At 42.0% G+C, this 144,179-nt stretch overlaps 5 protein-coding genes across 7 annotated transcripts in view; 1 reads left to right on the top strand and 4 right to left on the bottom strand.

Moving 5' to 3' along the window:
• Positions 1 to 29,563: 29,563 nt before the first annotated feature.
• tafa4b (TAFA chemokine like family member 4b) lies at positions 29,564 to 52,545 on the bottom strand. Its single transcript, XM_084543191.1, has 5 exons — positions 52,509 to 52,545; positions 51,496 to 51,611; positions 42,795 to 42,950; positions 31,639 to 31,763; positions 29,564 to 29,644 (listed from the first exon to the last, which is right to left on the bottom strand). Exons 2-5 carry the CDS (start codon positions 51,608 to 51,610, stop codon positions 29,633 to 29,635), a joined length of 408 nt encoding a protein of 135 aa, XP_084399317.1. The 5' UTR covers position 51,611; positions 52,509 to 52,545; the 3' UTR covers positions 29,564 to 29,632.
• Positions 52,546 to 68,194: 15,649 nt separating this feature from the next.
• eogt (EGF domain-specific O-linked N-acetylglucosamine (GlcNAc) transferase) lies at positions 68,195 to 84,096 on the bottom strand. 2 transcript variants are annotated; one of them, XM_084543189.1, is made up of 16 exons: positions 84,038 to 84,096; positions 82,679 to 82,904; positions 82,112 to 82,212; positions 81,528 to 81,636; positions 81,215 to 81,309; positions 80,746 to 80,850; positions 77,339 to 77,445; positions 76,921 to 77,024; positions 76,386 to 76,478; positions 75,206 to 75,277; positions 74,344 to 74,430; positions 71,148 to 71,216; positions 70,747 to 70,808; positions 70,450 to 70,569; positions 70,025 to 70,127; positions 68,195 to 69,777 (listed from the first exon to the last, which is right to left on the bottom strand). In XM_084543189.1, exons 2-16 carry the CDS (start codon positions 82,853 to 82,855, stop codon positions 69,631 to 69,633), a joined length of 1,551 nt encoding a protein of 516 aa, XP_084399315.1. In that variant the 5' UTR covers positions 82,856 to 82,904; positions 84,038 to 84,096; the 3' UTR covers positions 68,195 to 69,630. The 2 variants fall into 2 exon arrangements, with proteins under 2 accessions (XP_084399315.1, XP_084399316.1); XM_084543190.1 differs by lacking the exon at positions 84,038 to 84,096 and having other exon boundaries at positions 82,679 to 83,065.
• Positions 84,097 to 84,540: 444 nt separating this feature from the next.
• Positions 84,541 to 94,713, bottom strand: tmf1 (TATA element modulatory factor 1). The gene is made up of 17 exons (XM_084543464.1): positions 94,111 to 94,713; positions 92,634 to 94,003; positions 91,876 to 91,979; positions 91,478 to 91,604; positions 91,182 to 91,287; positions 90,629 to 90,771; positions 90,248 to 90,414; positions 88,918 to 89,074; positions 88,698 to 88,790; positions 88,442 to 88,598; positions 88,149 to 88,341; positions 86,779 to 86,848; positions 86,603 to 86,695; positions 86,388 to 86,510; positions 86,126 to 86,278; positions 85,905 to 86,030; positions 84,541 to 85,276 (listed from the first exon to the last, which is right to left on the bottom strand). Exons 1-17 carry the CDS (start codon positions 94,244 to 94,246, stop codon positions 85,136 to 85,138), a joined length of 3,459 nt encoding a protein of 1,152 aa, XP_084399590.1. The 5' UTR covers positions 94,247 to 94,713; the 3' UTR covers positions 84,541 to 85,135.
• Positions 94,714 to 95,259: 546 nt separating this feature from the next.
• On the bottom strand, positions 95,260 to 104,300 carry uba3 (ubiquitin-like modifier activating enzyme 3). Of its 2 annotated transcripts, XM_084543465.1 has the most exons (18): positions 104,262 to 104,296; positions 104,114 to 104,152; positions 103,341 to 103,452; positions 103,171 to 103,251; positions 102,981 to 103,063; positions 102,804 to 102,884; positions 102,329 to 102,372; positions 101,913 to 101,977; positions 101,586 to 101,741; positions 101,375 to 101,477; positions 101,101 to 101,214; positions 100,737 to 100,790; positions 100,523 to 100,559; positions 98,909 to 98,990; positions 98,714 to 98,814; positions 96,022 to 96,085; positions 95,831 to 95,885; positions 95,260 to 95,716 (listed from the first exon to the last, which is right to left on the bottom strand). In XM_084543465.1, exons 1-18 carry the CDS (start codon positions 104,279 to 104,281, stop codon positions 95,628 to 95,630), a joined length of 1,380 nt encoding a protein of 459 aa, XP_084399591.1. In that variant the 5' UTR covers positions 104,282 to 104,296; the 3' UTR covers positions 95,260 to 95,627. The 2 variants fall into 2 exon arrangements, with proteins under 2 accessions (XP_084399591.1, XP_084399592.1); XM_084543466.1 differs by lacking the exon at positions 104,114 to 104,152 and having other exon boundaries at positions 95,261 to 95,716; positions 104,262 to 104,300.
• Positions 104,301 to 125,436: 21,136 nt separating this feature from the next.
• The window catches only part of fgd5a (FYVE, RhoGEF and PH domain containing 5a), a 30,146-nt gene continuing 11,403 nt past the window's right edge, over positions 125,437 to 144,179 (top strand). The window contains 7 exon segments of the mRNA XM_084543824.1: positions 125,437 to 126,304; positions 128,120 to 130,937; positions 137,534 to 137,651; positions 138,485 to 138,543; positions 138,849 to 138,879; positions 141,547 to 141,698; positions 142,288 to 142,444. Of these exon segments, the coding sequence (XP_084399950.1) occupies positions 126,295 to 126,304; positions 128,120 to 130,937; positions 137,534 to 137,651; positions 138,485 to 138,543; positions 138,849 to 138,879; positions 141,547 to 141,698; positions 142,288 to 142,444 (3,345 nt within the window). The 5' untranslated portion in view covers positions 125,437 to 126,294.

Below are 144,179 nucleotides of genomic sequence, written 5' to 3'. Positions count from 1 at the left end.
AGGTAGAACAAGTACTGATCTAGATATTTTTATTGTGTGATAGCCTGTCACATCTGTCTGTTTAATATCAAATAGAACACTATGGAAGGATTGCTGCGGCTCTATGCTATATCCCAAGTATTTGAAATATACTACATGACAACTGCAGATTGTCATACTGATAAATTTAAAATGGCCATGAGAAACAGCTGACAGCCCACTAGATATATAGAGCATACCAGGCCCGCTCATTATTATCTCATAAAGTTTCATATTCCAAGTGAACTGGTTTCACATTCACAGCTGGTTACATGCAACCTCATAGGAGGCTATATATCTAGCAATGCTCCTATTTTACACCAGACCTGCCTATAATAGCTTCCTCAAACGTACAAATCAGGTTGGAAAGTGAAATAATATAGTTTATTTGTCTGTATGTTTCTCTGTGAGTGGAGCTCATAGACAAGTTCACTCCGCCACTCTGGCAGACAGCAGATAGAAGAGAAAAATACTTGTGTATATACACATACACTGCCTGGCCCCAAAATAAAGTTGCCACCTGGATTTAACTAAGCAAATGGGTACAAGCCTCCTGTTGGATAATTACTACATGGGCGATTATCCTTCAGCTGGCAACAAGTTATTTAACCCCAACTGATCCAATGCTTCTCATTTCTTAAACAACCATGTCGATAGACACATCCTGTGGTCATGGAAAAGATGTTAGTGCGTTTGAGAAGGGTCAAATCATTGGCATGCACAGAAAACGTCTTCGGAAATAAATTCTGATAGATTGTGATCAGCGATCACTTAAACGTTTCGTGAAATCAAATCTAAGAAAAACAACAGTAGAACTCAGGGCTATGTTTAATAGTGAAAGTAAGAGCTTTTCCACACATACAATGTGAAGGGAAATCAAGGGATTGGGACTGAACAGCCTCTGAATCAGTGAGGCTGTTCAGGTAAGAAGAAGCTGTTATAATGCAAAGTGACAATTGAAAATAATTCAACAGATGAAATACAATGGACGATTTATCAGAGTACCCTAAATAAGGAAAAAATCTCTAATATGCAAGTCTTGCACCTATATCAAAGTCAAGTCAAAGTCAAAGTCAGCTTTATTGTCAATTCTGACATGTGCAACACATAACAGGATTGAAATTTCTTTCCTCAAAGTTCCTACAGTGCAGCAACTTAAACATAAAATGTACAAATATGAAATGTAAAAATATAAGATATATATATATATATCTATGTATCTATATAGGTCTTCCTTACGACCAGAACCATGATTTTTCTTTTGGATGCGCCTCTTGCACCCTTGTAAATAGGTGGCAATTGTAACTGGTTTTTGAACACCTTAAACCGGCAATAGGCCGTGCGTCACAAACTCTAAAAAAAAAAAAGCCCAATTATGATGCATAATGCATATGTATTTTATGCGTTTTTTTATGTTAAAAAAAAAAAAAATCTGTAAAAGCAAGATGATCTTTACAAGTCCTGTATCAAATTAAGAATAATAGGGAAATATTGGCGTGGATGTAAATATGCTGACTGGAATACATTAGCATTGTGACATTATATACGTACAGGTGCTACAAAAGTTACCTCATGTGCCATATCATCGTGGCCCGGTGGTGGTGACCTTTCAGCTCTGAGTGATAACCTGCTGTACATATCGTGCTGCTCCCCCGTACCACCACCGGCATTAAATCTCCTGATTGCGTATCAGAATGTGCATCATCATAATATAAAATGCACTCTCAACAGCTATGCTTCATTGTAGTCATGGACGTTAACGCAGTCATGTGAAGTAATTTCACATGAAGTAATTTTCAATACAGCAAAGCGGTAATGCAGCCATGAGAAAATGTGATCCCCCGGCACAGTACGCTCAGGCCAGTGCAAGGATGTCCCCTGCCTCCGATCTCATTTCATGTAACACTGGCAGTGCATTTTCCTAAAGTGCTCAGAGCAAAACTATTTAAACTCATTCCCCGTATGAACAACTTAGTAAATGAATGCCTGGACTGTGTCATCGATTAAACAGCACAGTCCTTCTCCTATGATTCATAGGCAGTGTGTGTTCACTCAGCCACATAATCTCTCTTTTTCATTTCAGCACCTCCAGAATTGCCTTCTAAACACAAATAATGACAGTGGCAGCAAAGCTCCGCGAGCCTATCCATGAGCTCATTTGAAATGTGTTGATCATTTAGCTGAATCATAATTTTTCGCCACCCGAGAGCACAGCTCTGTGCTGCAGCAGGCAGATATTTGTTTTACTGCATGCTAAATAGCAATATTCTGAAAGAAATTACAGTTATACATTTTATCAGTGTGAAGTCACCGATATGTGGGATTGAACTAGATCATATTTGTCTTTTTTCACATCTAGCAAGGTCATTTATATCAAACTGCAAGACATCTTCTACTGTTATGACCACGATTCATTCACTTCATTACAGCAAAAACTCTATGATTATTGGTAATGTAACCTCAAACTTCTTAAGATAATGTAATATTAACTGCCATCTTGGTGTGTAACATGGTGCTTAACCCAGCTTTCAAGCTTGCCCCCGGTTGTCTGTTATGTAGCAAATGAAAGCACTACAAAGCTCCCATCTTAACCACCCCTTTTACATTAATCGCACGTACCTATACTCTATTAAATGAAATCCATTTAAAATACCCCTGGTTACACAAATTATTTGTGTAGCCAGGTTGAAAGAGTTGGGAGTCAAAGGCGGCATAATTAGACGGGACGATTCTGAGACCTAATACAAGATGTAATTAAGGAAATTAATAAGGTGTCAGCCCCCTTTCACTGGGTGCTCTGCCTGATGATTAATCACAGCCTGGACTAATTTGATTTGTGACAAGGAAAGGGATGACTTGCTAAGTCAGTTAGGAGAGCCCAACTCGACAGCATATGACATTAATAAAACATGAATAGTAGGGGCTCAGGGAGGAACAAAAATCCACTTGTGATCCACATGAAGCAATCAGATTAAAGAAGACGTCGGCTAGATAGCCTTGTGACAAAGTCACTGATAGGGGAGTGAGTGAAAATTAATCAAAGACTTCAATGTTACATTACTGTTACGCTGAATACGTGGACTAAACACCTTCATAAAACAGTTTTGACCTGAACATTTTCTTATGTAGGTGTCGAATCCACAAGCTAGCGTCGATAAAAGGGGCCCCTAGGCGTGGTTGTAGAGTATTGTTGATGCACCCTATGGACTTTGAAGGTTTAAGGGGGCTTCTGTGTTGTCGTCTCAAAATAAACCAAAAGGTGCCTGTCCTGATGGTGTGCCCCTGCATCCACGTCCTATACCACTTTACATCAACGTCTTGCTAGCTGCACAGCAATCAGCCAAAGCTAGCTGAACGTTAACAAGGGTCTTTTGGCTCTGAGAAGTGTTGATGATTAAAATAGTTGGACATTTTAAACATTACGCCTTGTGCATCTCAGTTAGCCAATAAAAAGACTTCAGGAAGAAAGTGCACTCATCTTTCTGGCTCCGTTTGAGCAGTTAAACAGAAAAGTGAGCTTCTGTGATGCTTTGGCATTAGATGCGATCCCTGCTGTGACCGTGCTTCAGAGACTTCTGACCAGAGAAACAGACGAGGAGCACAGCATCGAAACAATGAAAGAACCTTAGCTGCAGCTGTCAAAAGACACTGGAAACTGAAAAAAACATTGACTGCATTTAAATTGCACTCAACCCCAGGTGTGTGTGTGTGAGTCAGTGTGCGTTTGCTGATTTTGTGAGGAAGAGAGAGCGAATGATGAAAACAAAATTACCAAAATAATTAGTATTTAAGTGAATGATGTGAAAGCAATACTCAACAGTCATTCTGTCCAACTACCTTTTTTTGTTACAGGAGGAATGCTTCCATTTTTTTTCTCTCACACATTAACACTGCTACAAAGGTGGGGTCAGTACAACCCTGACTTCTGATCTGAAAATAAAACACATTTTCAAAATCATATGTACGCATCAGTGAGTAAATAATTGTAAGTACTTATACTTGGTCTTAGAGCATCCTTAGTGGAGGAATGAAAAAGTCAAACAGCTTTTCAGACTGCAATGAAAACTTTTAAGAAGCAAGGAACAGTGTGTGTCAGATGAAAGCAGTAAAAGAGTAAAAAATGACGCCAGATCATTAATCACTGAGCCACAGAAATAAAGTATGGGTGGTGCAGAACCATGGCTTTAAAGTTAACGAAAAATAGGACATCCAGCAATTAAGTCTCTCAGTTCTTAAGACGTGTTGTCTAACCACACTGGATATCAAATGTAGTTGGTCCAATTGAAAAGCCGCTTTTCACTGAGACATCACAGAGGCTGTTTTATTGTACAGTTGACCAATGACACATGTGAATGTTCGTTCACCGGATTTGTAATATTACAAACAATGGACGATGGACAATGGACAATGGAGTGACAACCCTGTTTGCAACGGCCGTGCAGCACACAGTTTGGGCACACCGTAAATCCAGCTTATATTTTATAAAAGGCAGGTTGGCCATGGCTGTTGCTATGCTGTCACCCTAATATAATACAGTTCACGTCTTTCTCTCTCTTCATGTGATGCTGGACAAAATGATTGGTGCAGGCAAGCAAGACAGAAAGGGTGAGGAGAAAGATTTATTTGTCCTACATGTGGAGAGACAGGGGGAATGCATATTTCTACAGTCTCTACAATCCCATTAATTTGCATGTGATTAATAATTTGCACCATGCGAGATTAAAGACAGAACCAATATTGTGTGTTGAGGTGTTAACTTCTCAACACAGACAATAACCTCCCGCAAAATGTAAACGACTGGGAAAAAAGACCTTGGAAGCACCATAGATATTACAACCTGGATACGCATCTACATCATCTTCTCAATGTCACAAAACTCCAAATTACAACTTATTTAATACAAAATTCTGCAGAGAGCCCATTTCACCCAACACATATTACACAAAATTGGAATTGCAGAAAATGATACCTGTTCACACTGCACAACAAACACACAAAAAAAAATCACTTTCACGCCATCTGGCTCTGCCCACCAACTCCAAATCTTTAGACAAATGTCATCAACATTTTAACATTCATCAGCCTGCCCATCTATATGTCTGCTAAGAAACCTTTCTGCAGTTGAACCGTAGTTGTTTTTTTGTTTGTTTTGTTTTTCTTCATTTTGTTTTTTTCATTGAATCTATCATTTAAAAACATATACTTCCCTCCAGACTCACTGGAGCAGTTGCTATAATGGCTAGGAGAGGAACACTCCTTTCCAATGCATTTGGAATTTGTACTGAACCAAACAACGCAGTTTCCCTTGAGTGTAAGCATTTCGCAGATAAATAACAAAAGTGCATTTCCAGTTACACTACTGAAGTTGAAACCGATGCAACACTATTTGCGCTAATTAATGCCGACTATAGTAAACAACATCTTTCCTAATCAGCTTTTGTTACTGCTAGGCTCAAGGACGGCAACAAAGACGGAGGCCACACACAGAGATAACCATCAAAATAGTTTATTTAAATCAGTCAAAATTATGATACTAAGAAAATTAGTGTGATGTGAAAATCAGAAGAGTCAGTAATGTCAGCCGTGACCGGGCGGGTGTAAGTATGATGTGATGCATGTTGGAGGGTGCAACATAGGGCTGGGCGATATGGCTGAAAAATGTATCACGATATAAGTGTTTCATATCAGTCGATATCGATAATTATTGATTCGTTTTTTTAACCTATTCTACCCAGACTTCTCAACTGTGCTGAGCGGGAGCATGTCCTTCGCTAAATGATACACCACTGCATCCGTTATTTCTTTGTATCGCTTTGATGTTTTGTCGTATGGCACTGCTGCCGTGTACCTCTTGATCAGAGGTTGCGCTAGACTTTTTTGTTGTCTGTCATTTTGTCTGACAGGGTCATAAAAACCCCGTCATAACCCATTTTTACCCGTCACTTTAATTTTTTTAAAATGATAACAATGACATATTCAATAGCATTTAATTTTCATTCATTTTTAATTAATATTCAGTAGCGGCGGAAAAAAAAGATTCGGCTCATATACAGTCAAGGACGAAAGTATTGGCACCCCTGGAACTTTTCCAGAAAATGCACCATTTCTCCCAGAAAAAGTGTTGAAATTACAAATGTTTTGGTATACACGTTTATTTCCTTTAAGTGCATTGGGACAACACAAAAAAGCAGAAGAAAAAAGCCAAATTTGACATAATTTTACACAAAACTCAAAAATTGACTGGACAAAATCATTGGCACCCTCAACTTAATATTTGGTTGCACACCCTTTGGACAAAATAACTGAAACCAATCGCTTCCTATAACCATCAACAAGTTTCTTACACCTCTCAACTGGAATTTTGGACCACTCTTCTTTTGCAAACTGTTCCAGGTCTCTCAGATTTGAAGGGTGCCTTCTCGCAACAGCAATTTTTAGATCTTTCCATAGGTGTTCTATGGGATTTAGATCCGGACTCATTGCTGGCCACTTCAGAATTCTCCAGCGCTTTGTCTCCAACCATTTCTGGGTGCTTTGTGAGGTGTGTTTTGGATCATTGTCCTGCTGGAACACCCATGACCTCTGATGCAGACCCAGCTTTCTGACACTAGGCCCTACATTACGGGCCAGAATGTTTTGATAGTCTCCAGATTTCATGATTCCTTGCACACAATCAATGCACCCAGTCCCAGAGGCAGCAAAACAACCCCAAAACATCTTTGAACCCCCACCGTATTTGACTGTAGGTACCGTGTTCTTTTCTTTGTAGGCCTCATTCGGTTTTCTGTAAACAGTAGAATGACGTGCTTTGCTAAAAAGCTCTACCTTAGTCTCATCTGTCCACAAAACATTGTCCCAGAAGGATTGAGGCTTACTCAGGTATGTTCTTGCAAACTGCAGTCTTGCTTTTTTATGCCTCTGTGTCAGAAGTGGGGTTCTCCTCGGTCTCCTGCCATAGCGCTTCATCTCATTCAGACGACGACGTATTGTTCGAGCTGACACCGTTGCACCCTGAGTCTGCAAGACAGCCTGAATTTGTGTGGAAGTTGACTGAGGTTGTTTATCCACCATTCGAACAATCCTGCGTTGCATTCTTGCATCAATTTTTCTCTTTCGTCCACGTCCAGGGAGATTTGCCACAGTTCCATGGGTTAAAAACTTCTTGATTATATTGCGCACAGTTGACAAAGGAACTTTAAGATCTCTGGAGATTGACTTGTAACCTTGAGATTGTTGATATTTTTCCACAATTTTGCTTCTTAAGTCCTCAGACAATTCTCGGCTCTTCTTTCTCTTCTCCATGCTAAACATGCTACACAGGCAAACAACACAAAGGTTGAGTCAACTTTTATACATTCCAACTGGCTTCAGTTTTGATTTCTATATTGCCAGCACCTGTTACTTGCCACAGGTGAGTTTAAATGAGGATCACATGCTTGAAATGAAATTATTTACCCACAGTTTTAATAGGGTGCCAATGATTTTGTCCAGTCAATTTTTGAGTTTTGTGTAAAATTATGTCAAATTTGGCTTTTTTCTTCTGTTTTTTTGTGTTGTCCCAATGCACTTAAAGGAAATAAACGTGTATACCAAAACATTTGTAATTTCAACACTTTTTCTGGGAGAAATGGTGCATTTTCTGGAAAAGTTCCAGGGGTGCCAATACTTTCGTCCATGACTGTAACCGGCCATCAAAGACGACTCAAGAATCATGAATCTAGAGTCTATTTAACCTGCTCAGTTGAGTCCTACCACGTTTGATTGATATATAATCAATAAACGGCACCATTCAAACATCTTACATCTCACTCGGCAGAGAAACAAAACGTACTACCCGACTTGACTATTAGCAAACTAAGGCACTCAGACACTCACTCACTTACGCACAATACGCAGAGAAACGAAACTGACTTAAAATAACCAAAATATTGCCAAACTGGTGACGTGACCTTTCCTTTTTAATCTGCGGGGTTTTCTTCCTATTTTTCTCTAACGGAGCTCAAGTGAAATTATCGAACATTCTATCGAACGTATTTTCTATTGATATTGATCACGTGTCTATCGCGATAGATATCGTTATCGTTTTATCGCCCAGCCCTAGTGCAACAGACCAAACAAGGGAACAGCCTGAGGACGATGCTGTAGGACTGGCTGAGAGAGAGTGAGACACTAAGAAGGGCCATATTTTATGCCCTTCTAAAGACCGAGCCCACATGGGCAGGTATGTGCAGAAGACCCTCCCAGCTCCACCTGAAAGCCAGCAAAGGTAGACAGCGGGAGGGATCATCACACTTTACACTGGCTTTATCTTAACTATTGAATAGTATCATTAGGTAAAATATATAAGTTTCAAATGGTTTAGATTTGATGTTAAAATATGCTATTGTGAAAAAAATGTTAGTGTTTATTTTTTAATGGTAAGTTAAACAGACAATTAATGGACTACTCCAAAAATAATGATTGAACTTATTGCATGTTTATCTCATATGTATTTAACCTCATAAAGCACATAAACAACTGCAATGGCATTGATTATTTAATTGCAGATATACCCACTTACAAACTAATACACTCTAACTAATGCTAATACGATCTCAGGGAAGCCTCAAGAGTATTCCCATTGTTGCTAAGACACTAGTCCTCCTGACCTGGGCGTGTGGAATCAACCCTCCAAAGACTGCAGTGATGCCATCAGCAGAATGAGCAATAAGTAAATAGACATACATTGGAACAAAGTCCCAGTAGACTCTGATGACCTGGGGACTTTGCATTAAACACTTAACAGCTTTAAGAGGGTGCTGATGAAGCTGATTAACATGCCATAAGGAGACAACACCATCACCATCATTTCATATGCAGGATGTCACGCGTGTGCTGAGACAAGCCTACAGTGTGGTATTGGATTTTCATATGTATTTAGAGAATGGAAATGTATCATGGAAAAATTAAATCTTCCTCTGATCCAGGGAGGAGGTATGGTCACCGAGTTTGAGACACGGAAACGTCACTAAAATACTGAGAAAGTCATTCTGAAATGAAAATGGCAGACTCCTACTGTGAGTTGAATTGTACTACATTTCTTACAAGCCTAAAGATTCATGCCTGAAAATGTCATCTCCGAACGTGTACAAGCTGTACAAACAATTCTAGATAGACTTTTTTTTCTCCACCTATGTTAAAGGTGAAATGTAATTTTCCACCTTAAAGATTTATAATAATTTACCTATATTTTTATCTTCCCACAACTTATTTCTCATTATTTCCATTTCTATAAAAAATCCAGTACGTTATAGTTGAATATGGGTGTTAAGTAATTCAGGGACTGAATCATTCAATCCGTGCTTTTAGCTACAATTATCCTTTAAGCAATATAGAAATTAATTACCTGTATTTTCATGATTCTGGTCAGCTTCAGGCTGTTTTTTCTCACTAGCTTGACTTACCAAATACATATATATGCAGGATATATAGTTGTAAAATAATACCATTTAAGCACAGCTTTACAGAACAATGCACAATGCAACCACACAAGCAGATGTTTCATTGCTGTAATTTAGGATTTCCTTATCCGCCCACTTGTAAAGCTGTGTGTACAAGTGTCTTTGCATATTTTAGAAGTTAAGCTGATGAGGAAAATGTCATCGTAAGCATGAATGTTGTGGCTTTGCAAAAGCCAGAGGCACAAAGTGTCGGTTTTGGGACTGACTGAAAAACTGACTGACTCAAATCAGCCAGTGTCTTTTCCCAAACAATTCACAAAGTGTATTCTGTGGACACATTAAGAGTCATTTATCCAAAGCAAAGACACAGGGTATATGCAATATGAACATTGGATACAAGAATTTATAAAGTTCATCCAAACAGATGAGGGGATGATCTGAGTTGAGTGCCATTCACCTGCTCTTTAACCCCTCTGAAATTGTATTTGTCTTAAGCTAATCTACCCGTGGCCTTGCAGAGTGTGGGGTGACTTTGACAGGTGAAAAATAATGGCATGAAAAATAAGGGTGAGGATAAAAAATATAAAATGATGGGCATAGTTAACTGTGTTGACTAGACATGATGATACATATGGTAAGTCTGTACACATATTATCCCCAAGAGATGGATGAAGCTGGAGGTGGAACAGGCCAAGCTGTCATGCAGCATGCAGAATGTGAGTAGGTGTAAACAGCAGTCAGGCTATCTGGCTGAGTTGTGTCGTGCCCTGCCTCTTGTAATAGAGGTGTGAATGTCCTGCTGACAGCCAGTGGCTAACCTAGCCCGGGGTTTCTCATGAGGGGACTATTTGCTTTAGTCTGAAGGAGATCTACAGCATCAGTCAAGCATAGGCATAGCTCTAACATTTACCCTGAGCAAACGGCGGTATATGTCTTATGAATGAAAGTCAATATACCTGTCCGGTAGACAGACGGACAGGCAGACACACAGTCCGATCGAGACTCAATCCACTGTAGTGATGCACAAGATCTACTGGCAGACACTTAAAGGTTGACATAAGTAATGGCCTCTATTTATTTTAGTGCAATGAGAGCTCTGACGCTCCAAACAAGGCTGTGTGTTTTGAATTATGGTCCCTCGTGATTTGAGGGGCCATGTTTCAAAAGGAAAGCACCAGTTTGAACCCCTTTGACATTAAGATTCTTCCCCGCTGTGGAACTGTATTGTCTATTTATATGCCAGAGGTGTCTTTGAAGTTATTCTGGATTAAGGGTTGGTGGTATACTGGTGTAGTCACTGTCACAACATGGATTTTCAAGAGATCTTCTTCCCATGACACCCAATGAACTCTCAGACACAGGTTACATGCAGGCTACGTTACACACAGCCGTCCTTAAAAGTTAAGTCTGTGCCGGTAATACAGTTTTAAAAGCAAGTGGCAATGTCATAAACTGCAAAGGTAATGGTCAGTGTTGTGCAAGTTCACACTAAACAAGAACTAGTACAAAGTTCAGTTCACACAGATAAAAGTGAACTAGTTCAAGTTCATAGTTCACATTTTTTAATTTTGAACCAAGTTCATAGACTTCAATAGAATCTCTGACTGACCTGCCCATCGATCGCCAGCCCGTGATATTTTTTCCGCAAGGATCTGTGCCGCTTTTTTGAATAACCATCGACTGTATACACTACGAAATAACTCAAATGTTTGTGTGGATCAGGTGCTTCTGCGGTGCCAGAGGCTGCTTCTCTTTCAGCTGCACCAGCCATGCTGTATGCCGTAAATCGCACGTCTATGCTCACAGTTGGAAAAATGATGCGTTCAGTTCACAGTTCACAAAAATATGGACGCGTTCATGCACAACACTGGTAATGGTCTAATGTATTATTAGAAATAGAAAAGATACTGGGTTAGAAACTCGTTTTAGATCTCCCAGCCAAGCGTGTAACATTAACAAATAAGGGATTGGATAGAGTTCTTAATTATGCTGCAAGGCTGAACATCTTACTACACTGGATCAGAGATAAAGAACCAAATGTCAAAAGATAAGATAATCACTAGCTGCTAGAATGTCTTATGTGCATACTACACCCAAAGTCAGATATATTTTATAATGTTTGGGAAGCCTGTTTGAATTCTTTGGAGCCTCATGTCTCTGGAGTCATTCTGCAGGGCTTTTCCAAAATATAGTATCCTGCATTGTTGGTTGTGTACATGTGACTGAGCCGATGAGTTGGGTTTAAGTTGTTTTACTGTGTTTATTTGCATTCTTCAGTGGATTTCAGAATAAATTCATAGTTAATCTGTTGTGAAAGTGAAAACTAATAAATATATTATTAGTTTTTATTTATAAAAAACGCCTGTAGCAATATTCAGTAAGACAAAGCATCAAGAAGAAAAGGCCATGATCCTTGCTCTTTGAAACAATATGAGTACAGTGTCTGAAACAGGTCGAGAGACAGAGCTGGACAAACCGGTATCCGATGTAAGTTAATAATAGTTATTACTGTGGAAAACAAGTAGGCTACTAGATAATCTAACTGTTCCTGTCCATGGAGAAACAAGAGCCTTGTATTTTGAGTGTGTGGTCTGTACAAGATGTCTGAACTAATAAAAATATATATATATCTAATAATGTGAAAATATGGGCATGGCTAATTCAGCACATTAAATATACAAATGATCAGTTTGGGTGTCAGCAACAGCAAGCCAGATGACTGCTACACTGATTTTTTTTTTATGTAATAATAAAAATGGCACCAATGCAAAGGTAAAGACAACTGCAGATGCACTGCAAAATTCAGATTTCGGTTGCAAAACAGCAAAAGGGTCATCCAGCAGCTCAGCATTACCAACGAACAAGCAGCTGCCACAAACGCCAATAACTCACACTTGTCGCAATTCAACCAGCCAAAAAAAAAAAAACAACGTGTACCGCGCCAAACACGGAAGGTACTTACTCATCACACCGAGCAGGCCCCTTTACAGAGCTGTCCAAGCGAATCCATGAAAACATGGCTCCTATCCCGGCATCCGGATAGCGGTCGACCACAGCGGATAGCACATCCACAACACGTTCATCCACCCGCACACACAGCGTCAGATCACCTGTGACAAAAAAGCTGTTCGCAAGGGCGTGGAGGCCAGACATGAGATTGTAATTTCCGCGCTACTCACAAGAACGGATATGATTGGACGATGAAATCAGGAATGAGCCAATCGTTGCAAAGTGCACTTCTGTCAGCCAATAGGAGCGCGACTCATAACAATAACGTCTATCGTCTTTCATTATGTTATGTTTCACTCAATCGTTTCACAAGGACTGCTAGTCACACTTTGTGTAAACCACCCTCCATTATGCTGTATCTGACATCCTTTTCATTTCCTGTTCTCAAAAGAGCTGTAAAATCTTGTACACCATTGTTTTGGCCTTTCTTTAAAGAAATAAAAATGTGTTTTACATTTGCATCTAATAAAATAATTTTCACTGAAAGTCACAATTGTATTATTCATATAAAGTATAACTATATTATCCCCATTCTTCTGGTGCCGAGTGTTTACACCTTGTATTCATACTAACCAGGACCAAAGCGCTACATATATATTTCCAGAATTATTGGACATTTTAACAGCTTAGTTGCATGGATAGTCTTACATGTCGTATAACAAATTTACCTGTTTGTCATTTGTGTTCGTACACTTGAAGGCTAAGAATGTATCATTGCTCTCCAGCCTCCTTTTGTCCTTTGAAAGTCTGTTGTGAGGCACCTGATTCAGCAGTATTTTGCTGGAGGAAGAACCCTAATTGGTTGTTTTGTTGTTTTTAATGTGTGAACAGTTAGGTCTGTGGAGCTGACCTCATCTCTGGATAGTGTGCAAATTATCCAGTGCAGCCCTTTCTGGAGTTACTAATGGAGCTAATATAATGTGAACAAATCCATAAACATAAAAACGAAATCTCACATGATAGCCACTAGTGTTGTAATGTAATGTTATATTCCTGTCATTTACTCTATAACTGGCATTTTTCTTTAATAAAATGCTTATTCTTTTTTTCAGACACTGATGTATCTTCCTCTTGAATGTTCAGAGCTGCATCAGAATTCATGATCACAGGCAAACATAACATGTTTTTCGAATACAGCCTCAAGCTGTTTCAAGGACTCTACGTTTCCCACAGCTTACATCATACAGTATATAGACACAGATCACCCTCCCACTGGAGGTTTAGCCAAGGACAATCGTTCACATGTTGACATCTGTCAAGAAAGCTGAGAACAGGGCACGAAGTCGGATCTTATGGGCTTTTTCACACAAGCAACCGTGTTTAAGAGTAATAATGAGGAGATGGTTTATGACTCTCCCTGGGGACACCTTACGCCATAACACTATTTAATGAGCAGTTATAGTTCCCTCAATCATGGCCCAGGGTTTCCTGCCTGTTACCTCACAAGCATACAGCTATGAATTAAAAATTACGCTCCTCTCAAGGGTTTCTATTGCCGGTGATTCAAGGGATTCTGCAGAGTGGAATGGTGGCAGCCTCAAAGATATGGGAAAAATAATTAGTCATGTTCTGGGATTAATTTCTGCCACTTCATATGTAAACACATCTACAGTATGTAATATTGACTGTGTAAAATCAATGCGCAATGAACTGTTGGGCCATTCAATATGTATTAGTGTTAGACACATGTTGTATTATATTGTCATGTCATATGAAGCTATGTTTCCTCTTAGTGACTCATTCATTGTTTTGTCGTTATTTTAGGAGTAATAAATACATTTTATAAAGGAACGATCTGTGCATAAATAAAGAACATCACATAAACACAGACACTCATGAGCCAGTTTATTGGGTATACTAATAAAAACAAATGGATTCTAATATAATTATCCTGCATTATATCCTCCTGCCCTAAGTATACAGGTTCCGGTGAAACAGAAAGGTGACAATTTTATGTATATACTGTATATTTACATAACACACACATACTTTTTCACTAGTGTATGCAATGAACTGACAAGAGCATAAGTAACTAGCGCTACTGTCCACAGTGCAGTTCACCAAAATGATTGAAAACCCACCAAAACCTCACCTCGCCTGCTATATAAACATCTGGGATCTTTTCAGCAGACTCTGCAACAATTAAGATGACTTACCTTTCACCAAAGATGACCTTGTCTCCTAACTTTGGTCTTGAATATCAAGCTTGGGATCTTCCTTTGGCCCTAAGGTCTTTCTACTAAGAAACGGTTCCCTCAGTTTAGAAGGGACCATATTGTCAATTTCACGAGGGTGGATGTGAATCACCGATGTATGCTCCCATGCCCACTGCCCACACCAAGCTTTTGCCCAGCATCAGATGAAAAGTGAGCGTCTTGGGTCTTGGGATTAGCTTGGTTCTGTGACCTGTTTTCTGCAATGGTGTGATAACTGGTAAACCTTGTGAATTCCATTGGTCATGTACAAGTGTGAACTAAATTGAACTATAGAGCTGACATTCAATCATTCATTCTGACATTCATTCACTAATTTTTCTGTAACCACTTGTCACGGGGGGGGCTGAAGCCTGTCCCAGCTCTCATTGGACGAGGGGCAGGGTACACCCAGGACAGGTCGCCAGTCTATCCCAGGGCTAACGCGGAGACATCCAGCAGGCCTATCGTTCTTCTCAAGCTGCTTTTTTCTAGCTCATCTCGCATTACAGAATGGCTGATTTTATCAACTCTGTAATAAGCTATTAGCTGATGATTGTGTTCTCAAAGCTCCTTTTGTTACAGTAAGTGTATTAATTATTGCAGATGTAATTATCAGCCCATTGTTCCTCTGTAATTAGTCTGTCACTAATGAATTTTAAGAACTTTGCCCGCTCCGAACCTAATTGATTCCTCTGACTCTCGCTAACCGCTTCAACTGAAAACTTTGTGCAACTGCCGCGGTTACAAACAGTCTCTGTAGCCCATCTGTTCTGCTACAACGGCTTCGATTTTGTTACGGTCTCAGCTCCCACATTCAGTGACCCAGAAAGCTGGACAGGCAGCACCAGCTTGATAGGGAGCTTTGTTTTATCCAGCCTCGCTAGGAGGTTAATGAGGGATGTTCAGACTAATTGAAAACACACATGAGCAGTGATGTTTAGAACATCCATTTGATCCAGTTGATACTGTGTGCAAGGGTTCATTCAAGTAACTGTCATTGGTTAGCACTAGTCTGGTCCGTGTCAGATGTGAGTCTGGTAACTCACCACTAAGATTTCATTATGGGGCATGTTTCCACCAATACAGAGGAAAACGATACCTCTACACTCAATTGGATAGTCCTACAACCAATCAGAGCCATTTTGTTTCAAACAAATTCAACTCCAGAGTGCTCAGATGATATTTATGACTATGTTGCCGTTACTCTTCTGTCCATCACCCTAGCGATGTAATTGACCAAGGAAATCTTTACTGGAGGATAATCGGCTCGCAATAGAGCAACCACAGACCAGCTTTCTACCCACAAAGAAATTTGCCGATGGAGAAGTTGGTCTAGCTTCCAGGTTAATTTACTACTAATCTGCTGTGTGATTTCATTCAGAGATTCTCATTTGTGACTTTGCAAATAGAGGTGCGTTGTGATACAGACATCACAGCCTGCTACATGTTCTACTTCTTTAACTGGCTGTTTGCACATTTCTATGCAGATCCCGCCCTCAGTGAAGCCTCTCTGGATGAACATAGTTCTTGTTAATGAGTCTGGCTATGGCCAGTTAGGGAAATGAAGCAGATGCTTAATTTTCCCCTTTTCCTCTTCTCAGTGAATTGGCTGACTTTGGGATATTACACCCAAATTAGTGCCGTGAAGTGACAGTTTTTTTCCTCTTTAGCACAGTGTCAAGTGTGAATCTAAAAAATCCCATCTCGTCCAGAAACAGCCTTCTACGCATACACACACGGAGTCTTACAGTCAACAGTCATTTGACCTTTAGCTGAATGTGTGATTTATTCTGGAGTCACTTTATGCACATTCCTACTAGCACACTAACCTCTGTGTATACTGAGTGTGCAGCTCTAGCAGTCATGGGGCCATGGCTCAGATATCCTTGTCATGTAACACCTAAAGACAGTCAAAGGTCGGGTAGTGAAGGAACAGAAGGGCCACAGATGGAGCTCAGCTGACTGGCCCTGCTCTGCCCCAGTGCTGTCATATCACCCCACACCTAGCCCCAACCATCCCACCATCTCGCGCCCTGGGGGGCCAGACTGTGGGCATTCACACACACAAGAACACTTGGAAGTGTACATGCACTCCTGGCTTCACACATGGAAATACACACAGTGCCGTACACACACATGCTGAGTGCAATCATATGCGGGGATGTGTGTTTGAGTCAGATCCCAAGGAGTTTAAGTGGAGGTCTGCTGAGTGCATCCACGGTGACCCCCAGGCCGGATGGCAAGCAAGGAGAGAGAACAGGTGGTTAGGGCTCTGGACAGCATGGCATCTCTCTCTTTCATAATGTCAACTGTCTGGCTTTGTGCCAGCTTTAAATGCATAGTGCATTTCTACACCTGTCTTCAGGACATTTCTGTATGAACAAGAGAATAATTATGTTTATTACAATTTATAAACCTCTGCATAAAGTACACAGAAAAACATTTTGGTGACAGCAAAACAGCAACAGCTGTGAAACACATCTGGTGCATCATTTAGAATAGATTCTTCACCAAGTCTGAGTGTTATGGTGTGCACAACTCGAGGGAAAGAACCCAGGCGCGAGACTCAAGAGTTCTGGCTCAAGGACAGGACTTTAAAGAAAACAAAACACGAGCTGAGTTCCAAATAGATACAAAAAAAAGATCAGGAGGAGCTGGCTGGCGAAAAAGGCTGGAGCGTGGGCTGCACGTGGGGTGCTGGCGACTGGCTTCAGTTGAGACACCTGAAACACAAGGTTGACCCTCATGGAAGGAGGGAGAGATAGCTTGACAGTCATGGGATTAACGATCTCAACGATGGGAAAGGAGCCAATGAAATGAGGGGAGAGCTTGTGGGAGTCAGTCTTGAGGGAAATATTTCTTCTGGAGATCCAAACGGACTGACCTACTTGGTACTGCCGGGCAGGAGTCCTGTGACGGTCTGCAAGGTGACGATTTTGCTCAGTGGTGCGTAGAAGTGCTTATCGGGTCATCCTCCAGATGCAGCAACAACGGCGCGGGTGATGCTGGACTGAAGGCACCACAACTTTGTTTTCCTGAGAAGGGAACAGGGGTGGCAGGTATCCCAGGGAGGCCTGAAAAGGTGACATGCCTGTGGCAGCAGTTGACTGGGTATTATGGGCATACTCTGATCTTGGTCTCAATCCCCCACTTAACCTCTGCAACCAAACACGATGGAGGAAGAATGGTCTCGGGCCCAGAGGGGAGTCCTGTGGGGAAAACTGTAGTAGGAGAGGTTCTTCCAAGTTCAATCCAGACTAGAAATGGATGTTCGGCTCCTTCCACCCAATGTCTCCACTCCTCAAGTGCCAGCTTAACTGCTAGAAGCTCATGGTTACCAACATCATAATTCCTCTCTGCAGGGGAAAGATGATGGGAGAAGTAGGCACAGAGATGCAGCTTGCTGTTGGACTCAGGAGACAGAACCCCACCCACCCCAGAATCAGAAGCATCTTCTTCAATAATAAACTGCCTAGATGGATCCAACTGTACTAAATGGGTGCACCAGTGAACCACTTCTTAAGCTCCTCAAATGCCTCTTCAGCATCAGAGGACCAGGAAAGGGCTTAGCAGTTGAGGTTAACTTGGTCAGGGGCTGAGGCATCTGACTGTAATTACGGATAAAGTGGCAGTAAAAATAAAGCCAAAGAACTGTTGAAGCTGCTGTCTTGTGGTGGGTCTAGGCCACTCAACCACTGCTCTCACCTTTTCGGGGTCTGCCTTAATCGTGCCCTGTTCAATAATATATCCGAGAAAACTCACTGATCGAACGTGGAACTCACACTTCTCTGCCTTGATGAATAACTTTTCTAGCAGATGCTAGAGGACTGCTCTGACATGAACCACATTCTCATCTAGGGATGGAGAAAAAAAAAATAAGGATGTCATCCAAACACACAAACACAAATGTGTTCAAGAAGTCCCGGAGCACGTCATTAATCAGGGCCTGGAAGACTGCTGGTGCATTGGTCAGGCCAAAAGGCATGTCAAAGTATTCAAAGTGCCCGACTGGAGTGTGGAATGCAGTCTTCCACTCATCACCCTCCTTGATGCGAACAAGATGGTATGCAGGTCAAGCTTGGAAAAAACCTGGGCGTTCTGAAAGAGCTTAAAAGCAGAATTAATTAACGGCCTGTTTTTAATGGTTATATTGTTAAGGCCTCTGAAATCCTTTTTACTCATGAAGAAGAATCCGGCACTGACGGGATGAGGAGGGCCTGATAATCCCTGCTGCAAGTGACCCGCTAATGTATCTCTCCATAGCCTCTCTCTTCGGGTGCGAAAGGTTGTACAAGCAAAAGGTTGAAGATGGTAGCGGCGTCCCAAAGAAGGTCGATGGCGCACGTTGATGGCACTATACGGCAAAGTCCATATACAGGACTTTGGACTTATCTGTCTGGAAGGTCTGTGTCTTGAGCGTAATGATGTTTGAGCACTGAAGAAGAAATCCACGGCACCGCCCCAGGGTTCCGTGCTCAGTTTCCAAAGTTCACCTCTTGTGAAAGGCTCAGATCGGCCACATGGGAATCATGGGCAGGCGTAGATGGGGTTGGGTAGGTGGCTGAGCTGGAACTGTGGAGGTGAGTAGTTGGTTGAGTAGAAAACTAACCAGGTGCATTTGTTTTAGGAGCTGTTGGTGCTTGATCCTGAAGGAGTTCAGTGACCGCTCATGTTGGCCGAGGAGAATGCCCTGGTGAGAGATGCCATCACTAGGTGTGTGGTAGGGGTTGAGTCCGCCGGGCCAGTTCTTTCTGTTATCGTGCGGACAACTCGAGGGAAAGAACCCAGGCGCGAGACTCAAGAGTTCTGGCTCAAGGACAGGACTTTAATGAAAACAAAACTCAAACGGCGTTCCAAACACACACAAAAAAGATCAGGAGGAGCTGGCTGGCGAAAAAGGCTGGAGTGTGGGCTGCACGTGGAGCAAACAAAGAAAAGCAGGTTCATCGGATTGTGCACAAAGGAAATAGGCTAAACGACAATAGCTGGTTCTCGTGTTAGTACCACTAGGGTAAACTGAAGAACTGGCAATGAGTGGGAGAGTGGAAAGTCCTTAAGCAGGGTTCACCTTGATTGGATGAAGAGAAGCAGGTGAGATGGCAACCCAGCCTCAGCATAACAATCAGCATCTCAACTCCACACACCTGAGGCAACAAAAGAAACAGCCAAACAAACACAAAAGCAAACCAACAGAGGGCGACAAGTCACCTCTTAACACTGCGATTTCTAGCAGACTCCAGAGTGAGAAGGCAGCTGCCAATACCGTGGTCAGTCCAAGGATCTCTGAGGACCTGGGCCTCTGTGCATGAATGGCACATTACTAATGGCTAACTACCAGACATGGAGCTTGTCCCACATCCTCTTTTTGAAGAGTAGTCTAGTCTACATACGTCAAGTGCATTTATCATTAGCAGAGGGCTTAAGCTCTAAGCAGGCCACATCATTATCAAGTCTAATTACATCTGGGTCTCACTGCAGACAGACACAGGCACCCACATACACAAAGCTATCCAGTGCAAGAAACATGGAAACAATAGGAAGCAAGGCAGCCTTGACTACACAAAACCAATGTTTACAATGGGTAAACTCCTAAATGGCCTGCACAGCAAGAGAGCTGCTAATATTATCCTCTACTTCTTCAGGCCACTGTCGCAACTGGGAGCAAATAGGTGTATCAAGATGAGATTGGAGTGTAGCAATATGAGGTCAGTTAGTGTAACTGCTGAACACCTCAGCATGAGGCTCCCACCTCCTAGTGGCAGTGCTGACTCTCTTGATCTGCAGTTCAAGCAGGTGACTACAACAGAATTGGTGAAGTGTTTGACAGTGGTACCCAGCTTTACACCTCTGTTTTCTTCATAGTGGAAGGTCTCGATAATGATCTGATGCACAATGATCAGCAGCACCGTTCCCTGATTAGCACTGACAGCGGATGACAAGAGTGCTTCGACAGCAATAGGTGTTTTGAGATAAGTGTGAAAATAAAACAAAGGGGGAGAGTTCGTAGACATAGAGTGAGAGGGGAAGTGAAAATAGTCTGAAACAAGTTACAGGGATGGGTCCCATAACAAAGTGTGAGTAGAAGCATCTTAATCAGTGACAAAAAGTGAGAGAAAGAGGGATTAGGAGAGATGTATATGTGGTAAATACAAGCATCCATTACAGCAGCAAACATAATCAATGTGCCCTTTTAAAGAGCCGGATAGCAAACAGTGAGCATTCCCCGGTGCTTGATAATGCCACCGAAATGAGTCTCCCTCTCCATCTCCTTACTTTTCGTAGCCCCTATCCTGCTTTCCCCATCTCATACACCCTCACTGCGACAATATGTCATGCAACGGATATAATTGCAATAATGCAATTTGGTTTGGAGGCGGATTGAGAGAATAATTGGACTCAGCCCCAACGAACTGACAGGCTAATGATTTAGCATGGCCACTGGCTATTGTGAGAAGCGAGCGCTTTCAACGCTACTGAGCTAATTTCCTCTGATGATGGTCTTAGCGCGTTGTCTTTGTGTTGGCACAGAGGAGCGCATGGCCATGAGGCGGACAGCTAGATGATGTAACCCACCCACCCAATGCCAAACAAACACATGTCTCTTGTCTGGGAGAAGCCACCCACTGTTCTCAGTTACTTCATGCACAAAGCGGGCCTCATTTGAAGTTAAGATAAAGCAAATCCTGGAGCAAGAAAAGTCTGCAAAAAAAAAGGCCTCGGTTCTGTTAATTTTCCCCAGACACATGAGCTCTGTAGGAAACCACAGCGAGTTGCCAAGAGGAAGGAAGGCATTAGCATAGCCATCATAGCTAATTGCAAAGTGTTACGGTAAGGCGAGTCCAGGATTTTAAATTACTGCAGCAGTTGCGCTTAGTTGGGTGCGATGAAAGATGTGAACGTGTTGGACTTTGAAGGGGAAATTATTCTGATGTCACACCGTACAATACTCAAGTGCAATGTTTGTGATGTATTCTGATAAAAACAGCCACTGTACAGTCAAAGAACCTGATGGTACAGCGGTGCGCCTTTGTTCAAAAGGAAATTTGCATTTGAATACAGCGAGTGCCCATCACTTGAACAACAATAACAAGGCGGAGGCGCTTTTAGCAGTGACCACGGTTACGAAATGTCACATCTTGATATCTATTCTGTTTGAGGAGACAAGAATAAGACTTCAAGACATTTTCTCCCACTTCTGCAAAGTACAGCTCGAGTGAAACAACCACAGATAAGCTTGTTTCTCCGTCTGCGGACATGACGTGAATGTGAAGTGTGCAAAGTCAAAAGGGGCTGTGAAACCGTGTGTGCTTGTGTCTGTGTTTGCGCGACCGTGTGTATCCGCACATTTGTGTTGTGTAGTGTGTTTGCGTGTGCTGGCAGACTGAGAGTGGGGCTTGAAACCAAGCTGGTGAATTTATTTATATCAGCTCATTTTGTGAGCCCTGCAGCTGGTGAGATGAAAGGGTTACCACTGCATGTGGTGCATCTATGTATGTTTTGGTGCGTGTGAGGGCGAATTATTAATCACCTTCATCCAGGTAAAAGGAGGAAATCTGACACACTTATATCAGTTGTTCCTGACACTCTGTGCCAGAGGCAGACAGAATGAAATGTTTTGCAATGACAGTGTTGCTCTCTCCACACGTTCACTGACACTATCACTTTTACTCCTCTCTCATCTCTCTACCCTCTCCCCATTTGTCTATTTTCTTTTTCTTCTTCTCTTTTGATTTATCCTGCTTCTTTTGTTATTTTATATTTTCTTTCCTTTCTTTCTCTCTCTTGCTCTCAGGAGCCATCTGCTCTTTTGTTTCCTTCTGGCTATGCTGTTGTCAGGCATTGGCAAGATGGCTCAACCACTATTTCCCACAGAAGAGCTTTACAGAAAGAAAGAAAGAAAGAAAGAAGGAAAGAGACAGACCAGCAAAACCATACCTGGCAAACATGCAATCACCAAGGCTGGTTTGGGTGAGGGCTAAGGCAAAGAAACAAGCATTTATAAAGGTTGGCATGAGGAAAGGCTTTTGCTTTCTCCCGCACTCACTCCCTCACAGTCAGAATCAATGCTCCAAAATCCCCCAAAGCCAGATCCTCTTACATCCTATCAATTATTCAACCTGCCTCTTTTGTACAACCACTCCTGTTTACAAGGACTGCCTGGCCAATTGTAAATGTTTGCGCGCCCGCTGAGCCTCCCATCACCTCCCAACCACACACGTTGATTACACAGTGATTTAGGTCTGCTCTGCCCTCCCCCACCACTTCCACACCACTCACATCTGCACTGACGGGGCGTCTGTCAGGCTGGCACAAAGCCCTGAGCTCTGAGGATGAACAGGGTAGGATGCGATGAGAGATGCCAGTCCCCGCCCGTGGAGCTCGTCGTCTGGGCTGAGGTCTGGCTGAGGGCACGCATCTGGCTGCCAGTCACAGCAGATGTGCAGCCACACTCAGGGGCCCCTGAAAATATGTGTCTGGATATCAGTCTGCTCTACAGCAGCACGGCACTAGGACAGCTGGTTGACAGGGAGTGCAAGCATCATTTCTCATCGCATGCCTTTATTGTAGAAAGAGTTCCTGCCCCTCTGCTAGCAAGCCTGCAGCTCCTATGTGACAAGGAATCAGTCTTTATGAAAAGCTTTTCTGTTCTTATTTTTCTTCTTCTACTCATCTACTACTCTAACTGCTGTGTAAACATATTTATTATTTTTTTTTATCTAACTTTGTACTCAGGTGAGTTAAGCTGATAAAGTTAATACAATTAATACAACCCTGACGGACTGGGTGACTCATCTATGGCTCTTGTTCACATGTTTGTTAAAGACCACAAAAAAACAGAATGATCAAATTAGCAATAACATTTTTCTTCATACATAAACCCATCTTGCTCTGGAAAATTAAGCAACACCTGCCATAGTGTTGATTAACTTGTTCCAGCATTGGAACCCTGCCCCCAACTGGGATGTCTCTCATTACTATGGGGTGGGAGTGCCTGGTGTGGTCTAGGTGGGTGGTACATGTCTAAGTAACATCCACACAAATGCCAAGTTTCCCAGCAGAACACAGAACTGTCTGCTGATCAGTATATATAGAAATATTTTTTATGTATTGCGTTAAAAGACTAAATCCACAGTTATGTTGCACAATAAGCAGCAGTATAATATTTACCCAACAGAGAGAAGTCCAATCTCTCATATTCTGGATCTTCTTTGGACTTGAACACATTAAAATGGAGTTGAGGTGTTGCCATTTTGAACTGAATTATGTTACTTTGGAACCTTGTCAGCAAGACGATGAGGTTGTGCCACCCAGCGTTGCCCCAGGGTAGGCTTTCACAAGACGGCAGGTCAAAAAAAAGTGGGCATTTTAAGGAGGCCTCAAGAATGCTGAAGCTCGTATTGCCTGTGTCAGGAAGAGGTTCAAATGTGGGTCTGCATAACAGGCAGTAAGAGATAAATGAGGATTATATTTATTACCTTTGAGTCACACAAAGCTCCTCCAGGGGAAAATATACAGAGCTGCAAACAAGATATTATTTCTCAGCCATAGCTGTGTGTCACTGAAAGCTGATAACTACAAAAGAAGCATTAGCAAACTTTTGGCTTAAGCATAATCTAAAAAATTAGTACTCACCCAAATATCCAGTAGTTGCCGCACGTTCAGCTTCACATTTGGACACAGTAACTTTGCATTAAGACGAGTGAAGGAAAAACTTACATTGTTGCAGATGCTAGTGGAGCTGAAGCTCGCTGGCAGATGGGGCAGGGTATTACATATAACACGAACCACAGCATAGCACAACTTGTGAGGTCTCCACATGTAGTGATTTTAAGTTGTAAAAATCAGCAGTGGGCCACAGAAGCAGCGGAACTAATGGTTTCTGTTTGTTTTATCCTCCCTTGTTCTGTCTCATCACTCTCTCCGTACCTCACCTGCCAGGGAAATTTATGAGGATACCGTTTCTCCACCCAACAAACCAGGCAGGAGACATTCGTCAGGAAAACAAACCATTCATTTGGTAAATAAGGAAGGAGTAGCTCCATTTGGATAATTAATTATGAATAATGCATGCACTTTTAGCTTTTGTTGTCAATGGCCTAAACAACGTAATACTCACCGGTAGGCTATTTCTCTGCTTAGCATAAATTGGGGTTGTTTATCTGACTGAACCCTTGCTGTTAGTGTATGGTCACATGTCTGACTCCATGGTTGACAGTCATTCAGGGTGACAGCTGATGCAATTTACACAAATTAGACGTGGGTTTTGAATAGCATTGCTGCCATTTACACACCAGACTGTGGATTCTATAGATATCTGCTCTGCAAGTGAGACAGCAAGCGATGCTTTCCCCTGCGAGCACTGCAACTTTTGTCGCGCTTACCGCACGATACAATGAAGATATTGTGTATCAGAATGTATACTGCTGGGGTGTATTTCAGCTCTTGATTTCTTTTCTTTTTTTGCGTGTCATTGCACAAACGCAGGCAAAATCATATTTACTCACAGAAATGAAATGCTTACTTGAGCTGTTTGTTTAGTTCCCTTCAAACCTGACTAAACCTGATGCACACACACATAGAGTCCCATATACACATACATAATGAGTATATAGGTGTTCAGTGCATGTGGCACAATGGTAGTGGGCAGTTAATATGATAATAGTATGTATATATAGCTCTCCAAGCTTCCCACGCACGCATGCGAGAGCACACTGCAGGGCCCGTCTTTATCAGTGCTGCTCACATTGGCAACGACACATGCGTTGCCAAGACTGCCAGGCTGCAGCCATGCTAATGTAACCCGTTAGTCTAACAAAGGCTCAGGTCAGTGGAGCCTCCAGTGGCTAATTGCTTCAGAGAGATAAGTGAGTTTGACGACGCAGCAAGGGACGGCTCAGCGAGAAGAAGCAGTGAGGGAGAAGATGTTAATGAATCCCCCGTTCACTCCACCGTCAATATCGGCCCGTCGCAGGCCTGCCGCAAAATGAATATTAAAGACACTTTTGATTGTTTGTTGCTTTTTTTTTTTTGCTTGGTTTCATTGAATTTTAATAGGCTGTGTTAGGGTGTTTTTGTCACAAATTCTTTGCTGGGTAAGAGACTGAAGCTAATGCAATTAATCCCCACACCATCACCTGATGGCTAACCAGCTGTGGTAGCCAATAAAACTACGTGACCATGTTGCACTATTCTAACGCCTCACACAAAGCTAAAGGCACTTACTGCATTGTGTTCTCAAGTGAGCCAATTGATGATGAAAGGCCCGAATACAATTAGATGGGGTGTGACTGATATAGTTTTGAGAGCTTTTGTAAATACATCTGAGCACTTTCAGCATTTCAGTAATTATATATCATGGTTTCCAGGACTGAGTGAATTAATCTCTTAGAAGGAAACGTTTTAGATTGAGTTGATTTTTTCTCTCTGACGTGAGAGTGACAAGATCGGCGACTGCCATCCGGCACAGATAACGCCAATCAGATCCTCTTCATCAGCTAATCTGCCTCTGACGTATATTAAATCAATGTCAGATACAGACAGCAGGAGTTGGAGTCTGTTTCCTCAACACTGGCAAGGCTCTTGTTTTCCTAGAGCTGACTGAAGTTGTCACACATCCCCCTGCCTCTGACAGACTCACTTCATCTGAAGATTACCATTCTCGCTGAACATGAATCCTGAACCCATATTTCCTGGATATGGCTGGAGGCTAATACAAATTGGACTTGACAAAAGATGATGCACAAGCCAAGACAACGATGTTTCATGCCTTTATTTCTCCGTCTCTAGGTACTGATTGTGTGAAGTGCCAACGAGTGCGATGATGGACTATTGGAGGCGTTTGGTTTGACGATGCTAGTGTCCTCGTGGGAGCCGCCTAGTCTTAGTGCATAAATAAAGACATACTTAAAATACTCCTCAGCCCCTTTCAAACGCTATAGCTATACTTCTTTATCTCAGGGTTTTCTTCTAGGTAGCTCGTCAGTCTGTTCTCTATTCTCAGTCAAACTGCCTCTCTTCTCATTAGTGTGATATTCTGCAGTCATTTCCTCCATGCTGCTTGTTTGCTTCTGTGGATCCTGCCCTCTGGGTCCCACCAGTTGCTAACCCATGGAGATGAAAGCATACAGTCTTGATGGGGCGTTTGAGGTCAGACCCCCACTGACACTCTACAGACACATCCTCTTTCCGTTAAAAAAGATTATTTTCCTCACTGGATAATATGGGCTGTCAGAACAGTTCATACAACCAATAGATTTCCATCATTCTTTTTGGAGCTAGCTGGTAACAAAGAAGTTTGTTTCTAGAAACTTGGAAAGGCAGTGATGTCTGCTAAATTTGTATGCTATGTAACATCTCATTAAAGGTGAATATGGTTATATGAATTCCTCCAAGTTACCTTGAGGCCACTTATCAAGTTCAGTCCACTTCCTTCTCATAAACTGGAAAAAGGTGGAGTAGTGTGCTGCAGGGTTGGCCAGCTTGAACAGCAGCAATAAATGTACGCACAGAACATTCTGCAGATTTTCTAGTTAAATATTGGTGACCTGAAACGAGGTGTGAATTCGTCCCTAGCAGGCCCCTCTTTGTCTTTCTAAACATGGTTGAAAGTGAGGGTGGAGCTGCAGCGTCGAACCCCAGCCACCAGGGAGCAGCGCAGCGCAAACACTCCTCAAATATTGATTCTGCCGCAGAGAGTCATGTAGGACGGAGGGAGCAAGGCGCCAGGCTCATCTACAGAACATGAAATCTCAGGGGGAGAAAAAGAGAGGGGGTGGGACAAAGGGGATGAAAGGAAACAGATACTTCATATGGTTTGATGTCTAGAGACATTTAGCCTAATGTTTGCTGTAATTAAGACTTGTCACTTTCTCTGCTTATTATCCCACATCAGTGTGTGTGTGTGGGTGTGAGTGGGTGCTGGTGAAAGTTAAAAAGGCGACTTTATGCGAACGTTGGTGTTTCTGTTTGTGCGTGAATGCGGCTGCAGTGTGTCATTTTATTCCCGCTCTAGATGGACCATTGTTGCTGAGACACTGCTCCTGGAAGGAGGGCAGTGTGGTATGACTGGCCTAACTGCAGTGCTGCACCGTAAGCCTAAAAATATTCCGTGTCAGTGGTCCCGAGAGAAGCCCAGTGCTATCCAGGCCTCTCAGTAATGAGAGAGTGGAGCTGCCTGCCACTGGTAGCCCTGCTGTCCCCACGCTCCCTCTGGCTCAGAGCTCAGCGTTGGAGCCGGAGAGTCAGCGGCTCAGCTCCCACAGATTTATCATAGCTCACAAGGCTGCATGTCTGAAAGCAGAGGCTCTCATTCACGGAGGAGCAGCCCCCAGCAGGCTAACCCTAGGGCACACTGACCCAACACATTCACATATCAGAGAAGCAGACCGATACAGTTTGAAAAAGATTTGCATTTGGATGTGTGTCCATAAGAAAAAGATCGATTTGGAAAGCATCAAAGCAAAAAGCTTCATGCTGGTTCAAATGACTGAGAAATTAAGATGCAGTGTGTGGGGGATTGTGTAAAAAAACTATTTTAACTGTGCCATCTTTTGTATGATGGCCGAAATAGCAAGAGAGAGGCATAAAAGAGGGAAAGAAAGATTCAAAGAAATAGGGAGTGTGAGAGGGAGAATGGACAGAGATAATAGAGAGACGTATGATGGTTGTTTGGGGCTCTACGCTATTGTACTCAGTGCAGTAATGATCGAGGCCTGTTGAGGAAAAAAAAAAAACATGTTTGCAAAGGGTTAAACTGCCATTATCTGTGGCAATTATTTCAGTAGATCTCACTGAAGCGCTGATGTGGAGTGGAATTCAGGAGACAATCAATGGGCAACGTGCTCACAAAAACACATCTCTTAATAGAGATAGTTAAAGAAAGCCGATTCATACGATTGTTTTGTATTTACAGAGCTTTTACAGATGATGGGAGAGAAAGAGACGTGGCCGATAAAGAGAAATAACATAAAGACAACTAGTCCTCCTTGTTTGAATATTTATGGGCCTCCTTTTAACAGTTAACATAAGAGAGGTCACAGACGGAATATATCAAAGATATATAACTTTGAAGGCTGAGGTTGGAGATATCTCTGGGCAATAAAATGAGACAGATGAATCACACTTTGCTAGTTCGTGTTGTACCAAGCGGCAAGTAAGCGAAGCCCAGTGGTCTGAGCCATTTTTAATGAATAACTACTCAGAATTAGTGGGCGTGGGGAGGGATATACATATTTATCTACTTCAAGTGTCAGACATTTTACAAAATGCTCACCTTCAATTTCATGTGACATCCACAGCAAAACATGGGAGATATCTAGAAAAACAAAACATTCCCAAATGGTTTTCAACTAGTGCAAATATCTTACATGAATTTTTAATATGTTGTTATGATCCTACTGCATTTTCTAATTAGAACTGCAAAATGGCTCCCGCGAAACAGTCTTCATGGTACTGACTTGACCCACAAGAGCAATTTGATGCTAATTTGCTATCTGCTAGTTACGAGCTGCTATCTGTTTCATTCCCCCCAAATATCCTCTCCACTGTTTCCAGTAACTTCTACATTGGCTTGGATCGCGGCCATCAACACTCTCGGCACAGCTTTTGGTTCACACTCGTCCACAAATACTTTGTTGAAATATATACTTTGAAATGCTTAATCAGTGTTTATGGTCAGTCCACACTGTCCTTTATTGGAAAATAAGCGTCCATTTGTCGTCCAGATATACCCTGATTGTAGTCCATTGGTCTCAGCAACCAGCATAGTATGTATGCTGTAAGTGTGGCTCCACATGGCCAAGCGTACACAGTTGGTGATGAGTGCATTTTATCCAATTGTCTTTTGATGGATATCCTGACAGAGGTCCTTTCTTTCATATTTTTCCCCATCGTATAGTAAATATATGTGAGTCATCCATCCTTTTCCGCATGGTAAGTTTCAGGTTTCCTCATGGCTCAGTGGCTCTCTTGCTATCGGGTGACCTAAAAAAGAAACAATACAAGAGATAAGAGAAGAGAATCAGTGTTACGGAGACACGTAATTACAGAGGGTGACTCTGTGTCCCGCATCACACTCGCCGAATGAATGTTTCCATTTGAAAGACACAATCGGAGGTCAGGGGCCAATATTTAAAATCAAACTATTTCCTCTCTATTTCTGACTCTGTGTCATTGCCACTGAATTGAAAATGTTTGTTTGCAGTCTAGCAGCAGTCTGACTGATTGCAGGGACCAACTCTCTCAACTGCTAAAGCTGGATTTCACGTGTCTTGGAGCTGTAATGGTTTGTTTACCCTCAGGCAGTAAGTTGAAGGCGTATAATTGGAGATGTAAAGAACTTGTTTACCATCAGCAAACGCAATGAATAGGTATGCTCATATATTAAAAACTCTAGTTGTAAATGTGCGCTCATATCGTTAGAGAAACTGATCACGAGGGAAATATTGTGTGGTATCTTTTCCTTGTTCAACAGTGCTCTGATGCCTTGGTCAGGCAATCTATGCATCTCTCTTCAGCATGCCTACGCTGTGTGGGAGTGAAAGAAAGATGGACAGATACAGATCATCATGGTGAATAAGATGCTGAGGTGGTGAAAGCAGGTCATGGGTAAAAAGAGACCTAGTATAAAGAAGAGCGATACAGAGAAAGAAAAAGAGCTTGTCTGTGTGAGCAGTTGCCAGGGAATCGATGTCGCATTGCAACTATCCTCAATGACATCTGCCACCAAGTCTCCAAGTAACTGCTCCGCGGTCCCAAAGCACCTTGCAAATGTACAATTAATGTCCACCGATGCAGTCAGCCATTGGCTCCGCATTCCTCCCTCAGCTGATCGGCTAGTCAGACGGAGTGGGAGAGACAAAACAGGGAGAAGGGGGGAGAAGAAGAAGAAGAGAGATGGCAACATGCAAGAGAATGAGGATAATTGCACCTATCAGTCCCAGAGTTGGTGTTAGGCCCAGGGTCATTAATTCCACTGCCTGTGACTGAGCCCAACAGTGCCTCTGTTCCTTATTTTACCCCACTCACCAATTTAATTATGACTCTTAATTGTAAAGCCTCTGTGGAAGGCCCCTGCCATAATGCATTCTAATGAATGCGACAGATGTTGTGCAGTTATGCCTTCTCTGGAGCAATTACTCGTACGGCGCCTGCGCCTCTTTCCCGTCCAACTGTTTCTCTTTTTATGTTTCACCTGTAAATAAACCGCAACTGCTCGATCCCACGACACGCACCCTGGCACATACATACTCGCAACCCACCCCAGCCGTAAGTCCCGCAAATTAACTTTCACACTTCACACGGCTTACAAAGGGCCATGAAGGACCCCCATTTAAATCAATTTATCTCATCTGAATAGCATCAGTTTACATGCTATCACAAAGCGGTTGTTTGGGGTACAGAGTGAAGTACAGAGGTCTAGTGGGGCTACATCAGCCTCACAAATAATACTCAGCTAGGGGTGTGCTTGTTGATTAGCTCTGGGTTTTCTCTGTAAATTTTTATCGATGTTTGAAGCTAGTGATTAAATTAGACTAACTCGTATTGTTATCTTTTAGAGCCAGTCAACCTTTGTTTACAAAATTAGCTTTAGTCCTTCTGACATCTTCACACAGCTGAATGCAGTGTGGAAAAAGGCGAGAGTTATCAAGTTCAAAGTTTCTTTTACAACACAAACTGAGATGTATCACAGAAAAAAATAAAAATCAATTGATAAATATAAAGAGAATTATTGCAATTCACATGGGACCTTTCGTTGTGACTGCTGATAATTTTACTTTACTGTGTCGCATAGGAATGAGAAGATATTAAAAACTGTGATGACTGGAACTGACTAGATATAAATACATTTAAGCGACAGTGTACAAGCACAAATGCACTAAATCAAGAGAAGGATCTACATACATGTCAGTACTAATTCTGCTAGACAGACACTGGAGAGAAAGACAAACACGGACACAGACAGGTGTCCTTCTTACCTTGGTGGTTTTGACTTTGTTGCCAGTGCTGCAGGACCAGCCGGTCAGGTCAGGGAGGACCTTACATTCCTCTCCGTCCATACATGGCTGCATTTGGCACCACCACTTCTGGGCTACAATGGAAGCTGTTGGAGCAGTGAGGGCAGGGAAACAGAGACAAGAGGTTACTGTCTGAGTGGAAATATGGCAGCATTCACACACACCACCACCACTACACAGTAACATCTGTCAGTGGAAAATACATCAGACAGTAAGGCACCATCATTACTTGCTGTATATCTGCAACTAGCAAATAATTCAACTGTATTTGTACTGTGTAAATATCATGGGTCTTATCCATGGTGCTGGTTCTCCTGATTGGGCAACTATACAATCAGCACCATGGACAGCGCATGTGGCAAACAGCGTGGTTCTGTGCAAACCTACAGTATCTCATGAGAAGTCAAGTGTTTTTCATCTGTGATCTTATTTTTGTCATTTTCTCGGTAGCTAAAATGTATGGAAGTGATCTTGTTTTTTTTTTCTATTTTTTATTTTAATTCGATTAACGTAATCCCCCAACAAGGCATTTTAAAGCCTGTATGGAGTCTGGCATCCACAAGAGAGAAAATGAAAATAGAAGGATAGAAGGAGCAGGGGAAATATGACACAAGGCTTCACTGTCAAACCCAAGCAGCAATAAAAATGTGTGTGAGAGAGAGAGATGACCTTCCTATAATGCTGCTGATGTTCATTTGTGTGCATATTTGCATTCATGCTAATGCGCGGGTTTGAATGTGTGTGTTAGTGGAATTCTCTTCCTATAACTCAGATGAGCTGCTTCGTCTTACTTCTCTTTCGGTTCTTGTGAAACCACATTGAGGCACATTGAGATGATAAATATCTTATTGCATAATGCAGAGAAAAATGGGTTTATGATAAAGAAAACGGTCTGCTTCGGTTATCTGAGACAAGACACTTATGTTTATGATCTATTGTATGACTTTTGCAACGATAAAGGGAAAAACAAAAGGTGCTTTTTATCAAAATGACTGTAACTAAATGCCTTTAAATGTGTTAAAATTAAGTAAAACTTTAGTTATGAATTTAATGGGGTCCAAAAGCCTGAGACAAAATGACATTTACAAATGATAGTATCAGTTTAGCAATCTGAGTGGAAAGTTGAATATCAGACAATGTCAGTATTTGTTCAACTTTTACTTTCATGACTGCATTCACTGAAGCTGCATGTGTTTTGTGTCAAATCTGATAGCGCATCTTATCCCAGCATGGTCTGACAATGTCCAAAAAGCTTTCCATGATGGAACGAACGCTTGTTTTTTCTTCAAGTGTTGATGATGTCATGTGAGTTTGGAGGATACTCCATGACAGACGGCACTGCATGGTCTACTTTGGTCATCTAGTAGTTCTCGCAGAGCTTTGATGTGTATTTGGGCTCATTATCTTGCTGCATTACGAATCCTTCTCCAAACCAAATGCAAACCAGGGGGTGTATCAAAGTTTCATTGCGGGTTTGATACAGTACAGCATTATTCTCTCTACTTTTCGGCTCCTTACAGACACCCTTCTGTTACTGCCACAAATCTAACAAACCTAGACTGAGCAGCAAATAACTTCTTCCAGTCATCCTCACTGAAATGCTGCTATGTCTTAGCTCACCGTGGGCATTTGGTTTCTAAACCATTTTCCCTGTTGAGAAGCGTTAGAGAACCTATACTTCCTCTCAGATCCTCTCAGATTGCCACTAAACAGACTTCTTCTGACAGGATTTTAGCTGACTGGAATCGTGTGGTTATTATTTATCAAATTCTGTATCTGCTGCGGAAGCTGTCTGTATCCCTCCGTAAATAAAGTTTAATATACCGATCCCTTGGTGGTGTAGTCACTTTTGGTCTGTCTGATCTGTACTCTAGCCGTGACTCGACACTGAGAAAGTCACTTTTTGCTTCAAATAATAATTTGACCTCTGTCTCTTTCTCTTACGCCTTAGGCCATGTTTGCCACTATCACAATGCTCCCGTAAGCAATGTTCTGCTGAAACTTGAGACATAGCCACATTTATAACAAGTGAACAATAGCTGCAGGTTGATTTACACAAACAGGCATGGCCTCTTATAAGTCCGACAAATCGTCATTTTGTCCTTAGAATGATGCATCAGTGAGGGTGAAACTGAGTTAGGGTCAAAACCAATGCTAAAGCTGACCCGGAATTGTTCAGTCTTAAATGCTTCTCTTTCAGTTTAAATGTTTTTAATAATGCCTACAGGCTCTATGTGTCTAGTTATTTCAAGGTTTGCATACATTTATAACAGTGTTTCCACGTGGTCTCAGATTTTTGTACCCCAAAAATGTGTAAGCATACGGATAAAAGGGGCCTGATGTGCAGTTAATCTGGTGTTACAAAGCCAACGTTTTCTCATGTATTAGCAGCTGACACTCAAATCTTCCAGATCATCTGACCCACTGTCTAGACAGGAGACAGCTTGATGGCTGAAAATAACTCAATTCCCTCTCTCCTAACTCATCATCCGTTCATTCTCCTGTCTCAAGAGTGGATGCAGAGAGGGATAAAAGAGCGCACCCACTCCTCAAACTTTATTAAGTTGCTGCACTGATGACGTTTAGGAGGAAATTTTGATCTCTGGTGACTATTGTCTCCAGCAAAGGAAGGAGACCTGGTGGTGCTGTCAGGAAAATGGGCTTTCAGCTGCATAATGCAAAGGAACATGGACAAATCCTTTCAAGCATCATGTAAGAGGAAAAGACTGTGACTAAGAGAAAGACAGAGAGAGAGAGGAGGGAGGAAGGCAAGGCTAAATAACAGATGTTCGCCAAGAAAAAATCTACGTAGTGAGGAAATAAGCAGCAAGGGGAGCTCAGAGAGGGAAAGGTGGGAAGGAAAGAGGCCCTGTGCGGATGACTGTCACTGGGTCTAGCAGTGAAATGAGCAGATTAAACAAAGAGGACACAGGAAAGGAGAGTGACAAATTGAGACAGAGTGGAAATAGGCGAGAAGAAGAAAGCTAACTATGCTATCTCAGGGCGTAATGTTGAACACACTGTTATGATGCATGAGCTCCGTGGCAGTAAGTGGTTCTAAAACCCAATGGCTATGTAATGCTTGTTAATGTGGCCATTACAGTGTTGTCGACAGTGCCTTGCACTGCTAGAGTGTTATATAGAGCTAATTGGTATGGCCTTTGAATGCTATTATGGAGTTAGCATTCCCTGCACCTTATCTCATGCTATTACCAGAGCCAGGCGTGACACACAAGAACCTGCCTGTCAAGTCAGAAAATGGACAGGGGCTGTGATGTCATGGATAATTCAGATGTTAGACAGCATTGGAGACACGGGTCTAAACAGGTTAATGATCCAAAGATTGCGCATGTATTGTGTTCCTGTGTTAATTCTGACATCATCACCTGTGGGATGTATAAAGGATATGGGGGTGGCTGCTAGTTAGATTCACTATAAAACATACAAGTTCTGCTACAGTATGAATGGTTGACAAACTCTTTCCACTCTACAAGAACATATTGAATTGTCTCATGTGTAGGGAAATATGAAGCCACAGCAGCACTTACCTAACCCTAACCTTAAAGCAGAACACTCCGTCAACAAGGATCACTAAAACTCAACTAAAGTTCAATGAGTAAGAGTGAAAATGAATCGCTGCTAAATTCTTGACCGAGAATGAAGACATATATTCTACAGGAAAAGGTTAAAAAACTATTTTTATTGAATCTTAGTTTTATCACAACCAAACAAACAACACATAATGATTGTAATGGATTGTTTACCACCCTGTTTCTAAGCCATGCCCTGTTGGTCGTGTTTACTGTGCTCATGAGAAACATCCATATGAACGCCCTTCTCTTGTGGCATTCGCAACCTCGCAAAGTGGAATTTTTCGACGTTCTGATGACGTTCCCAGAAATGGCAGAGCTGGAAGGCGTGTTAATATTATTCAGGGTTGTCTTTGTTTTTTAAATGCGTGAGTAATGCAAGTATGTTCTGTTATTATGACCTCAAATCAGGAAGTGATCAAAGCAGCAGCAACACTGTGGAAAGCAGTCCCTGAGGTGCAGTCATAGTAAATAATTAGACCCTGCAGAGGGGGGTAACACACCCCTTAGCATCAGAAAATCCCAAAGTAGAAGAAGAGGCAGAAACTAAAGAGGAGAAATAGATAAAGAAACGGGTGTTCAGTTCAGCTTCAAAGCCCTTCCAGATGGTTCTCTCAACAAGAACAAAGTTATTTGCATTTACTTTATGAACTTAGCAAGAAGCTTTGTGAGCAGCTGAGATGTTGATAAGAGTAATAATACACACTTGTAAAATATCACTTTCAGGTACATTTAGATCTGATATATTTTTTAAAAAAAAGGTGTGATTAATTTGTATTAATACGCTTGACTATATAAATCCCAATTAAAGTTTTTAATCTATTGAAAGTCCTTTTTTTATTTAGTGTTATAAAGTCTGAGGATAATACTCTACACCCTCGTTTCAACATAATGAGTAAAGTGAAGTAGTCTGGGAGGCAGATGATGTTACCTTCAGACAGAGCCAGGCTGTTTTCCACTGCTTCACCTCACCAATATACACAGTATGCACAAGATGAACAAGAGCAACAAAACCTGAAACATGTGGGCTCAGATGCTTTTAAAAAGACTGAGCTAATTTAACATTTTCACTTGATCTGTGTCATCCTTCCTTTTCACCAACAGGTTCAAGTGAAAATGAATCACTTCCAAGTTCTCAGAATAGAAAGAAGACATACAATATCCATGAAAAGGTTTATAGCACATGGAGTACCTCTCAGTCTACCTACACTAATTGCATCTGTCTCATTAAGAGTCTACATTTATATTCACAAAAGGTGCCTATGCTAATTAAAAAAGGTTTACAGCTCAGGCATTCATTTCATCACAGTTACGCTCAGTTCATTACAACGGGGTCTGCGCTCAAAATGGCACCCTTTCAAGTTCTCTCGCAAACTTTCTGCACGAGATCGGCTCAGGGCAAACGTCTAGACAGTTCTTTGCTTAAGGTGCAGGTGATTAGGCAACACCAGGGACTGAGGCTATGTTATTCCCCAGGTTCCCGCCTATTCTCAGGGGTTCTCTAAATAAGGTCTGCAGAGGTTTCACGCCACAAGGCTGCCTGCAGCTCTGTCTCTCCTCCCGCTGATCACAACATGTCAATCTAGCACGCGCCGGATGAATGTCACTCAGCATTATGTGGCTGCGGCTTTTTCCTTTTTGGGAGTGAGAACAAGCATGTCTGCTGTACGAGCACTCGTCCCTACACAGCTTCTCCTCAGGTCTTCCCGTGCTGCCGCTCGCATTGTCATTGTAATGTTTGTGACATCAAGTGGACGAAGCTGAAACTGCAGGTTCCAGCGCCAAATATAAACTGTATGAATCATTTTTGCATGCAGCACATCGCTTCCTGCCAATTAACACTTTGAGAGAGCATGAGGTTTTCCACCTTTTATTTATGTCATGCACAGTTTGTGTCAAGGAGAGGGCATTTAAGAAGTGTTTTTTGGAAAATCGGAAAAGTCACCAGGTTCAAAGGGACGTCTTTCACCTCTACAGTCCTTCAAGACATATGATAAAGAATAATAGACTGGCCTTCGATATAACAAATTCAATCTCTACATATCCGTTGTATAATTACAGTGTAGCCCGTCTGATGTAAGGCAAGGGCGTACTAATACCATATGTGAACTCAGGCATGCGTCTGAGTGTTTCCCCATTAATACTTCACAAAGGCACCGCCTGAACTCGCTCGGTGGAGTGACCGGGAGTATTAACTGCAACAGGGAGTTTTACTTTGTGCCTCTGTGTGCATGTGTGTCTGGGTACCTGTGTATTGGTATGTGTGCATAATACCTGGTGTGCGCCCGAAATGCATTTCTGTGTTGTTTGTGTGTACGTGTGCGCAGCCCCCACTGTGCAGTAAGTGTACGTCACAACACACACTCACAAGCAGTCCCATGCCCTTGCTCCCAGGTCATTACTATTTAAAGGGAATGCGATGCACCTTCACACACAAGTACATACGCACACATATAGAAAGGTAGGGGATGGACCCAGAGGTATGAATACCCTCAGGCTTTATAACAGCTCCACTCAGCGATGCTGGAGCGCGGAAGCAGTCGGAGAGCAGCATCCATCTCTTTCTACAATGATTTACTAACGCACTGTGTCTCTGTTGCCCCAGCTCAAGCGTCCACGCTAGCACAACCAGGTACGCACGGCGAGAAGACAGGGGCGGAAAACGCACTGGAAAAACTGTCAGAGAAAAGATTATACGCGCCCAGCGGCTGCACGGATACACTGGAACAGACTGACAAAACGACAAAAGCGTGACATTATGGGGGTAGATATTGCAGTAAACAACAGCAGGTCGATGTGTGCTGAGCGCCAAACTAAATTTTTTTGGCCCAGTAATGAAACGCAGTTTGTCTGTCACTGTATCACACACCAGACCAAATCCACTCATCCTCCGTTTTTATCAGGTCACTGCGCTCTCTTTGTTTCTCCACCTGAAAACACGCTTTGATGGCAGAGAGTGTGCGGAAACATTTAAAGTCTTTTTTTTTTTTTTTCTAATACAAAAAGGTCTTTCACTTTTACTACTTTTACATTTTTAACATGCTGCAGAACTCAGATCATTGCAGTTACTAGCGACACTGACGCATAAAGGTCAATTTAATGTGTCACATTCCTCAAGTATTACATTAAGTGGCTCAGTTTAACACGGCAGGTATCAGCTACAATATTAAAATGTTCTCTACACTTTAATGCATCAGTTATTTGACAGTCTGTAAGGGGTCGATTCTCATAGTTAGCACCGTTCCATTTGATGATTTTAATCCAAACTTTTATTGTACAAAATTAATGAATGCAGGTAACAGAGAATTATTAGATTAATCAAATCATAAACAAATAATATAAATTATACTCAACAGATGCAGAGAAATCATGGAGCTTGCTTTTTAAGGATATGACCTTTATTTACTAACCTTGTGAACTTGTGAAATAAATTCAATTTGAGACAAAATTAAATTATAAAGTATATTCTGAATGCTGCCTTATACCTTACCCTTTGATTAGCCTCTTGGGGTTTATTTAACAATACCAAGTCTGCCAAATGTCCAAATGGCCTCACCATACAAGGCACAAAGTCTTTATTCTCACACAACATTCTGACGGCTAATTCTGATTAAAAATAAAAACAAAAAAAAGGACTGCTTCAATGAATGGAGTTCACTTCAGAATGTGTGCTCCACCATGCAGCAGCCAGTAATGGGACCTCTAACCGTTTACTCTTCTTTCAGCCCGCATCAATAATGTAACGCCATTTACACTATGGCTTTTCTACAAAGGCTGTCTGCTGAGAGGGGGTTTGTCTCTTTCCATCAGTGCTCAAGCCTAAAAAAGGTGGGAGCAGCGAGCGCGGGTGTGCGTGCATTTATGTGTGTTTGTTGGGTGAGGTGAGATCTTTTGTAACTGTGAACTCAGAGGTCAGGCATGACTCATGAGATAAGTGCTGCTGAGCACTGGATTTGGAAGTGAGAGGAGGTGAGACTCCGAGGTGAGAGCTGAATAACAAATTAGAAAACCTCATGACTAGTGCGAAAGCAGAGCTGTTCTGTTTGTGTGTGCGTGGCTGTGTGCGTGTTTGCGGGGCCGAAAGAGAAAAAGTGATTAAGGCTCTCCAAAAGAATTCATCACTCAACAACTTTCCATCACACCGTCAGCCTATTAGCTTCTCATCAGTGGCATTTCTATCTTTTTAGCAAAATGAACCAAGTGTCTGAAGTGAACGAACAAAAGCAAGCTATTCCGAAAGGTTAGGAAAGTTCCACATGATTCCTTATTTATCCCAGGTTTCATTACAAAGCCAATCATCTTTGCTATGGTTGCCTGATTTTATCATTATCAAGCAATGGTTCCCATCTAGGAACTCATCAAAGAGGTTAAAAAACAAATCTACTTTTTTATTGGGGGAAAATAGTGCTGAAATGAACTAGCAGGTGTGTTTGTGACTGAACCATTTCAATGGGAAAAGCACCGTCTACTGGTCGCATGCAGAAACAGCAACACTGTGACTGAAGGCTGACAGACAGGCGTTGTATTATGATCACTGGATGTGGAAGGTGATTGGACAGTTTCAGTGAATGCACGGAGAACAGAAATCAGATATGATGCACACTGAAAAACAAACGACCTAACTCTTAGATTTCATTTAATCAATGGAATAAAATAATCAAATAAGGGTACAGATGAAAAACTGTTAACTATCTCTGTTATTTTCTTATTCAGAGTTTATTTTTAAGAGGTCTCAAAGGGACCTCCAGATTTAAAGATGTACTTAACATCTCAGTAACATACTGTAAATGGAAAAGGAAAGTTTATTTTTTATTTGTTATCTATGTCATGCAGAGTTTGTGTCGAGGAGAGGGATATAGAACATTGTATGTGCTGATTTGAGTAAGGTCAGAATAATGATAAAAAATAAAATTGTTAAAATTTTTATAATCCAGCAATTTTGGTGATTGCATTTTCTAACTCACACAGTGGTGGAGTGAGCCATCTCAGCTATTTCTATACTCCTCCTCTTTCTATACTCCTCTGATACTGCTATGTTGTTTAGGTTTCTTGTGAATGAAGCAGATTTGCTTAAGTTTTTGCAACATACTTGCCTCAAATCTCCCTGTGGGCACAAATAAAGTATTTTTGAATTGATCTGAGTTGAATTGAAAAAGGAGGAAATACAGCCAGCAAAAGGCAATGGTTATATACAAAAAAACACCATGTATGTTAGAAATGTCTGTGTTTTTATTAAATGATTTTACTCACTAAGCTAAGAGAGTTTAATTAATTCCTGTCGACTTGATAATGGGAAATAAACAAAGCAAAAACTGACAATCTGATCTGGTCGATTCACTTTATTTCTGTTCACACGTCCCACATCAGACTCTCTGTTTGTGTGGATTTATTTGCCAATCTTGTGTGAGTGTGGAATCAGCTTCCACCCTCCACCCCCTGCCTGACCTTAACAGTTTGAATAACCCATGTGCTATGGAGAGTCGCTCTCTCTACTCACGTATGAGACAACTATGTATTTTCCTCTGGTGGGAGCCTAATACAGTGTGATTGGATCAGGTTGGCTGACACTGCGTGTGTGTTTGATCTCAGCGGAGCGTATGTGGATGATAGGGGTCAGTGACACGGCTTGTTTCTTGCTGGGCAGGAGCTCTCGGAGCGGACAAACAGGTGGAACAAAGGTCTATGAAAACGACTCACACCTTTCATCTGTCTATCATCTCTAGAGCCACACCAACACAGCAAGCCTAAACAGACACTATTATATGTACTATATATGCTATGCTAAGGTTTTAAATCTGCAAATTTTAATTTTTTAATTCTAATTTTTCTCTTTCACCATCTGCTGCCTTCTCAAGTGACCTGACTAGATATGATATGGACTTCTGTCCCAAATACTATCAAGCCTTTTAAACGTCAGTATTCAATTTCACATCTGTTGCCACATGTTTGCCTCCCCTTGTCGTGAGGCATGGGGGAATGATAGAGGCAGGGTGACGCTTGTGACTGGGCTTCTATTACCTGCATTAGTGGCTTTAACCTTTCATGCTACACAATCTCCTTGGGACACGATGAACCGCAAACTGTTGTTATAGCAGGGCAGGTGTAAAGTAAAATATATCACATATCTCTGCACTATTTAACATATTAGCATACATTATCCCATCATATTCATCTGTAATATAACGTCTATATTGCATATAGTTTTCTTGGGGCTGTCGTATATTCATATAACAGTAACATAGGCTTTTCTGATTAATGCTTTGATTGCTGGCTCTATAAATCCTTTTTATCCATGATCAATCTCCCATGTAATGATGTTTCTGTCATGTTTAAATGCTGCCCGTACGCTTTATCCAGACGCATGTGTGAATTCATCTGCTTGATTCTACTTATTTCTTTTCTTTTCCACCATCCTCTTTTTCTGTCCTTCTACCCAATTTCTCGTGCTTAATGGAAATTTGCCATTGCTACCTTCGCTGTGGGTGTTCCAGTGTCTGGGATCTGAAAAACATCTTGAGACAATTTTTATTGTAACTGATGCTATATAAGAAAGAATTCACTGAACTGAATTGGCTACCTTTTTGAAGGTGCTCTGGTGTGCATGTGACATTTGGAAACATTACAGCGTCTTTCCAGTTGACTTTCAATTATTCATGACTGTAAGCAAAATCTCCTACTGAGGACATTTATTGCTGCGCTCACTTCTTTTGTGTTTCTTCATTGTGAGGACAGAAAGAAACGAGGCAGTTTTCCATTCATCTTTTCATGCTTTCAGCCACTAAAGTTGCTGCTCTGCCTGCGTTAGAAGAAGAGTGGCACCGTCCAAGAAGGCGAGCCCAACCGGGCAGCAATTTAAAAATAAAGCACAGCCTATTAATCTTTCCTGCAACTGACGCATTTATTTATGTTGCTAATATTTCAAAATGAACCGGGTAATGATGTGTTTTAGGTGAGAAGTTTCGTGTAGCAACTTTAATGATGCAAGATGATTAAAAACACTTTTTAGCCTCCGTGACCCCGGCAGACTCAGCAGCGCGTCAGCTATTACAAAAACATGTCGTGCTGCCGAGCACTTTCCAAACCGACAAAAACATTCATTTGGAATTCAAGTCATGTTCCCGATGTTTCCAATGGATACCAAATATGTGGCTGAAATGGAGAGGTGCTACTGCAGTATAGTGAGGAGATGTCTACGAAATGATGCTCAAGGCTCAGGAACAGAAACACAATATTTAGGGACAATACTCCCCTGGCTGTAGCTGTCACATAACTTAATAACAAGTATTGGAACCACTGACTTTATGTAAGACGTAGAAGTTGCAACTGATCAAGTTATGTTATTGTATTTTACGTTCACAGCGAGCAGCTCTGCTATAATTATTGTAAAATTACTTCGACATTTCTTTCCCAGAAACAGCAATTCATGTCACATTTGAGAAATTTGCAACCTTTGGAGCTGACATTGGAAGTTGGACACAAGAAACAGAGTGTATTCAACATACACATTCAAACTGTGGGGTACCTTACCTTCCACGCACGAGGGTCTGGCTCTGGTGGTGCCAGCGACCTGGCCCGGGAAACAGGAACACTTGACGGTTTGAGAGCGCTCCTCGATCTTATTCTTATTACAACAGCGATGCACGGCCACCACCTCACATGTCCCCTGTTTCACCTGGTACGATACTGCGAGACAGAGAAAGACAGGGCAGACTTATTTGCTAGAAATTGGTAGACTTTGAGAGCAATGTTGTTTGGTATTTTGACGTTTTTATGCCTCAAATATGCACCGGCTTGTCTAGGGGTTTAACAAAGCTGCTTAATAATTCACTTTTGTTTAAGCTCCTCAATCTATCGCAGTCTTACGGTCTTACTTTGATTCATAAGTAAACACTCTGTAGATATACTTTGCTTTTATTCTCAGCCCATTGCCCTCATTAAAATTGTCACAGAGGCTGATCTGTTGTTCTCATTGTCTGCAGATGAAAAAGAAAATACGAGAGCAGAAAATGTTGAGAAATTTCTATTGACTCCTTTCAGACAAAATAAACCTCTTGATCTCTGGCCAGAGCTGCAGAGTCTCTGCCTGCATTTATTTTCATGTTTTTATGTCTCTGAATATGTGCATGCTCTGCCTCTCTGCATTTGTGTGTACTCCTTCTCGCACGTTCCTGGAAGTCATAATTTATATGAGGATAATTGCTTTTAAGCTCCTGGGACTGGTTAATTATAACATTCTCCTGACAGTAATGGGACAGAAGGGCACCCGTAAAGGACCAGTGTGTAGATTTTAGGGCGATCTGTCAGCAGAAATGGAATATAGTTTTCATAATTATGTTTTGATTAGTGTGTAATCACCTGTAACTAAGAAATATTATGTTTTCATTATCTTAGATTGAGCCTATCATATCTACAGAAGGAGTGCTTCTTCTTCCACTGAGACATCTGGATGCTCTGTTTCTACAGTAGCCTAGAATGGACAAACTTAACACTGAGTCTACTGAGGGTCTTTGGAAGTGACAGCCACCGTGGGTTCTCTTTCAAACTTGGAAATTTAGAGGTGAGGGAGGGGTGTTCAAGATGGCGGCAATCTGTGACTTCACCTCTAGATGGCACTAAATATGACACACTGGTCCTTTAACTAAAATAGCATTTTAAGCCAAAGCGTTCTGGCCTTTGGCAAAATGTGTCTTTAAGTGTGTAACATGTGACTTAACAATATATTAAACGCAACATTATCTGGACGATCAAACAACTTCAAATCCATGTCGGCCTTTATGATCCAGATTTTTTTCTAAGCAGATCAGCCACCACAAATGATAAGGCTCTTTTTATGAAACAGCTTACAAAGGAAGTCACATATGTAGGTATTGATATTCTAACCTCATTGCATCTACCACATGTACATGATAATGCCCAAAGAATAATGTGTAAATAGGCTTATGTAGTATGTTAATGTTGAGAAGTGTGTACTGCATAGTGTCTGTGTCAATGTAGCATTTCACGCAGCACATTAAACCCTGTGAATCTCTTAGGAGAAGGGTTTTTGTGCCCACCTAAAGGAACCACAACTGTTGGGTAAAATGTTCAGTGAATCTAATCTTTGCTTATGGCTTCTGAATGGATTCCAGCTGCCTTATCTTCCCTCTCAAAGCTTGTTGTGCACACTTGAGAGTCTCTGGCATCGTTTCCTGAGCACAGCAAACCCTGCCGGCGACATTACTACCTATAAGCCTCTTTACAGCCCTGGGAAAACCCGGTTATACTGTACTATAAGCCCAGATTTCATATATGTACGTGACTTTACCTAGACTCCAAAACTTTTCATGCTCAGCTGAATGAGCTTTGCAGGGAAACACAAATGTGTGAGCAAACACACAAACATGGCACGCACACACTCTCTGTAGAGGCTTCCATTTCTACAGGCCATGGCCCCTCTCATCCTTTCTGATTTAAAGTTTGTTTGTTCTCTTCTCCAGAGAGCCCCATCAATGATCCCTGGCTCTCTGAGGGCACCCCTCCGCTATCATCCCTCCACTTTCATTTCCCTCACTCCTCCGTCTCAGGCTCTCCTGAGGCTGGAGCAGCCGCCGGATTACCCCCACCTCCCCTACACACACACATGCACACACAAACACACACACAAGCATACATAGCTTCTATCTACCGATAAATATCAAGAAAATAAAACCATCAATGTAGCCTGTAATGATCACATTGAAAGCACAATGAAAAAATGTAGAAAAAATCGTGTTAATCAAGTTCCTATGTTTAATCCCTCATTATTATAATTAATCTGCACTAAAAATGCGAAACTATTGCGGAGCTGTAACTGGGTGACACTTCTCAATCTGCTGGACCCATCTTGGAAAACGGCAGCTTGTTAATGAGAAAGAAAGAGAGGGAGAGTCAACCAGGAGGAGGAAAAGTGGTGTCAAATGCAGCAGAGAGAACAAAGAGCAGCTCGCCTTCCACTGGCATAATGAGGTCAGAAGGTGCAGTGGTCTCCTCTCTTTATTGCCTATATCAGGCCTGGGCAGAGGCTGTTTGTACTGTAAAACAGTAAAGCTTTGAGGATGTGTGTGTGAGCAGTGGATGATAAAGGCAACTGAACTTAATTTATGCACCTTATTTTTCAGTCTGCCTATGGTTTGTGCCCTAATTAAAAACCTGCAGCATATATTAATACAAATAAGGTCAGTCTGGGCTGGTCTGAGGTATGAGCACAGCCCACATGCTTCTCAGAAAGTGAATTGTGGTATTTAAAGTAGACAGGATACAGAACCTCGGTTCTTGTGGTGTGCAGATGCAGGTAAATGTAGGGGGAGGTGGGGGTCCAAGGTGCTCTTCAAGTAAATATTTTAAGAGTCTTTCTTCCATGGCCGGTTCAAAAAGACATTAAAAACAACTTCAGAGTGTTTCAGAGTGTCCCGATGTAGCTTTCATCAGGGAACATCACAACACACGAAAACCACATTACAACACTACCGGTGGTATGTTACTGTCATTAACCAAGATAAAATGATGTGTTATTGTGGGGAGCCTGGCCAGAGTGGCATAAAATATAAAATTTACAAATAACAGTGCTTCCATGGAGACCACTCTATATGTTGCCACGGCAACGCTGGAGGTTCGTTGTACCGTGATGGTTTAACTATGTTTTTTTTGTGCAATATTAAAATGTCATGTTTACTGGGGGTGACAACTCTGTGTGTAGGGCTTTAAGTTGACTTTGTCCAATTTGTGATGAGAAAACAAATTTTTATTGGTAGTCTCATGACCGTTTTACTGGAAGTTTAAAAAACGGTGATAAAAGTTAAATAAATGGCATGACAAACAACAAATTTTAAACTCCCGTCTCTTATTGTACAACTGGTTTACCAGGCGAACACGGTAATTTTACTACATGTGTAATCAAAACTAGTTTAAAAAACAAATTAAAAATAAATTAAACTTAACTGAACAAAACCCAACTCATTTGACCAAATCTTGACTTAATGTCACATGCACACAGGTATGTGCCAACAAAAATGGCTGGGTTTATGTAGGCCCCTCCGTCAGATGGAACCAATCTAGACTGAACCACAGATGAGACAAAGTGACTTCCCTAAACAGGTAAGTGACTAAGTTATTCAATTTTACCCTCTTCTCATTAAACATACCTCTGTTTATCATGTGACACACTTTCCCCACCATTTATTAACCAACCACATTTACCATATAATAAATAACTCTTCAAAGACAACACATTCCCATTTTCCTTCCCCCTCACATATGGTCTTTCCCATCGACGGCACTCATGATGTTGCCCACTGCTTAATTACAGGATGTGATTACATGTTTCCTTCTTTTTGTCCCTGGAACACATGGTAGAGTAACAGAGGGAATTATGAACGTATGAGGGCCTGCACAAACCAATACACAATAATGAAACCCAATACTCTGCAACTATGATGGAACTACAGCTAAAACAAACAAAAGATTAACAAGCACGGTTAAACTAGTGTGCAGTGCGGCAATGTTGGTAGAAATATGGACAAATGGCATGCCCTCACCCACTTTGTCACAGTTATATATAACAAATATGCAGCTGTTTTTGCTCTCAAACAAACTGCTGGAGGAATATCAGCCTGGTGATAATAAACTACAATCTGTAGATGATATGTGCTAGAGTTTTTCTTAAATGATATAATTTCAATAAAATGACTGGGAGAGGTTACAAATATGAACACACACACACACACACACACACACACACACACACACACACACACATATATATATATATATATATATATATATATATATATATATATAAGAAAGATAACTGGATATGTTTTGCATGAGTTTATGTGCTGATGGGCTTCTGAGCCTGTAAATACTGGGCATGTTTCTGAAAGAAGAAGAAATACGCATCTTTGAAGGTGCAGCTATAATTTATACCCTTGAGCATCCAAGATATTTAATCAATAAACAGAGGATAGGAAGCCAGATAGAGTTTACAGACAAAATCTATTAAATGTGGGAGAAATCAGGTCAAAGCCTCCCAATCAGAAAGCCCAGAAACTAAAAGTATAATGCTATTTATTGTCTCTCTTAAAGGTTAGGGTTTTGATTGAATTATTGAACTGAATTAAATAAGATTAACTTTCAAATCTTAAATTCACTAATTTCCAAGTAGAGGGTAGGGACACTATTTCGACAACACTGCGTACAAAGCTGCCTGTAAAGTCATGAATGATTTGTGGGATACAGACCAAAGAAAATGGGCAATTATTTCAATTATTTGAATTGGCCACCATTAAGAAAGATGCTTATTAAGAATCAGATTGTTCAAATAACCAGAGAACCAACTTATGTTTCTGATCATTTACTCGCTCACCAGTAGCAAACATCACTAACAAAAAGCTTTGAACAACAAGTGTGTCTAGCCTCAGGCAGTTCATCACTTCATCGGGTCCCGGGAACAATTCTGCTGTCGTTTGTGCTTCTTGCAGCGTGTTTGTGTGCTTGCAGGTGTTGTGAGTATTAGCACTGCACCTGATGTCAAATGGATGAAAATGTTTTCTTAATTTGCTTGTGTTTTGTCTCCTTGCACGTGTTTTCTCAAGCTGCAGTGCGTTGAGCTCTCTCGGCCATGGTAGGTTTGAGCTAAACGCAAACAAATATGCTTATACCTACAGTATTTTTACAGTGCACCACAAGGAAAGCAGTAGTGGATGTTGTGTAAATGTTTCTGCATTGCCTCAGATTACTTGATTTAGAACCAACTGTATAAATGTTTCATGTTTAGCGCACCGCTACAAACAAAAGGCAGACATTATTTTCTTGGCTGGAGCGTTGCTGAGAAATAAACTTTCAGAAAGTTTCCAGGGTCTCTGATGGAAACAGATTAAAGTTGGTTCCAAACCAATAAGTCTATATTGAAATAGTAGAGAACAAGCCCCAGACATCAGAAAAAATACTGCAGCTCAACTGGGAGGACCTCATCTGCTTAAGATTCATGCGTTGAACAGTCAGCTTCCAGCGATATACACATAATAACAGTGTATCTAATGTCTCAATGTTGCCTTTAAACCATTCAGTTATGGCCATCTGAGTGTAATAGAGCCCAGCACACGCTGAGATGAAAAGACTTCTCAAGCATGGCTAAATGCTTCTATTCCTGCGGCAGGCAGAAGGGAGGCGCGGTGGTGGTGGAGGGTGGTAACAATAGACGGGCAGCCAACAAACCAAGATACCTTGAACTGATGGGTTAGCCAGGCGATTGATGTATTCTGACAGACAGAAGCAAGCAGGAGCATTGTACAATTTATCAAAAAGCTGTGTCTTCCCCCTGTCAATATCTGACAAGCATGTCCACTGCTACGAAAGGCCAGGCGTCTGCCAGGAGTGTCAGAGTCGATGTAGAGGTGACAAACTGTACATGTCTGTGGGAACACACAGGGAAGCTTCAAGAGAGCAAGATTACAATTATCAGATGTTTGAAACAAGGTGAGAATAATGCCAAACCTATTCATATACACTCCATATTTACTACAGCAAGTGTCTGGTGCTTTCTTTTCTCTATTCCTTCCTTCTTTCTATGTCCCTCTTTAAGTCCGTAGATCACTCATTATCCTTCCTTGCCCCATCTCCTTCTTACCCTGGTCCTGCACAGCCCATCAATCCACCTGACATTATCAGTGTTTTACAGGCCCACATCAGGCCTTATGCTAATTATAAGGCCTGATGTGATCTGGTAATGCTGCGCGACAAATCTATCCCCTATAAAAACCTGCTTACTTGACCTTGCCGGGTCTGCTCTGTTTTTTTTTTCAAGGAGACAAACATCGTTAGAGTAGAACACAGACTGGGGTGCAGCATGTTCAAAGAAATGGGTGCAGAGATGCGGCGCAAATGCGACAGTGACATTTAAAATGCAGCAGGTGCCACGCTACACATATGGTTCCTCGCGTGAAACGAGGTGGGGACAGAAGGTCCCACGAACAATATATTTTATTACACGTATGAGGCACTCAATCAGCAGTCGTTTCGAGACAAAATATTTGGTTTGCCACATATGCCTATAGCAGGCTGTAATGAGAGAGCCTATGACTGGCAGGTTGGGGCTAAATTTAATCTTAAATAATTAAGTATTCAAACTAGAAAAATAGACATGCTGCAGTTGCGGTGCCATCGCCAGAACACAATAGGACTCATTTGCTGGGAGGCACAGTTGTTATAGTGACAGCACGGTGAGTGGTTTTACCATTGTTGATGTGAATAATGATTTGTTTTCTTTTACCTTGACAGCTCTCGAACGCGGTTTATTGTGTGACCTGCTTATGGATTGCAAAATGCTGCTGTTATGAAAGACAACATGGGACCAAATGAATGACATCAAAAACAGTAAAGCATTGGTGGCTTCAGGTTTCTCTGTAGGTTTTCTCAACTTCTACACAGCTTTGTTCTGTGCATAGAATTAATACATTAGCTGGTCTTTCTGAGGTGCTGTATGTTTCAGGTAGATGAGGTGCAGAGGAGATGGCTTCTACCTGCGCTGAGATAATGATGTACACTATGTTCTATTAACTTCTCTTATCTGGGCAGTCAGGACCAAAAGGAAACATGGATTATTTTTGTCCTGGGAAATGGACTCATTTTGCCTACAGATCAGATGAAAAGGAACGTGAACTGACTTGTGCTGGTTTTTAGACACTTCAGGCCACCTGCCCAGTGAACCAGTGCAGCGATTACTGAGTCACATACTGGAATTTGGAGCATCCAGAGTACATGTTAGTTTCCCCCAATGATCAGTCATACCTGCATTGTTAATGTTGCATTCATTCCCATTATACATTTATTTATTCTTGAGATGAATTGAGGTTTTTTTCAGCTTGGGTCTGAGAGTGACATTGAGTAAACGAGACAAAGATGAAAAATACACACACATCCAGAGGAGTATTTTTTGACCTCTGGAGCCACCGTGTGGCAGCAACGGGAACATCAGCAGGATCGTGCAGCCAACCAATGTCTCACTGAATAGCCAATTAAACAGGAGTAAAAGCACTTAAGAAAAAACACTGAAAATGTATCTAGCAGTCATAACATACACCCAATTATTTTCCGGCCTCGAACTGCTTTGTGTGTTTGTGCCTGATGTGTTGGTGTTCACAGGCAACAAGTCCTAAACTTCCACCAATTAGAATAAACCTTCAAATAAAAAGCAGTAGTCAGTTTGAGAGCAAGACATCTTGTTTCGTAGCGACGGCGAAATAAGAAGGGGGCAGGCACCCGGTCCGACCTTCACATCACACGCAGCCTGCAATTAGCAGTGTCCCCGCCGTAAGCAGGCGGCCTGCTCTCTGTCAAAGGGAAACTAATGCCATCACTCACTGAACACACTGGATGGTGGTAGCATGTCTGTGGCGCATAAAGGTCACCTTGCAAAACAAGAGCGGTGAGAGCGAAGAAACCGAGGGATAATTAAGGGAATTGTCATAATTAAGCGCAAGGAAGAGGTGACATGGGACTGTGCTGCCAACAAGTTGTGGCCAAAGATGCTGTGACTCAGCACAACTGTCCCTGTTATCAGCACAGATGAAATATTAATAAGACTGTGCTGGTCTTTTCTTTTCTTTTTTTTTTTTTGGCTCCGGGGGTCTTGTCTTCATGGCTTATAAAGATTAAAGACAGAGAATAGATTTTGCTTTCAGGGCTGAATTAAGTCAGAGTTAGTAAGCCACGTTTTCTTCTTTTTTAAATGAAATAATGCTTGCTGAACTGAAGTCAAGAGCCCATGTCCTCTTCAACATGAGGTCTACATACTATTTTATAGCTACACACTAAACCACTGAGTGTCAAGCCATTTGAGAACAACAGCATCATCCCAGAACTGCTGGATGTCTCCACTCTGAATAGATCAGATCTCACCCACACTGATCTATTTGTGTTGACAGCTCCTGACAGCTTAAGTGCCATTTGTATCTGAATGGGCTGGATCAGTCAAACAGAGGTGAGTTTGCATCCAAGCCCAAAACGAGGACTTGTCTAGATTACGTTGTGTCATATTGAGGAGCAGAGCAAATTGTCCCCTCTCTGCCTCCTGCTCCTCCTCTTCCTCCTCCTCCAGGATGTGCATGGCTCAGTCAGCGACAGACTCGGGGAACATGTGTTATACCTCTGAAGTGACAGTGTAATTAACCTCTGGTGGTGTTGGAAGGGGAGTTCGGAGCAAGACCCGGTGTACCTGTCGGTCCCCGATGGTTACGGTTGCCGGCAGACGCTGGGTCAACGCAGAGCATCACCAAGGCAACAAGGAAGGCCACCTGCCAAGGCCAAGCTGACCTCCCCCAGAAGTTCATCCTTAGCGAGGAGAGAGATGGGTAAAGAGGGGAGAGAAGTAGGAAGAGGGCATTAGAAGAGGTTAGAAACGGGAAGCAGGACAGCACCGCAAACAAAAAGTATTGCTTTTCAAACAAACATAGTGAACCAGCAAAGGTCAAAATGACACGCTCAAGAACAGAGTGGAACTGAGGAACATTTTCTTCCAGGTCAAACACACACACACACACACACACACACACACACACACACACACACACACATCGTAGGCCGAGTAGTTACAGCTTTAGCCATACCATTACATTAGGATTAACCAATTTTCCTCTGGCAGCAGCATATTCCAAGAGTCAGCTTTATGAGTCCTGAATAGGCTCAGCCCAGAAATGATAACATATGGTTAATGATCGCAACTAACCATTATTTCCATTACTGATTATTCTGCACAATGTTTGCTTCTTGGTGGCGAAAAACATTGGAAAATCATCCATCACAAACTCCCAGAGACCAAGATGATGTCTTTAAAAAGCCTGTTTAGTGCGACCAACAGTTCAAAACTGAAAGATGTTTTATTAACAATCATATATGAGAAAAAAGAGCAGAAAGGTTTAATGTCCGAGCAGCTAGAACGAGTGAATGTTGGCATTTTTTTCTGTTTCAGGATAATTATTCATTCATCGATATTGCTGATGAATTATCTGTCAGCCAAAATAAATTGATTCTGATCATCAGTTAGTCTTTTAGTTGTCTCAAAATGTCATTCTCACTGTTTTAAACTTTTGGCCAACCCTTGTGAAGCAACACATTATGAGAATATTTCAATAGACCATTAAAAAAAAACAGTAACCAATAATGGACATAACGGTTGCAGCACTGGATGCTTACTTGGTTTTTGTCCATGTACACAGGATGTCAGCTCACCTGTTGGCCGTCTCTGTCTCCTTTGGTCTCTCTTCCACTGTTCAACTTCTTTATGGACAGTAGGTACAGGACATGGCTGCATTCACTGACGCCTCAAATCTTGCTCTTCTTCCTCCCGGTCTCCTCTTCCTCAGCTCAAACAGAGGGAGCCTCTGGAGAAAGGAGGTACAAAGACATCATGTCAGAGAGGCCAGCTTGCCCTGGGGTTCCTCAGTGACCTCCTGGCCTTGTATGAAGGTCTGCATACAAACACAAATACACACATGCAACCGCACATGGGGTGGAGATGTGAAGGCCTAGATTCTGTCAGATCCATTGTTTACAATGGGTTCACCTACCCCCAGGCTGAATGTGATCCCCACATCACACACAGCTCTCCCCTCTTCTCTCTCACAAACACACATCATGTACATCCACCCACAAATGGACACCCTGCAGCAGTGAGCGTGACATTCTAGAAACACAATGGGTGTACATAAGAGGAACCTGCAGAATAGTCTTTTATCTAAAAACAAACCAGATAATCAAACAAGTCATAAACACAAGTTGTCGCTCTACACACAAACATACAGTACATTTGTACAGACTTTGCAAGGTAAATTCAAAGTCTATCTGAGGGAAGCAGGAGAGACTCTCCTGAATTACAGCTGAGTGGCAGCTTCTGATGCATGCACACTTCTACACACTCTCACTCACACAGAGAGAGAGCAAATTACCATGCTGCCATAAAAGTGTGTCAACAGACCTCTCTTTACAAAGGGACTACGTCTGCAATCCAAATGAAAGACAACAGATACACATTAATAACAAAATGTTCTCCCCTCCTCGTACCTCCATTATTCATCATGACTTATTGATATGCAGCTCTGTCGGTAATATGCAGAAAAACTTCCTGGGAAGGTATGAAGTGCGACCAGGCCTGATTCCCCCTCCTCACTCATCTGTGTAGTGCCACTGCCCCCTGGTGGGGAACAAACCAACAGCAAGAGCCACAAAAAATGTGTTGGAAGATTGAGAAGAGATGCCTCAGGAAGGAGATCTACAGAAATTAGCAAAACAGTGTGTCATAGCTACTATGTGTGACTGGTAACAAAGAGAAAGACGCAGGCGTCTTTAGCATCGGCAACACATGTCAGAGTGAAGAAGACAGATTTAGGAAGAGGGATAAGGGGGTAATCATATGTTGGCTGATATATTATTTTAGAAGACATACACCGTGGTGTAAGTAGGGGACGTTTGAATGTGTGAAGGCCTCTCAGCTTTTGTTTCTGCATAGGAAGTGGAATGCAAAAGTTGAAATATTGGCAGTGCTGCACATAGATTAACATAGACAACATTTGTGTGTTTTAGATTTGCATTTCTGAGGTTAGTTGTTTGTTTGTGCGCAAAGTATAGGTGGTATTTTCAGAATCAGTATCTGCATTTGTGTGTCAGTGCGTGTGTTTTATCCCAGTACAGTATGTGACAGTATGCGAGGTGCATGTGCTGTGTGGAGTTATTAGGCATGCTGCATGGCTGCACAGAAGCCCATTTCTTATTCCCTTTTTAAAGGCTGGGCCATGGCACGCATTTTTATCAGCTTTGTTCTCTGATACACTCATTAAAAGAGCACAATTGTGCATGTGTGCGCGTATGTGTGGTCTCCAGATGCAGCTCTTTGGGACCCCAGGGACACAGCGTCCCATCAGTCACAGCGATGTTGTCAACTTTACTGTGTCTCATGCAGATTGTGGCCTTATAACAGAGTAATAAATATTAAAAAACAACAAAAGACAACAAAAAACAAATGAACGAAGACACAGGCTCATACATACATTTCTATACAAAAGATGCAAGTTGCCAAAAAGGGACAACTGTCCCTAGGGTCATTGTGAGGACGGCGACAGACAGAGGTGTGTGTGTGTGTGTGGGGGGGGTGTGGGTGTGTGTGTGTGTGTGTGGTGGGGGCTCAGCTGGTCATCATGTCTGTGAAGAGTTGTTGGATGTGGCAGCAGCAAGCAACATGAACACACACACACACACACACACACACACACACTAGCATTACCAAATAGTGTGCAGACATGCTGAAGATTAACTGAGAACATCAAGTCTCCCTCTTTCTAAAATTATCCCTCCTTCTATACCACCCTCTCCACCTCCTGTCTCGCTGTGCATCTCAGAAGGCTGAGGGGCTGACTTGTGTCATGTCTTGCAGTAATCACAGCGGACTGACACCGGAGCTCATTGACATGCATCAAGACAATCCCCACCTCTGCCACAAATACATCGGTGTGCCCTGCATCCGAAAAGCATCATCTGCCAGCACTATCCCGGTACACGCGCGCGATTGGCAAACAAACACATATACACTCATGAATTTGCAGAATTACACTTGTGCACACAGCCTCTGACCTCATCTGCCGCACCAGGAAACATGCTCGCTACGCATAGAAAATAAAACCCTGTCTGCATGATGGAGCCGTTACAGGCACTGTGCTGTTCGTCAGTCACAGAGATTATATCATTTGTCAGTGCAGGACAGGAAGTTCCTGTTGAAGAGAACGCTGAGGAATAGAAACAGCACCATTACTTGATAACCTCTGTGTCACCTGTTTACTATGTAACGGAGCTCCTCGCCTGGATTGTGTGAATATCTCTCACATGGATAAAGTGCAGATTATCAGAGCAGATGGCATAAAAAACGAAAATGTGATTTGTATCTTCTTCATATTGTTTGACAGAACAGTTAGTTAGATTAAACTGTTGCTAATCACCTAAAGATGAGCATGTTGATCCATTCATTGGTTCAGATTTCTCAGCTAGTATAAGACTACTGCCTAAATTTACATAATTCTTAAATTCATTCATGATCTTCCGAGCTTTCTCGTCATCTAACCAGTTTCATTGTTAATCACAAAAAGAACACAATCAAAATGATAAGAATTACTAATTCAAATAAATATTGACTGACCATGACTTTGAGGATGTTCCTTGAACTTGTGCATTGATCAAGGCATTTATAGTCCAACCAAAAAAACATACAAGCATAATCGTCATTTGGGCTTGGTTGCTCTTTAGACTGATATATTGGCTTTATTAGTGGCTTTAATTGAAATGTCAGATACTGAAACATCAAGTATACAACACACTGCATACTTGATGTCGCATACATCCAGCTAGGTCGCAATGACCACTCTCATAAAAACTATGCTGTTTCAGCTATGCTGTTAGTCAAAAAGTTTAGAAATACATTTTACAAATGAATTATCTAAATAGAGATATTCTTTATTTCTTCTACTATGAAATAAATACAGTAGAACATCTACCACAATCTATATCTGAACAAGCAGTTTAGTCTGCGTTCCAAAACTCTACACTCTGAGAACAATTATTTTCTGTACTGCACACTAGTGGTTTTATTTCAGAATTTAAAACTATTTAAATTAAATGCGTCAAATTCATACAGGGCAATGTACAGAGCTCAGATACAGGACCGTGGTCTTCGGTTGAAGTGTGTGGGGGAAGAAAAATAAAAGAAACGAGATCGAGGACCACACAAGCGTCGCACCAGTATCTCAGTATGCTGATGTTTTTTCTGCCCAGACACGGACCAAGCAGGCAAAACGCATATCAGTGTAAAACAAAGTGCATCTCCCTAAGGCGGAAAGATACCGAAAATGAAACGGGCAAAAGCACAAAGCCCAGTGGAATCTCATGTGAAGCGTTTCAGATTTCTGCAGATATGCACGGTGTTAACATTCAGTTAGGGTGTGTAATGTTCTGCCTCTATATATTTGTCCCTTGCAGCTCTGAACCATTACAGCGTGTTGCTGCTTGCCTTTTCTTTTGGGTCACTGGCAGTGTTGTAGCCCCCACGCAAATTACACACACAATGTATACATTTAAATGAACACAACAGCATGTGTTCATGAGGCACGTTGTTCTTTCCCCTGGTGTTCACTGTTTTCCTGGTTACAATTTGCTCGTCTTTATGTCTTTTACTATTGCTCTTTACAGCGTCCATGCCTTGTCTCTTTCTTTTCTCTCCTCTCTTCCATTTATCAGTGCGCTGATAAGCATCTCAGCTGTCTCTTCTCTGACTGTTTTCTGTCGGCTACAAAAAAAAAAAAAATCAACTGCAAACAACATCTGTAAATTCTAACCAAACCCCGACAAATGTTTCTTCATCTTCAACTTATAAATAAAAAAGATCGAAACCTTAGATGTAGCCAGGCACGCGACAAACACAAATGTAAAAGCCATAGTTCTACATCCGTGTTGTGTCAGAATTTCTTTTTAAATTAAAATATAAGTTGTGGCACGTCTTGTGCACCTATATTCTAACACAGCTTTATGTTTAAATGCTACATAAAAACACATGAAATGAATTACTCATAATCTTATTTCTGCTGACACAATACTTTTTAGGCCAAATTTTAGGTACAATGTTGAATAGAATTTGTGTGAAAGAGTGGGTAGTTGCGTAATAAAAACTAGTGTGTGTGTGCGAGCTACTGTAGTACTTGGAAACCTATGATTCTTGTGAGTATTTCACAGCACAAAAGGTCAGAGGCCATGGGAGAGGCCTGTTTATTGCCACCCGTCCGTCCCCTCACACCACTGCCACTGTATTGTTCTTCCAATAAAGCAACAAGCAATTAAGTGGAAGATCCCCTGCTTGATGAAATGGGCAGGAGGTAAAAAAAAAAAAAAACGGGAGGGGGGTTGTGAGTGAAAGTCTGAATTCAGGACCATTACCTGGCTCCTGTATTGACTGCAGAGTTCAGAGAATGGCCTTGGCACTAAGGTACCATTACAGCTCAATTGATCGGGCTGCACTTAAGTCCAAATCCCACCTTGTTGCACAAGCCATCGTCTCAGGATCCGGTGACCAAGAAGTATATGTGTGTTTGGGACGGGAGGGGGGCGTTTGGTGAAAGCTTGAAAATTCATCTATTTTTGTGTGCCTGTTCTTCAAGGTTGATCTCTCTCCTCTCATTCTCTCAGTACCGGCTCTCCTCCACATCCCCTTCTCAACTCCTCTCTTACTTCTCTTCTGTCTTTTATGCATGAAAGTCAGAAATAAGTCCAAATGCAGTGTTTGTCGAAGCAGTCCACCACTCACCCCAGGGAGTCTGGACTGTCTGGGTGGTATACACATGCAAATTCACAGATTTCTCTTGTTAGAGTCTCACAGACTGAACTGGAGTATTTGTTTCATGGCTTTGCTTCCTTAGGGTACCTGTCACGCTGCCACATTGCTAGCACGTCTCAGTTTTTCTCATGTTTTAACAACCTTTCACAAAAGCAGAGGAAGGGGAGAAACGTTGTTTGATGAAAGGGAAAACAGTGCAGTCACTAAAAGGCTAATAAACATTAGCTCGCTAACACAACAAGTCTGTGGCCGAGGCCCGGTCCCTGTTTTCCTCTTTACAAGTTTGCAGTTTAAAACCCAGACAGCCAGCTTGGGCCAAGAAACCCTCCTCAGAGCTGCTCGCAGACAGAGGCTCGGTCCAGCCCATAAATCTGCCGCACTCTAATAAAGCAATAAAAGGCCATTAAAAGTCAGAGTCCCTCAGTGGCAGGGAGATGGATGGAAAGGTAGAAAGAAAAAGAGACACTTTAAGATGACTGTAACGCCCACATGCGCAGTTTGGCAGGCTTCCCTCCCCTTCACCAGCCCGAGAAAAGCCGGCTATCTGCAATATTGATGCCGTTCTCCTGTTGTTACTCCTCTTTTACTCTTGCTGTCTGAAGCTCGCTTCTGTGATAAGCGAAGAAACAATGCGAGCAAACACCGTGATTTAGAGTGGTGAGGTGCAATCTTTATGTACTGTTCTGCTCACTCAGTAAGCTCTCCGTCTCCACTACTGATGTGCTTCATTGCTGGAATGGTTTTATATCAGCCCCTGTGCACAACAGCACATGCACGTTTACACATTTGATTCACACCATCATGCACAAAGCCAAGTACTCTTTCACATCCTGGTTCTATTTGTACCATAGTGCTAATCATAAACTTAGTGTCAAGATTAGGATACAAACAATGAATATTTAAGCCTGGAACTGGAAGGGCAATTTTCAGGTAATTGGAAAGCAGCTCTTTTGTCTTCCCTTCCTTCATTCTTTCACCACGAACATCTATTCTTTCCACCAATCCTCACTCAAATTCCTCTTCCGTTCCGAACTTGTAGAAGGATCAAAACAAGGACAGCACAACCTAGTCTTGTAATACAACAATGTTTCTGCACACAAAGCGACTGATCCCTCCACCTTTATGAACAAAGAATAAGAAAAAGAAACCATCAGGAGCATGGCATGCGTGTGTGTACAGCAGTGTTTTGCCGACTACGGCTGGACCCTTCCTCTGTGGCTGCTGGCATCGAATGGCAACGCGGAGCCAAACAAAAGCCGGCCGAGGTGCTGACAGAGAGTCTCCTGAGAGCAGCGGCCATTCATTCTGTTTTGTGCCCAAATTATGATTAATGGAAAATAAACAGCCTTGATGTGGAGACCACTTTGATTTTCCACGAGCTTCGGCCTCTGTGTAGTTGCAGCTACTCCTGTGACCCAGAGAAAAAGCAACGGGTAAAGCCTCGCAGAAGAGCAGCTGAGGGCCTTGAGACACGTTCACACAACCGCTTTAATGTAAAGCACGCACAGGGAAGGACATTGACCGCTTTCTCACACACTCACACACACACACACACACACACACAGACACACACACACACACACAGATCCCCTCCCTTTTGCTGTATTTGCACATCCAGACACACATACAGAAACTCATATATGCAGACAAACTGACATCTTGATTATATCAGTCCCCTCTGCTGCTAATGACCAGCTTGCGCGTAATTATATTAATTACCGTACGTGCCAAGCCTGTCAACTGGCTAGTCAAATAAAAAAAGGAGAGCTCGATGTAGGCAGAAAAGAGACAGGGAGCGATAACCAAAAAAAAGGAAGAAAGAGTTGGACACAGTGGACAGAGCGGGAAATGGCAGAGACGACGGAAAGGAGAAAGAGAGAAGTCAGGAAAATGGAGCGCGAGAGAGACGGAGGGTGGCGAGCGAGCAAGAGGGAGAGGAGGCCTGATCAATTGTTCATTTTACAAAGTCACTGAGACGTGTCAGCAGTGTCAATAAGTGAATTAATTTGTCTGTGAGTCTCCGGAGCATGACACCATATCACTCCGCTCCCCCGAGACAAGCAGGGCCTCTAACCCTCTCACACGCGCCCTTACAAAGCGGTTCCATACAGGAGATCATTCACAGACATCAGGAACAGATCTGCTGAGACGGAAACATTTTCATGGAATCATTCGGCTTGTAGATTCAAATTCACACAATCATTCTTTGTTGTTTGTGGGATTTTTAGACGGACTTAATGTACGTCTATTTCCTGGAGACTTACTCTAACTCCGCGTGAAACCTCTTTATGCCTTGCACTCAAAACACAAGCGTTAAGATTTAATATGCTGGTGGTGAGTCCCCAAAATGTAAATGAGTGAAAACATCTATTTTCTTTTTGTGTAAACTCTTAACTTTAATGGAAATGGAATATGTTTGAGAGAAATAAATCAATAGATACACAGTTTGTGCAATAGATTCGCTCAAGACTGTTAAATCCTCTTCATGGAGGGTTAACGGTTAATTACAGCTCAGTGGTTTTTATTTTGTGTATGTACACACACACGCACACACACGTACATATAACAATCATTCATCCTCATCTGAGCAGCCGTCCCTGAGGGAGGCCATTGTCCGCTGGTGACGGACATCAGTCAGCCACCAAGAGGGGCCCTCGACTGCTGGCTATATGGTGTTTTCATTACAACGCCATCACCTCCACACACACACACACAAACTGTGTGCATGGGCACACACATTCACACACACTCACTCACTCCTCTGACAGATTTCGCCTCAGCCCTGACTACTCTTATGCTCTTTCCTACACATTCATTCAGTCCAGCTCTGCGTTCACCCACAGTGGGCCCTGGTTTCTGCTCTTGCGACCCTCTCTTGTTTTTTACCTCCTCCCCAATCCATCCACCGCTTCCCCCCCCTTTTTTTTACACTGTGGATCCAGCAGGGTTAAACCCTCAGCTGTGCAGCGCTGTTTGAGGACTGCTGTGCTGGCCGCCCCAGGCTCCGCCACCGCCGCACTGTTTCCTCGCCGCGGCTTCACAGTGGACCCATGCAGCAGAGCACGCTGGGAGCTTTTCATAATCCCACAAACACACTCGCACTGCCACTCACGGATACTAGCACATCTGCCAGCTGCCAGAGGGGAGTGAACGGGGACGCTCTGTCTCTTCAAGAGATGCACACACACACATGCATGCACACACACACACACAAAAGCAGCAGATTGCGTCCAAGGTGATAGATAGAGCACCGTGGGAAGGGACTGTGCCTGTTCAATTACAATCATTACTATCACTTAGGGAGATTTGTCATGGTCAAAGTGAGCCGGAGCTGCAGAGAAAATCACCTTGAGGCCTGTGAAGTGGTTTGAGTATATACAAAAGGATTACAACATCGGCAAAACTCTCTTCCAACTGAATACCAAATGAAACTTAAATTAATTACTCCAGAATTTCAAACAGATGTTTAAAAAAATAAATAAAAATCCAGTATCGCTCAGTCTGTTCACTGCTTTGAAAACACGGGCGCAGTAACGTTTAACGTCGCTGCTTTGTCTTACCCTGTCTTCTGGGGGCTGGACAGGAGGAGGCCATGTGGCAGTGTGAGCCGTCAGTCAAAGTGAGACCTGTTAGAGGGAATTAGAAGCAATCTGGATGGCCAAGGCCTTCCTGTCACCAAATAATGGATAAAGGAGAGAACGGAGGAACACACACCAACATGAAAACTCCACCATCTGGACCAGCTGGAACCTGCTCTGACTAAATATTTTCTTATTGTTTAAACCCTTTAAATGCTTAGAGGATTGGCCTTAACGACGCTTTCCGTCCATATTCATTGATGATAATTGTAAAGTGATTTCCATATACAGCTAGCGGCACCTCTCTGCTCATGTTTGTGATCCCTGTCTGTGTGTCTGTTCATAATGAAAAACATTTTAATTATAGATACTTTTTTTTTTTTAAACAAAATGATCACTGCCTCTAGTAAACGGAGCACCCATATTATTCACAGAGGCCTGAACTCAATGAATCTAGTCCATAACAAGGCATCACATGTTACCACTCTGGCCTGTCAGCAAGAGCTGAACTTTACCCTTTCTTACCACAGGTCACGACCTCTGTCCAATTGTGGTTTTGTGGTTGAGACGAGAAAGAGATACACACCACGCTCACACTCATTGATCTAATACCTCTCCTTCCTCCATTAGAGTCATGGATCTCCTGTTTGAGGAGACACATCAGTCCCGGTGTGGGCTTTCTCCGAGCCTATACTTCCAGAAGGGTGAGTGAAGGCGTCATTTTCCACCGCTGCTGCGCGATGCCTATTCAAGCTCTCTGAATGGAGACACCCAGAAGCTGCCTGAGATGAAAAGCTGGCCAGGATGCTGCCACTTACAAACAGGAGGCCTTTCTCCATCGTTCTGGCCACGACATGAAAGAATGCTTCTCCTCACTTCTTCTCTGTATTATTTTCAGCTCCTCCTCCGCCTCTCGACTGGGAAGCACCCACTCTTCGCAGCCAATCTTTTAATGCCAGTGTGTTGTAGGTGATCTCCCATTTCTCGTGCTGCTGTCAGCTCAATAGTCCTACATGCCTTGCTTATTCATCTAGCACATTACCCAGGATGGCTTTTACACAGGGCATCACTTCGTCAAATGTCTTTTTTTTTCTCCATTTCTCCATTTTTTCTCCATTGTACAGAGTTCCTCCTATTAAGACACGTGCAACATTTACACGCAGTCCGTTTTTTTCCTTTCACACACACACATACATCTCATCACCTTGCCTCGTCTCTCACAAAAATCTCTTTCTCCCCAGCTCATTTCTCTCCCTTCACTCCTCACTTACTTGACTGTGTCCTCATGCACAATCACAAATGCATACAATCCATTCCCCCACTCATTCTCAGTCAGTCATCCTGAACAGCCCTCTGTGGGGTAAGTAGATAGGAGGCAGCTGAGACATGAAGCCCAGTAGCCTTCTGAGGATACCGTATGTCCCACCGCTGGGAGCTGTTATGGGAGGAAGGGGGCGAAAAGGGAAGGGTCCAGATGAGAGTAAGCCTGGAGTGAGGAGTAATTGCCAAGTGTGTGAATAGTGCCTATGTGTGCTGATCTGTGAAGAGAGCTGTGGGAGATGGGGGGAGCGGGGTGGGGGGTGGAATGGGGTGACAAAGACAGAGGAGAAGCCATCCACTGCGGGCAGAAAACGCGGCACAGATATCAGAGTGCCCCCCTCATACAGGTGTTTGTCACAGTGAGTGAGCGAGTGTGTGGGAGATGGCTGGGTGACAGGGGGTCAGGTTGGAGAGAGTAATCTCCCCAGGATTAAGAGTGCTGCTCCTGTGTTAATGTGACTGTCAATGAGAATTAAGTCCCTGGACCGATCCTCTCCACCGGGCTCTCCTCTCTCCCCTCTCTCTATCTCTCTCCCCTGTCCTGTCCGCCCTGTCACACTAATGACACCACTTTCTGTGGAGTGCCAGTGCCGCGCGCCAAAAACAATGGGGAAATAATTACACTCTCTCGATACAGTACAAATTGCAGGACCGAACAGCGGGACGGCGAGAGATATACGCGAAGAGGGAGAGGGAGGGAAGTGGGGAGGGAGAGGGAGGGAGGGGTGGAGACAAGGATGACTAACAATTACAACACGATAGGGGTTGGGTCTCATTACTGCGTCCATTAACATGCACCAAGCAATTTTCCCCTTTCACTATGTGTGTGTGTGCTCATGAGAGAGCGAGAGGGCAAGCAAGAAAGAGGGGGAGCGCGAGGGAGGGTGTGCTTCTGTGCGTGCTCGAGTGTGCGCCCAGTAGAGTGTGGCCATCAGGTTCTGCAACACACCTCCCTGCCTCCGTGCGCAATCTTTCCGGAGCAGCCGTCGCCACCTCATTTCTCTCCCATATGTCTGAGCTCGGCGCGCTCTCTCCTCTCTATTCCCAGACGACCACAATCCATGCAAAGCGATTAGAAGGCGCGTGAAAAGCGCCTGGTCAGCGGATCAGCCTCGCGGATCACTCAATAGGTGCTAAGCAGTGCAGAGCTCCGACCGATCGCTTATTTAACCTCACAGTGATGAAACACTGCATCAATCTCACCTCGATCCTCCCGTGGTCTCGCCAACATTACGCGCTCAGACACGGTCAGCGGAACTGACGGTCGTTTGAACTGGCCCATCGGGTTTTTTCTTTCTTTCCATTTTTACGCAAGGCAACCACGCGCCGAAAGGGAGTGAAGTAACTTGGAGGTTTTCTCTGTAAATTCAGCAGTTCTTTTAAGAAATCGTTCCTCGTTGGCATGTGTTTGCTGCGCTCCCAGCCAGGAACGTCAAAGTTGCTCTCAGTTCGCCAGTCATTTAGTGAGTCAGAGAGCCAGTCACCACCCCTTCTCTCCCTGCCGCCCGTGGAAAATGTTCCACCTTTCTACAAAGTCCCCCTCTGACCCCATCCTCGTATCATTAGCCTATTGACTGTGCGTCATCAAAGACAAGGGGGATTAAAATGTGAATCTATGCTTATTGAATGTGAAAGGGAAAAAAACACCACCTTACCCAAATCTATAACCTCGATGGCATGGTCACTGGGAACTGTAAAGGATCCAGGTGAGATAGTAAAGCACTTTTTTGCTTCACTTCCACTGATTTTTGTTTTCCAGACCAAACGGGGCAATCCTTTGAGCCTCTTTGTCCAAGTCCCGGAGTCCGCGCACAAACACACTAAAGAAGCAGTGAAGAGGACTACTGCCGCGCCGAAGAGCCAGCCCTCCGAAACCGGGTGACAAAACGGGGCTCGCACATTCGCGACGTGGTCCAGTTTGCCATGATCTCGACGAGTCCCGTCTTAAAAATCAGACTGAGCAGAAAGTCATCAGAAGTGCGTAATTCCCCCAAAGCGGCGGCGGGCTGGTGTTTTTGGCGAACACTCCACACAAGTTCATCCCCCCCTTTACGCGAGTCTGTCACACAGAGGCGTTATAGTCGCCGGAGAGATGCTGAGGAGAGTGATGGTATAGTGATGCAGGAGTGATAGTTGCTCTCCCGTCGCTCCTCCCGAGCAGGGATCGATTGGACATGAGAAGTGCGCTGCGAGCCCGTCTTCCCCATTCAGAACACGTGCAACAGCGCCCGCCCAGTTCACCAGCTCCCTCGTACACCCCCTTCTTCCTCACTGATGTCATGTACTTTACAAGTAGCCCGGACTGTAGGTCCGAGGTGAGATGGGATACGTGACAGCCCCTTTTTAGACTGTAAAGAGTTCACCTTAACACGTTGTTCGGTCTCAAATGTTATTCCAAGTCTGGAAATGTGACACACACTTCAGGAAATGATTTAATACAAGTTGCTAAAGGAAGAAAATTGAATTTAATGGTGGATGACTGGTATACACCCAGAAGAGTCTGCATAGAAACTAAGTTTTATAATGTAAGCCTATGAATACAAGGTCTCCGAAAGAAGGCCAGTTATTGATTGGTAGAAGTTTGTCTAACAATGATCACAAGCTGGAGGTCACAGCCGACACCTCGATCATCACCACTTCATTATTTGCGCGCGTGCTTGTGTTGAGGAGGTAGGGGTGGGCTCTGATCAGTACCATTATACCTGTCTGACTGACTGACGGGCCCACCTCTCCTCTTTACACTTCGGTCATGTTACAGATGATGTGTGGATATCAATACTTGGGTTTGGAGCTCGGCTATTCACGAGCATGGTGTAAATCTACCCCTCCGCCCCTCTACGCACACCCCACCGAGATGTTAAACAGAATTTAATCACCGCAGCCTCTCCGTTACGCACCAGGAGACAGCCTATCAATTATTCCATCCCTAGAATATTCTAGTGTGTTGATGGCGATTGATTGCTTTGCGCTGTATTTGCAGTCATTAAGAGTTAGGGGAGGTCGATGTCTGCTAACGACCCAAGGTGAGGGGTATCCGATACATTCAGATGTCTTCCTCGTTTTGTTGTTGCCGTGGCCAGGCGATGAACCCTGTGTCAGTGGGCGCGTTTTTGTTGGTGGTAGAATAAAGTTAACGCCTTTAAGGTATATTTGGGGAAAGAGACGTGCACCACGCAATGTGATGAAATTCAGAAACCACAACATGAAGCAATCTAAAGCCTCCTTGTCTGACACTACCCTCAACACCTTTGGACTTTTTTTTTTTTGCCACCTGTGCATTGAGTAAAAAAGAGCAGTATGTTATTTTCGACCGATTAGTCTTTGCTCGAATCTATTACAAATCGATCTGTCTGGCTTTGAACTGAGAACAGATTAGACATTGATGCAGGTTTGCCAGGAGTGAGGCACCTTCAGCTCTTTGGGTGTAGGATCCAGATAAAAAAAAAAAACATTAAACCGAAGTAAATATCCTGGTTTCAGCACCACGGACAGAACCAGGCGCGATGCATATAAATTCAGTGAGTTGGACAGTTCCAGACTGCCCTGTCACAGCGCCTTTCTTTGCGTTTACTTTCCTGTCAAGCACCTAATCCGATTTGTAAGCAAAATAGACAAAAGTAGTTTACCTGTGTAAACCGTAAGTGATGGGGGAAAAACACACACACACACCAGAAAGTTGATTAAAAAAAAAAAAAAAAAAAAAAAAAAAAAACAATATACCCTGCCTGCACAGGCAAGTGGTTGTATCTGCAGTGCTGAACTTGTGTGTCCCAATGGGGATCGGAGGCCTTTTATCTTAAAGTGAGGCAGCTAATGGATGCAACAGCCCATAGCACTTATCTCATCTATCCTCCGTCAGAGGGGCCAGATAGTATCACAGGAAACCACATCATGTGACGCAAACACTTTTCTGGACACCGTTGAACGCTGTGAAATTTAATTTACTCGCCGTATACCTACCCATTACATTTCTAGTGGTTTTCGCAGAGCCATTAGTTTTCTTAAGATGCCCCACTATCCTTTCGCTGTTGTAGCCCTAAGCAGAAATGGCATGTTAAAGGTTGCAGAATCGTCCTTATATATATTGCGGTATTGTGGAAAGGGTAAGGGTATAGGGCGAGGGCCTCTTGGCGTGTCGTGTAACACAGACCGGGGTTATAAGATTTCATCTGGAATTATCCCCCCAATAACCGCCACCCAGGGGAGAATAACATTAGGGAAATATCTGTTCATAACTTCAGGAATATTTCTTCCTCCCAGATCGATATTCCTGCATTAATCCCCCTGTTTTTCCCTGGCGTGGGGACGCCTGGAAACGTGGCTTGGGTAAAATGAGCGGATTGTAATTGATTTGTCCGAGTTCAGTGGTGAGAAATGTTTGTCTTTTGAGATAAATTAGATTATGCTAATGATCATGTTGTAAAACACAAAGAGGAATGGCTGTGAGATCAGCTTTAGGCCGTGGAAGAAATCAAGGCGCTGCCTGGGAGACTTGGCTGTGTAAATAACGGACCAGATGCGTAGAGGATTTTACTACACCAGTGAAGATGAAAACTTAAACAACAGTCAGTTAAACAGCTGGTGCGGCACATCGCGCCTTATGCAACAAACGTGAGAATACCACAGTGTGTAAACGAATTTTAAAGTGCGGATGGCAGCTCTGAGATGACCTTTGCTCACAGCTTCCATCGTCACTGATTTAACCCCAGACATTGTTTGGAATCTGCCTTTCTGTCCTGATGCCACAGCAGATTAAGTAATTCTGCTGTTTATGGGAAAATCTGCGACAATGGTCACACACTGTTGAAGATTCTTCGATAAGACCACGAAAAGAGGCCTGATACAAAAAGTGTGAGACCCGTTTGTCGATGAAATGTGAGAGGATGTAAGTTTTAAACACTGCTCATTACACAGGCGGGCATGCGCTGCGCTCTGGCGGCCAATGACGCACGTATTCTCTGCGCAAGAGCCACGCCGCTCAGGGTTTAAATGCTAATAACTTTGCACACGTTTCGTGTTTTCAGACTAAAGTTGGTTTGTGTGTTTACGTGAGTTTCGCACCTTCCCTTCCATTCAAACGTTCTGTTTAGTTCTATACACATCAGCCCGGTTATGCGCCAAAAACATGACTTGGGTCATCGATTTTGAGCGGCCACGAAGGTTAATGAGAACAGACATCTTGGTTCCTCTGCTTTTGATCCCCCTCTGCATAGAGATTCTTCATTTCTTTACGAGGTCACTGGCAGTAACTCGAGCAGGGCCATAAATAGTGTCCATCCCAGACAGGCCCGGTGTCTGTCAATACTCAGAAAGTTCAGACACAACATCCGCAAAGAGCGCACAGGAGCACTACTGCTGACATCCAACTTGTGGTATTGGAGAAAACGCTTTATAGCAAACAGTGTCTTCTTATAACCCATTGGGTATATTGGTAAATAAATTATTCTTTACATCGCTGAACCAAGTCTGTCAGGGACAATCACACAGCGCTGGGTGACGATTTGGCCTCATGTGCGGTGTTGTACTGCCCCCGTGTGGCTGTGATGCGTCACTGTTAACTCAAGCAGTTTTTTTGAGGTCATCCAGATTTATTATAGTGACAGTAAAAACTGAACAAGTGCCCTTTTGCGAAAAGCCCTTTCCCTCCTCCGACCTGAACACACTAAAATAATGAAACCCACAGCAAAGAGCTGTCCGGCATCAGCAAGTGCTGGCAAGACAGTGGCTTCAGTTTCCCCCTCCAAGGTCAGACTTCAAAAGATGATTGATTAAATTAAGACGAATTAAATCTCTGATGCCAAATATTGTCTGCACAGACAGCAAAACATGCTTCAGCATTTTTTTAAAGAATGATTTATTTCAAAATATTACACAGCTCTTGAATATGCAATTGCCAGGTCTAGCAAAGCATAGACTAAAAACGTCTGACTCAGTCTAACATACTCTATTTGATAAATAAAACATCAAGCTGACAAGAGAGGCCAAGAAATGAGAAAATGATCGATCAAAATACTGATGTGCACTGCGTGACTGCATGCAAATTGTGCTTATTCCCTTTCTGACAAATTTATTTATAAAACTAACAGCATTCAAAAGGTTTTAGGAACGGTAATGGATAATAGCAGCACCCTCATCATTTGACCATGCTGACATCTCCTTTGGTAAAATGCAAAGGAATTTATAATACATCAAGCATCAGTATCAAATGTTAGTCCATCAGACCAACATATTAGAGGTTGATATAGTGAATGTGACAAATGTAAAAGAAAGCCAACTTTAAATAGGACGCATCTGTAAACGTTAGTTAAAAAGCCATTTAAATGTTGGAGTGTTGCTCAAACATGAATGTACAGTAAGTTTTACAGTACTTACTAGTAATGTGTTTATGAGTGTTACTGTATGTAAACACATACGAAGACTAATACTGATATAGGATAAAATCCCTCTTTGCAGTAGGGGTGACTCACAATCCTTTTCTTATGTGTGATAACTTACCACTGCATGATTTCAATGTCAGACCAACTACAAGGAAGTGTTTGCCTGCAACTATACGTGTGAATTCAGCTTGTGAATACTGCACATACTAGACTGGTTCATGCTAGGTGTGCCCAGAAACTCTACTGTGATTGTCAACAAGTCTGAAGAGGCTCGCATCAACGTGACACTGATCAAATGGGACAAGACGTCGCCTGTGAAGGAATGCCATAACAGCTGCTCATTTGCCAACTTTGACGACATGGAATGAAGAAGACGCAGTGGAGGTAATGAAGAAACATAGGACGCATCCGTCCAGATGCTTCGACTGCACACGCCTAGTCTTTCAACTGATTTGACACTAATAAAGCTAGTGAAAGCTATTCAGACTTGAGCTATCCGCCATCCTGCTTTCACTCTTCAGGACCTATCAAAGTAGTGGACAGGAGGTGACAAATAACCCGCCGCATGACTGAGATTCGCTGGTAAATTAGGTAACTTTTAGGAATACCTTAAAAATTACTTTGCCACTTTCCCACAGCAAAATGCAGGTTCAAGTTAAAGGTTCTTCAGCAGCCAGATGTCTGTGTCATCCCCTCCACCCACAGAGACTCTAGAGTTCATCGTGAAGGACACGATGGGGCCATTTAGGATGGTGTGTGACGTAATTGGCAGCCTCCAGCACCAGACGCATGAACTCTCCCACATCAAAGGAGTAGTTGGTAAACTTTGGATGGTCCCCAAGGGTGGGATGGTGACCCTGAGAGAAGCGTTAGAGATGTTAGATCCAGTAAAAAGACACGGAAAATCCTTGCAGTCTGTGTTTGTGTTGTCAGCCTGTTCTTGCAGTTACAGCTACATCAAAGGAAGACCATTTAAATGGGAAATTAAAGTCTATACATTTGTTGTGCGTTCGGGTTTAAGTGTGTATATGCGAGATAGGTGAATCTAAAAAGCTCCCGCTGAGGCACATGGGAGCTAACAGCTTGTATGGGAGATTCCCCTACCTTGTCCTGTGGGAGCACTTTGTCCATTTTCTGCCAAGTCACGTATCGTATGCCCCGCAGCCGAGCCAGATCTCGATAGCAGCTCTCATCTTGACAGTTATATCTGTGAGGGACAGATGCAGACACTTTATCTCTTGCTCTTCTTAGTCTGCCTCGTTCTTGAATCCATCTTTTCTCTCTCTCTCTCTCTCTCTCTAACTGTACACACACACCGTGGTTCTCCCTCTGTGCCACTCACCAAAATCCACACAATACTCTCTAACATGTGCTCTTACACACACATTCCCATCAGTTGCATTGCCCAGGATTGCCAGTTGTGATAAGTGCCTGGTTAATTAGGCAGTATTTCACAGTCATACACCGAGTGGCTAAGGGGTACACACTGCTCTTCTCGCTCTTACACTCTGCCAAAATATGTCACTCACAGCTCAAAGATGACAGCCCAGTCAGGGAGGAAGAGGAGGTGGGTGAGACCTGCGCCGTGCATCCCTATAAAGATGTCAGAGTTGTGTGTGATCCTCAGCTGCTCCAGGAAGGGAACATCCCTGAAAGACAGGCATGTATTTACACATCAGTCAGCTTCACTGTGTGAACACTGTCACTATGAGACAATGTGAAAAGCTCAACACCTTCTTTATTCTTATTCAGAACTGTTCCATTACCGAACGATATGAAGCAGCACTGAATAGCTCCTGTTTTGTGGCGAGCACTCTATAACTCACTTGTATTTGTAGTCCACCACACTGACCTCCAGTAGAGGCACAGTCTTGAGGGCGTTTACCAGCTGTACCAACAACAGGGCGACATGTTCCGTGATCAATGAGAGCGCACACAGATATGGGCAGTAACAATTTAAATCACAAGCCTTTTTTACTCATACTGTTTAGAGCAAGTAAGATTTTAAATAGACACTTAACAGAGGTGGGCAGTAAATCAATAGTAGGAGGAGGAGGGAATAGGGGAGTTGTAGAAAGTGAAGAAAGAGAAAGAAATATAAATAAGGAAAGAGAAAGACAGGGAAGGAAAGAAAATGAGGACATGTGACAGATACCAAGACAGAGAATGTAAAACAAAAAAGGAAAAAAGAGACAAAAAGAGGTAGGGATGGTGATGCTGAACTCACCTCCACTTGGTTTAGTATCCTTCTGTATTCTGTGCTGCGTGCCAGCAGGGTGACACGAACACGCCCCTCCTGAAAACAGCAATGCACCCAACAATCAATCAGCCAAGGACAGAAAAGATAGGCACCTAGGAAAACATGGTGCTCATTCAGAATAACTTGAAGCATTCTATATCAACAGTGGACAGTGGAGTACATAGACTCATTAAAAAAATATCACATTAAAAGTTATTTTTAAAGTGGCAACAGAGAGGGTTTTTTCAGGTGCACTCTTATTAGTTTATACAGTCAGTACAGATACTTGTTTCACATAGACTTCTACTGCCATCTTGTGTTCAGAAGGAGTACTTTTTTTTTTTTTTAGAATTGGAGAAAAAACGATGAGACAATAAAAACTGCACCTTCTTTTTCCTGAAATCAAAGTAACATTTAATCTGTGAAATATACTTACACAATAAACCAAACCACAACACCTCAGTAAAAGTAGTAAGTACATATGCATCAGGTACAGACCTGATTCCTCCTCTTCACTTTAAAAACGCTTTTGAAAAAACGATGTCATTCAGAGCAAGACCAGGCTACAGCAAATTATGATATGAGGAGATAAGAGAAGAGGGCTGGTAAAGGCAAATGAATAGAACACAATAAAAGGGAGGAGCAGCATGAGTTTCTGGCTGATGCCATTAATCTAGAGATGAAAGAAGGAACTGAGAAGAGGGTCAGGGCCGAGAAGACCTCTCATTCAGTTGCTGGCCTGCTATCGCCAACAGCCCTGTGTCTCGCTGAAAAGCCTCTTAGCATATTTTCATGGAAGGCTATGAATACCCAATGAGCTGCTCCACGGGACAGACAAAGTTATTGAGCTTTGCTGGTCATAAAGATACAGTCAATCTCTTTAAACCTGGCAACATAAAGCAAGAGAAATTCAGAAGAGTTGTAGATGGAGAAGATGAATAAGAAGGTGAGTGCATGCTTTTGACAATACATGCAGTTACAGTTTGCTTGTAGCCTTTCAGAAAATGAAACTATTTATATAAATATATATATATATATACATACATGATGTTGTAAAAAAAACAATATGCATTAATCAGGAATCTGAGCGTAGGAGGTGCAGGAAACACTGAAAGAAGGATCAGTTGCTCTGATAAACTGTAATAATCTGCAACTTTTTTTAACTCCAGAATAATTTTAGTTAAAAAGCATGTTCCCTGACCGGGAATCGAACCCGGGCCGCGGCGGTGAGAGCGCCGAATCCTAGCCACTAGACCACCAGGGAGATATGAAGAACTCCCTGAAGACAGATCTTGGAAAGAGCCATAGTCTAATGTATGTTTGTGATGTACCATACAATTTAATTAGGTAATAGAGGGCATCCAACTGTCTTTCAGCTGTTTTCTAAGGCAGCACCATCAGCATATAAATGCTATAAACTAAGGTAGATATTATATCACACAAACAACTCACAGCTTTGACATGTTTCCACTTCTCACTCTGTCAGCTGCTCCTTTCACTCATGCTATTTTGGTGTACCAAGTGTTACAGGACACCAAACCTGCATAATATGTTTTCCCTGACCAGTGATGGCAGTACCAAATCTTGCCAACAGGATAAACCACATTCTTTTTGAAATAAAAGAATGTGTATAGTGTGAATGTAGCAGCAATAGGGGCACTCACTGATGAAGGGGCCAGACCAGTGATTTGACATGTTTAAAAAAGGAAGTGGATACACTTACTGCAAACCAGTTTCAACCAGTTGATGTGATTTCTTCCCTTTTTGTCAGGAAGTGGCTTTCATTCACAACTTCCACTGATATGTTATCTATCTCAGTGAATAAGTCACATTCTTGATTTGTTTGTCTTGTTATCACTCTGTGCCAGGTGTTTCTTTAACTCCTGTTATTTGGGTACATGTAATAAAGGTCACAAAATAAACACTCTTACACCCTGTTTGCCACCAGTACTGTGGCCTTGTGACTCCCTATCAGTGGAACTTCATAGTGTAGGCATACTTCTAAACTTCCCATTGTCAGCTGAAAAAATTATTACAAGAAAATACATTACTAAGTGTAAAATACAAACTGAAGTGAAGTGAGCAGTGCACTTTGCATCATACAGAGCAAAGTATTGACCCAGGTCCTAGTCACTCTTGGAGGGAGAAACACACACATGTACAAATACACCCACACACACACTCTTACTGTTAACTGTAGAAGTAAAAAGAAAAAAGCTGTGTGATTTCTTCAGAACACTGTAGTAACCACACAGACTGCATTTTATGGTTTGGACCAAAACAACTTACCAACATTAAAAATCTGACAGGCCATACATTGGTCATCAGAGCTTTGAAATGCATGTAAAAATGTATTAGCTTCAACACAGTGAGTCTACAAAAGTAACTGCATGAAAACTGATTGTTAGAATAATAAATATTCTGGTATCTGTGTGAACTGTCTACAATAAACTCATACTTCCATCCATTACCACACAGCGTATGAGCAACCCCAACTGATGCAATGAGTAGCTTCTCATTTCTTAAACAACCATGTCTAAAGACGCATCCTGTGTTCGTGGAAAAGATGTTAGTCTGTTTGAGAAATTGTGAAAGAGTGGTTCAGGGAGCATGAGACATCATTTTCACACATGAACTGGCCACCACGGTCCAGACCTTAACCCCACTGAGAATCTTTGGGATGTGCTGAAGAAGGCTTTGTGCAGTGGTCAGACTCTCCCATCATTAATACAAGATCTTGGTGAAAAATTAATGCAACACTGGATAGAAATATATCTTGCGACATTGCAGAAGTTTATCGGAACAATGCCACAGCGAATGCGTGCTGTGATCAAAGCTAAAGGCGGTCCAATGAAATATTAGAGCGTGTGACCTGTTCTTTTGGTGGCAACATTTTTTTTGGCCAGGCAGTGTATAGACTAAGAGCAGAGAAATTGCTTTGGCACAGAGGAAAGCTGGTTAAAAGGACAATTGCTCATAAACAAATTCTTCAAAGCAAATGAATGTCTGAGATGAATCTCCATCTCTCTGACAATATCTAAGAAAACTGCATAGCCAGTGTCCAAACATATGATGTGTTACTACCTTTTCTACACGATATTTGATTATGAGTAAAGTAATTCCATGTAAACTTGATTCTTATGTAAAAGTAAATGGTGTGATTCCTAAAAGATGTTCTTCCTACCTTTGGCCTGTCTTGTGGGATGTTCAGTCGATGGAGGACGTGCTGGGAGAAGGCCCTGAACATCCCTTCACTGGAGCAGTCTGAGATCTGTCATAAAACACCACATAAAAAAAACATTTCACTCACATATACAATTTACTTTTCACCTGTTCAATATAAAACACTGTACCAAACCATGCACAGAATATCTTTTAGTAAATATACTCTGAGATTTAAAATTAACTGAAGGCTAACTGAATCTGCTAGTGCACTCCTGCACTGGACTGTGGGGAAAAATATGTTACACACTTGGAATCTGACAATTGTAAACATATTTTATAATCTCCCTGGAATGAATATGATATGAGTTTAGGCATTTCTCCAGGCTTATATACACTCCTGTGCTGCTGCTGGAAATGTGAGCACATGAATATAAATATGACATGTGCTGCAGGGGCAATCAAAAGCATCAGCTTGAGGGTAACCTATCAATATTTCACACCTCAAGGCTGGAACCAGAGGACAACACACATTTACATGATATCATCTTTACAATAATCTCCTTGGAATTATCATTTAAATAACATAACCTCATGCTGCGCTTTTGAAGACATGACATAAATATTTGACTTAAAGAGCATGTTTATGACTAAACCGGATACTACTGAGCTTGTTGTGTTGCTGAAGAAGGGCCGATGAATGATTAAAAAGAATCTACCTCCAAATATGAGATAAAAACGTAACACAAACAGCAGTATTGAAGAGAGTGAGGCACTGAAATTAGTTAGGAGGAAATACATATATGAATACATTATCTAAGGGCTACACACAAAATCACACACACACATATATATACTGCATATATACATAAGAGGTAACTTACGAGGGGTGTGTTGTAAAAAAGACCATATCTCATTCTCGGGAGAAGGGAGAAGAAGGCATCCTTGAAACATACCTATGGGCAAGTGTAAATAGATCAAAGAAGCTAGTATAGTACACACATGCACAGCAATGCATACTGAACGGAGATCTTTGAGTGCTTTTAAAAATAAGATGAAGATATAATAAATATAAAACCTGCTTAATGCTGTGGTGTTACTGTCAGACTTCACGCAGGTGTTCAGATTGGACATGACTATCACTGGATTTTAAAGCTATAGTGTGGATCATTTGCATATAAGTCCTTGTCAAACGAGTATATAATGTATCTGTCACAGATTTCACTGTACTCCAGTTTTTTGTGAACTGTAGAAATGTCTCTAAACTGTAAACAAAGTGTAAAAAAACAGAGCTAGTAGGCATGTCATGTGCAAGAATCGACAGCGTTTTTGTAATTGCTCTCACTACAGATTCCAATGGATGAAACGGACAGACCACTTGTGAAACTTTTTTACAACTTTGAACTCGACCAGCCGAATGAAGACTGTTTACCCTGTCTTTTTTATAAACTGACATCATGTCAAAGAAGTCTTCAGTGTGGCTGTGCTTTGTTAAAAGGAATGACCAAAAAGTTAAGTGTAAACTTTGCAAATCAACAGCTCAGCAACCAATCTAGCAAAAGCTAAGCTAACTTGGGCTCCGTCAGCGTTTGTGCACTTCAGGCTTTGAGGGAACAACAACAAAAAATACGTGCAGGTGCTCACTGGTTATCATGTCAGCATAAAATAATTACATTCATTTATGTAAATACTAGCTTTTTATATTTATCTTATCTTTTTATCTTGACAATTAATTTAAGCCAATAAGACTACCAGGTAAAGTGCACTGTGACTGGTTTAGTTACTCTAGAGACAAATGCAGATACTTTTTGCCCCACAACCGATCGACTGGTTGAAGAGTATGATCTTCTTGCTTGACTATAGCCTTAGGTCAGGGTTTCAGTAGTTGTTGTTTGTACATATACACCAAACACAATATTTCCTATGTGACAGAGGAAACTGACCCAGACCTGGGGGGTTATAACAACACTCAATCTAGCTTTCCTAGAGAACAACTACATAAGTTATGAGGTCAACACCCTACAGAGAAAGAGTGGTCTCACCTGAGGGTAAGATAATACCTACTCTTTTTGAGTCGTAGGTCTTCAAGTGAATGATGTCATACTCTGAGAAGGCCCTCCATGTTTCACTGAACAGATCTCCATACCCATAAAAACTCTGAGAAAAGACATACAAAAGTGGGAAGAAATATTGATTTAATTAAAGTCAGTCAACAGAAATTAAAAACAAAACAATAAAATTAACAACATTATGACATCAGTAGTGCCCTTGGTTTTATACAAAATGTTTTTTATTCTCTCTGTTTTCACTACCTTCAGAAGAGGAACCTCACCAGCTTTTTTTTTAACAGAAAAACAGAAGTGTGACACTGTTCTTCTACAGTTAGTACGAGTAGTACAAAATGCAGTAAATTAAATTGCTGTTTGTGGATTGTAATTTCCAGAGGGGATAGCAAAAATATTATATCATAATTCTAACAGCAAGTATTTTACTAACTGTACAATATGTGCGGGTTAACCTTAAAGAGATGAACGCTAATATCCAGATACAGATTACAGCCTCTCCTCCACTACATTGCAAGGCATCTTCAATTACCCACCGTGTCCCACATGATGATATTTATATCTGAGCTGAAGGAGTTGTTAATGTGCTGAGAAATGTAGAGGTTGACAAAGTCACAGAAATGGTGGTACATGTTGACTCCTGTTAGGAAAAACACACAATATTATTTTTACCTTTTTGACTAAAAAAGGAAAACAGGTGAACTGTAAATATCTGTGTTAAATGTTTCAGACTTGACAACTAAAAGAACAAAAATATTGAATCATTACTGTCAGATACTGGAAACACAAATGACTGCAGGAACATCTTGATACAGTGTCTAATATCGAACAAGCTAAATGTGAACACATGTACAAAAGAGCGCATGTATTGTCTCTCCTTAACATGTATTAAAAGTGTAGATTTGGGCTACTTCTTTAGATTGCAGGGCCATAAATGGAGTCATCTTTACTTACCAGCGTCCAGTTTCATGAAAACAGTTGGTTTTTCAATTATGATGTCACAGTGTCCGTCCTCTATGGGATGAAAATCCAGTTCTGTGTATGTCTGGAGCTCAGCATACCTACAACAACACTGATGTATCATAAAAATGACGACAAGACTAATGTCTCCGTTTACTGTATGCGAAAAGGTGGAACACAATATAAAAAACAGACAAACAGATATTTAAATAGAAAAGCACAAACTTTTCTATTTAAATATCAAATGTAAGCTTGTGACAATTCAAATTTTTGCTGGGAAACTTTTGGACCGGACCAGACCAGACACCCCACGCCATAGCAATGATACTCCTTGATGGCAGCAGCCATCCCTAGCAGGATGCAGCCTGACACAGGCACACACACAAAAACGGGATAGGAACAACTCAAAAAGCATGAAAGGCAGCACAAGGGCCCCACTAACAACATTCTGTTGCCAGAAGGACACACCACAGGACACCCTCAGAAGGCCCATGTCCATTCTCTGATGCGTCACAACTGTTTTGGAGGCACAAGGGAGATCTACACAAGATTAGGAAGGTGGTCATGAGGTAATGCCTGATCAGTGTAGTTCCTAGTCAGTAGAAGTCACTGCAGCAGCATTTTCTTGATAAATGAGGGCAATGCAACCAGTCCAGCTTGAAGACAGACATAGAATCCATCTAGCCAAAAGCCAACACCCAGAAACTGTTTGACAATTCAAGCAATATGCAATAAAGTGCTACATTAGGCGTATATTATGAGCAAGATCATAAATACGAGCCAGCCAGGAGTCGAACCTAGAATCTTCTGATCCGTAGTCAGACGCGTTATCCATTGCGCCACTGGCCCTGCATACATTCCAGACCAACATTCCTAGCCACTCCGACTTCCCCTTTACCTTTGCACACAGGAGCAGCATGTTGCCACTGCCTTCAGATTAATCAGGATGCATGTTAATGGTAATGGCAAGGTTTGAACAGGGCAAATGAACACTTGGGTAGGCATTTAAATGTATGAAATCAGATTTGTGAAATTGTAATTAGGGCTGCAATGACTTGTCAATTGCGTAAATATGTTGATATGTATGGAATACATCAACACATCATAAGTTTTACACTCCTTAATTTTGGCAACTCCTTGCTGAAAATGACCAAATAAAGCCTGAACCGAACATCAAAAGCATGGGAATTCTTTAAACAACTGAACACTTCTGAATGATCTGATGTCATTTCAACCTCAGAGAAACAAAATAGCAGTATTTGCACTATTGAAGAGAGTTTTGTTTGGTTCTTGATCATTCTGTTAACATCATTAGCAGACATATTTCAACAGAGTGATATATGTGCAGATGGTCCCGTGTAAGCACTGCTGCCATGTAGAAAAACATTCTCCTTCCTACCCTCCAAAACCTGAGCTCAAAACAATGCTGACAGGTCCCTGGTGGTCTAGTGGCTAGGATTCGGCGCTCTCACCGCCGCGGCCCGGGTTCGATTCCCGGTCAGGGAATTGTTGTGTTTTTCTCACTGACAAATGTAATAACCAAAGTATTCATGCAATCTTCCAATACCAGACTATCTAAGGTTACCCATACTATGGCAGCCAATCATGGTCTCATAATGAATCACAAATATTTTTGCGTTTCAAACAACATTGTGCTTGCGTGCATGAATGTGCATGAATACTAAACATAAGCTTCGTTGAGTCGTGGCTTTCTATGGACACATTTATGTAAGATTAAATAAAGTTTTAGCTAATTTAAATGTACTGACTAGCTCCTATAAAGTGAAGCTAGTGTTGAAGCCATTTCTATGGAATTAATAATATTTTTGATTTTATTTTGTAACAATTAAGAAAACCTGTGTTGCAAATGTAACATAGAAATTTGAATGTAAACAGTTCATGAGTGATTTACAATAGTGTAATTTGATTGGCTGTTAGATTTAGTATAAAAATAATAGAACCCAGCGAAACAGTCAGAAGCTGCTGGACTTTGGAGCAACACAGTCTTTTGACCTACACGGAACAGTAAATTTAAGAAAAGTAAAGCGATTCTAAGTTTGTTATGCTGTATGATTTGAAAATCCTTAGTAAACAGACAAACGAAGAACTTTTGATTCAAGACTTTTATTTTTTGACGTTTTGTGTTGAGTACAAAAGAACTTTGAGGTCCTAAGCTAGTGAGTCAGCTTGCTGCACTTACAGCTAGTTCATGTTACGTCTGAAGTTGTTTCCTCCAGGTTTTGATCAACTCTCTTAAGATAATTTTAAATTTCCATAGTCTTAAAAATTCAAGCCATAAAACATCAGGTTTTAAACAGTGGCGGTAACGTTGTTTTTTATTAACGAACAACAGAAATAGCTTCACATGCTATGTGAGTTACATATGTTGTCCGTGCCGTTTTCTCTGTCCTGTTAAATTGAGTACAGAGCAGGTGAGCGACTGGTGTGTGTGTTGGGGGTTTGGGGGGAGGGGAGGGAGAGATGCTTTCGGGGGGAATAGGAAAAACAATGCAAGCACAACATTGTTTGAAACGTGCTAAAATATTTCCAATTCATTATGAGACCATGGTGGAGCAAATTAGACCATGGCGGGCCACCATAGCATTAACATTGTATGGGAAACCCTGGGTGGATTGTTTTCTGGCGTCTGTGTGTCCCACAGACTAATAACATGTGTCCCGGGTGATTGGGTGACAAGTGGGCAGCTCTATGTACTTGAGTTCACACCTAGCATTGAAATGTGTCTCTATGGACCTGCTCAGATCTTGTATTAAGATCCAATCTACGCAATCCGATTACAAGTGGCCAGCTTTAGGTACGAGTGTTCAGACCTGGCAGGAAAATGCGTCTCCAAATGCATCTCGAGGTCAGATTCACACTATGCAAACAAACCCAACATCATTTGGGATGCAGTTAATTTGCATACATAGCACAAAACCGAGATTGTATTATAATGCCAGGTGTAAACACACGTACGTAAAACTGGCCACTTGTGGCCGATGTTAATGCAATGTCTGAACAGGACCCCAGCTGCTATATCTAATGGACTGCTACCAACCTGTTTCAGAACCACAAACAGTGCCATTGTGTACGCGATACTTTCAAAAAACAGCTCACAAAACACTGTTGTCATGTGGTTAGGATTTGATGTTCTCACCACCCCAACCAAGGTTTGACTCCCGGTCAGAAAACCATCCACCCACCCCAAAGTTTAATTTTTGTTTCATCTATTGTCTATAGTGTTAATGTCAAGACATTGATGACATTAACACAAATCTAATTTTATACATACACTCGGTCAGGGAAGCTCCTTTATGACTTAATAACCATAAATGTATGTTGTCAAGGTCATGGGCTAAAGCTCAGTAACTGAATGTGTGAATGCAAGTGTGCTACCTCACCATGATTGCAAGGGACTTTTGTGTTCTCCCTCAGCAGCAAGTGCACGCTTGTTCAATCTGCAGTGTCCACCAATCTCACCCATCTGAATAAAATCCTCTTTGTATCTGCAGCACATAAAGATATAGATATAGAGATATTCCAACTTCTTTCATTACAGAGAACCTAAATAAAATGATCCAATAAGATACATGTCTTAGCATATTTTTGAAAAATGGTTGTGCCTGCTGTAGAGCATTGAATCTGGCAGAAAGATAACCAGTTTTATTCAAAATTTCAGATTAGCAATGGTTCAAATTCCTTCGGCTTAAGCTAGTCTGTCCCGACGGAAGTGGTTACATGAGGCCTTTTAATTTATAATGGGCTTTTGTTTTTTACAATTAGTGAAATGCTAGTGTCCATGTAAACACAGCAATTGTCAGAATAATTAAAATTTTATGGACATATTTAAGAAATTTCAGTTGCACTGACCTCTCATGGCTTCTGCGTGGCTTCCGCAAGTCCAGGTAAAGATTTGTTGCCTTACAGAATCTAGTGTGGCTACTGCATCTTAATGAGGAGTCCCCCTGGAAAACAGTGTATTTACACATAGAACGTAACATTAATAAACTCTACACCTTTGCAGCTATCAGAGTGGTATGTGTACTTTAGTTTCTCTAACGCTGCTTTTGAACTGCAAATTATTTGAGGCCCATTGTCTTTTTGTTGAACACAATTTTCAACCTGTTGTTCCTTCCTGTTGACTCAGAGGGCCTGTGGGAACTAAGGAAATGAGCGGACTTACAGGCTTGCTGGCCTTGCAGAATGTTTTGAGCTCAGAGAGGCGTTCTTTGACGTAGCCAAAATCAGCCTGCTTCCAGAAAAGTTCCTGGGCTGCTTCCAGTGAACGGGCCCTGACAGATCAGAGATTACAGAACATCAGCAGACCTCCACAATGGCTCATCAACGATGCACGCTATGTGGGAGGAGACTTTTACTTTGGAAAAATAATGGGGACTATGGTTCAGTAAATCAAATGTCTATGATTAAACAAGCTCTATTAATGTTTGATAAGAAAATGGGAAAAGTACATTTTGTCTAGAGCAGGGGTCTCAAACTGATCCGTGAAAGGGCCACTGTGGCTGCAGGTTTTCATTCCAACCATGCAGCACCCATGCAGTCGGTGTGGCTGGCAAGTTTTTGTTCCAATCAAGCAAGAGGACACTTGAAATGACTGTGTGAAGGCAGTTCGGTTGATTGATTGAGCCAAGTCAGGTGTGCTGCTGCATGGTTGGAATGAAAACCTGCAGCCACAGCGGCCCTTTCACGGATCAGTTTGAGACCTGTGGTCTAGAGTGTTGTGAAAGACTGTAAAGTGAGGAACAATACCATGCAGAGTCCGCTTTGGTACAGACAGGATAGCTAAAACGCTTCCCTGGATCACAGTTCTTCTCATAACCCCAACAGGCAGACAGATCCTGCAGTGCATTCTGTTAAAAAAAACAAGTATTAGTGTGTGTACATTGACATGCAGTTCTGTATCACAAGGTGACCAATAAAGGTGATATTTTTTTTTCATTAAAACTCTTGAACAAAATTACATGCACTATTCAATAATCATTAAATACATTAAAAAGAGTTGCAAAAAAATGAAGAAAATGGTAAAACAAAATGACATCAACACATCTAGAAACATATCTTAAAACTCTTCTTACTACATTTGGATCAGCAACATTAAAGTGAACCCCACTTTTTAGATACACACAAAGAATAATTCTGATGAGAATGTATATTTATGTGAAAGTGTTCTTCTTTCTTAACTTTACTAGTTTAGAAAATGGCATAGAGTAGTTACATACGATGTGCCTGTACTGAGAAACCACATGCTATCCCGCTGGACTGAAAAAAGTGTTTGAAAACTGATGCTCACGGCAACAGATTCCATATATATCTTACTTTAAAAGGGCAGAGTTGGTCCAGTCGGCATTGTTTGGCAAACCTCTTGTTGTTGTAGAGGAAGTAGGGTATGTGTTCTGGCGGCAGGGAGATCCTGCTGTAGTTGATGTTCTCAACCGTCTCAGTGGTCACCACAAGGGAGGAAAAAACTATGTCCAGCGTCACCAAGAGCAGCATAGTCAGAACCACGCAGACATATGAAATAGTCACCGCTCTTCACAGCAATCTGTGAGGGGGGGAGACAGAGACACAGCCTCAGCCTGTACTCTTGGTAGAAAGCCTAACACCACATTGTTCAAGCATGTGGGCACAAGCAAACACGTGGGAACGTAGCTCCAGGCAGGATTTGTGCTCCACATAAGGAAAGGTCCTGTCGCAGGAAATAATACTGACCTTTTTCCGACTGTTGTCTGAACAATCATAACTCAGGCTGGAGAACAGCTGGCTGGCAATAATGTGACTAACGCAGGTGGACAATGTAGAACCAGTGTTTAAACAGCCAGATTACCAAGCCATGTTATTAAACGGCTCAAGCCAATAAAGACTGATGACTCTACATTACATTAAAGCAGAAACACCATTGTGCAGTATAACAAGTATAACAATGGATCATTAAGTATCACCAGTCATAAACTCCATATTGCCGTTGTTTTATCTTAAAGGGATTAAAACAACACCAAATATTACTATTAACTGCGGGCATAACGGGATGCCTGATATTATAGTGTCTACTAAATTTCTCTTGCCACACACCAACATGACGATTTAGCTATATACTTTGAACAGATTAGCTGAAGTTAATTATGGTCTTGTTTGAAGTGTCTGCGAATAAAATGTAGATATTTAGTTTCTACACGCCCTAGTCAAATTAGTTTCTTGTAATTTGTCATTCGGGGGCTTTCGGGGAGTAAGAGAGCTTCATTTCCGTCGGCTAATTAATATCTACTTGTAGCTATCAAACTTTTAGCTAGCTTCGCGACAGTAAGCTAGTTGGTTAGTTTAACTGAGCTTTACGTTAACCCCAGAAATACGCAGAGGTTTAATACAGAGGTAGGTCTCCAGATTGGGGACACGCGGAGATAATAACATATTACTTACTCATCTCTTCGTCAAACGAAAAACACTTTATTAGAGGCTAACCATCGTCTAATATGTATTAAACGGAGGCTAACAGCCAGCATTAGTTGTTAACAAAGCCAACGGACCCCTTAACGTTAATTTAAGCCGTAGTGGTGTGGCAGCACAAGAATTCGGAAGGGGGAATATCTTCATATTCCGTGCTCCACAAATATGCAGAAGACACAATAATCCACACTGGTCAAAGTAAGACAGTGCGAGTTTGAATGAGAGGTAGTTTACCTGAATGTACACTCTGCTTTCTCCACACTGAAGCGATGATGTTGACGGTGGTCGCCATAACACCGGAAATCTTATACCGGCATGTAGTATGAACCCATGGCCACAAGATGGCGCTGTGCACCACACCAACTGTCTTTAAAACAAAGGCTCAAGTACAAAACCCACCATCTACCTATTTATATAATTAATAACTCTAATTAAACACATATGGTTTCCAAAACGTTAAATGGACTTGTAGATAGTTGGAAGGTTTTACAATTCATATTTTTTTATAGAATATTATGCAAATGTGCTTTGGTTTCTGTATAAACAGGTGTAACAAATTGTATCTATCATATTTTACAAGCGTGTTAGGCTTGCAGAAACACATTAGACAACAGTATGAAATTGTTCAGAATATGGAGATTTATTTCGTGTAGCACTGAGACAATGTGGTACTTTCTGTGAATGCATGAAAATGCAAAATGTGATATCACGCCCTTTAAATTAAGACTGACAGTATCTCTCACCACCCAAATAAATGTTTATTAATTTACATATGTATAGAGTTTAAAAGCCAGTATTCAGGATTTAAATCACAGATTACTCTCTGGTCTACACCAGTCTACACCTTTGTAAGGAGTTAAGAACATTACATACATTTCTCTGTACATTATATATTTTTTTAATATATTTCTTGAACCATTCTGATTTTGCATTAAGAAATAATGGATGAATGTGTATAGTGCAAAAACTTTCACCATCTCATACAGTTAAAACTGTCTATGCAATACTACGCTGAAGGATTCAATCATGAATGAAAAAGCAACGCTTGCACTAAATCCCAAAGATTTCAAATGGAATAGTGAATCACAAACTGTAGTACTATCCTTCATACTGATTCTTTAATGTGAATTGTATGTTTTATGTAATCCCAACATCCCCTCATAAATAGAGCATGACCATTAAAATAAAATAACAAATAAAGATGCATGGATTTCCTTCTGATGCAGTGTTTGAACTAAAATTCTCCGCCCTATCTTTCTCTGCCAATGCATTTGTGGCTAAGATGGACAAAAGCTTTGTGCCCCCAGATTTAACACAGTGTGTTAAACTAGATTATTTCTGATTCCGCAGCAATTCATCAATCTGGGTTTTGTACATATTCTTTACGTCTTCCAGGTCAAGCCTGAGTTCCTCTGCTTCTTCAGCCTTTTCGCCATACATCTGCAGGATGGTGTTGTGCCTTTGCTCCAGATCCTGAAATGCACAAACACACAAACCATAGAATGTATTAATAGTATTTTGGGAAAACTATTTTAAAAAGTTAATGACTCATTTTGGACGTGGGGCGTATAATAATATCACGGCCAACAAAACGTCTTCTTGAATTGTTATGTCCCTGCCTTCCCCTGAATCTCTCCTTCACCAACAGCACTGCCAGATTCAGTCTCTGGGAGGTGCTTGCTCAGGTCATAGGAGCTGACAAACCAGAGCAGACTGGACTTTTCTGGAGGGGGGACGAGAGGCCTCCGAGGATAAAAAAATTCAATGCCAAAGAGCCAAATACATTTTCTCCAATGGCTAATTGAGGCTGACTGCTGTGTTAAATTCATAACTTTTCATCAGAAATAATGTTTACATCCTCTATAGCTAAGGATTTTTTGATACAACATCATTAAGATGTGGCTGCTTTGAGAGACAGGTGGGTGCCATCACAGCTTGTTAGCTACCTGCCTACCTAACTTCACCTTTTGTTCCTTTTAAAATCAGGAACTACCACAATGAGCTTCAAAACCACTCTCAAAAAAATTCCTTGTTTGACGTCACAGACGGTTAGTCCATCTTTATATACAGTCTATGGTGAACATGCAGAAACAGCCCGTACCTTAAGCTGAACTTTCAGCTTGGGGATTTCCTTCACTTTTTCCTCCAACTCATCGTTTTGATTTGTGAGTCGAACCAGTTCCTCTGCCATCACAGAGCGGCTCCTTTCCAGGCCAGTGATCTCAAGCTATGAAGACATAATAAAACAGTGCGCATACAAGTGCTGACACAAATCTTATCAATACATAACTGCAAAGGGTTTGTTCTGAATTACTACACTACCTGCAGCTGCACTATCTCTCCTTCTCTCAGTTTAAGTTGAGATTGGAGATTCTCTATAATGCTGGAGCCTCCAGATAGCCTTGCAGCCTCATACAGGTTGGTCCCACTCATTGACACAGTCATGGCGCCCATGGAGGGGTCTAAAGATTCGTCCTGTAAAACCAGGTAAGAAAAAAGTACTTGTGATACACAGACCCAAGCATTTTTAGTTTCTACATTTTAACACTTTCATTGTAGGATAGAAGAGCAAAGAAGGTTGCACCTGGGAAAGAATAGACGTGTGCAGCCCAGCATTGTCTGCCCCACTGATGGAGCTGGAGCGGGACAGGGAGGGAGTGGAAGATGTAGCAGGCTCGCCGACGGAGTGGGTCATCACCTTCCGCTCCTTATAGAACAGAATTGAAAATCAAAAGACTGAATTGAATGAAACAGCCTCAGTAAAATTGGGTGTTAATATATTCTAAAATTCTCAGGAACCTTTTCCTTGAGTGCTTCTTGGGCCAAATAGCATTTCTTTTTCTCTTGCTCCACCTTCATCTTCTCCATCTCGAGCTGATTGGTCAGCAGCAGCTGGTAGGGGGAGCAAAAAGAGAGACCTGCGGAAGTCTGTCATCATAACAACATGAGTAACAAACACTTTAGTATTACGTTACCTTTTCTTTCTTGGCCTCTTCAAGCATTCGACTGTGTTCTCCTCGCAGATTTTCCAATTCAACATGCTCCCTAGATTCAGATGCAAGAAGCAAGAAGTCAGTGCAGATTATAAACAGTATTAAAGCTTAATTCAGTGGAATACCTTTCTGAGTTGCTACAAATGAAAGTATTACAGAAATACAGGAGTCTTTGTCTGTTTCTTGTCCTGAAAGGAGGAGATGCACAGCTCCTCAGGCAGCCAGATTTAACAATTAGAGTGCTATTTTCAGCAAGCTGTTTGCTGATATATGCAAATAACACAAATAAATATGATGAGAAATCTATAAAGGATGAAAAGGACACGAGCCAGCCAGGAGTCGAACCTAGAATCTTCTGATCCGTAGTCAGACGCGTTATCCATTGCGCCACTGGCCCTGTCACAAACCATGGCCACAAAGCTTTTCACACATGAATGCTTCTGTTCTCTGGGCTCTCAGTTCACCAATTAAAATCTGAGAGATCCAATCACAAGTAACCAGCTTTTGGTACGTGTGTTCAGAACTGGCATTGAACATGGGTCTCGAGATCCGATCTCAGTTTCGTTCTCTGTATACAAATGGATCCAGAACAGAAAACAGTTGTTCTCTGTTCTCAACTGTTTTATGTGTGTTGCGTGATGACTTTGGCACACACATTAAGTTAATATTTATTGAGCTCCGCCCTGACGTTTCCATACACACCATAATTTCCAGTAACAAAGGTAAATAAAGACATTTGTGATAAGGAAGTATGTAACTTAACCACACACGGCTCCTCAGAAATCAACATGGCCGCATTAATAATTAATATAGAATCACACTTGTGTACTCATATTAAATAGTGTAATTTGTAAATTCTTACTGACAAATGATTTATTTAATTTTTAGGTAGTTAACAGCTACAAGGCCAGAATACTTTAATAATGAACTGACATCACTTATGGAGCTTTTTCCTTTTCAGGCGATCATTTACAGTGGCTGTAGGTTTTTTTCTGAATGAATGAGGTAATACTCCACTGACGCAGGAGCACTCCTGGTGAGTATAGGTGGTCTTTAATGCGACTCAGGATGCATTGTGTTCACACACTCAAACGCGATCTCAATGCGTCCTGGAGGTGTTCACACCTGTCTTTGATGTAATTGGATCGCCCAGATTGGATGGTAATGCAAGGTCTCAACGGGCCTGTGAGACATCTAACTCACAAGTTACCTGTAGTCAATTATTGGTTGATTAAGAAAATGTAATATAGGTGGGTGTCTACAACACATGCCGGCAGTTAATATGATGATGAGAGAATGATGGGTGGGACTGGTGAGTGTTATGGATGTGTTTTAAATCTTAAATTTGTTACCTGCTGCTCTCATCCTCCAGTCTCTCTCTCTTGTTCTTCTCAGTCTCCAACTGTGCCAGGTGCTTGGCTTTTTCCTGGCGGAGCAGGGAATTTTGGGATTCCAGAGAAGCCAGCTGGGACTTGATGGACAACAGTTCTTCTGTTGCTGATCGTTCTTTCTCTACGGCAACAGCCAGCTGTGCCTGGGCATCCACTGTTAAAACATAGAGGGAGATGAAAAAATATGACAACTCTGTATTTTAGGGACAGATTTACTCGTATACAGTATACACATTTAAACATCTGCCTCTCACCTAGTCTGTCAGATATACTCTTCTCCAGTTTTTCCCAGGATGCTGTCTGTCCACCCAACGAGGCCTGTAAGTTCTCAATTTGTCGCAGTAATGGCCGTGTGGCTGAAGTGACGCTCTGGCTCAGTTCCTGGTTCCTTGTCTCTGCCTCCTGTAGTCTCTGAAAGAAAAAAACAAGATGACACGCGTTTAACAAATGCTGTTCCTGGCAAAATGTTTTTGTCTCTCTTGGTTGGACACATTAAGCACATTGAGATACCTGTTGAAGCTCACTGATCTCCTCCCTCAAATAGTCTTCTTTCCTTGCCTGCTGTTGCTCTGCCCTCTGCAGGGCCAGTCTGAGGTCAGCCACCTGTACACAGATGCAATGTTCAGTTAAATTTGTAAGTGATTAAACTAAAAAATTTCACATGTAAAAAATAAATAACAAACTGAGCCGAGTTGCTTTGGCGCATGTCTACAGCATGAAGCTGTGTTACCTGGATGGCCAGCGCTTCCTGTTGGATCCTGGCCTCCTCCTGGGCCTTCTCAAGAGCTAGACTCAGCTGTTCTTTGGCCTGCGTTTCCCTGCTCAGAGCTACTTCTTCAGCCTCACTGGCTTTGCTGGCATTCACCTTATGAAGTTCTGCCAGCTCCCTGAAAACAAAGGTGTAAGAAGACCATCACCACGTGTGACCCTATAGCAGTATAATGTAATCACGTATAAAAATAAATGAGCACAAAATTTGCTGTATTTTTTAGCTTTTTGGATCTGCACACCGGATTTGAAATAAAAATAATATAAATATAAATATGACTATCTATGTCACATTAGGACTTGATGGCCAAAATGTTAGTACCGTGTAAAGACTTACTTAAAATCCTAAAATGAGCCAATTCTGTTCACTATCAAAGAGGGTAAGTGACAAAACTACACAAAATGGAAAAGAACGAGCCAGCCAGGAGTCGAACCTAGAATCTTCTGATCCGTAGTCAGACGCGTTATCCATTGCGCCACTGGCCCATATGCCCCCAAACTTTCCAACAAAGCAAATCTAAGCACAAAAGCTATGCTCCTGCATGAACGACTGCCAAATTTATGAGCTCTTAGCTCTTAGTTTCACTCTCAGACTCAAATGGCTTGATGTCATGCAAAAATGTGCCACGGATCATTACAAGGGGGGCTGTGGTATAAAAGGATTTCTAAAACTGCTGTGTCTGAGGATAAATAAGTCCAGTGCTACTTGTTCTGCAGTACACTCTATTCCTTCATTTACTCTGTTTTTGTACAATTCTTTTTTGGGGAATATTTTATTGTAATGGATCCTGTTGTCTCTGATTGGTCTTCTCATTTTTCATCTGATGATATAAAGATGGTGGCATACTGAATACTTCTGAAAAAATTCCAGCTAACTTTGTTCCTGACTCACTACATCTCTTGTAGATGATATGACAAACGCCACAGTTATTGTTCTTTGGAAAAATAAGTTAAAAATTCAACTGGAGCTAAAATTAGGTGGGATGAGTCTGACTTGGTATAAATAAATGTATGATTTCCACTTTTCTTACATTTTCTCTGTATTATATACATGTTTTAAGTAAGTTTTTTAAATTAATAATTAATTTTAGTTTTTAACGCAATGTGGAAGTAAATTAATCTTCAAATTAACAGAAGTCGCCACTTTGCTAGCAGTTTCATTGCTTCAGTTTAACACCTGAAAGGTGAACTACCACAAAGAACATGGTGTGGTATAATAAACACATTATATGGCCTGTGCAGCTAGTGTTACACACTAGTTTGTTCAGTGTCAACAGTGTGCCATTGTTTACTTGTAAGAGTTGTCCAGAGCGGCCTGAAGACTCCTGTTTTTCTCCTGCAGCTCTTCACAGTCTGACTGCAGACTGCTCAGCTCCTTCTCCTGCCGATCCACCACAGCATTCAGCTTCTTGATGCTCTCCCTGTGCTGTTTCTCCACCTCCTCCTTCCCATCTAGAACCTAAACACACAAAACAGGCACCATGACTAACTTAACCATGCAACATAATTAACAGTAATGAATGATCAAATATAAATTCTCAGATACACCACATGTAAAGGCCCCATATTGTCTTGCTTTCCTGAATAATATAGGAAGAGAAGGAAATGTTTCAATGTGCCAAAAATGCACTATTGTGAAGAGATTCAAACTTTTCAGGATAAGAAATCCTGACCTGCTGCAGGTGCCTGAGCTCTTCCTCGTGCTCCATGATTTTCTTCTGTTGCTTGGAAATCTTAGCGTCGCTCTCCTTCTCCTTAACACGCAGCTTCTTGATGATGTTGCTATGCTGCAGCTGCTGCTTGGACAACTTTTCACCTAAAAGTGACAAATATAAAAACCTACTCAGCAACTTAAAGCTGACAAATGACATTCACATTCCAGTCCTTCACAATTGCTGTAGTATGATTCATTATTTTACACCCTTTTACCTCTCTTTTGACTCTCTGGTGGCAGAATTGTTGCCCTGTCCATTAGCCATCATATGCAGTATACTGTACGTGATGACAGATGTTCGAATGCCAGTTAACATAGCCCGGAAACCTATAACATTACCTTGTGGTCTTCTTCATTAAATGCTATTATGTTTGAATTTGGTGAAATTGGAAATAATAAAAGCAGCTGAAGCGGTAAGGAAGACCTCTTATGAATCTTGAGTCTGGACTGTAGTCTGCCCTGAGGGCTGGGGTTTTATTGGTGGAGGTGAAGAACAGTCTGATGAGCCTTACCCTCTTCCAGCAGACCTCTTATCTGCTCCTCCTTCTCTTTGATAACTTCCATTGTATCACTAGAGTTTAGTCTCGTAGAAAGCTCTTCTCGCAAGCCCTTTATCTCCTACAGTACAGAAAAAATACCATTTCAGACACATACACCTTGAACATTTTAAATCTGTGTGTCCATCTGTAAGAACTTTGGTTAGGTGTGGATGAAGCGTTAAAGGCCTGCATACCTATTGAGAACGTTTTTATTTTATCTGATGGAAGAGAAAGAAATTACAGATTGAGATCATTATTATCCGAGTTACCTTTTTGGCTATGTCCCTCTCTTTACAGGCCAGCTGAGCTTTCCTTTCTGTATCTGCTATGCGCTGGGTGAACTCATCCTTTAGGGACTGAACAGTGGAGCTCTCCTCCTTCAAGCTTATCACTTCACTAGAGGACAAACAGACTCATTAGGGTTTGTGCTCATTATCAAATTCTTTACAGGCTCGGGGCCAATATTAAAACTTGCACAAGTGGATTATTTAAAGCATTTAACTGTGAAACAGACCTAATAAAACTCTTTGGAAATTTTCAGTGGATTTTTACAGTACACTGCTGTGACAGTTTATAATATGTTGTTAATGTCTTGACCTGAATGTCAGCAAGAGCAGCTGTCAAGATTATTTAAGTGCTTTTGTGAGTGTGTGCGTCCCGTACTCACTCTTTCAGGTTGTCACACTCCTCCTCCAGCTTGGCCTTGTCTTTGCTAACTGCCAGCAGCTGAGACTCTCTCTTCTCAAGGCGGCCTGACAGCTCATCAATAACCTGCAACATTTGCACAATATTTTTGTACTGACAATACATTCCTAACGAGACTGCTCCGGTAGAGTTTAAATACGCTGTGCGATTTTTACAACTGCCTTCTATCCATGTAGGATAAAAAAAAATGCTGTGACTTGTGAGGCAAATAGTTATCTGACTGAGGAGCAGCAATTAGCATGTCAGGAGAACCCACGAGTCACCTATCTTTTCTTTCAACCAAATGAAGAATCAAACACCCCTGCTTGTGAGGACACATCAGTGCACTGGACAACAAGTTTGGAAGACAGCTCAAAATGATAATGGCATGACAGTGTTGCAAGACCTTTACTTTTTTTCCCAGAAAAGTTACATGCAAAAAAAACGAGTTGCAAGTTTTTTTTAAATATATCAATTCTTGTTTAGTGTTTACTAAAAAGTTATATTTTTTAAATTGGTTACTTGTAGTCAGAGTTTAACTTCTCTAAGCTAAAGACATTTGCATGGTACTGTGTGTAGATACACAACTGCATTATTTAACAGAAATTATATCCTTTACATTGGTTCGCTAAAGGAAGCAAAGTTATGTATTGGATGTATGGTGTTTTGAAGTTTAATGGATGCATTTACCATGTTTAACAAGTTCCATGAAGCTCTTTGGACTATATGAACTTGTGTTACCTTTTGAAGCTCCAAAATCTGAACAGTTGAGACACTCTTCATCTCTTCGGTGATTGGTAGAGTGATCTGTTCTTCAACTTTCAAGGTGGAATCCGACAGTGAGACGTCAGCCTCCATTTCCTGTTCGGTCAATTCTTCTGGCTGCTCACTATTCACAGGCGTCGCACTCCGTCCGCTCTCCTCCATCTCATCCAACGACTGCTCTCTCATCGTTTCAGTGAATCCTTCTTCCTCATCCTTTTCCATCTTATCCACCTTTTCCTCGACTCCATCTTCCTGCTTCTGACATGATACTGTTAAAGAAGCAGGGCCTGCAGTGACAGACGCCAGAGTCCGACTGCCAGGGATCTCATCGTCTGAGTTCACCTCGCTGACGCTACGGCTATCTAGTGACTGAACACTAAATGAATCGATGCGCTCAAACGCATCTGAGGAGGAACCACAGCTCTCTGTGAGTTTAGGGTAGTCCTCCAGTCGGGGGAAATCTCCACAGGTGGAGGCAGTGAGAAGCTGGAAGGAGCCCTGCATTAAGTGAAGGCCAGCTTTGCTCTCGCCAGTTTCTTGTCTGGAGCTGGCTGAGCTCTCGCTCAACACACTCTCATGGTCGAGCACTTCAATGTCACTGGTGGTAGAGGTTCCTGAGGAAAAGGCGCTGACTGGGGGGGAGGGTGTATCATTTTGACGATCCTCCACCTTTATGTCTTTATGCTCTGGGAGAGCTTCCTTAGGTGATGTAGAGGGTGATGGACCAGAAGGGGTTGGGCTCTTAGGTTCAGAAGTGGAAGGCTCAGGGGAATCAGTGGTATCCTGCTCTACCTTTTGCTCAGGCGGAGTCTGTGACGGCCCCGTTTTTGAGTCTACAGAAACTGTTGAGCCAACATCTGTTTTTACGCTGCATGTTTTACTGTCAGGGTTACATGGAAGATCACTGGAAGATGAAACAGGAGAAACCGGCTGCAGGAGGATGGTGTCTGCATAAGGTGCTGTTTGTGAAGGCTCCGGCTCCTCTGTCTGGGTCTCAGAAACTGAAATCTGACTCTCGTGAATCTTTTCATCAGGTCCAGAATTCTGAGTCTCCCCGTCTTGTTGGACTGCATCCTTGTTGCTTTTCTTCTCTTCATCTTGCGGTGGCCTTTGAGATTTAGTGGGCGGTACAGACACTACCTGGGTTTTGGTGACAGCTTGTACATCTGCGGATGACAGAAAGGCACTGAAAAAGTTTTCGGATTCATCGACAACAGTACGAGTGACAGGAGTTGTAATGGCCTCTGAGGATGGAGGGGGAGTGGTGGTCTTTTCTTCAGGGGGCGCTTCCCACTGTGTCATCCCCCATCCTCCACTCAGTGAAAGCTTCCCAGGTATTGTAACATCTGACGAAAAAAGATATTAGTATTAATGGTTGACCCGACTGCAGCTGTTCATTTTAACTCTGCATACGCCGATATTAGTTCTTACATCTCTATGTAACGTTACTTACCGTTGTAGGGCATTACAACAGTGTCACCCCATTGGTCCTCTTCTTTGATGTCCAAGACACGATCAATTGATTTCTGAGCTGTTGTTAAAGCTTGTTTAGCGAAGGTGGACAAGTGAGATGCGTTAAACCAACTCATCCTGATGATAAGGTTGGCTAACTAGCTAGCAAACACCAATTTGTAACTCGTATTTTTAAGTGAATTCGGCGTTGCCACACAAACACCGTCACTTTATCCGTCTCCGCATGTTTCGTTTCTGAACACTAACTCGGTGCGACTATTCCACACGGCCGAAACTGGTCCAGGAAAGCTTTGTTGACAGCTGGTCTTCGCGTAGCTAGTTAGCAAAGCTGTAAGTTAACGCTAGCCAACGCAACGCCATAACGTTGCTATACATGGACAGCATCGATGCCAGATAGTTCCAGCTCCAAAACTGGCAAGCTGGCACTCAAAATCGCTCACTCGCTGCTGTTGTGTAGCTCTGCATCCAGCACTCTGCCACCAGCGTTAAATCAAGTGCTTTGCCATGATAATCCGAGATTTTATATCGGCTCCTCTACTCCGCCGTCATCGTTTGTTTTGGTCGCTCTCAACTTGTAGCACAGCTAGCATTAGCCTTCAAGCTACTTCCCGTCCACGTAGCACAATGACGTCACTAGGTCGTCTGTCCTTTCTGAAACGCCTGAGGAGGCGGTAAGCCCCGATAGCTCACCTGGTTAAAGCGCCGTACTACATACTGATAGTCTATAGTCTCTGATGACGTCGGTTCGATTCCAGTCTATACTCCTCTACAGTTTCACCCCAGTGTTTCTCCACTGCCGCTACTAATTACTATTCTATGTGTACAGATTGAGATTTATTTTATTTTATTTCTCTTTCACTTATTTAAGTTGTTTCTGTACAAAAGAGCAAAGTTGCCGGAGTCAAATTCCTAGTATGTGTACATACTTGGCCATTAAAGCTGATTCTGATAAGACTGAAAAGCTGTAAGAATTGCTGTGAAATTTCATCAGTATAGTTCTGAATGTTGAATTATGTTTTCCATTCTCATACAAACAAGTGAAGTAGATCGTATACAATCCTATTTATCCTAAATTACGTCATCTCAACAAATATATAAAGCAAACACAAACTTTGTAAGAAAAACATTTTATTCCAGTTCATACATCATCATCAGTGTCTGTTGACTACCACTTATGTGGCTAAAACATCTTAAAATCTATGTTGAAATAAATAAATATTCAAACCCTCAAAGAGCACAGGATCATCTTGCTTGTCTGTTTCAACAGAACACACTTAATGAAAGTAACGCATTAATGCAGAAATCCTTTACATTTGCAAATAATATATCACCAAAGCATGACAAGGTGTGCACTATGATTTGGCATTTCAGTGCAAAACATCCACTTCACTCAATGAGTACATTAACCAGTTATATTAGTTTTCTAACCATTGACATGGTGACAGAATACACTGTAAACATTTCTAGTTTTTGAATGGGAGTGCTTGTGAGTTTGTCTTATGAGGTAAAGCAGAGTCTGAACAGCATGGTCTGGGGTGTGGTGACATCAGCTACTGCCAGCTCTTGTCCGTCACTCAGCCCCAGTTCTGGAAAAAACACGTTCATAACATAAGTGAGTAAGCATATGACCAGTCTGACCCATTATAAATGTAAGCTGTGCCATTTCCAGAAAGCATAGTCAGAAAAAAAAAGCACCTCACCCTTCAGGGATTTGGACAGATTTGGCCGTGTCCTCTGTTCAATTGAAGCCACTGACTGTATAAAAAAAAAAAAAAAAAAAAAAAAAAAAAAAAGCTCAAGCTCAAGCCAAAATTTCCCCAGTTTCATCAAGACACACTTCACATTACCATGAGACTGAACTTAAAACCATACTAAATTAGAGGTGAATTACCTGTAAATATAAAGTTTTGTTCTTTCCTTCCACCGTCGCTGTTACAGCAGGTGACTTCATTTGTCTAAAAATGTAAATTATAAAAGTTAATGGTTGACAATTTTGCATGTTGAAACAAAAAGTAAATCAAGAATGATTAAAAACTGAACTTAAGCGGCAGTACCAAACATTTCAGACCTGGGAGTTACATGTGCTGAAAAGAGCACGTGTGATTTAACATTTCACACAATTCAGACAGAAGCAAAACACAATATTGATGATATTATAAAGTCAACCCTGATCTGATTTTATGCTGCACACAGAATGAGTCTGCAAACAGCCGGGCACAGTGTCGGTTATCATTACCTCACTGAGAAATGAGCAAAAAGTCTGCAGCTCCCAAAGAGCAACAGCAGTACGGGCTACGCTTTATGAAAAACACACTGCATATGTGACTACTGAACAATAATCACACCAAAACAAGACGCAGGAGCCGTTTCTTCTTTCTTATCACTCTGATAAAAACTTAACAGTCAGACACAGAGAAGCCCCACCAACAGAAAGTCACCCACTATCACAAAATATTATACTCATATTAGTTGAATTGCTCAGCTCTTCTTAACTTCTCATGAATGCATAACATGTATAAATAGATATACACTTACTTATCCCACTCACACCCACACACAAAACTTTACCTTGGACGTATACAACAAGCCTGTCCACACTGTAAATATTCTCCTCGTTGTCCTTATTTATTTATTTTTACTACATACTATATATGTAAGAGCAACATGTAGCTGGAGTTAAATTTCTTATACAGTGGGGAAAATAAGTATTTTAAACACTGCCGATTTTGCAAGTTTCCCCCCTTATAAAGAATGGAGAGGTCTGTAATTTTCATCATAGGTACACTTCAACTGTGAGAGAAAGAATCTAAAATAAAAATCCAGAAAATCACATTGTATGATTTTTAAATAATTAATTTGCATTTTATTGAATGAAATAAGTATTTGATCACCTACCAACCAGCATGGATTCGGGCTCTCACAGACCTGTTAGTTTGTCTTTAAGAAGCCCTCCTATCCTCCACTCGTTACCTGTATTAATCGCACCAGTTTGAACACGTTATCTATATAAAAGACACCTGTCCACACACATAATTGATCACACTCCAACCGCTCCACCATGGCCAAGACCATAGAGCTGTCTAAGGACACCAGAGACAAAATTGTAGACCTGCACATGGCTGGGATAGGCTACAGGACAATAGGCAAGCAGCTTGGTGAGAAGGCAACAACTGTTGGTGCAATTATTAGAAAATGGAAGGGACTCAAGATGACTGTCAGTCTCCCTCGGACTGGGGCTCCATGCAAGATCTCGCCTCGTGGAGTGTCAATGATCATGAGAAAGGTGAGGGATCCGCCCAGAACTACAAAGGAGGACCTGGTCTATGACCTGAAGAGAGCTGGGACCACAGTCTCAATGGTTACCATTAGTAACACACTACGCTGCCATGGATTAAAATCCTGCAGCACATGCAAGGTCCTCCTGCTCAAGCCAGCACATGTCCAGGCCTGTCTGAAGTTTGCCAGTGACCATCTGGATGATCCAGAGGAGGCATGGGACAAGGTCATGTGATCAGATGAAACCAAAAGTTAACTTTTTGATATAAACTCCACTCGCCGTGTTTGGAGGAAAAAGAAGGATGAGTACAATCCCATGAACACCATCCCAGCTGTGAAGCATGGGGGTAGAAACATAATGCTTTGGGGGTAGTTTTCTGCAAAAGGACCAGGACGAGTGCACTGTATTGAGGAGAGGATGGATGGGGCCATATATTGCGAGATTTTGGTCAACAACCTCCTTCCCTCAGTAAGAGCATTGAAGATGGGTCGTGGCTGGGTCTTCCAGCATGACCATGACCTGAAACACACAGCCATGGCAACTAAGGAGTGGCTCCGTAAGAAGCATTTCAAGGTCCTGGAGTGGTCTAGTCAGTCTCTAGACTTAAACCCAATAGAAAATCTTTGGAGGGAGATGAAACTCTGTGTTGCCCAGCTACAGCCTCGAAACCTGAAAGATCTGGAGGAGATCTGTATGGAGGAGTGGGCCAAAATCCCCGCTGCAGTGTACGCAAACCTGGTCAAGAACTATAGGAAACGTTTGATCTCTGTAATTGGATCTGTACTAAATATTAAGTTCTGTTTTTATAGTGTATCAAATACTTATTTCATGCAATATAATGCAAATTAATTATTTAAAAATCATACAATGTGATTTTCTGGATTTTTATTTTAGATTCTGTCTCTCACAGTTGAAGTGTACCTATGATGAAAATTACAGACCTCTCCATTCTTTATAAGGAGGGAAACTTGCAAAATCGGCGGTGTATCAAATACTTATTTGATAGTGGATTGTTTGTTCTTCTGATGATGATTCACCATTCTGCATTCACATCCAAATATCTGTTTATAGAGATTACATTAGCAGTAACTTAATACATACATTTTTCCACAAATGTTTCCACAGAGAGTTCATAACAATGAAAATATATAAATACTGCAGTAATTTCAGTAGGACGCGGGCTCCCTCACAATTGTGTTACCCCATTCCATTCAGAATCACTTATTTATAGAAACTAAAATCTTCAAGACTGCCACTTTTAAGTAGGGCGGCCATTAATAAATCACAATAAGTCAGTCAAACTTACAGAGAGGCACTCTGAGTTAAGTAGTCCAACACTTCCTGGAGTTTGGATGATGGAGAAAAGTGCAGGTCCAGAGGTACTTGGCTGCAGGCTGAACAGTTTTCCTGAAACAAGAACGGACACAAGCAAACCTCATCCAACCGAGCACCTCAGTCACTGCAGCGAACATCAACTTGCAAGAGAAAATCAGGGACAAACCTTCCGTTCTGCTTCAAAGGTGTAGGTGTACAGGCCGTCAACATCATTGAAGACCATGTAGTTATTGAGAGGTATGTAGGCACTGCATGTAAAACAGGTCACGTTAACGATACATTTTAGTGTATCTTAGTGGATATGACTTCCAAGCAATGTTCCCTCTAAGCTGCGCGCTTGCGCAATCGCGCACTGCTCGCACGTTCTCCGCGCACAAGAAAATCAATGCAGCGCATAAAAAAATCCAACATCAACTGTAAATAAATTAAACAAGTAAATTGTTATTTGTTTATGTACCATTTTGCAATGTAACTCAGTGAGTGACAGCTGTCCAGCCAATGATATGATGCGGTTCACTTACGCTGCCAATCATGACAGTACGTGCCCCCCCCATATCCACCGCGGCGCCGGTGTTTTGCAGGTTAGCTGGGTAACAGTGCGGCGGAGTTAAGGCAGTGGCGCATCCACTCACCAAGACAAAGTAAACATTAAATGTAGTTCTTTTAAGATGGAATGGCTGTCGGAGTGTGTGCAAACAGAAGAACCAGCGGTGAAACTGGGTAAGATTTTTCTTTTTTGAGAGAGAAAGGTCTGCTCTGCAAAACTTGGCGTTGCCAACAGTCCCTTGAAAAACAGAATCGTTCCCTTGAAAAACAGAATCGTTCCGTATTTAGAAACAAAAGTACGCGTCCCGTATTGAGCTGAAACAGGACGCACTTTGTCCCGTGTTACCGTGAGAATCAAAAGTAGCGTGTAAAATGTCAATGTAATTAACGAGTAACAAGGCGCTTTATATGAACATTTACGGTAAACTGTGACCAATAAGCTGACAGCGGGAATCCTGCTCATCTCATTGGTCGAGGTACTGTTGCTTGAGAAGAAGATACCGGAAGACAACAAAGCTACAACTTTTCCTCAAACTTTCTGTTTGAACTTTTCTTATTGCACTATTACAAGAGGAATGTTCTGCTTTCTATTGTTTTATATTCATTTATACAGTTAGACTTAGACTTCGTTAATGTCCATAAAACTTACATAAAATGGAAAATTGTCTTTGACAGTGGCATAAAGACATACAAGCAACACACACACATCACAGACAGCACTATGCACAATAAATAGATGAATATAATATATAGGTAAAAAGAAAAACTTTTAAGTTAAGCAGGACAGGTTTCTGCTTAAGAAAGATATTTATTTTAATCTGTTAATATTAATATTTTTTTAATACAGGGTTTATTTTATCTCTGAAAGGTGTACATGTGTCAGTTCTTCCAGAGCAGGACTCTTCCTCACCCAGACAAGAGCAGGACCCTCACACTGACATATAACATACTACACAGCTCATGAACAACAAGATTTTTGTCCTTTTTATGTTAAGTGGGCCAAATCACTTATATTAAAAGTAATGGAAATTACTGCTATAATGGGATTCTTTTGATAAACTATGTAACTTGCTATGATCTCAGGTTTTGGACAGGTGTGATACTGGTGTGTGGCCCCAGTGTGCACGTGTGATGTTGCTCACAGTGGTCCACAGTGTACTCACAGAGTTTTTGTGTATGCCCAGACACATGAAAAATTAGAGGGAACATTGCTTCCAAGCAAATGAAAACTCACCTTGATGCTATTTTGAAAACCTCTGTTGCGCAAGCAGCTGGATCCACAGAAGCAGGGGACAAAACAATTACAATCAGCTACACATATCTGTTTATGCACTACTATTTCAGAAATGATTAACTTTTATAACGGTTTATAAAGACATCAGGTTCATAGTTCTCTACTGAAAACACCCTAACATTTATCTCACATTTATTTAGACTTTGCTCCTTACCTGCAATGACAGCATTTGTAGATGCTACAGCTGGGATTATCCTCTTAACAACACCTGTAACATTTAGAGAGGATACAGAAAATGTGCTTTTGTATTATTTCTAATTAACGAATCAAAATGGAGGCTGTGCAGGAAAAACACAACCACGCAAGTTTGCTGTTGAACATCAACCAAACATTTGCTGCATTGTTCTACCTTTGCTGCAAAGAAGGAAATTAAGTTACAGACACACTCTTAGATAAGGGGTTTCAAAATAGCTCAGACAACAGCTTGCTTTGCTTTATGTGCCTTGGCTTATCTCCAAGATGAGCTGTAATGAAAGTCACAATATTCTAGTGGCAACAGATATGCTTTGTATGCTTACCTTGTGTTAGTCTATATGTGACTCCTGTTATGTTAAACTCTGCTGCCCTCTCCAGAGATCTCTGGTACACCCACTGGATGTGCTCTGGGTCGTCTCCATCCAGGACTACACCATCTATACATGTTCAAAGTACCCACATAGAAAAACAATAATATTAAATAAGAATAAAATGTACTTTTTTTGTACTGTAAGTCATGCGCTGGCCTCAAGTCATACTTCATGATCATCCTGAGCAAAGACAATATGGCAAATAGTAAATGTGAATTTCTTTTACCTCCAAACGGTTTCTCTTTGGGCCACAGCAGCATTCGTGCATATTCAATGCAATGTTCTGGCAAACGAGGCATTGAGGCTATTGTACACATGGGGAAGTTGATCTACAAAGACAGGTGGATTTTAGCTGGCACCCAATGACCAGGATCTGCCTTTGTAAGATGATTAAGTTTTAGCTGCACATTATTTTACACAAAAATATGCAACCTCACCTGAGGAGGATACAGCTCAAGGGTGCAATCAATGCAGGCTGTCATGCCAGGAAGAATGACTCTAGCATTGCCTTTGAAGCCTTCAGTCCCTCCATCAATTAGAGGAATAATAGACCCTGGATCCAAGACACCATCTTCATATAGCAGCAATGATAGCTGCACAGAAAGACAGAAAGATTCCATTTAAGACATGTTTCTTAGCTATTATCTTTCAGCTTTATGGTTATAACTGTATGAATTAGACAAAAAACTTAGCAGAAAAAAAATGTGGCTACAGTGCTGAGAAAATGACTGTGTTAAAAGATTTCAATGAGGAGAATAACTTACCAACATGCCATTCATCCACCTCCTGGCAACTACAGAGTCAAGCCCACAGACTATTATATGGAATTCTAGACAAAGACACAATTAAAATTGAAAATCAGGTTTTAATATATTCATCTTCCTGATGATAAAATATTGAAACATTGCAAGCAGTCAGAGCAAACAAATTTAACCCCACTGCGTTCAGATGACATGTATGACTCTTACTCCTCTGTCCATCACTGCATAAAGCCCATCTAAACGCCCATTAAATTTGATAATCAGTTCCCACTGGAGATCCACTTTCCACTGCAATGATTTTGTAAGCAGGGGAAGTCATGCTGGCTTCCAGTCTCAATAAACTACGCATTGTGCATCAAACTAAACTGTTAAGTGAGTGAATCCTACCAGGCGTGAGGAGGGCTGGGTTAGTTACTTACGTCTGTAGAATGATTCATCTAAGTCTTGAATTTTCTTAAAATGTCTGCACAAAACATTAAGGAAAAGTCTTGTCGGGATGTGTATTTGCTTTTTCAGCCACAGAATTAAGTATGGTGCATAGGGCCTGTTCACACTTGGTATTAACATGCATCTTGGGTGATCTGATAATAAGTGGACAAATATAAGTACGTCAGTTCACACCTGACAAAATTTGATATGACAGAAACAATTATTTATTAACAGTATCCTAAAATAAAAACATCCTGACGGCTGTGATGAAGAAAATAAGCACACAATACACCTTATATCTTCGATGTGCCCACACCTGCATCAGATTACCCAAGACACACATTAATCTGAGGTGTGTGAGGGGCCTATGTGTACACCCTTAAACTGGGATTTCTGATATGTGGATTATAGTTTATGCATATAGGTAACCATAATCTTCCAGTGTCGGTAAAATCAAAAGGATACGGGACTACACAGCATCCAGGTATGCGGCTGTTGATAAAATCAGCAGCAACATTCGCCTTGGGCCGACCTACATCTTTTGGCCTGTTGAAAACGACACGCATATTGGAAGAACAGATTGGCTTATTTCACATAATACAGGTCAGACATTTACAGAGAATATTACATACGTCTACTGACCTGAAGAGGAACTGCCGATTCAGGTTAGATACATCAATGGTGTCCATGTCAACAACATGAATGTGGCGAAAGCCTGATAAAGCCTGACTCACAAGTAAAGTAAAAAAAAAAAAATGAATAAAAATGTTGGACATGAATAAAAAAAATACAAATGATTCCGTCTAAATGATCATAACAACAGTGATTATACCAAGTCTTTCAGCAGCTCACATCCCAGACCTCCAGCACCAATGACCAGGATTTTGCAGGTGTCTAACATAAACTGCAAGGACTGTGTTGAGAGATGATAAAGATGTCATGAGCCAGAGAAATGAGCAAGACGACACAAAGTGGCATCACACCTCTGGCTGACATTGTTACCTCTGTGCTTGGTTCAAAGTCAGGATGTGTGAATGGACCCGATCTTTCCAGAAACTTTTTGACATGGTTCCACCGGCCCTCCCACTCACAGGAGCCTCCATCCACCACCATCCTGAAGAAAAAAAACGTACTTTTAGGATGTGTCATCTACAGCGTGTATTAAATGGTAAATTGCATGCATGACGGTGGTATGGTTTGATATTGCACAATCGTCTCTTGTCAGCTGAGATCATGCAAAAATGAAATCAGAGAAAGCCTAAACTAAGTGGCGTGATTGTTTTTCACACAGGTAGGCTACTCCTTAAGAGTTCACAGCAGAACATGCAGTAACTTTTGAGGAAGTTTAACGAAACTACATAGGCGATGTATAATGTATGCTTTATGCCAGCTCGAGTTCTCCTTTTTTTTTTTTCCACCAGCTTTATTAAAATTGAGTAAAACTAAACTTTCTGACGCCCTAAATTTCGAGTTATCACCTCTCCTGACTGGACAGCTCCGGGTAGCTATGCTAGGCGAATAGCTAACATGTCAACAGTGAGAGGTTACAGAAGACCTCTGACTCAGCACAGTGGTAATTAATAAAACGAAATATTCACTGTATAGACTTTTTAGCTACTTGTGCTCAGCTAGCCAGGACGTTTTCCTGTAAACTGGCAAAGCATATGCTTTGGTTGCAACTAGCATTAACCTAGCTTTGTTCTCTAGCTAACGTAACCCTTCCTCCTGTCAAGTAACCTCAAACCTTCCGCCAGTTCTACCAACTGATCACTAACTTCTCAGTCAGCTCCACTACTCTGCTTCTTTTCTTCTCCCTAAAAAGAGAGAATAAAAGAAGGTTGGTTCATGCTGTGCTTTCGTAGGTTAATGAGATTTGAAAGCATCTTTCCGGGTTTCTTGCTTGTTCCTTCGGCAGCTACTTACGGCTCGTCCGTCTCCGCCATGTTTGGGTAACTTCAAATGTCCATGTTCGCAGTAGTAAATGCAAATTCTCTTGGATGTTAGTATCAATAATGTATTTCCAAGACCAACTTTAGATGCTGTTTAACAGTTGAATAGAAAAACGATTGTGTTGTGCAATAGAGGTTGTAGAGGATAGACGGTGTATTAGCCAGTGGCTCTATTATTTAAGATGAATATCCATATTACCACAGTCATGAAGGCAGCATTGTAAACTTTTCATTGCAAAACTGCAATTACACCAAAGATCCAACAGATGGTGGTATTTGTTTACACCTCGTGTCTGTAAGGCTCTGAAGCTGTTGAGTGCTGACAACAGCCCTATCTATCGCTGCTCTTTCACCTCATAAAAGCACGAGGTTTCTGCATTTCTACTGAAATTGTAGAATTTAAAACTTCTTTGCTTACTCGCTTGGCGTTGGTCTGCCATATAATGATGCACATGAGCAGTAAAGGGAGCTGATACCTCATGCATTGTCTGTCTGATAATTTGTTATTCAGTCTTTTATAAATTGAGAAAAGTAATCTTTGTTGATTATTGTTTGGTATTAGTATGTTCACCACATTGAACATGGACCAGAGAAAAGAGTCTCCTGAAAAGATCAGAAAAAAAAAAAACTACAGCAGGGCTCATTGCCAAGCATAGTCGAGGAAAAAACACAAACCATCTCCAGTGATCTGATGTTTCTGTCACCAGGATGTTTAAACCTATGAGGCCATAGCCAAAATCCCAGGATGTGAAACACACACAAGACAAAAAAAAAAAAAAGAAAAAAGAAAAAAAGGAAAAAGAAAATGGGGTTTTCTGAAATGCATATTGAGAAGTCACAATGTTTCTGGAAAAAGGTCTTTTGGGCAGATGAGGCTGCCTAGAATCGGTTCAGCCCAGTTTCAGAGAGCTGTGTCTCAGCTGCAGGTCATTTGTGTTTGTTGTATTGTATTGTTGTATTATTTATAATAATGTGTTTCCATCCATCTGTGCCACTGAGTATGGAACACAGAATAGTGGCAGTTATTTATTATGTTCAACTTATTTCAATATTATTTTTTTTTAAATAGAATAACTTGGGCCTCTTCTGAATATCTACCTGCATACATACATGCATTTCACAAAAGCCAGCTGTCAAGAAATGTATTTAACACAGTTGTCCAAATATTGTCACACTGCATATTGAGATCTGCCTTTCGTAATCAGTGTAGGGCACTATAGTTTAATAATAGCATAATAGCAAAGAGATTTAAACAGTGGACTATACTAGTAATTACTTGATAATTGCTCTGCTCAGACTGCTTCAGCGCTATAACTTTAGCAATTATCTAAAACCCAGTTAACAGTCTGTGTGAGTCAGGGACAGAGTAATGGCCCGTTGGTGTTGAATAAACCTGAGGAATTAATCAGATTGTCCTCACTGACCTGAAGAAGCTAACTGGATCATAAATTCAGACCTACAATACAGAAAGAGACGTCCACCTTCTGTTATTGCATATTATTATTTCTGTTACAGCATCAAAATCAAACTATGTAGAAACTATTAAATGTGTTGTTTTCATTGTCATACGAGGCACTGAGCATGAATAAGACATGAAATTGAGATCCTGTTATTATGTTTAATGACTTTACCAGGGAGGATGTCTCCCTCAAGTATCTGATTTACAGTGTCCACATTGTGTTAATGAATCCCTGTGTTTAATTTCTCATTACAGAATGATTAATAAACCTTGGATGGGCTCCTGTGCATTTTAAGAGTGTCTGTGGACACATGAACATCATTAATCCGTTTGTCCACAGCCCCTCTAATATTTAAACAAATGTGGAGTAGGTATCTTCTGCAGAGGTCACCAAAAATCTTTTAATGTATGCACTGATAAGTGACAGGTTCATGAGCTCAAATTATTTGACACTAAGATACTGTGTGTGTCTGTCCAGCAGGACATAAAGGTTATTTTTTTCACTTTCTGTGATTTGAATGTTTTTTTTCCCCCTCTGATTTTAATGAGATGTTCCGAATGACAGCCTCTGAAACTGATAACTAAAAATAACTGCTGTGGCCATGTCCTTCATAGCTGACTGCCCACCGTCTCAGCCCTCCTCTCTCTCTATCCGTGCTGTCTGTCTTGTCCCCTTTCATTTAACCTCAGCTATGCTTTCATGTTAGACAGCAGAGTGATGTGATAGAATTTCATTAGAAAAATGTGATCGAGAAGACACTTGAAAATGGTATTACCATGGGAGTATTGCTCATGGGCCCCTTTGTAGCAACGACCGTATCCAACTCTTCAGATTTAAGTTCTGTTGGTTTTTTCTCTGATATTATTTTGAGGGTTTTTAAAGCTGCTGAAACATACACTGTTTGGAAAGTAGGGCAGCAGAAGACTAGAAGTCAAAATCTTACCGTGCTGACACATTTTTATAGATTCCATTGAAATGCCATCTGTCATTTCCCTACCTTAAGCTGGGATGTTCTGAATGTCACTACCGTGCCTTTGAGGTGACCCAGCGCTCTGCCATCCATCACAGCCGACTGCAGTTAACGTGCCTGTGAAGACTGAAGTCCACACTTATACGGACTATTACTGGATCATAGCAGGGCATGGTAGGATGAAGAACCACAGAGGAGCTGCTTGTGGTCCAGCTCAAACAGAAAGAGGGAATCTTGTTTTCTCCTTCATGTGCATTGACATGGAAATCATGGCTCCACGACCTCATATATCTCAATATTCATTTCCCATTTGATGGCTTTCTGGCAGGACGTCCAAAGTGGTGTTGATTGTGCTAATGATAATGTGTCACAGCGATATGGCCTGTGTTCAGCACAGAGCATGGCTGCCAGCCAGTCAGAAGACACAGAGAAGCTACAGGCTGATGTTGTGTTGTGCTGTAGTAAGTGATTGATGACTCTCTCTGTTGCAGTGCTTTGATTACGACTCCCGTGATTTATTGCCACCTCTCACCAATGTAATTAGACTTTATATATACACTCCACAAAACAGTGTTGTCTTCCCATATGATGCTAGCATGTGTAGGTGTGTGAATGTGTGAGCACACATAAGTTATGTTCATCCGTTTATGACATCAAAGTGTGCTGAACTACACCCAAATGCTTCCTCTGAATAAATTTCCAGGAAAACACACTTCCCTTTTTCTGTATTAAAGTAAGAAATGCAACCTGGAAATGTGCTGCATGTGATGTCGTTAAGAAATGATTTAATATGTGATGGATGTGTTTACCTTTGACTGAAATTGCCTGGAGTGTATTCACTTTACTGTCGCCAAGAAGCTCTTTAATTAGATATTATTTTCCGTGAAAATGCATCCATGCTGCTTTGGTGGTTGGTTTGATGGATTTCGGTTTGTGTGGATTTCTTCAGTTTGTCAGAAAAAGAGGAAAGACACACAGCATGAAAGCTACAGATTCAATCTAAAATTCATTTTACCTGATGGGCAAAGAAAACTGTCTGTGTCTGGAATTTCTGCCACTTTCAACCATTAAAACAAGAGGAAATGTGTATTTCATGTGTTCTTTATTTCCACATTGCCACATCTACATAGATTATTTTTGAAAATGTGTCATGGCAACTGTAACTAGGCTGTTCCTAGGCTACCAATGTTGTTGTCACCATTGTCTGAAAGTAAAGTTGCCAGACCGGGGTGGCTGCAACATCACCAAGGTGTTCAACAACACAATCCATCTTCTTTGAGTAGGAAGATGGAGGGGTGTGGAATCATTGCTGGTTTGCACTTTGTTCTTCCTGTTGCTGGTGGGCAGAGCCCACGGACGATGTGTGCTTAGCACTTCCTGCCCACAGGGTGGGGTACTTGTAGTGACCTTGCAGCATGTAATTTTATTTCTCTGCTGTTTGATCCCTGAGAGTTATTCCTGTGATGGAGGAAAAGCTGAAGATTTGAAGCAGTAGATGTGGTGACTTTAAAGTGAATGAGACCGCTGCACTAAATGGCATGAGGCCAACACACTGACTAGTTTGTCCCATCAAGGTTCAAGTCCCTATCCTAGAGTTAGAATTCACATTAATGTATATTCATTATTTACTGAGTGTTTCATTTAACTTTAAAGGAATAGCTAAGGAATACCTTTCACCACATAAACCACTCTTACGCCTGAGCTGTAAATAGAAAGCATCAGTCAGCTGATAATTAGCTCTCCACAAAAACTGTAAGCTGGCAGGAACAGAAAGTGAACTACAAACAATGTGTTAATTAGTGAGCTGGGGTTCTGGTGAGATTATGTTTTTATCAAAACCATATCTCAATCTCAAATCTTTGTGCTAAGACAAGCTAATAGCTCCATGCAGGTATAATCTATCCCCTTTCATTTCCACAAGTACACCTCTCGAAGATGTGTGATGCAAATCAGGCCAAACTCATGTGTATAACCAACTTTGCTGGGTCTCCCCACACCCAACTTAGCAACTGTTATTGTTGTCATTACACAGTGCAATCAAATAGCACAAGTCATGGCACATCAATTTCATTTGCCATGTCACTCTACAGGTTTCAGGACCCGGAGGATAAAGAAAGGCTTGCTTTGGGAAACCTTAACCCGTAGCAACTGAAGAACTACGTGATTTGATTACATGCTGACCCCTGTTTTGATCTGATTGTCATACTTTATGTATCTCTGCCTGTCATGTGTAGGTCATGTCTTATACAGTAGAAGTCCTCTCTTAAGGGCCCCAACCTGACACAACTCTGTGCACTTAGCCCTATTGCATGTCTCGTGCATGAAGCTTCATTTTGAACTGGGCTCTGCTGTCATACTTAACTTCTAGAGTATAACAGCAGAGCCCAGTTCAAAATGAATAGAAGCTATCTCTCTGAAGCAGAAAAAGAAAGAGGAGAAAAGAAAAGAAAACAGTGATGAGTGAAACAGACAATGACGACTGATAATAATACAAAACAGCTGACAGAAAGCTGCTATTCTAGCTTTAACTATGGGGGAAACATTCATATAACCCCCACAAGCATCACATTATTTCGTTTGTTTTTTCTTTGACAATTAACAGTGTCTTCTGTCGTCTATGACCAAATCTAGAGTGTGCACCAGAAGGAATCAGCTCAGCTATAAGGCTGAAAGAACTGGAATTGTTTGCCTAACTCATACTGTAACTGTTTTTCTGCGTGTTATTACTATTCCCACTAGTTTTGACATTAGGACTTGGTTATGTAAATAGCTCAGACCATACAGCCGAAAAAGCAGCATCTTCCTATGGACACATGAGTCCATTGTCCACCGATCAGCCACAAAACTACTGACAGAAGTAACATTGACCATCTTGTGACAATCCAATGTTCTGCTGGGAAACATTTGGACCTGGCATTCATGTGGATGTTACTTAGACATGTAGCACCCACCTAGACCAGACCAGGCAAGGCACCCCCACCCCATAGCAATGACACTACTTGATGGCAGCAGCCATCCCCAGCAGGATGCAGCCTGACACAAGCACACACACAAAAATTCCCTAGATCCCAAACTATCTGTGGGATGATCCACAGAGGCCCCTCCCCTCAACCCATAGGACCCAAAGGCCTCCACTAACAACATCCTTTGGCCAGAGATCCCAGGACACCCTCAGAAGGCTCATGTCCATTCTCTGATGAGCCACAACTGTTTTGGAGGCACAAGGTAGACCTTAACAAAATTGCGTAGGTGGTCATAATGTTATGCCTGATCTGTGTATATGGACAGTGGTATATGAGAGTAGTGTTAATAGCAATATACATATTCTGACTATCAGATCTTTGGGAGAGGCTTGCTTTCTGTGCCTTTCAGGACAGCAGACAAATTACTTAGAGGACAGCCTTAAAACAGTTAAAGGAAATTTCCCTGTGCTATTTCAACAGCATTTATTCCTGCTTGCTCTTCCTTTTTCCTGTCCTCCTCAGCATGCTTCCTGCTCAGCCATGTCTACCGTTCCTCCATCACTAATGTCCCGTCATTGTAACATAGTGGACACAACATCCAGTCTTTCAGCAGTTATGCAATGGTTTCCGCACTGCGTTGTGAAATGACGTGGCAAACAACAGATACTTCAAGGCTCTGATTTTCCATCCAAGAAGGATGTAGAAAGTGACAGAGGGAACATATCAAACAGGAATCTCCTACTTTTCTCTTTTCTGCTTTTAAGATTCATTGTCAAGTGTGCTTTATCCATCAGTAGAGGTGCACCTTTCCAGCAGGACTTTGTCAGTCTAAATCCCCCTGTGATCACATTAAGAGTCACCCTGATTTCACCATAGGACCTTAATATGTGTCAGTTGCGTGGAATGTGCTTTTCCTTTTCCATCAGTGTCCTCCCATTGATCCAGTAAAAGATGGAGCACTGAGTCACTGCTGATCTCATTTGGGCAACAAATGAACACTGCTTCAGAAATTTCCTCTGACCTTTTTATTTCTGAAAGGTTTTGTTTGACGTAATCAAATTAAGTAAATCGAAAAAGATTTGATCAAAGATACAAAACTCAAAGCCACGTTGGTGAGAGCATGCAACATAAACAATCCTGAGGTCTTACGAAGAGGCCACCATGTTTTTGTGCCTGTTCCTGTCCTAAAGGTTAACCCCTAAGTGTTCCTTAGCCCTTCATTTTATGTTCTCCGTTTTCCTCTGCAGAGCACAGGCCAGGGTGGAGCTTTAGGAAGTGGGGTATATCCTTCCTCTCCACTGAGAACATGACTGAGGAGAGAGGCTGGAGGCTTGGAGGGCTGGGACTCTGCTCCAAAGATAAGACTGCAAATACCACCGGCAACATACAGCTTATCTATGTCATTGCGCTTTTTTCAAGAAATACTGATGTGAAACAGTCACAGGAAATCTTGAACTCTTTCACCATCTCCTGTAAATTAATACAGCAGCCCACTATAAAACCTGTGAGATTTGCATCGTAAATGTGACACGTCCAAAAGAAAGCATGCTCTTCTATCGTAACACCCTCACTGCAGCAATATGTTTTAAAACAGCAAGTGACTTCCTATATTGAGCCTACGGAGATGGCTGACTGTTTTTATCACACATTAATATGTATTTGAGATCTGCATATTTAAACGCAACCTGCATTATAAAGAGACATGAATACACTTGTGCATGTATCACCGCATTTCATAAGGACAATATGACTGTGTGCTTGTTAAACATAATTACCATGTCAGGAGCATACAGCATGTCCCAAGTAAATAAGAAATTGTATTATTTCAAAATGGCTTAGCTGTGTGTTATGTCTGCCTCCATGGCTTATAATAATGAAGTGAAAATAACTAACATTTGTTTTATTATTTAAAAGGGCACTGTCTTAATTTACAGGCCTCATACTTTGCACAGTAAGTAGAGAAACAGGAGTGACCAAGGCATGGTTTCATTTTACAGCCCACACAGCTCGTTAATAATGGCCATGTGAGGTGTACTAACACGTCATATAAACTGTAATTACAATATACTTCCATATAAAACACACACACACACACGTTTATACAAAAATCAAGCTCAAACAAGGGCAACTGGACTTCGCCACTTGTGTTTTGAAAGACTGATCAGGAGTTGGAGTTTACATTAGACCATCTGTGGGTGTTGCCCACGTGAAACTCACACGACTAGGGTCTGCTGTCAACCTGCTACTGCAATTGCTGCCCAGAGACTCCAGACTGAACTCAAGGTATGAAGAGGGGTGAGACTTTTAGAGGAGAGACATTAAGACCGATGTAAATTGATTATTATTATATTGCAGTCCACCTCCCCCGTTTAGAAATGGGTTATCCCATTTGACATCCTTTAATCCTCTTTCAAACCATCTGGCTTCCCTGGCTAAAATGTTAATAGACTCTAGTCATGTGAGTTTCAGGTGGGCAGCACCCACAGATGTTCCAAATGCAAACCTGCCTCCCCACCAGTCTCTCAAAACTGAAGAGCCTTGAATGAGTGACAAAACCTCTCCAAGATACAAGTCCTCCTTGCTGCACATTGTGACCGTAGATAGAGTTGGGATCGCAAGGTTACTGGTTGGAAACCCCTCTAAATCCATGCACCTGACCCCCTAAACCGCCCTCAGAGCACTGCATATGTAGATACCCACTTCTCTGAGTGTGCTCATTACACTTTATGTGTGTACGAAGGGATAAATATAGAGAAAATGTCCATCATGAGCTATCAATAAAGGATAATAATCATTATTATTATGTCACTGGTTTGTTTGATGACTGAAAAGTGGACCTCCCATAGTGCAAATACAAGCAACTTGCTTCATAGTGTTGAGCTCAGTGTTTTCCCCAATCCTCCATAATGAATGCAGCACAATGAAAATGAGATCGTGATTAAAACCAGTGTGGATACTAAGTTAATTATTAATGAGGTGAAAGTCGTGTTTATCAGCTCCTGTGGGCCTCTCAGCAAAGTAATGGCTGTGCCTGAATGTACCTTACAATGCCCACAGAAACACGGGGACGCCTACACATTCATATTCAACGCTCATGTGTAGCACACATCAGGTTTCTCAACCCAGACCAGCTGTGGCTTCATCGTAGCAAACAAAGGATTGGTCTCTCGCTCCCTCTCAGTATGTCACTGTCTGCTAGAATCACCCTGAGTGATTGCCAGTCCTGACACCCGCCTGCTTGTACCACTAACCCACCCAAATGCCCAGGAAATTAAATGCTCTGAGCCGAGGTAATAAAGAGAGTAAATCCTGGTTGTGCTCTCTGTCGACGGTCAGGGCGTTGTGGGGGCAGGTATTACCATATTAAGCCCAGGCAGAGGGGATCACCGCCCAGCACTCCCTCATTACACCTCATCTAGTGGGGATTTACTGCTTTCCCAAAACGTCTCTCCTACAGCTGCAGTCTGTGCGCGGATGGCATAATCCAAAGAGTTCGTATTGGAGCTCACATATTCTCATATAATAATTTTGGGCAATATTTCATACATTTCCAAATTTCATGCTACACAATGGGAAATCAGCTGCTTGTTTACATCATTAAAGTCCACCTGATTCAGTACTTAAATTGTTTTTTATCTTTGACTGGAAGATCCAAAGTATTGATATGATTTGTTTTTAACTTTAATAATAGTAAAAATAATTCACTATTATTTACAGTGGTCATGGTACACCTGTGTTCTCAGCATTAGCCAGTGACGGCATGGACAGCCTGCACAGTGACTGCAACAAATGTGATAAAACCATTCATTCTGAACAGATTTCACTTCCTTACAACAGCTGCCGAGGAACAGATTAATAATGAAGTAGAAAATGAGATTATGCCAAGCCATTAAGTTTATATCTCTCTGTAGAAGTAGATAATGGTCCTGCTAGCAATCATAAATGTCGGCACAAAGTCAGCAGGATGGTCGATTATAAATGAAGTTTTAGAAATCTTCCACCGCCGGGGGCTTCATAACTTACTTCTGTTTGAAAATGCGGTTTATGAGTTCCCAACAGTTTAAAAGAAAAAAGAAAAAAAAATCGTAAACCTCACAAATTAATGTTCGAAACAGATTTATTTTTTCTGGCTAACATGTCCGGCTCTGTGTAAGAACACACACCATTGCCACATGCATGTTTAAGGTCACCGTGTTAGATACAATAAAAGCATCCTGCCAGGTGCCTGCCCCTTTTATACAAAAATTACTCGTGCGCACAGGTACGTATAACAAAACTGAGACATTTGTACACACACAACTGCATTAATGTCGCTGTAAACAATTAGTGTACAGCCTCAGGCGGACGCTCAGCTGGTTTGTTGGCATTTCTATTTGCATTTCACACTTCTGATCTACCTGGCTGCATTCAGAGTGAAGTAATCTATTGGCACAGCGGGAGACAAATGGTTGTCACCAGCATCAGTCTACAGTAGAGTTTTTCAAGATGGCAATTCAATTTAAGTCTTAATTGTTTCAAGAAATAATGAACATGCATTCACTTAGTGTGCTGCCAACATACTGGTATTTTCCTTTTATTCTAACCTTATTACATGTGTACTGCAGTCACTACACTTCTCTGCGGTGTCTAACTAGTGTAAATTAATATAATTCTGAACATGCGTGCGTTTTGACTATGTTGGACCCACTACTAGATGGATTGAAGTCAGTCAGTCAAAAACCATTTACCTTAAAGTGCTTAACAGTCTACGCTGTGTTCAGAACAATTTAACCTTAAAGCCTTAGAACCACAGAAAGAACAACAGAGAAGGAATATCTATAAGGCTGACTGACAACAGGACTTGTATGTACAGTATAGACATGGACGACAATAGTTAATGGAGAAAACTATGGAGAATCAGAACTACAATGTTAGGTCAATACAGTGCAAAAATCCCATATGAGCAATATGGTTTTGGCCAAATGTCCGACCTGGGCCATCAACCTCGTCTCTATCATCAAGACCTGAAAGCAGGACAGAAGCATGGTTGACCATTTTGACCACAGATTTTTCCTTGAACTGTCATACACAACCCACAGGCAAATATCTGTTAAGTGTTCAATCACAGCTGTCAACATGGGGATTTAGCACGTGGGATGTTGATGGAGGATCAATACAACTCCGTCACAACTGAGCCACCCTCTCGCTTCTAATAAACATAAACCATTCCTCACTTTATGATCATGAACAAAAGCAAATCCAACACATGCCGGTGATCGAGGGACTTGCCCTGTTGTGTACATCTGAGATGTGAATGCACGCATCATATTAGCCCAGTTTTTTGCTCAATCTGCCCCAAAATATCTCCATCATTTGAAGCCTTGCTTACAGCTATTATCAGCTCCATATCTGTCTTGAAGTAAGGGCATGTTTAACAAATTCAGCCTCTGCTGTCGTATGAGAGCAACAGCATAATGCCGCTTTTTGAATGTTGGCACATCAAATAAGACCATATGCCCTATTTTTGTGAGATAATGCAAGGTGTGTGAATCTTTGAGTGCTGGCCCCGGGTGAAACACAGGATTCTTAAGCTACTGTTTGATAAGAGCCATATATTTGTATTGGCTATTTTCTTTCCCTGGTAGCATGAGCTTTGAAAGAAATCCCAGTATGTGTTACAAGAGAAGCAATAAAAACCTAAATGGGGGTAAAAAAAAATAAAAAAAAGCAAAGATCATTGTTTATTGTGGTTTTAAAATGTTCATATCATGCGAAACCAGCAACATAAACAGAGATATCTCTGGAGATTTTCAAGGTAGCTTATAAGAAACACATACGTATATATATGTTGGATGGGAGGCCAGTCCTGCCCTTGGGTCCAGCCTCAGGTGGATCAGCACAAGATAAGCTTTGTCTCTTGATTCAAAGCCTATAGCCATATATCACTGCAGTTTTACTGCAACACCACAAAAAAAGCAGCAACACCTTCTCTTATCATTTCCTACCCAAAAGCCTTTGTGCGTGGAGAAGAGGAAGAGGTGAGAGACATAAAACGCTGCAGCAATTAAAAGAGCAGCGAAAGAAAGACTCGCTAATGGGAAGAGAATGTAAATCAAAGCCACGTATTTTTGAAAAGAAGGGAAGGGATAGGTGGCACAAGAGGGAGGCGGCGCCATCTGTCTCTGTGGACAAAGTGCCACTGAACACTTTTTTAAGCACATGCTGAACCGATCACACATACACGAGCTCACTAAGCATATGCACTGAAGTGGGATGTTCGTGTGAAAGGCTGGCGGCTCGCAGGAGGTGACGGGATTTACACCCTTTGTAGGTAACTGCTGCTCCGCTGCTCTGCTGAGCTGGGGAGGATCCAATCAGGAGGATGTCAAGCAGATAGAGCAATGGTATAATAAGTTCTACACTGACTGTGATAAGTCCAGAAAATACCATGGACTCCTCAGACATTTATTCTACCACAATAATGGGACACTGGTGATTGTCATTGCTGCTGTCAGTTAGTCCACAGTGCAGGGCCTCGTGGCACAATGATCACAACTTTTGGCCTAATGGTAAGACAAGTTCCACCGTTCCCCTCTAAGTCCATGGCTCTGGTGCTTTGAGCAAGCATCTAATAAAAAACCCTTTCTAATAAAGCTGACTTGATTGGAATTTTTGTGAATTAGCTCAAAACCTGTTGGATGAGTTGCCACGATATGATTCATTTCAATTTGAGACAGTTTGAGATGTGTCCTCTCAGGATGGATTGCAATAACTTAATATTAGCATCCATCCTACCATGCTAACCTACGGTAGATATGGTAAACTTTTACTTCTGTTAGCATTTTATTTTTTATTTTATTTTATAGCATTGCATACATGTTAGTATGCTGAATTTACCAGTTACCTTAAAGTTCTTATCTCAGCATGGCAGAAGATTGTTGTTTAATTGCAAACTTTCTAAGTCAGGCTTCCCTCTGGCCTCCCACCTTACACAATTAAAGACATTACTTTCAATAAATTTCCATATTATGCCAGAAAAAAAATCGTAGTTTACCGCAGTGCAGTTTGTCATCACAGTGGGAGCCCCTCGGGTCGGTTAAATCTGAGACACAACCAGCCATTTTACATGTTAGAGGCACGAAGAGGTGTTACATTTGCTAATTACATTTGCTGACGAAGTGCAAACTAAATGTTGACATGATGTATCGTAGCCTGCCAAATCTTCCCACTTCCAACCCCATGCATCACATTGATTGAATAGCTTTAGAGTTATCAACCATATTCACCAATCACTTGTCTGCCAGTAGTGGAAGTCAATGACATTATGTCTGTTTATGTGTTTTGATTAATTGTTAGGAATTGCCTTTTCAGTGCCATCTCCCTGGCGCTTGGAGGAGTAGCCGTTGGCAGTCATTACCATAATCATGTTAGTGTTCGGCTCTGCCCTTGTAGTGACTCTGTCCTATTATGATTCCACACAGTAATGGATGCACATCTGAGATGAGATTGTGACAGCCTTGTCCTCTGCAGGTTAGGACGCTGGTCACAGCTGCTGACACACAAACACACGCATACCCCCCCCCCCCCCCCACACACACACAAACAGTTCTATAAATATGCTTTAATCTCGTCAAATCTAATATCTCAAATGTGAGGACACCTCACAGACAAATATTTCTGTTTATGCAGCTGAGGCATGCTGCCTACAAGTGTACGTGTCCATCTCGTGATTTACGTTGTGCTCTGCTGACAGTCTCTGCGAGGAGCTCGGTGGCTCGGATGTTTGATAGCTTGCTGTTATCCATCTGACTGAGACGTCTCTTGTACCATCTCAGCCGCCACCTAAGGCTTCATTTCCCCGCCTGTCACCTGTCTGCCACGAGGACGCTCTTTTTTCTTTTTTTCTATAAAAGCCACCCTGCCACATATTACATCTCATTTCACTGACAATAGTTGCACACCCAAGCCGTAAGGCCTGAGCAGACCTCCCCTCTTGACCTCACCTTATGAGAGTAATGAAAAGTGCAGCTGCGGAGAAATGTAGGCAACCTCCTTGCATACGCTCACACCTCCCAGAGGCAGGAGGGGAGAGAAAAGCGCTGAAAGGTGTGAAACAGAGCTGGGGGTTTGTTTAGCACAATAAGAATGTGTCCATCCTAGGGAGAACGGGAATCCAATAGTGAGGTTTACCCCAAGGATGATATCGCGCATTTTATGGGCCGTTTGTGTCTGTGTTTGCACAAAGTTTGTAATGGAGCTCGTAAAATGTGCATTCAGCTCGAAGGTACAGATTTTCTCACAGTGGGGGCCTGTGGCTGCTACAGCACTGATGCTTGTACTTTCTGTTGGTTTTATCACTTTCATTTTAACATATCCTGCAACACAGTTGGCAAGTTGAATCATTTTTGACTCTCGTAGGTTACTTTTTGAAAGGGTGCAATAAAAATATTCAAGCATGAAGTCTAACAACACTGACATCCCACACAACTCATACCAACGTTAAATCACTTTAATGTTCAGTCTTCAGATACACACAGAGCTGGAAAAGCTGTAACGATTATAATGACAGTTGTTTTTCATGGATGCCTGCTGGATTAACTCAGTTCACTGACAGAATGCCATTTGAATACATCTATTTAATGTAATCAACCACATTTCATTAGTTTAAGTGTGAGTTGTTGGTTCTATTGCAACATGTATTTCTCAATAATAGTCAGATATTGAATAAAACCTGACAAAAATGAATGCTTCAAATTATTTTGTCTGGTAGACTGGCTATGACCTCCTCTGTGCTTCACCTCCGTGCGCCACTTAACCTCATTAGAGGAGAATAAAAGGAACACACACAAAACACCTTCTTGACTAGCCGTGCACACACACATAAGATATAAACAGATATTTCAGCCTTTACGCACTTGACACTTAAAAAGACAGTTTCTCTCCAATTTATCTTTATTACCTACTTAAACTTAAAGTGGCTCCATCACCTGACATTTAAATCCTGGTTATTGCACTGGCGCCACAGCGCTGAATTCATAAACCAATACAACATAGCCGAGCCAAGACCACGCTCAAAAAAAAAAAAAAAAAAAAGCCAGTGTGGTCATTATAGACAACGGCCGCTGGGTCAATGAGGGGTGAGGAGAGAAGCGAGTCCCAGGAGAGGGAGCAAGAGGGATTTTCATTGCACCAAATAATGACAATATCACTCTGCCAATGTGTTAGGACAGCAGTAACGATCGATTGTGGTTCATTGTATCAAAGCTGACCCTCTCAACCTCCACGTTGCCATGGAAGCACGTCATCTCCCCCAGATTGACAGCTGCTGACTGACATCAGCTGACAGTGTTGAAAACGACACCCATCACCTCAGGCAGATATTACTTATAGATAATTTGATTTTAAGAGTCCTCTCCTTTTTGTGTTTGCCACCAAGAGCATCATAAAAATGGCATCCTTGTATTACTAAGCTATTTCCCCAATTCTGTTTGGGTGGCAGTGCAATCAATTCTCAGAATCAATTCTTTTCAGAATATGAGTCTGGTAACACCCCGTTTAGATTTCATTATGGGGCGTGTTTCAACCAAAGATTGTTTTCAAAAAAACAACCTCTGCACACAATTTTATAGTTCAACACCAGTCAGAGCCATTTTGTCGAAAACAAATTCAACTCAACAGCGCTCAGGTGACGTATATGACTGCCCAAACTATTTGATTGGCAGGGAAAAAATAACGGGTGGAGAAGTTGGTCAGGCTTCCAGGCTAGTGTAATCTAGAGTTGTGTCCGTGGTTGGGTTAATAATCACACCGCAAACCAGACAAAAATTGGGTTATTAATTAGTATTTTACTGATATATTTAGTGGAAACATATAGTGACACAGGCAAAGGCCGACTAATTATTGGGGCACTGTGAGAGAGAAAAGGGGGCCCCAGATGGCTACCTTTTGGCATATTTTCCAATGACAATCAACAACCCTCTTAAACCTAGGAAGGCCTTACAATGCATTACTCCTCAACTCCCCCTAGGGGCTCCCTTCTATCTGCCCTCTGACAGATTTCATTAGGTCAGACTGTGGGGGACAGCACAAGTAGCTTTTATTACTGGGGCCCCCCCAGAACCTAGGATTGCCACTGACCACACCAATAGTCTATGGCAATGTTGTAAACATGCATTCTCGTCATGATAATTTTTCACATGAGCAGATACATACAATGAAGCATTTTCCACACTTAACTGGTTTTGCAACTTCCATAAATGAAAATTGACCACGCTTTCTTTGTTGCTGATGTTGTAGTTTGTATATGAAGCATCATGCCCCCACCACACACACACACACACACACAAACACACACACACACACACACACACACACACACATCCATCTATCCCCTGGGGGGGGGGGCTCACTGTGCATGAGAATGCACAACAGTCCCAACAGAATCCACCTCAGCAGATTTTCTGACGAAAGACAGGACAGCTAGATCACTTGCGTCCCTCGAGCTTGTGTCCACAAGAAAGAGATAAAAAGAGAAACAAAGGAAAATAAAACAAAAGCACAAAGGCGACAGCTAGTGGGAATGAAAGAGAAAAGAAGTGGAGAAGAAGCAAAGTCAAATATATTCAAATAAGCATCCTACCATGTCAGCATCCTATGGGGTCACCTTGTGTTTAGAGGATGGACATCGATGCTCCCCAGGGATAGGATATACAAGTGTAAATATACAATAAACACAATATGTAAAAGTATAAAACACGGAGTAGACATTAGATATATTGTGTGTACATGCCTGATATACATATACGTATAAAATATATATGAAATACATAGGATTTACAATTTGTAAGCTATATAACGCATGACTTAAATAAATTCAGTGTCAGATATAATATTAATACAGTCACGATATGGCAACCAGATGTTGGCGCTGTCAAATCCTACAGTAAGAAAAAAAAATAAAATAAAAAATGTATCTACAATAAGTATAGTTAGTGAAGTCTGTTCAGCTACAACTTACCCTTTTGAAATAACTAAACTAACTAAAGGTAATCCCTTCAAATATGCTAAAAACTACGGTTCCAACCTGTTTTTTGTTTTTTGTTTTTTTACAATCTTATAAATAAAATAAAGCTAAACAAATTAAACAGTACTAGGCCATTTTAAAGAAGTCTTCAGTAAGTTCTGAAGCAGCTCAGACAGATGTAATATACTGAGAAATGGACAAGCACGTAATTGGTTTAAAACCTTTAACAAGGAGAGTATAAATAAGGTCAAAAGAGCAAATTGAAGCCCAGTGCAAGTTGTTTAATTTGGAGAACTTTCTGAAATTAAATGATTTACATACCCAGTATTTTTTCATATGTAAACTGCAAACTCATAATTTGACTCATACTCTGCCAACGTATGAGATCATTGCGTCTCATCTCAGTGCAAAGCGCATGTACTAATGAGCATTTAGTCTGAATGAATCTTACACCACTGCACAGACTACCAAAAACCTAATCTTATTTAGATGTAGGTCTCTCATTTCCTGCCTGTCAGAGACCCGTCTTGATTAAAAAGGACTTGATTATTCCGAAACAAAAGCCTATTGGAGGCACAAAAGGAAGGTTGTGTGGCGCAGGCTGTTGATATTGTTCCATCAGACAGCTCGAAGGGAGGAAGTCCTCTGTCTGAGCTGCCAAGCCAGGCGTGTTTTTGGGTGAAGGGAGAGAGGGAGAGAGGGAGGGAGGGGAGAGGGGGGTCCTGGGGATAAGAGACCGCCCTGTTATCTTTGTGTAAAAGGTCACACAGGTCTGGCGGAAGAAGCAAAAGCAACAACGATCTGTGTTTTCCACGAGCCCAGCGCAGCTATCTAGAGCCCGGGCAAACGCACACATGCACAGACATCACATCGCTCACTTATATCTGCGCACGTGGGCAATATGAGGAAAGATGCATTGTCAGAAAAAGTTGGAAAGCCCCCTCAATATGTTACCCTTCTCGTAAAGTTTGCATAGGGCTGTCGCTATTTTTGTAGCGCGCACACAATTTATGTGCATTCTACTGCTCGCAATGAATAGCAGTGATTTATCAGAGATATGAAGTATGTTTGGTGCTGACATTGTGCAGAATGCCGTGTGTTTTATAATTCCTGCGGCAAACCTTTAAGGACAATAGCTCATTTTGCAACTCTGACACATACAAGGAATAAACAGTGAGTGCGTTCTAAGGAATGACAGACATTACAGATTTTCCACTCTGATGACTTACACACTTTCTGCTGTTGCGTATTGTTGCATAACTCATACAATGTGCTTAGACCTTCACCCAGACTTGCGTGAGACTATTTGAAAGCCCTGCCAAAGACGTGTGTTTCACTTGCAGGAGTATCTGCATCCTCCCAGTCTCCTTTGGCTGAGAAATGTGAAAACACTCACAGGAAGAGTAAATTCTGGCTCGGGGGATTTTTTTTTTTCACGATCCTATTGTTTTCGCTTCGGGCCCTTTAGCGGTGTACACAAACCGAATAGTGGTAGTAGATAGCACACACTTGGCATGTACACTCTTATATAGACATATACTGCTTACATTTGCGTAAACACACACAGCAAACACTCAGAGCAGAGCCCATACAGGGAATTTACGTTATATTACCACATGGAACTTGAGTGTCACTGCTATTTAAGTGATAAACAAAAACATACGACAGAGACTGAAGAAACAGAGAATGCAGTAAAAACCTGCAGAGACACAGACCACGCCAAATTGTCAGTTTCCCGCAATGAAAGGCCTCTAAGGACATAAATGTTTCTTTTTTATATATAGAGCTCCTTGTGCATTTTTATTTTTATCCAGCAGATCACTGTTTGTACAGTGCAGCTTGGATGGTTGTCCGCGCTGCAATAGAGAAAAAGAATAACAAATTTGTCTGTTATCAGAGTCTGGCCTACTCTCTGGGCTTCGGGCAAATCAATAACAATGTGACAGCTATTGTGTCTCAGCCATGGCCTTTTACTACACAGCTATAATACTTTGTTTTTTTGGGAATGGAGCTGCACTGCCGCTTTATCTTTGACTTGGCTAGACTTAACACAAACAGCTCTTCTGAAAGTTAGCAGGGGCCGCAGACACACCACCCAGTCATCATCTGGATAAGTTATGTCACTTTTAAAAAGTGCTTACATGTACACGAAATCCAGATTGCGGTGACTCAGACGCAGAAAAAAACAATAACATAGCTGGACAATTTTTAATTCAGTATTCTGTAATGTATCTTTGTCATTCAGGTGACAACAGTGATACAGGCCGGATCAACTGATTTCATGTGCTCCAAAGGTCCTTTGGGGAATTAAAACTGCGCACAGTCTTTTTGGTAAAGTGCTGACTTCTGTTGTCCACCTGTTTACTGTAAAGCTCTGCTGTGTGTGTGTGTGTGTGCGGTATGTGTGTGTGCATGATAAGGCAGTCACTGCTGGGATGTGGTGCTGGCTCTGAATTGTAGCCAGAGTGGAGTAAAGTCTGCTGACAACAGGGTTTTCTCTTCACTGCAGAAAACAGTTTTTATGCATAAGGACACCTGAGTTTCTTGGGTACGACTGGTTCCCGTGCTTGTGTTTAATAATGCATTGTCTATCTTGTCACAGTTTTTTTTTTTTTTTTTCAGTCGCAACCAAACTTTATTAATCGTAAAATGATATCAGCACTCTTCCTGACATTTTAATAAAGTCTGTTGTCCTTCTGTATTCATATCATCAGCTCTGAAGGCTCTTAATCAGAATCTAAAGCTTGGGGCAAACGCACAACTCTCAGGAGAGCGCAGTGGTCTTTACTGGACGTGCACAGCTGGGAATCAATAAAACATGTCAATAATGATTCGATCCATTACAGCAGTCAAACGCTTTGCCATCCAATTACAAAGGTGTTTGAGGTCACTTTAAAGAGGCAGAGACCTCTGCCTGATTGTTCTTGAGTATTGCATAAATCAATATCTGAACTTAATACACTACAGCTAGTTTGCACAGGCATGTGATTCAGGGATTTCTTTTCTTAGAAATTAATTCTGTAACAGTCTTCACGCTGACATAAAGCATGTGCTTTCCAGTAATCAGCCGCAGTAAAGTGTGAGGCATATGGTCTCAGAGGGGCATAAATACACTCCACACATCCTCTGAGTCCATTGCCCAGCCGCTGGTAAAGCAGGTGTTATGGATTGTCTCAGCTCTGGGAACAAGTTGCTGACCCCTTTTCCCCGATCCCTTTCCTGTTTGGCGTAGTGTGTGCAGCCGAGTGGTGGGGAGATAGTTTGTTCTCCGCTACTACAGCGTGTTTTTCTCAATATCTCCATTCCCCTCTTCTCTTCCAGTCAAGTTCCAGGTGGGGTGACAGAGCGCAGTGCAGAGCTACAGGCTGTCCAGGAAATTGGGGTCCTCTGTCTAAAAACATGTTTTGACCGTCCGCGCCACATCTGGAGGGATATTTACTCGTAAAGCCATTCTTTTCTGCAGCAGCATGACACAATACTCTTGACAGGTTCTATTTGCACACCCTGCAAAAGCAAAACATATTTTGCTGAAATGAAAGCAAAAAAAAAAAAAAAGGTCACACGTACCAATTGTGAGTAAAATACTCTTGAGAACGACATATTTGGCAGTGCCAAAAGACCAGAGCGGAGCTATCTTTAGTAGTCCAAAAACAAAAGGTTACTTTATGGCAGCTGTAAATGTGCTACTACTGACACACTGAAAATGTTTTGGCTTGAACACTTCACAATGGTTATTACAGAATCACACCGTGGAAGCAAAACAACTGAGTCACAGTGATTGAATTGTTTTGATGTGGTGTTCTGCAAAATACATTACTCAGCATCCTACAGAAATAAAGAGTTTAATTACTGCAGCAATGGTCTCATCATCAACACAAATAATTTCATATTTAATACCATTTTTACTACTACTTAATAATTCAGAAACTGTGTAATTACATACACTAAATCTTTTATTCTTTGATGAGATGACCCTCATTCAAGTGCAAAGATAACATGATTATGACATGAGCACTCTCTAATGATCTCTTCAAGTCTGATAGTGCTTTGCACCTGCAGCAAAGCCTAATCCTTCCTGCACCAAACCATCTGGAATGGGAATTTTGCTGTGTCTATAATGTATGGGTCTGTGTGCCGCTGCAGCAGTCAGGACCAGAGCCCCGCGGCGACTCACTAGAGCTGATTCTTTTATTGTGCTCCTCTGCTCTATCACTTCAGCTCTGCTGTAAAAATCCCTGTGGTAGGCTGCGTTTGTTTGACCTTCACATGTAGAAGAGAAGGAAAAAAAGAGAGGTGAGACAGTCCCATCCCAATGTGTGGGCGTTTAAGCAGCAATGGGAGCTGTCAAATCAAAGACCCCAAGCGGGCGACGATCCCAGCCTCCTTGTGTTCCTCAAGGTGTCTCTGTCCTTGGGATCCCACTATGCGTCCCAGCATTAAGCTGTTCAAAGTTCTTCTGCTCCTTGAACCACCGTGCTCTGCACAGCACCAATCGACCAGCTCTGTTAGAGGTTGCCTAAGGGGTTAACTTTACCAACCTTTCCCATCTGTTGCTAAGGAAGTGTTGCCTGTTGTGCAGGAAACAGGGAGAGCAGTTTCCTGTTATGAAGAGAGGTTTTTAAAGGGTTGCATTCATTCAATCGTGCAACAGATGCCGGGCCAGGAAGCCCAGCAAGAGCAAAAGCTTTGGTGTCCTAGAGAAACTGTTTTTGGAAACTGCTTTTTGGAACCTCTCTATGTGCTTCAGGAAACATTACATGTGCAAAACATGCTGGAGAAAACCGTGAGAAGCATCTCAGCTAGATTTCTGACTGTGTGGTGTTTAATCCAGTGATGTTCCAGGCTTTGTGGGTTTGACAAGTATTCAATGACACAGCGGAATAGGTCATGCAAAAGCGTAGGTCTTAACTTTCCAGCTTTTATCAGTCCGTGTGGGGTAACACGCCATGAACCAAAACACGAACAGATGTTATTATAGAAAATAATATTCTGTGTGCAAAAACAGCAGCCACAGATTGACAGCACAATGACACACCGGAGAATGAATGTGGTTTATAACTTCTTATTTATTGACCAAATCTCTCATACTGAGCGGGTTTGGTCTTTCTAAACTCTACAGCATCTATTATATGGTACCATTTGCACACATCTGTGCAACAAAACTAGACTAATTGTCCACTAATTACTTCAGTGCAAAAAAATATCCGCAGACCTCCGAGGTATACTGGCCTGCACCGCAAACAAAAGAAAGAAAGACATTTTTCAGTGGGTTTGGTCCGCGCTCCGTGTGCGCACTGTGCTGTAGTCCTGCCTCAGGAAGCTCCGAGCAGCACCTCCCGTTTCAACAGAGGAGCGCACCAGTTTACTGTAGCATCAGCACTAGGGATGCACGACGGCTGAGAGCTCAGCCGTACGCTCTGCGAGGAGAGACACCTTGCACAAGTCGACAACCACTGGAGAAGACCGAGATGACTGCAACTCTCCTTCCACAACTTGATTCCCGAACTATGGGCTTCTATTTGGATTAAAGTTTCCGCGTCATTTGGAGGGAATCCGTTGTGCGGGAAGAAATGAGGATAAGTGTCGGCTGCCGTGGATGATGATGTCCCACGATGAACGCAGGTTGGTTGCACATATGTGATGTTCACGTCGAGAGTCCAGAAAACACACTTTAAATGTTATATAGCGAAGAAAGTGGTGTGGTAAGACGAGTGTTAATTAGCTAATTGTGTCTAAAGTCATGTTTCAAGTTACAAGTTAACAAGCAATACAGCACAAGTACAGTTGCATTACAGTTAGTTTGATCACACAACTATGATGTGTTAATGGAAATGATCCTGATAGTAATTTCAGAGTGGTTTAAATCCTTAGCATTGCACTAGAATGAAACATTTTAAGGTTGATATCAATGGAAGTCCAGAGGGTTGCAGGTTAGAATTAGGATTATTATCTTTGTGTGTGAAAGTAGACACAGACATTGTTACATTATGCAAGATTACCTGTGTAAATTCAGCTCATTGTGTACTTTAACTGAAGTAAAACAGGTTTAAAAGTGTTTTTATGTATTTTTTTTTGTGTGTGTGTTTAGTAACACATTTCAAACATCATCATACTGGGAATGAAAACCGATTTTATTGCACAACCTTGCCACGTTCGATTTTAGACAGGCTGATATGGTTTAACGATCATGAGGAGGACACAGTCTGAAATCATATCCTGTGAGTTTGGCACAGTCAAGGTCCCAGTGTCTATCTCTTCCTTTGTTTTTCAAACATTTGTTTTAATTGAATTCTTGTTGCATAATTCATATCCTGTTGTTTGCAGTTGGGTGCTTTGTCAGACTGGGATCCTTGTTTTCTCTCCCAGTTTTATTGTTCTTTGACGCACTCAAAGGACCTTTTTCAGAAAAAAATAAGAGAGTGTGTGCTTATGTGTGTGTTCCTGTGTGTGTGTGAGGCAGTGTGAGTCTGTTTCGTGAGAATCGGGGAAGAATGACAAGAAGGAAGTCCATTTGTGTTGTGAAAATGTGTACTCCTAGAGAGACTTATGGAGGACTGATGGGGGGCCATGCTGTTAATGTCCTTCCCCTATGGACATCCTGTGTGAAGTTCTTCTCCGAGGCTCTGCTGCACTGGTTAATTCACCTGGAATTCTTTACAGCAAGGGTGCCGTGACATTACTAAAAAAATATATGCAAAAGTTTTGGAAGAGAGTGATATGTATGTTTCAATTGCAGTTTCTTTACCAAGTCTTTGAGAGAGAGAGAGAGAGTGAGTGAGAGAGAGAGAGAGAGAGAGAGAGAGAGGGAGAGGCAGAAATACTGGTAGAAAGAGGGAGAGAAAACATTAAGAGATAACCCGAGTGCACACAGGGTTTAATAGGATGTGCGTCAGGGCAGGTACTAAATAACAGGAAGAGAACAGGGGTGTATACACACTTTGTTAAGTATGGGTGTGTTTCATGACAATTCGAAATTTCATTTTCTTTTTTGACTTAACTTTTACTCTTTGAGAAAGTCAAAATTAGGAAAAGTATTGAGCCTCTTAGTCATCCCATGGGTTGACATTTCAATACACATAAGGTACGTTGTGGAATTACAAAATAATTTTGTTTTCACAATCACAATCAGCCTATCAATTATGTATCCAGTCCTGCTATAAGAGAACAACCTGCACGTGTCATTTCCCAGACGAGAGATGTTATTGTTCCTTCCCTAAGTACCCCGTGGCTCTGTTGTTTTTCCTGCTGATAATGTCCCCCCACCACCACCCCCTCAGCTTTCTGCATGTTACTGACTGCCGAACTGGACGTGGTTTCCATTTCGTATACTGTACAGAAGCAGGAGTCACAGTTTATCCTTAAGGGGATGTAAAATGAATAAAATTATAAAATTATGATTTTTGGAGCTTTAACAGTTTTCTCTCTCTGTTTGCACAGATTTTTCAAATCCACTGCAAGTCCCTCGACCAAAGGTCCGCAGTCATCTCACTATCAAAGTGCAGTCCAAGCTAATGTCAAGGTCTTGTCCCCCAGTCCATGGTCCAAAACCTCCTGTCGCCCCTAAGCCCAGACCATTGTATAAGCCTCACCCACAGGGGGAGCCCTGCCCTCAACATAGTCTCAGTAACGGAGACCTGGCTCACTCTAATGGGGAGACTGAAGATCTCTGTGAAATGGCTGAGGAGAATCAGGACAAGGAGGAAAAAAGTGAGGCAGAGGAGGGGGGCATTGACAATGGCCCAGAGTGCAATGAAAAAGAGGACATAGTAGATGTAGAAGCCGAGCAGCGAGAAGAAAAAGAAGCTGAAATATTTGATAATGATGGTGATGTAGACAGCATTGACTCAGATGACACCTTCAAAGCAGATGATGGCTCTACCGTGGACACTACTGAGGATGAAAATACTGACAATGACTTGAACCAGCCTGAAGGTGGCAGTCGCACTGATGATGAAAATACATCCACGCCTTCACTTCCTCCGGCTGAAACTGAAGATGAAGCAGCAGAGGAGGAAGAAGAAGAGGAGGAACCGAGTTTTAATGAAAAGACTGAAATACTTTGTGACCCTACAGAACACTCAGATGAACACGTAGATGAACAAAGTCTTGATGAAACACAATCACTCAGTCATGGCGGTGAAGACAAAGACAGTGGACTTAACGGAGCAGACAGTGAACAAAGCGAAGACTGTCTGCACTCTGACTTACTCACAAATGAGACTGAGATGGAAGCCAGAGGATTTGCATTTGGATTCAGCGTGCTTCCAACTTTAACTGAGGAGTATCCCTACGATGTGATTGGCCCCACAGATGATGCTAGTGATACATGTGAGTCATGTGACCCAGCTGAAACAGGGGATACAGAGGTATGGCAGCCAGAAAGAGCCACCAAGGACCTCTCCGGCTGTTTTAGGTTCACGTCCAGCACTGAGGATGTTTTTGGGCCTTACGCTGTCATAGAAGCTGTTCCGGGCGATGTAAGCGAAACTGCTGACCCAGAGTGGAGTCAGGATGATGCTGATGACAAACCTGCAACCACAAATGAACTGCAAACACCAGGCTCTTCTAACCAAGAACCTTACTATGTGTCATCAGATGACATGGACAAGTTAGAGGATAACCAAATCCTCTCAGAACAGGGTTATACTGAGGAGGGCATGGAGGTGTCAAATGAGCACAAAGACAAAACAAAGGACGGTGAGTCAGCAGATGAGTATGCAGATATTGACGATTCACTCTGTCATAAGGAAGATGACTTTGAGCAACTGGAGTGTGTCTCATCAGAGGATTACGTTGAGATAGGCGACGATGATGATGAAGACGAAGAAGTGGAGAAGAAACATATTCGAATAAAAACTGTAAAAGAGAGAACAGCTAAACGAGAGCAGGCTTTCAACAGCCAAAGAAGAAGCTGCCAGCCTCGTCTCAGGTTGTGCAACATCACAGTGCCAGCAGACCTAGACTTGGGCCGTACCCCAGAGCTCACCAACAGGGTTGTGTTTGCCCACACCACTGAGGCCTTTGAAGAGGACATTGAGGAACTGGACTGCCATATCGTGCCTTACCATGAAGACACAGACTCAGACAGTGAAGAACATATATACGAAGAGGCTGGGTTTGACTCCGAAGGGGAGAACTTTGTGACTCTTGATCGAAAGACAATCGTCTCACGATCCCGATCCTATTCTGGGAAAGTTCCAGGTTACGTCCCAGAAACTGTACCAGAGGAGACAGGGACAGAATACCAGACACATGATTACTGCACAGTAGCCTTGGATAAGAATGGTGAACCTCTCAGCCACTCACAGCCACCTGGAGTCAAATGCCTGGTTCCATCTTCAAAGTCTCGCCGCTTCTTGTTTTATTCCCCGTCTGCAGATAGTCCAGAATTGTCTCTGACCACCTCAACAGAGTTAAGCCAATCTCTGAGGGATGAAGTCAGGATGAGGAGGAAAGATGATAACCTTTCCCTCCCATGTGTCATAACCTCCTCTGGAAGCTTCTCTCAGCGTAGCCATCAATCATCTAGTGGTGTTTCCACACCAACGTCTCTAGTGGACATCCCTCCACCCTTTGAGCTGGCATATATCACTAAAAGACCGGTCACTAAGAGTTCCCCATCCCTCCTGATCCAGCATGAACCAAGTGACCTACCTAAGAAGAAAACATCCTCCTTCAAGCGCTTTCTGGCACTTAAGTTCAAAAAGAAGACAGATTCAAAGGGATTCAGTGATGGAAGTGTCCGTTCTTCACGTTCCTCCTCTGAGTCTAGCCACCACGGCCCAGCGAGAGTCATAGACCTTGATCGCAGAAGCACTGGCAGCTCTCCTCAACTCCAGTCCCGCATGGTGAACCCCCAGCAACGTCCTTCAGACCTGCCATCCACCTTGATCCTCTATAGAGACCACCAGAGGACAAAAGGAGACCTCAAAGCTTATGGCAGGAGTGTATCCAGAGTGGAGTCCTTTGAGGAGCGATCTCGCCGCTCCGCCATGCCACTGCCTTTGACCAAGCCCCGATCCATATCCTTCCCTAGTGCAGATACCTCAGACTATGAAAACATCCCAGCCATGAGCTCAGACTACGAGAACATCCAGATCCCAGGAAGACCCACCAGATCCCACACTGTCACTGAGTTCTTTGAGAATCCAAACCGCACAACGGTTCCCTGCAATGAGAATGATGGTTATGTGGATATGAACAGTTTCCCCGGCATTGAAAGCAAACCCCAGCCACTGCAAGCAGACACTGAAAGGTAAAGTTGAAATGAATTTATTTAATCTCAAGCAAGTTTTATGTCCTGTTCTGACCTGGTATTAACATGTATCCTGAGTAATTAAATCACAACTGACCAGATTTATGTAGAATGTGTGTTTACACATAGCATTAAAATGTGTTTCCACATTTGGTAACACATGCAGTAGGATATTGCACAGACAAGTGATCTAATGGATCGCTACCTGCTGCTGTTTTAGTGCTGTTTGTTGTGTGTATTGCCATTTCAGGGTGCACACATAACAAAACTGTGTTTCGTAGCGATCCATTAGAACAACTCATTCTGAATGAATGAGGCGAATGAGTTGTCCTAGTGGACGTCATTTGAGTGGGCAGTCCATCACTGCAATGCATTGTGTGTTCACACTACTGAAGGAATGTAGTCACAAGTGGCCCAGACCACCTCCAAATGTGGTCAGAGTGACTGGATCTCAAATTCGTCCTCATCACATGTCTGTACTTCAAGCTGGCCAGTTGTGATCAGATCAGGATGCATGTTAACACCAGGTGTAAAGGTTTGATTCACACAAGTGCTTAAAACACAAATTCTGTCTTTCCTTACACTTCATCTCTGGTATCCGGGGGCGCCTATCTCAGAATATCCTCTGTATTCAATTTGTAGAACTACAAAATAGGACAGAGTGTGTGTGTAACAGGAATGACCTTTGGGCCAAGCCTATCCTCTCAGAAGTGAAATCTTGACCCCAGAACAGCTGACAGATATCCTGTATCTCATATGAGCAGAAAGCACCTGGCTGAGAAGAATCAGATCTCCCTCTTGTAGAAAAGAGCACTGTGTTAGAGATGAGCAGCCTGCTATGTCAGGCATCGCTGGCTTTGGGAAGATGGACAATGCTTGTGGGACGGCTTAATCCTGTTTTTCATTTGGTGAATTTAGAGGTCACATCTGGCGCTGCTGCTTGCTATGCAAGTCTGAGATGACAGAACAGGTAACAGCATTTGGGTAGCTCACTGAGCACAGGTTATTCACATTAGAGAAAATCATTATGCATGCAATTAAAAGTGAAAGAATGTGGGGGAGTTTCTTTCACACATGGAAGAGGAGAAGGATGAAGAAAAGGTGAGAGTGCAAGGGGAGGTGTGAATAGAAGCAGATCAGTGAGAAAACAAAGAGTATAGCAGCAGTTCTGGTGTAATTGCTCTCCTGTACCTGACACTGATGGTTAAGTTTAGGAGGGCTTTTATTAAAGTAGCTCTCTCCTGAGTGTTCCTCTTTCATTGGGCCCTTGAGCAGAAGCGGGATTTACTGCAGTGTGTGATAGAGTGAGGAATCTCCGAGATCAGACTGTACCAAATTACCCCAGCCAGTGCCCCTGCTTCAGCCACTACAGGCCACAGTCTTCCCCCAGTCTTAATAAAATAGTTGTGTTTGATGACCTCTGTGCAGTCAAAGAGAAGAATTCCCTGAACGGCTTAAGATAACCTTGGGACAGAATGCTTCTGCCGCAATTTGTTTTTATTTCTTGTGGTGCACTTTGTTTGTAATCCATGTCCAGATAGCCACTGAGTATTTTACCATTTTATTTTGCAGATTGCAGAAAAGGTTCAATTTGCAGTTTACATAATCTGTTCACACACTGAAGCTTGCACCTACCACCCAGTTCTCAGACAATGGACAATTGTGATGTGATGTCATAGATGGGGCTCAATCCTGTCACCTCACCTTCGCCACATTCCTCCTGGAGATGCCTCTGCTACCAGAGTCACCCTTTTGTGTGTCTACAGAGGCCTGGTTTATGTTTACATGAGCGTACTGGATGTGTGTATGTGCTCATAACAGTAAAGTCCTGTTTGGTCAGTGTAGGAGTTTTTGTCCTTCTCTGTGTGCACATCTTTGACAAAACTCAGTTCAGATCTTGACTGTGCCGCTGTCCCGGTCCACCTAGCCAATGACGGCAGTGATTTATTGAGAACACTTTTAAGCGTTGACGTGGTTGTGTAGACGCACAGAGGAAATAGTGGATTTTTGTGGTGAAGAAAATGACCAAATGGCCCGAGAGCACTGCATACAAAAGGACTGTGCCCGCAGTAGCAGACATGCATTTTAAGGAGAACTTACAAAGCTGCTGCCCCACAGGCTTGCCTTGTTTCCACTCGTTTGATTAATGTATAGCGGCATTCAGTCTCTACTTTAACACAAGCATTCAGGCTAAGCAAAGAGACATGTTCATTAGGAAGCCGTAGTGTACAACGGATGAAGAAAAGGGCAGACAAATTATTCATCCCCAGTCTAACCAAGATGTTTATTTGTGTGTCTATGCATATATGTGCATTCACACCAAGATACAGCTCTGTGCTGCTATTTCAAAGATGAGGCTTCTGCTGAGAGTGCAGTCTCAGCGTAGTTGTTCTTGCCAAGTAGCCATGCAGCAACACAGGACAACTAGAAAAACCTTTTAGCACACAAACTCCGGTTTGTGTTTAACATAGTGACCAATAAGTGTCCTGTACAAGAACTTTAAGCATTTGCAGGTAAATAAAGTAAATGTGTTGTTGTCCCCGTGCAAACTGTAAAGCGGTATGTTCAGTAAGGTGCTGCTAATGTATGCAGAATCGCACATCAGTAGCTCACCCTTTGGTATAATTTTCACTTACAACACCTCAACGTGAACCTCGTCAGAGCGATGACAAAGTCCTGGCATGGCCTCTAAAAGTGCTCCTCCACCCACTGTTATGTTAGTGTTAGTGGTGATGAGGGAGCCATCTTAAGTACATTGTTGTACTGGGTGGTGGCTGTGTGCTGTGCAGCGAGGTGGTGAACAGGGCGTGTCACTGGCTCGCCAGGCCTGGATGGTGCCAGTCGCTCTGAGGTCATTGCCAGGTCATCCCCGGGGAGGAAGCGTCGAGCCTAGGAGCTTCCCACCAGCCTGTTTACAGGAAATGCAGGACGAGGAGGGCCGGGCTCTGGTGGGAAGCTGGGAGGTGGAGAAAGGGGAGGACGGGTAGGATGAAGTAGGAAGAAGGGGGTCACCGTGGTGGGGTGGAGGTTCGCAGACTTTCCCTTGAACAACAAAATGAGGTGTGGTCCACTCAGGAATGCCAGGTCTGCTGTTTGTGTTGCTCCAGTTTGCCAAGAATGTCTCCAGTCGCTCACTTCATAGACCCATTAGCACCCATTGTAAATCTCTGATTCTCATGATTCAGTGGCACAGAGGATTAATCGACCGGAAACAAGTGAACAGAGGTTGTGACTCACAACTCACAGCCTATCGTGATGTAGAATTATTATTATTCTTGGATAATCTATCACATCAGAGGCGACTCAGCAGCAGCAGTCACACAGTCAGCGTCTTCAACAATAGCAGCCACACAACAGCCACAGGCTACATGTAATCATCCTTACTGAAAGTAGCAAACAGTTTAATACTGCTCCTACAGTTTTAATCCCAACGATTAGTATCCCAGTCTTTTAGCTAATGAACCTATTCACATGGTGCTATTTGTTAAAATAGTGCCATTATAAGTGGGGAAAATGCCTGTGTCTGTTTTTTTTAATATACAGCGTTTGTGCTCAGTAGAATTACATATTACAGGCGTCATCAAATTTACAGAAGATTGGTGGAATACAGGCCTTTTAGAGACTAATTCTGTCCTCCTCTGAATTGCACTTTGATTTTACTTTGTCGCCTTATCAGACATTGCAGTTGGCTGGCATAATAGCACTGACTTAATGAGAAAAGAAGCAGTCGTTAACAACTCCAGGACACACAGCACAGCCCACAACTCCACCCACAACACTACCTGTATCAATAATGAAACTGTTGAGATAGTGGACTGCTTTAAGTATCTTGGCCATCTGCAAACTCAAAGCACTTCTGTTGCCCCCCCACCTTCTGTTGTTGCTTTACAAACCATTCTCCTCCACTGTTACCCCTGTTTCTTCACCTTCTTAACTGCATCCAACACGAACAAATTCATACGCATTACACACAATGCCGCCAAAATCAATGGCCTCCCCATGCCAACAACAAAGCCATCACACGGCGAGCTCGTACCATACCACATGACCCCAGGCACCTCCTCTATTTATTCTTCACACTGCTCCCATTTGGTCGCAGACACAGGTCCCTGGCCTGCAAACAGACACGTTATGGCTGCCGTAGCAGCGCTCAACATAATCCCCTGCTAACTGTGCATAGGTGCCATCTATATAGGTATGTGGGTATACATGTGTATATGCTGTGGATGTTCTCTCTATATATGAATTCATGTGAGGCTCTGTACAGACTGTGGCAACAAATTTCCTTAAAGGATCTTCTTGTGAAAGAGCTTCATACATATAACAAAACTCATATGGTACTATGGTACTGTCATAAAATGTAGGTAACGTTTGGGGATGTAAAGTGGAGGAAAATGGGCTCGTCTTTTTTGCTTTACAATGTTCTCCTTTTCTGAGAAGATGATTTTGAATTGTTCACAGCACGTAGGGTGCATTTTCAATATTGTGGTACTGCAGATGGAAAGGTCAAGGTGAGAGTCTCTCGTATGGAGGAATTCCCCTCACTCGTACAATAAATCAGAGCTTAAGAATGAGTTTAAAGAATGAACCATCGCTCCAGTTCTCCGAAGCTTCACACAGGAGCCCAGACCAGGCTGAGCTGTCTACTCTGAGGTCAAACATGAGTAATGGACTGTAGGTGCTTTCACCAGCCCACCCAATAAGGCAGATAGCTGTGTGTGTGCGTGTGAGCTGTGGTGAAGTATGAGCATATCTGAATGGATATGAAGTCTAGCAGGAAACTCTGTTAACCTTTTGGTCTTTTAAAAGCCGTCTATTCTCACACAGGGGGCTGTTTAAGGCGCCAGGAGAAACACAAGCGAGTGTGCATGTGTGTGAATTTATCTGATCAGTGTGTGCGCATTTCACAGGATTTATATAAATGTATCATCTTTAAAAGCAGAGTAAAGTGAATAGACAGGGCTGCAGGCAGCAGTTATTTTTATTCCAGATAGATGTAAAAGGACTTTTTTCCGTTTCTATAACTGGCAATTCATTGTTGTATGTAGACGTTTATCGACCATATTCACATGACAGCCATCTTGCTTTGATGTCTTGCTCAGGATTGGAAGCCTTGAATACAATTAAATAGAGAGTATCAATGGCAACAGGGGCAACTTAATATTCAAGGACGCCCAAAAGGATTAAAAGACGGATAGAGCAAGAGAATTGAAGCTTAGCTCCATGATTTGGAGGGTAAGACTCTGGGCACTCTGGAAACACTGTAAGTGCTAGGTCAGTTTACGTTAAGGTCAGGGTTGGCACTACTATGTGCTAAGAACATGATGAAGAAGATGAGAAATAAATCCCCCGACTTGTGAAAACTTCAGAAAGCAATTAACAGTATATGGCTTCATAATCAACCTGCAACCTTATTATAGAGTCATCTGACATGAAGGAAAGTTACTGTCCATATTTGATACTGTATTCATTTAAAGAATGAATACAGAAATGTATCAAATTGGTTTTATTTAACCCTCCAATAATGAATCAGTTATGATAACTAAATGAATGAATTGATATTATCTTATAATTGGCTTGTTAGGTTATAAATAACTGCCCCTCACCTCACAGAGCTGCAGGAGATCATGCCGACTCAGACACCACCAAATTACAAAATGTGACTGTAATCGGAAAAAAAGCTGTGTTGGAAAAATCTCTGCAAATGCTGGATGTATTCCCATGAAATTTACATCAGATATTCATGGTATCCGGATGATCAGGCGAAACTATTCTCTATTTTCTCAAAAAGAATAAAAATAGAAGAAAAGTATTCCTCCTTGAGTTGTAAGTGAAAAACCTGCATTTTAAATCATCAGTTTAACTTGATATTACTGCGCGTTTTATGTTTCATTGCAGCGCCAGACATTTTGTCAACACGTACAGTAACATAATGGATGACAAAAAACAGCATTGTGGCAGTGCATTGCTAGACATTTTTCTCCTAAGTAATTTTCCTATCTGAGGTCAGCCGTATCCAGAATACGCTTCTCACTACTGCTTTTACTTTGGTTATTATCCAGTTACCTTGCAGGCAGTGTGGACGTTGCCAAACATACTGAATTGCTCTTAATGGGCCAAAGGACATTAATAATTAGCGCAGGTTGCATTTAAAAGGATTACATGTGAAATGACCTACAGCTTGCCCCCCTCAGGTATAGCAGCACACAAAAGGATTACCGATGCACTGTGCCATCTGTGAGAAGAATGAATCAGGAAAGGGATTACAGTGGGCCACTGGAGAGCTCCATACGAGGAACTGAAATGCTTAGAGACACACACAGGAAAAGAACAGAACACATTTACAGGGGGACATGGAGTATTGGTCTGTGTCTTTCCAGAAAACACCGGCTTTCTACTGTGCATGTCCTACTGGGAATGTATGACCTCTATGCTCACATGGCGGTTTTCTTAGAGACTGCCTTGCACCAATTGTAAATATTCATTGTCTTTCTTTATGTCTATAGTAATCATATCTAAGGTATGCTATAGTATAGCTGCTGCTTATTTTCTGTGCATTATTGTTGTCTTTACTCTGTCTTTTCTTCCTTTCGCAGTGCCTACACGGAGCCTTTCCCAATGAACCCCGTCTCTGCTGGGCTGTCAGCGGATGAGGATCACGGGCGCACCTCAGAGGAGGAAGAGGGTGTTGGGGAGCAAAGTTTTGATAGACAGGTGAGTTGCAGAGTAGGGGGTGGCTAATGTACAGCCATTTATAGCCATCAACTGGTTCAGAAAGCTACACCATGAGCAATAAAATGCATCAACATGATACACGTAGAGCGTACTAGTTGAGACGTATCACTTTTTATTCCCCCACTTTTCTGTACGGTGAAAATCAGCCATTTTACAGTAGCTCAGAGATGAGCCCCACCCGTCCTGCTGCTGTCACAATAACATCAGCCCCCCTCATTCTCATCATGTGACACGCATTTCCTTGTTTTCTCTTTCTTCAAAGAGAAGTTGCAATAAATTGGAGGAGAAGAAAGCAAAGAGGAAGGGGACCACAGTTTCATTTGATGGAAATGTGTTTTGGTTGTATTCCAAGGAAATGAGAAGCAGTGTGCCTTTCATGCAGTATTCGTGAAATGCCGGGGATAGGAAAAAATAACAGTGACAAAGCGCAGGAGCCTTGCCGGTAAACCTCCTAAATGGCTTCAGTGTTATGTTTTGGCTCGGATGTTTTGACCCTGTGATTAGCCTCTAAATCAATGGTCAGCATTGTTGTCAGCCGCCTCTCATACATAATGCATTTGAATTTAAAAGTCCCATACTTGAGAAAACCTTCATGTCTGTGCTGCACTGTAATGAAATAATCAGTCTTATTTTGACAGCAGGAATCCAGAAAAAAAAAAAAAGTGAATTTAGCGGGTTTTTTTTGGTCAGTCTCCTTGGCTGCTGCGTACCTGTCCCTATTAATGTTTGAAAAAAAGCAAGAGCCCACGGAGAAGCTTTAAACATTAACTGTGTTCATTCATCTCCCGCTGTTCTCCCGCCATGTCACGCAGATTGATGGCCGATCCCGAGCGTTCTACATCGCCAAAGAGCTCGTCGACTCAGAGAGACAGTGAGTGTTTGCATTCGTGGATTTCCGCGGATTTTTGTGCCACTATGCGCTGCTGTCCGATTCCCACCAACCACTTCTAAGTTAATCCATCAAGCTGCATGCCGAGAAACTGACAGAACAATTAAATGTCTTGCACCTCTTGCCCCCGCTGCACACTTAACCATTCTTCAGATGTAGTTTTCTCATCATGCATAATTAAAGCAGTTTAATGAGTCTTGTAGAAAATTAACATAGCTGTGTAGAAGGTCGTAAATTCCTTTGCGCAGTTTGATTAAATCTGATGATTCTTTGTTCTTGTTTTGCAGACACGTCAGTGCCCTCAAGTACCTTCAGGAGGTAAGAAAGTGTGTCAAAATAGTTTAAAATGACTCCTGCATGGCGGCATATTAATGTTTCTTGAAAACCCTCTGATAATATCGTATCCTGTGTGTCTGCTCCCCAGTCTCTGTCTCCTTCTCCTCCTCCTCCTCCCCCCTTTGTAAGGCTCGGTTCAGGGTTATCTGTGTTGTTGCAGCAAGATCTGCTTCCTGGTCTTGACCAAGTTGACAAGTTGTACTCTGGTGTGGTCAGTTGTAAGAAGATGCAGCGTGCACACACCAGGCACACTTACTGATGCTTTCCCTCTATCTCAGTTGACACTGAATATGTGAATACTCCATTGACTTGTAATCTGCCACATGTAGGTCACTAAAAGGCTGTTGTGGCCTTTTATATTGGTTATACTGGATGCGCGTTATGAGCTCCTCTTGACATGGTTGGTAATCAAACGGAGAATTTCCCTCTCGGTGGAGAGTTAATGAAGGCCAGAGGATTTAAAGGTGAGCTGCTGTAAGCCTCTAGAGGTCGGTGATGCATCACAGCCAACTGTTGTCATCTCCTTCCATCACTTCTCACTCACTGTCTGTCAAAGCAGGACAACATCCCCGCAGAGGTAGGAACAAACAAAAAAAAAAAAGTTCAATCACATCAAACGACCTTCAGGCTTTCTCTGCTGAAACAATTATTTCATTTTGATCAACAACAACAACAACAACAACAAAAATCCTGCAGGAGGAGTGAGGCAGGGGCAATACACGATTACGGTGATGGCTGTCAGAATGAATGTGACATGAAGAGTCATTGAGGCCAGAGAAGCCCATCACTCACCCTGTATCTTATAACCTTGAATGAGGTCATGACCTGGATTTCTTACACATGCTCCTTTGTGGTGATTTATGAAAGCCTGATGTGAGTACTAGCTTCGTTTAATGCGTAACTTGATGTCACTGAACAGCAGCTAATGTAAATATTATACAATGGGCCCCTCTAATGATCGCCAATCTGCAGTCTCATCATGAAGTTCAATTACAATAATTAGCCTCTGCAAGCCAAAGGGCAGACAGAAACATGTACGAGTCAGCGTGGACATCAGTGCAGACATTTTGGCTGTAGTAGCTCTCACTGTGCTCATGCACTTTCAGAAACTGTCACTTTAAAAGACGTTGAAGGACCTTGGCTTGCATCCCACTTCAGTGTTATCTCCTAATTGAATCTTTTTTTCCACCGTTTGTAATGCTGTTGCGTAATGTTTACAAAAGATATTGGTGTCTTATTATTCTTCAAACTGTGGAGGTATAAGTTACTGTTTGGTGCAGGCTGATGACATCATTAGACTGAACTGAGCAAAATCATCTGGGAAACTGTCCAGCGGCACAACACGCACAAACACACGGTCTGGGAAAAAAAACAAGGAGCAGCGTTAAGTGAGAGGCTCACATGAGCTATTGTTCCATTGTTTGATAAGGAATAACAAGAATACAAAGAATTTCCAGACCTTGTCTCCACATAGGAAGTTAGGCCATGCTCCTCTTCTAAACGACTTTCCCCGTAACGGCTTCAACATATGAGGCCCAGACTTATTATTTTTTTCTTGTTTTGTGACCCGTGACCTCTGGACAGATTCTCTCTGCTGAGTTATGACTGAGCACGACCGGCTGCTCAACCGAGTGCTTAACGTTGCTTCTCGACCCGCCTTACGTGAGGAAAATGGGGATAAGGTGTTGAGCGCATGGGCAAAAAAAAAAAAGAAAAGAAAGAAACAAAGGCTACAGCTCTTCACGTTCATGGATCCCAGAGTGTGTGTTTGTTTGTGTGTAACCTGGGAGACAGAGTCAACCAGAGCCGTGAAAGTAGCCGCTCTGTTCCCCGGCAGACTTGATGAATGTTAAGTCATACGTGATCGATGTGTGCATGATGAACGGCGTGTTCTGGAGCGCCCAGCGTGTCACGGTCGACTGGGACATCTCTGTTTGTTTTATGTCTGCGCTTTGCTCAAAACTGTAATTGATGTGCCCCAGACACTTATACCTTACACACGCCGTGGCTTTAGAGACAGTTGGACATTAGTTAAAAAGCCACACAGCTTTCTCCTAACAATTCACCCACTTTCAGGCGCTCTTTGTGTTCATTTGCTGTGTAGATAAATAACCTCTCCCTTGGTTTCTCACTCCCCTGTGCCGTAACTCTTCATATTAGTCTCTTTAGTCACTGACTCTGCAGCTATTAACGCCTGCTGCACATGTTTTATGTGCACTGAATGGACTTCAGCAGACCCACCATCGCTGTGTTTCACTGAATTTTTGGCTTCTGATCTACAAGGAAATGAAAAGCGGGGGCTATGGACAAAACGGTGTTGTGTCATTGAGTAAGGTCATTATGCAACAACACCTGTGCGTAGCTCTTGTTTAAGTGGTCCCCTCTTTCCTGAATGCTTGGACAGAGCCCAAAGCTCTGAGATGATATGAAGGGAGGGTGGCAGGAAGGATGTTTAGGAGGATCTGACCTTCCTTCCGTTTTTTTTTCTCCGTCTTCCTCATTCCTCTGTGCCTTTTCAGTCCTCCTGCTCTCCCTCCCTTCCTACCTTCGATCCTCACGACCATTTCCTGCATTCTCTTTTTCTGACCCACACCTTTGTAATCTTCAGAAGACCTTTCCTCATGAATCCTGTTTTCCTCTCTCGCGCAGGAATTCAGGTCAGCGGTGGCTGAGGCGGTGGACGAGGAAGGGGAGAAGGTGCTGGAGGAGCAGAGGCTGGGGGAGATACTGGGAGTGCTTCCCCAGGTGTACACCCTCCACGGCAGCATCCTGGCTGAGCTGGAGGAGCGTATCAGTCAGTGGTAAGAAACGCAGTGGGAGTTGCTCTTAGTAGTGCCATGGCCAAGTGTCGTAAAATACAGTTGATCATTATTTTTCAGAGAATTTAATGGTGATGGTGGACAGAAAAATGTCTCACAGTGATGATAATTATCTGTCCACAGAGGCCAAAATAATTACTATACACCATTGTAGCCGTGCTTTAAAACGCACAGCAGTGTTACTGTTCCAATAGAGGTTGGTTCATCTTTAACCAAAGGTCTTTTAAGACAGCAGGCAGCCACTGATCCATACAAAATGAATTTCTGTTATGCTGATCAAATTTTGTTAATCAGGTGCTGATTTTCAGAAAGAAACACAGACAATCTTAACCTTGCTGAGGGTACGGTATAGATGAATGATAACACATTAAAGAGCTAGTATTGTCAGTGGTCCACAGTCGTAAAGAGACACATTATAATCCCTTAATCCCTCGCCCCGTTACCACTTGTCTCTCTCTACTGATCTGATTAAAGCCACAGGGCAAAAAAAAGGCTTAAAAAAGAAAATATTCAGAGTACTTCAGATGTGTAAAGAGGATGTACTTAACTGCTGATTTTCTTCACCGTGAAGGGAGGAGAGCCAAAAGGTGGCAGATGTGATCTTGTCACGCCGGGAAGACTTTGGGGTGTTTGACACCTACATCTCGGAGTATGATCGCAGCATGTCCTTACTGGAGGAGAGCCGCAGGAGCAGCCCGGCTTTTGCCAGCGTTGTCAAGAAATTTGAGGTAAAACACAGAAAAGACAGGGAAGAAGCCGAGCACATAAGGCAGCTCTTTATTGTGTCTCCTGTCAAGTCTGCCTTTTTTTTTTTTCTTACGCTGAGCCTAGAGAGTGTGAATTCAAAGCGCCGCATAATTACGAGGAGCCTCCTCAGAGGGGGAACCGGAGGAAGTCGCATATTGAAATCTCAGGTTCGCTTTCCGTGCTTGTGAAGGGAAAGTGAAGCATTGTGTGTGTTTCCAGAGAAGAGATCAAACCTGCTATCTCCCTTGGTGCTCACCCAGTGGCTCTCAACTTATATTTTTGACACCCAGCTTCCACAGGGAAATAATGGCCTTTCTAAACCCTCTCTATCCTCTTCATGGACCTGACCTTTCTACTCGCATGCCCGCATATTTTACACCCACTCAACACCAAATACTCATTCTTCATCTAGCATGGATCTCCTTGATAGCCACTGGAGAACAAGGATGTGGGATTTGAATGAAATGCTTTGCAAGGCCTGAGTCTTATACTATCACAATGGTCAACAGATTGTGTGCCTAGTCCTATGTTGAATAGAAAAGTTTATTGTCCCAGCTAATAGCAATTCACCTGACAAACTGCAAATAAAACACAGGACACGAAGAAAGCCTAGAAAGATGCCCACAGAGATACAGCAGTGTGATCATTATGTCCTAATTTATAGATTTGATTCACTGTTTTTGAGTCAAAACCACTTTGCATGAGCATACCTGGGTCACCTTGAGCCGAAAATCCACTAAATTAATCTACTAAATTAAAAGGAATGAGCCTTCTTTTTTTTCTTAATTCTTTATATTTTGTAGTTTATAGCTCTGCTTATGATTCGCAAAGTTACCTGTTCAAGTCAGCGCCTCTCTGTCCAAATGTATGCATTACCAGTTCCACGCTGTGTGCTGATTCGCTGTGAGAGGCTGACACAATGGTTCCAGGCGTTTCTCGTTTGATAAGAAAAGCGAACAGACAAGGCACCAACTGTCCCCGCTCATGAATATTCATCAGCAGCTGCTTCTTCCTGAAAAAAAAAAAAAAAAAAAAAAACTTTGGCTCTTTTGGCAAATGTGAGAAATGAAGACTCGTCGTAGTGGACGGTGAACACTGACCTTTCGTACCTTTCACCATGTTTCCACTCTTAGAAACACCTAGTTCCGAGTAACCTTCGTCGAAGTCAGTAAGACGTCACTACATGTTGTAAATATAAGCGTCCTTTCTCTGCCTGCTGTGGATAGGATTGCTTGGTGTGAAAACTGATAAAAACACATTTCCTTCTGTCAGATTTGATTGGCCTGAACGATTTTATTTTCTTACTTCCTCATTTGTGTCGATGTATGATTGTGACTCACATTACACCTCTAAAATTAACACCCAAAGGCATATTCAGTAATGTTTACTCAAAAAAATGTTCAACTGCATATACGCCCTGCTTGCTGTGTTCACCCACATATACGCACAAAACCAGGTCCCTGTCCTGCCCACCCTCACACACCAGGGTATTATGTGTGTGTGTGATGGATGCTGCGCCGTACCGAAGTACTGCTTTGGGAGTTGCATAGTGAGTGTGACCCCGCTGTAATGAGGAAGATGGAGGGCTGAGGGAGAGCAAAGACAATCGCATAGGTCACAGGATGCACTACACCTACTGCTGAGAGGGACGGAGGTCATTTATCTGCTAGTGGCACTTCACAAGTCATTATACCTCAGAGGAGCACGAGCATTGAT

This window comes from Chelon labrosus (assembly GCF_963514085.1).
Source record: "Chelon labrosus genome assembly, chromosome: 4".
NCBI lineage: Eukaryota > Metazoa > Chordata > Actinopteri > Mugiliformes > Mugilidae > Chelon > Chelon labrosus.
Note: the sequence above shows the minus strand (reverse complement) of the source record. Positions and strands in the feature narration are given on the sequence as shown.

Coding starts and splice junctions, on each gene's coding strand:
- uba3 (XM_084543465.1), bottom strand. CDS start 104,281: ATGGCGGAGACGGACGAGCC. Junction 102,373..102,803: donor CCTGGATGCTGTGTAGTCCC/GTATCCTTTTGA, acceptor TGTTTTGTGCAG/ACATTTTAAGAAAATTCAAG. Junction 101,215..101,374: donor CAAAGAGAAACCGTTTGGAG/GTAAAAGAAATT, acceptor GAACATGTATAG/ATGGTGTAGTCCTGGATGGA.
- tafa4b (XM_084543191.1), bottom strand. CDS start 51,610: ATGAACTTCTGGGGGAGGTCAGCTTGGCCTTGGCAGGTGGCCTTCCTT. Junction 42,951..51,495: donor TAACCATCGGGGACCGACAG/GTACACCGGGTC, acceptor TCTGTCTCGCAG/TATCGTACCAGGTGAAACAG. Junction 31,764..42,794: donor CAGACCCTCGTGCGTGGAAG/GTAAGGTACCCC, acceptor CTGCTCCAACAG/CTTCCATTGTAGCCCAGAAG.
- eogt (XM_084543189.1), bottom strand. CDS start 82,855: ATGCTGCTCTTGGTGACGCTGGACATAGTTTTTTCCTCCCTTGTGGTG. Junction 71,217..74,343: donor TCCCACAAGACAGGCCAAAG/GTAGGAAGAACA, acceptor TGCTGTTTTCAG/GAGGGGCGTGTTCGTGTCAC. Junction 70,128..70,449: donor TGGGCTGTCATCTTTGAGCT/GTGAGTGACATA, acceptor TGTCCCTCACAG/ATATAACTGTCAAGATGAGA.
- tmf1 (XM_084543464.1), bottom strand. CDS start 94,246: ATGAGTTGGTTTAACGCATCTCACTTGTCCACCTTCGCTAAACAAGCT. Junction 91,980..92,633: donor AGATTTTGGAGCTTCAAAAG/GTAACACAAGTT, acceptor CAAATGTTGCAG/GTTATTGATGAGCTGTCAGG. Junction 91,605..91,875: donor GAGTGTGACAACCTGAAAGA/GTGAGTACGGGA, acceptor TTTGTCCTCTAG/TGAAGTGATAAGCTTGAAGG.